General features: G+C 39.5%; 1 protein-coding gene and 1 long non-coding RNA gene across 4 annotated transcripts; one reads left to right on the top strand and one right to left on the bottom strand.

Moving 5' to 3' along the window:
* Window positions 1-53,811: 53,811 nt before the first annotated feature.
* wnt7bb (wingless-type MMTV integration site family, member 7Bb) lies at window positions 53,812-123,947 on the bottom strand. 3 transcript variants are annotated; one of them, XM_006633811.3, is made up of 4 exons: window positions 123,360-123,947; window positions 99,110-99,336; window positions 64,004-64,275; window positions 53,812-55,473 (listed from the first exon to the last, which is right to left on the bottom strand). In XM_006633811.3, exons 1-4 carry the CDS (start codon window positions 123,428-123,430, stop codon window positions 54,994-54,996), a joined length of 1,050 nt encoding a protein of 349 aa, XP_006633874.1. In that variant the 5' UTR covers window positions 123,431-123,947; the 3' UTR covers window positions 53,812-54,993. The 3 variants fall into 3 exon arrangements, with proteins under 3 accessions (XP_006633874.1, XP_069048142.1, XP_006633873.2); XM_069192041.1 differs by having other exon boundaries at window positions 123,852-123,936; XM_006633810.3 differs by lacking the exon at window positions 123,360-123,947 and adding an exon at window positions 119,079-119,431.
* Window positions 107,434-131,458, top strand: LOC107078086 (uncharacterized). The gene is made up of 2 exons (XR_001479084.2): window positions 107,434-107,690; window positions 129,897-131,458. It is a non-coding gene; the product is annotated as an uncharacterized lncRNA (long non-coding RNA).
* Window positions 131,459-133,522: the final 2,064 nt, after the last annotated feature.

Raw genomic sequence — 133,522 nt, 5'->3', positions numbered from 1 at the left:
AAAAATAATGTGTTACCCTGTCCTAGAGGGTCATTGTGATCTGTGTATTATGGACAATGACCAATTCAAGGCACTTGTTGTTCATGGGGCTTAACAATGTGTGCCAATATCGGGAAATAAAGCCCCTTTAATATCCTGCTTAGGAACAGCACAAGAACCTCTCCAGTTAAGCCATTGTGTGGGTTTCTTAACAGGTGTGTATTTAAATAGAAAGCCTTTTACTGCTTCTGCCACCAGAGACCCTGGCCTTGTGAACTCTCCTTGCCTTTCCCCCTCGCAGTGTTTTTTTTATCAATGACAGCTTTTCAGCAGCCTGGGAAAAGGGGGAGTGGATTGACACAGCCCTCCCTCTCCCCCAGAGATTAGCCATCCAACTGCAGTATCTCAGCCTCTGCTCCAGAGGCAGGTAGGCTGCAGGCCAGTAATGAGACCTTCGGGCCTTCTCAGACAATCTTTCCTTGCCCTAGCCCCTTAAGACACACGCACCAGCAACACGTGATATTGAGTATTTTAGGAAGCAAAGTTTGGGTTATGTAGGTAACATCTGACACGAGAGTGAATTCCATCCCCCTTTCTCGTGCTGACTGAAATACACAGCCTGGCAGGATCACATCCCAACTCAAATATGCCTTTGTTGGCATTCTGTTGTCCCTTTTTAGATTATATTAAAGAGTTAGACTACTGGAAACGTCAAATAAATGGCTACACATTCTCTGTGGGTGAGAGGACTTTCTATTGCTGTTCCCCAAAGCCATAGAATTCTACCCCCAAGCATTGTTCCTTCTAAGGACACACAGGTTATGAAATCAGTGCACATTGAATTGCGCACAAAAAATTAAATCCCCCCCCAAAAAAAGATGATAAAACAAATGCGGTCATCAATTGAAAAATGCTAACTTGGTCACACGAGACTGGCTGCAAGAGGCCCAACTTGGCTATGTGCATTATTATTGCTACTCGATAATCGGTATCTGTGCTCTCGCAGTCTCGTACCTCACGGCTCATGCTCGCCCGGCACTCAGTCTCTATGACTGGGCTCGTTGAGTCACTGTCCCCATCTTTTGGATCTCTATGCTTCTGTGAGGAAGACTATATTAACAAAAAATAATTTCAGGTTAACAATTTGACATTCACTCAATTTAGTGCGCACACATTTTTGCCTCTGGGAAAACATTATCACAACTTGAAATTTTTGCGCACACAGGCCTTTAAAAATTAGAAGGAATGTTGTCCCCAAAGATATCAGACCGTCAACCACCCTGAGAGCTCTTAAATCCAGGTTCAAAATCTTCAGAAGGGTTTTTATGTAATTGGTGCCAGTGTCTGTTCCTGGTATCTTCTACATTTTGAATGCTGATTTTTGATATCTCCTATCTTTTTTTCTTTTGTATCAGCCATTTTTCCCCCCGTAAAATGCTTTGAGAAGATACTTTTAAAGACACTTTATCAAATAAAGCTTATTATTTTTATTATGATGATGGTGAAACCCATCTTCCTGTTAGAGAAATATAGACTGATTATCTCGCGTTTTCCCTAAATGCAGGTAAATATGACATTGCATTCAAACAATCTTCCCAAGTTCGGCTCTTGAAGATGTACAGTATGATACCCAATATAGTGCTCAATTCAGAACAATTCCCTTAAGTCTTCAGAGGATACTCCCAGGATATTCATTCTGTGGAACACAGGTTTTCAACTCCTGGAGAGTTTAAGAAAACAAATTTAAGGTATTGATTGGGTCATCTGTAAAACAAGTGAACTATAGTCCCAAATGATCTCTAGTAGTAAAGTAGTGAACGAGTAATTAACACTCTGGACTCAGAACCAGAAGGCCATAAAATGCCCTGCACTCTAAATGGGCACAAATATCAGTTGCTTTGCGAAAAAGAATATCTGCTTCATTAAATAATAATTGATCAAGGTTCAATTGTTCAAAGTCCATGAAAGGATTATTTAATGTTTACAAGCATACCTGGGTAAGTTCTTTCCAGAATTAGAGTTGGATAGCCCTGCTGTTGCCTGATAGGAATAGGGTATTCATTAAGATTTGCTGTGCGTGTGTTAGTGTGATGAGTCACATGGTACCATGCAATGATTCACTCAAACCATCGCAAGAACAATGAGGTGAATGATCAGTGTGGATTATGCCCTTATAATCTTCTTACAGTGGATCAACTGTGTCCAAGTTTGATCAGGATAAAAGCAACAGGTTAATGTCGAACACATTCTGTGTTTGTTAACGTACGCTTCTAAACAATAATACTGTAAAGATCAGCAATTGACTATCGAGGGAGTAAATAGGTCAAAGATTGCCAGTTTTCAAATGGCAATAAGCTTGATAAGATGATTACCTTGGAGAATAAGTAAGGGTGGTTCAGAAGATGCCCAGAATACTGCCTTGGTTTTTCTCAGGTCATCATTTAAAACCACAGTAGCTCGTCAGCTGTGAGCAGTAGTGCTTTCTCTCGTGTTCCCCCGCTGTGTTTAGTCTCCCGGTGTTCAGACTTTCCTTTCTCTGTGTCACTCCTGCTTATGACATGCGGACGGCCAGAAAAAAAGGTCGTCTTACGCATTTCGCCAACACGCATCAGGAAAAAAAAAACGTTTGTGGTGAGGATAGTCAACTGTGTCCAGTGAGTCTTCCTTCTATATTCAGCCATGTGGTCGTGTTTACAATACAGCGTTGCCTGGAAGAGTCGTCCAACGATAACATAGCCACACTGTTGCAGGGAATCCAGTCTAGCTAATAGTTTCCACCCCAGGAGAAGCTGGAGACACTTCCTGTGGCTGACTGAGTTTTTGCCCACACCACGGTGTACCGCTCAGAGGAGGAAGCTCTCGAGGAAGCTGGAACTGTTTGGTTTCAGTTCATTTCAGGCTCGTCTCGCTTGTTTCCCCAAATGTTGACAGCAGCCCAGAGGATGGAGCCCACCTCCCCCTCCTCTCTGTCTTTATCCATTCTCTTTCGCGCGTGGCAGGGTGGCTAAAGCATTATTTGGGGAATCTGAAAGGAGGTGGGGAGGTTCTTTCCCAGAAAGAAAAAAAAAAGCTGCAAGGGTAGTTTTTTTTTTTAAGGGCAGTTGTAAGGGAAAATATCTCTGCGCGAAGGAGGATGATACCGTTGGCTGTGTTCATTGTCTTAACAGCTCCAGTTTTATTCCACGTGTCAACATTTTCATGTCAACTTCGCTGAGGCATTCTAATTTTTGTTCAAATTAGAATGTCTTGAAGCTTGCTGACTACAGCATGTCATCTAAGCACTATTGTGCTGAGTGGGCTCTGAAAGGTTAAAGGTTCATCCTTTATTTATGGCAGTTCATTTTTATTGATATATTTTTGTATATTCTGTTAATTCAATTACAGTTTAATCCTTGTTTGGTTTTTCCCTTTTTGCTCATCAAAAGGGTGTGATGTATTTAACACTGTTTTGCTTGTGTGTATTTGGGATCAAATCCACCCCCAGTATGGGCACAGGGGCATTTTTTTGTGTGTGACAGTACCTCCTGACCATTTTCGAGGGATAGATTCATCCCAATTATAATGTGATATACTGCTGTATCTGGTGCTGGGCAGTTGTTAGTGCTAAATTACAAGTTGATGAGTTTGTTGAGAAATACCGAAGAAGAAAATGATCCAGTGTCGTAAAACTCTGTGGTCTTGCCATTTTTCAAGATGTTACTGACCCCAAGCACAATCCAAAATATGTGAAAGAGTTTCCTGAAAAACTGAAATACCGCCCATCCCAAACCCCTGATCTAAACCCAGAAGAAACAGCTGACATCAAGCCAAATTTCCCAGCTGTAAAACAGGGATAAAATGAAACGCTTGACTACAGAACCATGAAAGAATATTACTTCTCAATTATGCAAGAAAGACATGAAGGCAATACCAGCCAGCAACAGGAAAAAAGAGGTCCAACACAAAATTGAAACGAGCCAATTAAATACTACATAAAGACGTTTCCGTATACTTCCATGATATAATCCTCTTTATGCTCTTGTCCAAGTGCCAGTTGGAATGAACAAAACACAACATTCTTTGTAAAATTGTAATTCTCCAAACTGGGAATTATTCTGATGGCGAATGCGCTGTGATGTTCACCTAAGTTACTCAAGATCGCTCCTGAACACTAAGATAGTAGTGTTGATTGATAGAAAACAAGACACACTCCCATACCAACACACTGTGCTAAAAATGGATTTATAACAGGTTAGATCTTAATCTTGCACACTTCTGCTCTTGTGTATATAAGTCTCGAACCCGAGTCTTATTAACTCAGTGGGACTACAAAGTTGGTCAACAGCTTGTGTTAATGTATACAAATATCAGTACTCTTTGTATTCATATATCCATTAATTGGAGATTTTTGTCCGCACAGCTGAACAACTCTTTGAAATAAGTGTCAGAATGTTGTTTTTTTTTTCAAACTTTGGCTCAAGCTTATTTGAAGATATATTATACAACTAGTAATGAAAGAAAGCTTTTGTTTGGCAAAGTTCTGCAAAAGGTTATTTGGTTCTGTTATATACTGTATGCCTTAATCTATTAGATACAGTATGTATTAAATTCATGCTTGTTTCATATTTGCTTCCATTATGTACATATTTCTAATCTACACAGAATCTCTATGAATTATGGGAATGAGCATAATTTTGTTCTTGCTGCATCATAAGTCTTGCAAGTCTATATTTTGCATATATGCATTTTAGTAATCTTTGTACACGTGCATGTATAGAAAATTTTGTCTTTGTAATTCAGGTTCCCCAAGCTGAAAAATCAGACAATTGAAACCTCCTCCCCAATTGCAAGACTGTCCTAGTATATGTGTATAGCATAGACTATGTTTAGACTTAACTTTCAGTGTCCATAATATGGGTGACACATTGACACCATAGTTGGCATTTGGGGTCTGGAGCTCTGGGTTCAATTCTGGGGTGCTGTCTGTGTGGAGTCTGCATGTTCTCCCTGGGTTTGAGTGGGCTTCCTCCCATGGTCCAAAGAAATGCCGGTACTGTAGGTTAATGGGTTTATGGGAAAGTTGGCCCTGGTGTGAGTGTGTGTATGTTTGTGTCTGGACAAGTTTAGCATCCCCTCCAGGATGTACCCTGCCATGTGCCCATTGATTTCTGGGATAGCCTCTGGCTCCTCCTTTGCAACCCTGCATCACATAGAGAGGTTGGAAAATGGATGGAAGGATGAATGGATGTCTACAATATATATTATAAAAGGAGACAGTTGCCAGCAGCCATATCACCCTGTAACTCCCATCTGGCAGCTCACTGAAGCTCAGCAGGTGTGAGCCTGCTCAGTACCTCGATGAGAGACTCCTGGGAAAGCTGAGGCTGCTGCTAGAAATGGTGTTAGTGTGGCCAGCAGGGGCGCTCATCCTGCGGTCTGTGTGGGTCCTAATACCCCAGTATAGTGACAAGGACACTATACTGCAAAAAGGCACCGTCCTTCAGATGAGACGTAAACCCGAGGTCCTGACTCTCTGTGGTCATTTAAAATCCCAGGGCATTTCTAGGAAAGAGTAGGGGTGTAACCCTGGTGTCCTGGCCAAATTTCCCATTGGGCCTTACCAATCATGGCCTCCTAATAATCCCAATCTAGGAATTGGTTTCATCACTCTGTTCTCCTTCCCACTGAGAGCTGATGTTTGCTGAGTGTACTGGTGCCCTATGGCTGCCGTCACATCATGCAAGGTGGGCACATTGGTGGTGGTGGAGAGGAGTCCCCATTATCTGTAAAGTGCTTTGAGTGGAATGTCCAGAAAAGTGCTATATAAGTGTGAGCAATTATTATTATTATTATTATTATTATTATTATTATTATTCATTTGCTCCTTTCATAATATAATCAGTACTGGGATGAAGAGAAGTTAGTGGATGTTTTTATTGCATTGAATAATATTAATATACAAAACCAATGTCTGCTACTGACTATTAGAAGTTGAGTCTTAGCTCTTATCGGGTTCTCTTAACATCCAAAGGCCTGCAGATGTTTAGTACTTTTGTAGTAGTGTTGACTGACTTAGGAGTAGCTTACAAACACAATACATTTTGTTCTATTGACAGCCGTATGTGAAGAAAAACATGTTTTCTTTAACACTGCTCACTTCCTAGGGGCCATGAGCAAACATAGTACAAAACCACAACACTCCGAACTTGCAGTTTGCGCAGCGGACATGAATTCTCATCGGCGTCCGTGTTTTTTCTTGTAGATTCATTGCCTCGCTTGCCGAGACATGCTGGCGGGGGGACTTGAGACGGCGATGGCAGTCTGCAACTCATCGCGTGAGATTCGGCCATTGTTCTGTGGTGTCTGTGACAGTCGTCGTCAATGCAGCATTAATTAAAACGAAAAACAAAGCATAAACAATAAACACCGAACCACAAAAGCCACAGCTACCTCCCATGCTACCCTGGAACCAGCCAAAGAAAGTAAATACAGTAATAAATTCAAGATTTCTTTCTGTCGAACTTTAAAGCCCCTTGTTACATATGAGCTTAAGTGCATTGCATTATTCAACAGATAGAACCGTAAGGATGTCATTCATTGGAAACGAAGCAAACCGGCATTAGAAGTATCATGTTTCAGATCGGAGGCTGGTAGTGCTTTCTTGCAGATGTGCAGCTTGGCATTTTGAGTAATTTCTGAGCTTAAAAGGAAGGGGCTCCTTGAGCTCCTCATTCAGTGCGACAGGGCAGGGGGAAGTGGGGGGAGGAGAGCTTGTAATGGAATCACTTCATAAGTAAAATACCAGTTAGGGTACAATAGGCAGCCGCAAACCAGGCTGTGGTAGGAATGTTTTTCCAATATGCCATGTATTTATGCGAAGCATATTGGTATTAAAAATGTATTTTCTCTCCCCTCAACAAGAACCAGGCATGGCCCCGCTGCCCGCCCCTCAGGCTGTCAAAGAAGACGTTCCACTTCGAGCCCAAGGTCACATTTGGTGCGGGGCTCGAGGGGAACAAGACAAGTCGTCAGAACCTGAAGTCGAGCTGCTGAATGCGTCTTGGGTTCACGTCGTCGGTTGCCACAATGCTAAGTGCGAAAGCTTGGATAAACACAGGTTTTTGTTTCCGGCACTGATTTGCGGCACCGACTCTTTCCCTGGGCGTCTGTGTCGAGTGTTAAATGGACACTTGTAGATGAGCAATGCTCGATTTTCCTCTAGCTTCCCTTGTTTGTATGGCTGTTTTTTTGCTGGTTCAAGCACACTCAAAAGCGCTGTGTCTTCCTCAAAGATTTCCTTCTGTATCCTAACACTGTAACCCTGTCGCACTACAGTTGAGGCATGTGTATTTGCATATTTAAAAATACTAACCAAATTAACCAAAATGCACTCCTGTTTCAGGTCCTAAATGCAACCCTCGTCAGTGTTCGTGTTTTGAACAATTTTATTGTCGTACATTTCTGCATTGTGGCTCGTCACAGTTTTACTGGGAAAATGGAGCTCTCGAATCTGATGCCGAGGAAGTACAGGATATACAGGGATAGAAAAATTGCTCGCTAATCTGAAGTGGGCTTTAAATGCTGAGAAGCAAAGTGATGGTAGTAAACAAATGATGAGCAAATATAGTCTTTGCCTTTGCAAAGAACATATGTGTTCATGCCTAACCTAAGGAGATCAGTTGTGGAAGGGTGTTCTGTCTCAGGCATCATCTAATCTCTCCGCATTAAGATATAAAGGTTTTATTGGAAAATGTCATGCTGGACATTTTACCTTTTAAAAAAAAACAAAACAACAACATCTTGTTAGCATACAAAGCCAGTGCAGGTTAATTATTATTTTCACTTCCTGTGCTTTGGTTTTTTTTGGGGGGGGCCTGTTTCATTTTGCGGCTCAAACACGAGAAATCGAAAACAAAGGAGCCACCTTCCCGCAGATGTGCATTCCCATGGATTTAGAAGTGCCCTATTGAAGGATGAACAGCATTCCAGGCCTTAAGAGACTTTGCAGGGGAAAAAAACCCCAAGATGGCCAAATGACATGTGGCTTTGTGGGATGCTTCACATGGTGGCCAGTGTGTCAGAGCTGGTTACTTCTAATCGCTGGTGATTGGTGGGAGGTTTGAACCTCCTGATGCAAATCACAACTGTTTAAGAAGACCATGACCACACAGTGACAGATTAACATTCCATGTGATTAACTCATATCACTATAGTTCTGAACTGGGTTTGAATCCGATTGGGAAGGGCTTTGCTTTGATGGCATCTTGTGGAAATGGCCAAGTCTGCATTTTGAGTGTTTACAGGGGTGAAATGGACATAGAAATTTACCATTCACCTGTGGTTCGAGTGTCTTTTTAACTGACCTCACAGCTCCTACCTTAAATATTGGTAATGTCAGGTCATGTCACATGGAAAGGAGAAGAAACACACCTTATATCTTTGCAGACACGACGCAGACTTCTGAACGTTAGTAAAACCCAATATCATCTAGCGTAAAAGATTGCAGAATTGATTGTCATGACTGAAACTCACGGGGGTGAAAAATGTCACACAAAACCAAAAATATTTCTCAGCCGCTTTGAGTTCGCAAACAGGTAATGTTAAAAAAAATCAGTTTGTTCTCCCTTCCTGTCTCATTTCCCTTAAATGACTCAACAAAATGGGAAAATAACTGTCAAATGTAAATCTATCTTATAAGGCTTTCATATGCTTTTCAACAGCTGGTCTGTGCAACTGACCTGTACTTGTCTTGCATTATGCCCCTGGAGTAAAATAATTTTAAGCGTAACCTAATTCTTGCTAAACAGTGTTAACAAGTGGAAACTAGTTCTGAGTAGTGTTTGAAAAAGAAAAATGAAGTTATTCTTGTTGACAGCACTTGTGAGTCAAAGCCTAGACAATCCCTATCATCATTGTCACTCTTTCCCCCTATCATAAAACAGACAAAAAAAGAGGAATATCTGTCCATTTTTCATCCAGGCTATTTGAATTTCTCACAGAAAGCTGTTATGTCATCTGGGAGTGCTTTTCCCTTGACCTTCAGCATTGTCCTTGCTTAAAGTACGAGATCTATGCAATTAGTTACCGATGTGGTGGCAACAGAGTTATGGAAAAGACATTGTTACTTAACACACAGGCAGCAGTAATCATAGATCGTTAAGTCATCAATATATCCATCAATATGGAGATGGAGTGGTGGCTCTGTAGCTAAGGATCTGTGTCTGTGGCTGGGAGGCTGCCGGTTCATATCCCACGGCTGGCAGAGGAATCCTACTCTGTTGGGCCCCTGAGCAAGGCCCTTAACCCCAGCTGCTCCAGGGGTGCCGTATAAATGGCTGACCCTGCAGTCTGACCCCTAGCTTCTCTCCCTGTCTGTGTGTCTCATGGAGAGCAGGCTGGGGTATGTGAAAAGACAAATTCCTAATACAAGAAATTGTATATGGCTAATAAAGTAATTGTATCCTGATAATGCACATCAATAATTGTATTAATTGAACTAAATTAGTACTCTACTAGTATTCAGATCAGGAGGTCATGAAGCACCTTTTCAATGTGGATGTTCGAAATACTTGTTTGTCCTTTGCGGGGCTATTTAAAAATTTCTGTTACGTGCCCTATAAAAAGGACAAAACACATGCTAGCTTAAGGTGAGGAGTAAAGTTGCAGATCTCAAAAAGGATTCATATGAGGAAACAAAGTTGCCGATCTCAAAAAGGATGAACATTTTAACGCCCCCGTTCAAAGGCAATAGCTTGTTTCACTCTTTACATTTTTAATTTCTAAAATCATTGTTTAACTTTTGACCAGTTCTGAAGTTACTAAAACAGAAGATCTCTTGAGCTGTAGCTGAACCGTCTTTGGCAGCCCAATGTTTTTTTTTAAACATGTTTTCAGTCCTTTCTAAGATTTAAGCATCAAGAGAGTGATTCACACCTGACCTTATCTTTAAGGTTTAGAATTAGAGCAGGATTAAATCCAAGTCTCAGTGAGCCACTCGCAAATTCCAATTCCAATGCATGATAGCATATTTCCTCAGTGGGTGTAAGCAGAAAGCTATAATCAAGTGACACAATGAGAATTTGTCACTGGTTGATGGGTTGAATTTTGGCTTAGTGCAGGTGCAAGTGACTCCTTAATGATTCCTGTTGGGATTTCACTCAGGAAAAATCCATGACAGCTTTGTTTTTCTCTGTGGTTTGCCTTGCTCTTTTCCAGATAGGAGTTTTAGGGACCATAGGATTTTGTGAGAAAAAAAAATCTTCTCATTCTGAGTTGAAATTGAGTTCATATTAATGCTTTTCTTCAGCTGCTTAACAGCAGTACAAAGGCTAAATGGATAATGATTACTGTACTGTAAGTGGCTGTTAATATACTGTAGAACAGCATGTTGAGCAGCTACATTCAATCTATGGTAAACAATCTTCTTTAGTACAGTCAGATACACTTGCACTAAAAAAGAAAGATGTTTCTCAGTACCATTCCTCTGCTGTCTACACCAGTTCTGTTTCTTATTTATGTGTAAAATGAAAGAAGTGATAATAGAAGCAGTGAGTATTTTAAAGGAACTTTAGAGAAGCTTTGAATATCTCCTCATGTGATGTAATATTCTATATTCCTTTATTATTTAAACATTTTCAAGGTCTTCAGTTATTTACTGTACAGTCTCTGTCAAGTTAATTGACAGTTAATTGGTTAGTCCCATCTCCTTTAACAATAATACCAACAATATTTTAATTTATATAATATATTCTGAATTTCCACAAAAATGTTATCTGTTCCTCATGGTTCTGTTTAGTGGTACAGTGAAAAACTTTCACACCTGCTACACGCTATAAACATTCATTCATGTCAGAATCAGCTGTTTCTTTGCATATTAACATACAGTATCATCGTGTTTTCTTTGGAAGGATGGTCACATGGTCTATGACTGGGTCCAGTGATCCAACAGACATTACTTAATTGCATAGAGAAGTTGTTCTCAACCAAAACATGTTCTTTTAAATAAATCACATTTGTAAGTGGCAACAAACAAAGGTATCTAACATCAGATTCAAGAAATGGTTTGCACTGTGTTTGTCACTGTTTTGTGAGAACAGTTAGTCTAATTCGAGGGTCTCTTAGCTCTGGTCCTGGAGAGTCCCAGTTGAGTGTGTTTCATGGGTAACCTTTTGAATTATCACTTTATAAAGCCCTGTAACAGCTTAACTGCGATCATTTAATGAGGTGGTAAGGTCAACTAAGTAATTTAGAGATCAGCAGTAACAAAAATTAGAATATCCTTCAACCATCCAGGGATAGTGGTCCCTTCACTGAAACATCCATCAATTTTCAAACTGCTTCTTCTAATTCAGAGCCATGGGAGAGCCGAAACCTATCCCAGCAAGCAATGGGGACAAGGCAGGAGACACCTTGGATGGGACGCCAGTCCATTGCAGGGCACACACAGACACACACACTCACACCAGGGCCTGTTTTACCAGAAGCCAGTTAATTTACCAGCACATCTTTGGACTTTTGGGAAAAAAATCTATGAGAAGATCATACAAACTCCACACAGCTAGTACCCTAGGTCCGTCATTGAGCCCAGCGCCCTGTGAAGTGCTCAGACAAGTGTTCCTGGCCTTTAACAGGTGATTTAGGGTGAACTATAATAATTCCTGGATTTAGAAGCCTGGGTTTTTGTGTCCTTGCAATATTATGGTTGATTTATAGTTGAAGTTAAGTTTGAGTTTTTGTCCTTGAGGATAACTTTGTCTTCAGGTCTTCAATCCATCTCAGCGTTTAATAACCTAATTCAGCTCATGATTTGTTTAAGGACTCCAGTTCAGCAGTTTCTCTGGGCTCTTCAGGAGTTGCAGCTTTGCAGAAATCTAGAAAACCTGTACATTGAAGACCTTCGACGGAGAACTGAATAATTATATTTTTATAAAATATCCTCCCCAGTGAAAATACACATACACGCTAATATGTGCAGTGCATACAACAGCATTTTAGGAAACAGCTATGGGTTTGTACCACATGAATATGAAAAATACAGAGCTAACCAGTGTCAATGGTGTAAGAATTCCTCTGACCACAGAGTATATGATTTCAATAGGATATATGGCACCAGTTCAAGGCAATATGCAGCAGCTGTATGTTTTATCTCACGCAGATTTTAGCACTGAAATACTTTCCGTCCTTCAAACTTTTCAAGGGAAAATGTGGACAAATGCCCAGAGATACGGTGTCCTTTTTTTTTTCCCCTTCCAAAAATAATGCCTAAATCTGTTTGGCCATTATTTATTGCTGGCAGTTCAGTCTGTCGTATTTGGCCCGGGTGAATTCGTGCGAGTACAGGTTTTCACTTCAAAACCTGCTCGGCACCAACGGCAAAACACTGCCCCCTCCCCCATCACCCAGCCCTGTGGCTGAAGGTGTCATAATGCTGGAGGAATGATTCCCTTCTTCAGGAGGCCTTTGCACTCTGGTGAAGTACCGTAAAACTGGCCAAATAAAGAGGAGTTTGCCACGGTGTAACAGCTGGCTGAGGGAACCCTGGGAAAGCAAAATAAAATGACGCTCAGCTCTGCAGTCACGGCCTCTCTGTGTGGCATTCCATTTCCTTTCAGCAGAGCGGACCTGTGAAAGGACGTGACATAGAGCCTCTCACTGCTCATTGTCTTAAAACATCCCTTAGCTTTTCTCGGCAGGTTTCAGATCAGCCGGGTTTCAGAGCCCCTGACCTGTTTTCTTATAGCATGTAGACTATTCTCACCCCGCAAGAATGTTTGTGTTTGTCTGGTCTCCTAAATTCTTATTAGTCACTTGTTACAGCCACATTCTCAGCCATCCCCTGTGCTTTCGTGGTCACAGCCTTCCTTCGCCAGTCCCTCCAGTGGAAGAGTTGGGTGGTTTGAAGGTTTTCTTTGGCCTCCACAACATGGGAGAGGTCCGAAGAGTGTTTCGGGGGCAGGGGTGGGGGTTGAGTCATGTGGACTGTCGCAGTCACTCAGGCCCCTCTGACGGTCACCTGTGCAGGAGGCAAGGCCTACGTGAAAACCAGTTTACAGCAACATCCACGGGACGTTGATTTCATGCTCCGGCAGCGCTGCTTGGCAGTAAATGAAACATGCGGTCTTGTCCCCTTCAGTGCAGGTAACCCGAAATTAGAGTCTAGACTGCGAAGAGTAACAAGGAGTGGAAAAAAAAAGAGCAGTCTGTAAACCCGTTGAGCGCTTTCGGATTTCTCATCTCTCACCCAACATCTTTGAGAGCTGGATTGCGTTTTCTTGAAATGTGAACTCCCAAGTGCATTTACTGTATAGTTGCGAACCCACACAAAGCTGAGATCCGTCGTGGGTGCATGAATATTTCGCTTTCTACAGCTGGCAAGAGCTTTCTGAGCTCTTGATTTGACCTTGCTTTATGAAATTGACATTTATCACATGGTCAGTGCAAAAACAGCTCTGTAAACGATTAGATAGTTATAGGTGCTTTAAAACCCCTTTGTTCCTAGTTAAGGGAGATTGTTATGCTATCAAACAGGCTAGTTGGACTAAATGGCCTTCTCTCTTTTGTACCTTCTCTTATATTCCAATGCCTGGATCAGCACAGCTTGGAGGCAGAAGTGTTTGTTAAGAGAAATGGACTCTTGGACAAACAAATCTTAAAAAATAAATGTATCAAGAATTGAAACTGGAAAAGGGCATGCTTATTTATCTCTAATTAATCAGGCAGATATTTTTTTACCAAAGTGACTTACATTTGTTTCCATTTGTACAGCTTAGTATTTTAGTAGAGCGATTCAGGTGAAGTACTTTGCTCAAGGGTACAACAGCAGTATCTCACCTTGGATTTGAACCCACAATCTTCCAGTTATGAGTACAGAGCCCTAACCACCTATTCAGGACAATTCTTATTTGAAACTAAGTGCCTAACTATGCCATAGAAACCCATTCACTGGATTTCTGCAGATTAAGATTGTAGGATTAAACTGATGGAAGCAACTTTAGTAAATGACCTTGGTGGCCACCACATGTTTGTAAAAGTTCATGTGTACCCGTTTATAAGTGCTTGAGCTCTCTGTTTTTATTCATTCTTTTTTAGTCATGTATCTCATTGTTCAAGGTTTTATCAACCTTTTTGCTGGAAATACCCTGCAGAACATCTGTGTAACAATATCCTCTGTGGGTTTTGTTTATTTGCTTTTGAGGAAGAGATGAAGGCAGTGTGATATAGTGTGAAATGGAAATTCTTGTGTCAAAAAATGTTAAAAGTGCCGTACAGTCATGTACAGAGGTGGAGATCAGTAGGACTGCACTGTCTACTGGTTTTTCATCTGCCTGAGCTTTTCATTTGTCCCATTAACTCCCATTTTCCGATATACAGTACCCTTTTTCTCTGGTCTGAGGCTTTTGAAAGTTTTGGTGATTTCAGAGAGACTAAAAGACCTAGGAAACCTCTATGCATTATGGCTCTCCGGTACAGGAGTTGTGGACTGACACAATATTAATGAAGAAGACAGAAGGTTATATACTCATGGCACTACTAAAAAAACCCAAACAAAATCGTGTCCTGATTGTAAAAAAGACGAGCCCTTAATACCAGAAACCTTTTTTTTACCCATTTTCAGACCTATATTAACAAACTGTAGCTTGAGGAAGCTGTTAGGGTATGTTTCTGTGGGTTTAATACCCTTCTCAAATCCTGCCTGTGCCCCTACCTTCTGCTCTGGCTTGGATTCAGCATACAAAGTTTCTGGATTTCATGTTGGTTAGCAGCATGACAAGGTTTGTTTTGGTTCTGCATCTAGCCTGTAATTTTAAAGATTTATGCCCCTCACTGCCCCTATAATTAACGAGATTTCTAATACTTAAGTGCATACATATATAAAAGTTTAATTGCCCTGCGTATCAGCACAACGGCTGTTATTGGTATGTAAGCTGCTAACTGAAAACACAAGTGGGTTTCCATAGTTACAGTCATCACTGGTACGCTGTTAGACCAACACCAGCTTGCATTTTCGTTTCTGTGCTCGAGCCAAATCTGTTTCTTATGTTTACAAAAAAAGACTGAGTCTGTATTAACCAGGAAGTTTGGTTATTTTGTAGAGTGTTAATGATAAATTTGGGAGAGGGGGAAATGCTGCATTTAATCTCTTAACAGATATCCATAGCTTTATGTAATACAGTATGTGTGCGCATGGGGACTGACTTGAGAGAAGTACCTAGACACTCACACTTGGAAAGAAAGCCATTCTGTTTTGGAAATGGAGATAACCGGCACAATACGAATACTTTTTGGATGGCTATCTGTAAATTAACACGTGAGGTTGAAATCATCGGTCTGGGCATTTGACTTGCATGAGATGGTCTTGGGAAGTGTTTTGCGAGTGACTGTTTTCACCAGAAATAATTAAATGATGCTCAATGGCTGTGCCCTGTAATTGGTCAGACCAAACCACATCACAGATGTCCTGACTCGCCACCTTTTTTGAAGGAAAAACGAGCACTTTCATACTGTACAATGCTATACCACCCCAAGTCTTGTTTTGTAACTGAGTTCTGGATGCATCCAATGACATACCAACATTTTCAATACCCAAAGCTGTCAAATCATGAAATTGTCAATCTGATCACTGCCCATGAAGGGATTTCATGTCAGTTGATGCTTTCATCTCTCTGTAATATATGGTTTATTTTCTTTCTTATAGCCTTTTTTTAATTTGAAAATGATTCTCTTTCCTGGAAAGAGAAGCAATAACAGGGAGAGGCAAAAAAAACCCAACCCTTTAGAAGAATTTTAAGTCGCATTGTGCAGAAGGTGATATCAGGCATTCCTTTGCACACAGACAGCTGTGACAGCTGAATGACCCAAATATCAAACAACACTTTATCAGACAGATTGTTTTTGCTATTGTTCCAGTACCTGGTGGTAGCACACCCACAGACAGGCCCTGCTGGGGAACTGTGATAATCTGAGCTTCACTGGAAAAAATAACAGCACCCCTGAAGGCCAGAGGGAGTGACAGCATCTGTGTTGCCCATCACAGCTGATGACTGACATTGGTGAGGAGGGAGGGAGTGGTTTGATTGTTGCTGATCTTCCACTATGCCCTGTGCAGGGGAAACAGCATCTCTCATTTCTATATCTTTTCACGCTCACCTCTGATTTTTAGGGTTTTGTTTTTACAAACTCTTCTTCACACCAGGACGTGACCATCCTTTTTCGCTTTGGGGTATGTGAATTAAATACTGGGTTTGCCATCTCTGAAACCGGAGAATCACCCCCCTTTGAATCTACTTTGCGCTTTGGAGACATCCCAGGGTCTCCTTGGTTAGCAATGAGATCGCTTTCAAAGTCTGTCCAGGTCTTGTCATTGCTGTCTGGAGATTGACACTTTCTCCAGTCTTTTCATGGATCAATCCACACATATCATCCACATTTCTCTTTGAATTCTATTATATATCTGTTTATGTCAGATTTTGACTGTTTATAGTCATCTTATTTCCCTGAAGAGAAAGGTTTCAGATTATGGTAAGTGCTTATTGATAGTCATTTGAATTGGAAGGCAGTTGACTATTTAGTATTTCAGCTAGGTGAAAAGGCTTGGGCCTTTTGTGTACTCTTCAATGAATGATTTTAAGACTCCTATGCTTTTATGTTCTAAGATTTTGCAGGATTTAGTTTCATATTGTAAGAACTAAAACTGTAAGCTTTTACTACCCCAGATATTCTTTTAAAACGACAGTTAAAGGAGAAATCTTTGATGCTGAGAAGTTCACAGTCTTACTGAGTTGTCAAAAAAGAAGTATCAGCAGAAGGTTAAATTTCTGTTCAGACATATCTTAAAGGTTAAGGTATTAGATTTATGTCTTAAGCTTGGCTCTTTTTTGTTTATACATCACATTCTCAGAAAATACCACAAATACCACCAGCTTTTTAATCTAAAATGCGTTCCAGTGAATTGTTGATATATATCCAGTAACAAATACTGTGCAACTGTGCAATTTCTAGTGTTTTTCACCGGTGCCTGTTTATCTATGGCAATTCACCTGTGGTAAATTAACACTTTATGTAGATGTATTGCTTTCTGTTTTTATTTTATTAAGAGGACGCTAATAAAAATTACAAGTAACATTTGAACATATTTAACAGATGGTTAATTAAAAATTATTGAAAAAAGATATATGTGGAGTCTGTCATGAAATTTGCAGGAGCAAGGCAGAACAAAACTCTGGATGGGAGATTAGACCATAAGAAAGGTTGCACTAACAACAGGAGGCTGTTCAATACATCTAGTCCATTTAGTAGTTATCAGCTGATTGAACCCAGGATCTCATCAAGCCACTTAAACACATGGTTGGGCAGCTTGTTCCACACTCCCACCACCCTTTGTGTGAAGGAATGCCTCCTGTCCTGATTGGAGGATCTCATCTAGTTGTTTCTTGAAAGAAGCCGGAGTCTCAGCTTCAAAAACATGGCTGTGGAACTTGTGCCACACTCCCACCATCCTTTGTGTAAACACGTGCCTCCTATTCTCTGTTTTAAATGCACTTACAGTCCATTGCAGGATTCCACTTTACAGCAGAACACACATACACACACAATTTAGAGAAATCTTTTAACAACCCCAGCATGTCTCTGGGTGGTGGAAAATTGGACAAAACTCTTAAAACTGCCTGCAATTTCTTCAGTGGACTGCACAACCAGTCATGCTTTTAGATGTGTTTTGTGTTACTTTCCAGGAACTGAAGGTAGACACTCAACCTAAAAACTTAGAATCTCCCAATCTGAAAGGAAATTCACCTGAGCTGATCCTGGCAGTGTGGAAGTCAAGCTCTAAAATGTTATGTTTGATTGGAAACTGACTCTTCATAGAGATCTGTTGAAAACAAGGTACAGGTATATCCCAGCAAGCAGTGGATACAAGACAGATCACACCCTGGACAGGATGCCAGTCCATCACAGGGCAGACAAACACACAGATATGGACACACACACACACCAGGGACGATTTTTCCCAGAAGCCAATTAAACTACTGGGATGTGAATACCTGAATTCAGGGAGAACATACAAACTCCACACAGATAGCACCCCAGGTATTGAGCCGATGGCCCCAACACTGCAAGACAGCAATGCTAGCCACTGTGCCACTGTGCTGCCCTAAATTGGTTCATATCACTTTTAAATAATTGTATGGTTTGCACCTTACAATATCCTTATAGTATTTACAAACGGGGACTGTGGTATCAGTTTACACTGTCATGTATATAGTTTGTACTTTAATAATAACACTGGCTCCATCCATTGGACAGCATACCAATATTGTGTCCATGGATATACAGGGTCGTTACCCACATCCTAACCTGGATTTCCTGGATTTCTCTGGATTTTCAATAAATTGCTCAACTGAATTGCCTTTTGTGAATAAGGCACTATTAAGAAGCTGACCTAACACAGTGAGTTTGACTACAGCCGACTACAGCAAAGAAAAGCTAGACTTACCCCAGGGCCTGCTTGAAATTACCCACTCCCAATCGCTACAGGGTTTCCCACTCAGTCCCTGCCATTTTCTATCATTTCCTGTACAAGCTTGGTTTTTCCTGCCGGCAGCCATTTTGTTCCTGCACCTCCCACAGCCTTACACACAAATGCACCTACCCAAAACACTTTGAACCCATAGTGAAAATGAAATCTAAATCACAAGTAAATACAAATATGTTTGTTTTTAAGTATAACATGGGACCTGAATGAATTGCTGTGCCAAACAGGTAAGTGCTATATAATATGTTTGTTTATAGTCTTTATGGTGAGGGTAGGCCTAAATTCTGCAGTTGGAACAACTCTTTCTTTGATATCTGTATTCAGTCACATTCCTTACCTACGCATTAAGATTTTGACTGATTTTCACCAGATCCATAAAGAGAATGTGATTTATTATTTAAAATAATAAAATTAAAGCAAAACTTCCTTATATTGTCAGACTTTGTGGTAGGCTTTCCATCCTAGAGTAGTATCTACAGCGAATGAACTTGGTCATATTTAGTTTTAGCTTGAAAGCTAAGCAACCAAAGCAACAATCTTATACTGCCTTACAGCATGTGATGTAAGTGTAACAAAATATCTTAAATACTATTATTGGACTGTTCAATTAGGATTGTTATTCTTGGACTGTTATTTTGGGAATAGAAAATTGATTTGAATATTGAATATTAATATTGGTGCCCCATTGAGGCATTAATTAAAACCATTAGCTTTCAGGAGATTTTGTTCCCTATAGGCAGGAATGTCTGGGCTCAAAAATGTCCTATTATTACAAACTCCTTGTATGTTTGGAATAAAGTCAAAGTATTCTAGGTTTTTGATCAAGCAAGTTGCCTGCTCATGTATTTTTAATGTCTAATCTAGTTGTGCGCTGTGTACGGTATTCCAATAATCTTTTTATTTTAAATTCTAAAATGTTTGCTTGTTTAGATACTAGGTAATGCACTGTATCCTTTAAAGTGTAAAACTATATACTGTATTTAGTGAGGGAAAATAATGTAAGATTTATTAGGATTTATTATGATGTTAAGCCATTTTTCCGCTGTAAGAAACAGGCTCTGATGGCTTGCTAACCGCAATCTCATTTTCCATAGTATTAATTTTGTTGCTGACACCTTACTGGCATTAGGCCATTATACCATCCTGACAAAGCAGCAAATACAGTTGGATCAAGATCGCTATGGATATGTTCTCAAACTGGCTAAATAGCATTTGATCTGCTTCCTTACATGCAGTCTGCGTCAATTAGTTACTTGATTTCTGAAATTGTGTATCACGAACAGATGTAAACGGAGAATCTACTGGAATTAATCCTTCACTGCACACTGTGTGCTCTTTAAAATTCATTTCACTTCCAATATGGGCGAGATATTTATTAAAAAAAACAACAATGGAAACTGCTCCAGCTTTTTCCACATTCCATCTTTTTTTTTAACTCTTTCGAAAAATGCCATATGTGGGTTTTTTTAAAGCACAGTATCCTCACCCTGGCTTGTATTCAGCTTGGCAGTGTCCCAGGTCCACAGCTGTAATTAAAATCCCGAATGATCTTCCCATCATGAAAAATCTATATTATCTTGCATTTCTCAAAACAAAACAAGAAGACAACAATAAAGCAGTTCAGGCTGGGGTCAATTCTCCAACTTAATTAAATTCTCCTGCAAAAAGAATGATTTCAATGGAAGGTTCTACGACTATCTGCGTATTAGGAAACCATAACAGTGCTTGCGTAAACTATAAACACATACCTGTTGATGCGGTTAGTGGTTGGAGTGCAATATTGAGTGGTGCAGATGGATTCTGAAAGAATCTGGCAGTAGGTACTACAGCTCAACATCCCTTACTCCTACACAGCCTCCTTGTGCATGGAAGCACATATTCCAGCCAAATTATTTTCCTTTTAACATAACTACCTATTTGTTCAAGTCATCCACTTTTTTATATGAGTTGGACAGTTACATTAGAGTGTTTCTCTGTGTTTCTGAACCCCTTGTTTAAGTATTCATGCTTTATATTCTTTTTGCTAGTTTTGACCCCCCATTTTAAAATACAAAATAGTTAAGGTTCATTTTTTTAAATCCTGCACCTCTGATTTAGGCACATTCCTTTAAATATCTTGGCAAAACAAGAAAGAGTAATTCAGCTGGGATCAGATTTAGTTATGGATAAGTGAAATTTACAAAGTTAATTGGAGATGAGTAAATTTAGCAAAGGAAAGAGGCATGAATAATCTGATGGAGGCCTTAGTAACACTTCCAACCAAACTAGTGAGAGTAAAGAGTTTGGGGTGCCATGTTCTGGAGAATATTGTTTTGAGTGAAGGTAATGAAAGAGTTACTGAAAAATAAATTCTGGAATAAAAGGACTTGACTTACAGGAGGTGGTGGAACTTGTCTCCATGCAAAGACCCCCCAAAACCAGGTGATCCAGATTGCAAAATGCTGATGAGTAATCTGAACAGAGAATATTTTTCAAAGCCTGTGGGTTTCAAACTATTTCTTCTGTAGGAAAGCATCTGTGGAATTGGGCAGGTGGCCTGGAGATGGGGGTGGAACAGGTTGGGCGCCAACACTGCACCATGTAGGACGCCAGCACAGAAGGGGGGATGTAGGAGCCATTGTTGCCATTATCTATGTCACAGTCGAGACATCTAAAGGATCATGGACTGCAGTGCAGGAGTAGAGAGAGTGTATGGTCAGATACAGAAGCCATAGTGAGAGGGTGGGGTCGAGGTGGACTCCTCCAGGACAAAAGAAAGAGGTGAATAGAGAGAAAGGAGATGAAAACACAGAAGACGTTGCTAGGGCCAAAGGCCCAGTGAGTAGGAGACCTAACAAAGAAAAGGGGAAGGGAAAGAACGTGCCGGGCAGGGAGCACAGAGCAAAAAAGCTGGACTGAGGAATTTCCCCTGGAGGTCGCAGTTGAGCCGGTGCTCCATGGAGTGGGGGTGGAATCATCAGGATGGGCTGAGAGAGAATGGAAGATGGCATGGCGTGTTTCTCGTGGCACTTGGAAAGGTTGCACTAGTGTGGCTGTACCTGTACGAGAACCTTCGTTTGGAAAAGAGACATGGACCAAAGACCAGACTGAGCTGCTGGAAAAGCTGAAAGCAGACTGGTCTGACTGAGACAGGAATAGACAGAGGCTGGGTTGAGGAGGCCCACTGTGAAGAGACTTGTGATAAGGCCAGTGGGCTTGAAAGGACTGAGCAGGAGGCTGAGCAATGACGGGGGCCACATGGGAGTCAGATGATGGATGCGGGTTTGGCACTTGGAAAAACGACGAGCAGTAGTAAACCTGGAACTGGGGAGCATTTACTTTTTGGAGACATTTGGCTTCCCAATTCGACAGGATGTGACCTCCTCCAGAACTTCCATGTAAAGCATCAGTTAACCTTTTGGAAAAAAAAATATGTTCATGTAACAAATACGACCCTGCGTATAACAGGGATCTCAGCCACCCGGGCTGACGGAGTTCTCCTTTAGCTCAGCCGGCAAGTTCCCTGTTGCATGACGCCGGAGACCTGGGTTCGCGCCCAGAACGGGAGGGACAAAATGGCTGTGCAGGAGAGGTAAGGGCAGAAACCCCAAGAACCGTAACTGTTACAATGACTTAACTTTTTTTAATTCTGTCTTTTCAAATTGTGCATAGAAAGCAGAATGATGTCAGTATACAGTAGGTGATAAGTGTACATTTTGTGTGAATTTTGCAGAATGTCATGTTCTAGGAGGTCACAACTCTTGTGTGCTGTGCACTTCTGAGCCCTGCAAAAACAGTGATTTAATAACTTTAATAAGTTCTACTACAGTATATAGCTGCAAGCTGCAAAAACACTTGATAACAGAGGAGAAACACATTGTTTCGCCCGGGCAAGCCAGATCTCTCGGCCCTTGGTCTCCGCAGTTACCAGCCGTGTTTGCACGACGAATCGGAAGGAGTTGAACACCTCCCCACCTCCTCGATTGTCACCTGCCCCCACTTAATGAGTCGTCGTCTCATTAACTTCTGGATATTTAAACCCTGATCTGCCTGTGGTCTGGTGCTCTGTCATTGAGCTCCCGTCCCTGCCAGAGACATGCTCTGCTTGTCGAGAGAAGGTTGATCTGCCAGATTCAGCCCGTCTGTCCGACCAGGTTCAGAACCGTGCTTCTAGCTGGCTCGCCATCTGTCTTCGTTCACAGCCCTAGCCCAGCTTTGTACCAGACCAGCGGCATTGTGCCACAGACTGGTACTCCAGCCTTGCTTGGCCGCGCAGGTTTCCTGTTCTGATCGGCCCTGATTAGCTCTGCCAAGCGTTCACTGTCTAACCAACCCAACTGTGCACCCCCTGCTCAGCAATCTCCATCACCCCATGAAGAGACTTTCTCCCCGCTCTCGTTTCTCCTCATGCCTGCAGTAGGCTCAAGCACTTGAATCCACTGTCCAGCAGATGCAGCTTTTTCCATCATACTGCCAATCATAACATATACAGTGCACTTTCAGAGTGTGAATAATAGATGATCACAGCAATTTCATGTTATTTTAATGTCTACCTAATAACCATTTATCATCTGGATATCACCATTTAGTTCTCTTTAGGTTATGTTTGTGGTCACCTTCTTCCCAGTACAAAGGAAATGACAATTGATTTTAGAAAGAAATGTTCTATTCCTGCAATCCCTGTAACTGTTTATGGGACCAATAGTGAAACAGTACATTAATATAAATACTTTGGTACTATTAGTGACTGTATATTCAATGTGGAAGAAGAGATTCAAAGGTGCAACAAAGTTCGTTAAGGAAGTTAACGAGTTTTAAGCACAATGTTGACACTTTTTTGTAAGATTTTTGTTCAGAGCATACTAACCTTTTGTCTTCAGAGCTGCCTCCTCTTGCGCATAAAATTTTAGATGAGCCCTTTTGAGCTCATTTAGAATATACAGTACTCTCCTATCCTCTGGGAGGAGCTAATAGATGCCCTGTATAAAGACTAATACCTTTATACCTAAAACCATTCAATTATTGTATAATAAAAAAAAATTGTTTGCATACGGGATATTATATTATTATTGGTTTTAGATTTTTTTATAATTGACTTTTAACCTTATGGTACTGGATGAATTCTGAGTGATGTTGTCGAATGTTGTTTTGTATTGTTTTTGTATTGCATCATTATCGTGTACAACGTTAATGAGCTTTTTCATGAGCACAACAAATTCCCTTAAACCCATAAAGGTTAATTCAATTCGGTACCTTGTGTGTCACCACGGCAACACATTTTAAATACTTTCACAACTACAGTAGTTTCAATGGCCAGACTAAGAGAAAATGTGTCGATGGGGCTTGAATCAGGCCACGTCATAGTACAATGGTTCTAAGGCATTTGTCAGACTATGGTTTGTGATATAATCATTGCAAAATTCTTACTAATCAACATCAATTTACATTGGACAGCAAAAGAGGTAGCACAGGATGGGAAGATGCCATATCCTCTGATGAACTGAGATTTAATCTGACCTTTTCAGATGATTGAATCTGTATCCATCAACTCCAGGGAGAGGGATTTGCACAGAACTACATTATCAAACAGGTTCCATCAGGACTTGTTTTACAGGAAAGTCTAAAATTAAGAGAGAAACATCACGCAACAACTATTCCTCCTTCCAGAAGTCAGAAGTGGAATACACAGATATCACTCTCTGCCATTGTAATAAGCAGTCATCCATATACATGATATTCAAGTGTTGGGACGGCCTTCAATATCACCTAATAAGAATGTTACTGCATACTGTATTTCTAGACAGTATAGATCTTAGTTTTTGATGGCAACATTTTCAATCACAGACCATAGTAGTTATAGTTGGCCATTTAACATCGTTGGTTATTTTTTTTTAACTACAACTAGTTCAGATGTTCACCGATGCTTTGAAAACGTCAGATATGTGGCTCGACACAAGGTGGTTGCTCCTGCTACTATACATCAGTGATCCTTGCATCTATTACATCAGTTAATCTTTCCAGTGTAGACTCTGGTTGATTCCTAAGCTTATTGCATTGATAATCTAAGTAGCAATGAATTTGCCATATGAACCTTCATTGTGTCATAAACTCAGTTCGGTGAGTGAAATCTTTTTTTTTTTCTCTCAGTATATTTAGATTTTTGGTAGTGTTTCACACTGTCTGTCATCATGCACAATTTCCTGTAAATATTACAAAGAATATCTTTGAAGTGGTTAGCTTTGCTGCCTCTTGGCATTGCTGATCTGGATTTAATTCCTGGGGTGCTATCTGCATGGAGTTTATACATTCTCTCTGTGTTCACATGGGTTTCTTCCCACAGTCCAAAGACGTACCTCTTCTGGGACTTCTGGGAAAACTGACCTTGATATGGATGTGTCTGTGTGTGCCTTGTGATAAAGTTTGCTTGCTGAGATAGGCCCAGAAACCCCTGTGACCCTCTATTGGAATAAAACAGTTGGGAAATGGTTAGATAAAAGTAAAAATTGTGAGAGTGCAGGAGGCCAGATCAGTGACCCAGTCCTATCAATTGCAAATGCTGTTCAAACTAATTTCCTTATTCTGAAATGCAGCTTTTCAAAACACCGTCAAACTAACAAGGAAAATTTGAGGGATTTAGAGCAATTGAGGACGTTTAATGTTACTAAATTTTTATCGGTGGTTCATAGTGACATGGGAGACACTAACCTAACTGATTTGAATCAGCTGGGAGCTGGTCTTGCCGTGGTGATATGACTGGCTTGATTCCTTGTTCCCTTGACTTGGTAAATCAGTTAGCTGCCTGAGAGAGACATGCTTTCTCTTGAACTAAGCGCAGTTTGTAGGTCTGATCTGCACAGTAGCAGCATCATTAGGCAAGTCCCTTGGCTGTCAAGCGCTTCTGCTTATCTTCAAATACTTTGTGTTCATTTTACTGTTTTTGTGAAATCACCCTCAAAGGGCCAGTTTACATTTATTCTTCAAGGAAAGTGAAGACTTCCACACCCACCCAAGATCGATATGGCCATTCACACAAAAGCATCTAAATGGTTTCCTATTCCAGATGACATGTCGGATTTGAGGAGGCAACATCTCTTTAAAACACAGACTGCTGTCAGCACTGGATATTCCCAGAGAAGATTACCGCGTCAGTTCAGTAAAGGATGCATATTGATGTTTTTAGTGTGTGCCTGTAAACCAGTGAATGTCAGTGAAACTGAGTATCTTCTGCTAAGTGCAGACAGTCTACAGTGCCAAGGATAATGACCCCTATCATGGTCTAGTTTAAAAAGACTTCTGTTTCAGCCTTAGGAAACCAAAGACACTTGAGAGCCCTAGAACTAGAGTGCGGAAAAAATTAAATATGTAAACATGCCAATAAAAAAACACTATCAACCCTGCAGATATCCTCTGAATATAGAGATTTTTATTAAATGTTTTTTTAATTAATTTAAAACTAGCCCATCCTTATATTTTCCATGTATTCATGGTTTGATTAAAATGACAAATTGAACTATTAATAAAGTCCTAGACATTCAGAACAATATGACTGACATGGTCTTCTGCCCAAAACCTCAAGCTGACGATCAAGTAACTCCATTCAAACTGATTTACTGCATCAGCTGTTGAACGGCCATAATTGTCTGTTATTATTAGAAGATATTTTATACCTAGGCAGTAACTAGTGTGATCAGTTTCAGTGGAGTGACTTGATTGACAATCTGAGGTTTTGGACTGAAACGCATGATACTAAGGTCATTCTTATTCACCCTTGATTTTCACTCAAGGCACTTGAATATTATTTTCAAAGGCAAACTGGAGCACACTTACTCTATAGACATGATCAGCTGAGAAGCAGATGTTGCATGTTGACATTAACATGTCATACAGTATCTCAGATATTCATATGGCTGTTATGTCAACTTCTCTTCGCTTGTTTAGAAGTATGCTCATGGGTTTTGTAAAAAATTACAGTAACCGAGGAACGTCACAGCCAGGTGGTTGCCTTACTCATAATATACTTCAGCTTGAGGGTCGGAGTTCCAGTCTTTCTACTGTTTTTAACATGGGACTGTAAAAGCAGAAGAAAACATAAGTTCATCAAGTTCACACAAGTTCATCCATACCAAAGCCACTGCTGCTGCCCATTAGAGAGGAATTTGCAGAATAGCCTTGTAAATTGTCTGATATGCAGACACTTCCCTCCCCCCGACTTACCAGTGGAGAAATGTTCGGGTGGGGCATCGTAGTGTTTGGCAGGAAAATGTCTGCCAGAGAGCACTCAGAGATGCTTAAATAGAGACATATGTTCCCAAAGGCATCACGGGCTGGTCTTAAACAGCAGGCCCTCCAACGTAACTCTATATTCACAAAAAAAGGCATGGAGGGGAAATGCCCGTTTCAAAAGATAGAAGATGACAAGAACTGATTAAAGGAGAGGAATATGTAGTGACTGACCGCATAATTCAATTCAATCCTTCATTCAACCAGGTTGGTCCAACCCGGAGCACATTTTAACAGTATTTACATTCTGGCAGGGGGAATAAGGGTGCGTACATGTGTAAAAGCTAGGGATAAGTCTTGGATAGAAAACAGCGTCTCTCTGTTGCAACCACAGAACATTATGCCCATTACAGTACACAAAGCACAAAGCAAATTGACCCTCAGTCATAGTAAAGTGACTATTTCTGCCTATTCCGGATATGTTGCCATACAAGGACATACAGTATTCAATGGGGGCTACTTGCTATAATACGCTAAGTAAACTTTCCTATTCCTCAATATGAGAAGTGCTTTCTAACAGGGTTCTCATACCCTCTCTGTTATTTTTCTGAAAAGCTATTCAGTTCTGAAACAAACCCCTCCCAGAAGTTGGTGCTGTCTTGCAGGGCAAACTGTCATTAAGACTAAGACTGGGTCTGTGACCCAAACTTTACAATGAGGTGTGTTTTTCAGTGCATTTGAGTGGACTGTAAGTAAGACATTATTTTTCATTCGTTTTCTTAAAGGCTTTTTTTCAAGTTACCTTAGAAATGATCTGTACAGACACACTAACCAGGCTATTGTCCTATCTCACAGTTAATGGGGAAGCCCACTCCCACCACCAATGTACAACCCCACCTGGATGATGCGACAGCAGCCATAATAGTGCGCCGCTACACTCCCACACACCAGCTATCAGTATGGAGGAGTACAGAGTGATGAAACCATTTCAGAGTGGGGATTATTAGGAGACTATGACTGGCCAATGGGAAACTTGGCCAGGATGCCAGAGTAACACCGCTACTCTTTTCGAGAAACGCCCTGGGATTTTTAATGAGCACAGAGAGTCATGACCTCAGTTTTACGTCTCGCCAAAAGTGTCCCCGTCACTATACTGGGGCATTAGGACCCACACAGACCACAGGGTGAGCACCCTCTACAGGCCCCTCTAATACCTCTTCCAGCAGCAACCTTAGTTTTTCCCAGGCGGCCTCCCATCCAGGTACTGACCAGGCTCACAACTTCTGTGCTTAAGTGGGGCTGCCAGCTGTGAGTTGCAGGGTGCTATAGCTGCTGGCATTCTGACTCTGGTTCCCCAAGGAAGAGGTGCAGAGTTGTCTGAGGAAAGCACAGGCTTTGCGGACTTTCCCCGCATTGCATGTTGAATCAAGGTGATCCCTATGGCATTTACAAGTGGCAATTAGATCATTAGTGTAAACTGAAAAATAATGTGTAATTTCAGAATAAACATTCTTTACTTACTGCAGCTAGCATTTCTTTGCTATTACAAAATAATTTTTTGCGTCTTTATCAGTGACATTCATTTCCATTTCCAATGCTGCCAAATTTGTTGTATTATGAAAGCGAGGCTCAAGTGTCTTTTCATGCTTTAAATGGTTTTCCTGAAATGTTATGTGTAATAGTAAAGAGATGTTAACTGCACAGTTACAGAATCGCTGTAGAGTGGAGGTTTACATCTCAGTAGAGATAAAAAAAAGAAATTGTCAGGCAAACAATATATATATATCTCTTCTGCATAACACATCCTCCCCAAGCATGTTTAAAATTGCCTGTTTTAGGAGGCTGTAACTAAAGGCCAAGCTTGACAGGATTAATATCACAACAAACTTCCCCACTTTCCCTACACTTGCCACTGTGCCATCAATGAAACCCAACATTGTTTGGGAATCTGTAGTATGATTAGGCTCCCTGAAAAGACTTCCCCAAACTGGTTTAGATTACATCACCTCTGGATGTTGTTTTTGTTCCTCCACAACTGTCACAGCTAAAGAAGTCTCGGCGAAACTTTCAAAAAAGGAAATAGTTTCCTTAACCCTAATTTCAACATGTTATTATCCCTCCCGAGATGAAAGCAACCAGTTGGATTTCACTAATTAAATGGTCCTCATTTAACCAAGAGAGGATCTGTTTATTTTTGGACTTTGTTCTGCAAAGATGGAAGTAACTGAAGACTCTATGTAGGGAAACGTATCTGTGAATTCATTGATGTGTACATGAATGGAATCAGAATTTAAAACATAGCCGTCATTTTTGAATCTCTTTCCACGAGGTCTACCAATGTGGCAGATGCAATATTCATACGTTCTCAGATAACAATAATAATACGGACACCCAACGATTTAGGGAGGCAATTTTAGTTAACTAGTGACAGTATTTTCAGTTACAATAGGAGGTTCCTTTTGGAGGAAGTCGCAGTCTTCAGAAAGCCATGACAAGAAGAGGAGACTGATGAAAGCCGATCTATTTTGGTGCAACACAGGTGGTCAATGAATCAGTCTTAATAATTATTCATTACGCTTACATTCAGTGCTTTTCTGGACACTCCACTCAAAGCACTTTACAGGTGATAGGGACTTCCCTCCACCACCAGTGTGTAGCCTCCACCTGGATGATGCGCCAGTACTCTCACCACACACCAGCTCTCAGTGGGGAGGAGAGCAGAGTGATGAAGCCAATTCAGCGAAACTGATTATTAGGAGGCCATGTTTGGTAAAGGCCAGGGGAAAATTTGCCCAGGACATTGGGGTACCACCTGTACTCTATTTGAGAAATGCTGTAGGACTTTTTTAATGACCACAGAGCATCAGAACCTTGTTTTTATATCTCATTCAAAGGATGGCGCCTTTTGTTTATAGTATATAGTGTCCCCATTGCTATACTTGGCCATTAGGACTCATATAGACTGATGCACACACATAACTGGTCCCACTAACACCACTTCCAGCAGCAACCTTAGTTTTTCCCAGGAAGTCTCCCTTCCAGGTACGGGCCAGGCTCACACCTCCTGAGCTTCAGTGGGCTGACAGTTGAGAGCTGCAGGGTGATATTACTGCTATTACTATTCATAAATTATTCTTATTGTAGTTCTTATTCTTCTTGTCCTAAAATGGTGGTCCTGGTCCTGCTGACCCACCCCCTGTTGGTTTATGTTCGAGTCGAGCCCTCAGTTAGACAGTCACTCCCTTCACTGACTTATAAAGAATAAGATTAATTTGAACCATTGTTCCCAGCTCTTAAACATGTTGTGTTTTGTAAGTGAAATAAAATCCCAGACTTGTGAGTAGAAACAAAAAAATGCAAATATTCAGTTGAAGCAACTTCTTAGATTAATTGAGGCTTCAGTTTGTTGGCTCACCAGCATTAGTATTGGGAAGCACGATACAATTCTATTAAGGCAATCATAAATATGGCAAACACTGGCAATAACCAAGACAAGAATAATACTGTAATACTCGCAAATGAGCAGACACTACAAGGGATTACTAATACAAGGTTAAATACGGTATGCTGATTATAATACCCAATTGTATAATAGTCAGACTTTAAACTTGAATATGTTATCAGATATATACTGATTTGGAATAACAGTTCAAATCTCAAGCACTACAATGTGAATGTTCGATACACTTCAGAATTACCACGCTTCGCCACGGAATATTTTCTGAGAGAAAATATCGAGATCCACAGGAAGAGAGCATCCAGATTGATGTCAATTCTTGTCCTACTGGATTTAGTGATCGAGCAACATTATACTTGGGAGCTTTATCCATCGTTGCCAAGAAAGCTTTGGGCAGAATTAGTTGCTTGTACTGTATGGTCTACCTGGACGCAGCAATTTCTTTCAGCTAAGTTCTTTTGCCTTGGTGTTTGAGCATGAACACACATGAAGGATCTTGGTGAGTGGAAATTGAAGACTGAGAAGCATCTATGTGGGGTGTGATATCACTGGTGGAGTCAGGACAGGCGTATTTTATGGTGGCCTAGTTTGGGTCTTGGAAAGCATCACGTTAATCATCTGCCTCAGAGAAGATGACCAAGTTCTGGATGTAATTCTAAGTTGAGAAGAAAGATTTATTATTGTAATCTTTCTGAACAAATCATTGTAGGCCTGGCCGTAACCGTTCTGCTGTCTGAAACTGTACAAAAGAGCACAAACATCTTGTCAAAGATGGCAATACAGTTTGGGAAACAGCATATAATAGCAGACAGTGAGTGCTCATCACAGACTTTCAATCTTGCAATCACGCCTAACCCCCAAGCACTCTTTGGCATCAGCTGGTTTGGTATTGTAGATATAACCACAATTTTCTGCTTTTTGAAACACTAACTTTCCATGAACCAACATATGAATTCAAGTTTTTAGAATTCATGAATGTTTTCATGAATGAATTCCATGTTTTATTGTGCAGAACATGAATTCATGTTTTCAGAGTTTTTATGGGGGTGGAACCATAAAAATGGACATTCACATGGCTGTCAAAGCTGGTGGTCTCGGAAGGAACGGAAAATAAGAGGTTTTCTACTTACTGCCCTCGTTTAACAACTGAAAATTTAGTATTTTCTTTTCAAGATCATGCAACAGACATTCACGCAAAAGTTGGAAAAAGAAGAATCGCATCTTCATCTGACTGTCAAGACTGTTGACTGTCCAGTTAGAAAGCATGAAACATAGAAGCATATGTGTGACATCTTTGAAAAATATGGAAAATATAGGAAAATATATCTCAGCAAAATCCACTTTCCTGAAACCATTTAAAGAGATGCCACATGAGAAATAGCCCAAGTGCAGTCACAGAGCTTGGGATTGTAAATGTTGTCCACAGGAAATACTGTTATAAGTACACAGTCATTTTCCATTCAGTATGTTTATAAATCTACATATTGATATTTTATTATAAAAAATTTCAAAATAAAAAACTGACCTTTTTATATTTTTATGCACTTTCCAAATACAATTCTCTGAACAAAGTATTTGGTATTCAGTCTGTATTCTAAGTGGAATGTTTTCCAAGTAATCAGACAAAAACAGACATTTAGAGTGAGTGTTCGGGATCTTGTTGGGACACATTTTGTTCATGTGAATTCCTAGATGCCTTTTTTCAGATATTTTCCATTTTTCCATTCATCTCATCTCTTATTAGGACAAATGTTCCAATACCAACATTCCACCATCTGCGCCAAAGGAATCATCTGACCCAACGACTGTGCTAAAACTAAGCCCAAAATAAAATAATTTTATTGCAGGAATAGTTATACCTCCTTATTGACAGTGTGGATGGTGGATATCAGTCACTCCAGCATTTAAATTAGTCCACTTAGATTCTGTTCGATTGAGGCCTATAGCTTAAAATGATGCATCCTATACTTTACACATTAAAAAGGTGGCTACCATATGGCCAGAAATGATGAGTGATGTTGTGGAACAGATTCATGGCTTATCAAAAGACAAGGGTAAGATGACTACCTGACAAAACAGTTTAGTGAAGAGGTTCTCATGCACTGCACCCATTATCTTTAAAAATCAAGTTAAATGTCAGTATTGGGCAGTTTTCATAGCTACTGGTTTTCGTAGAGATAATCGTTATGATCCTATATTTTTCGTGAAAATGGCTACTGTCACTGACCACTAATGCACATCTTTGCCCAAAGGGTTGTATGAATAAGGAATAAGCTACCAAGCCATGTTGTTAAAGCTTATACCTTGGTTTATTTTATGAAATAAACCTTTATTAAGTTCTAACCACTGGGCCTATTAAACCAAAAAAAGCATTCAGGTCTGATGGTTCTGATGCTCTCATACTTTTATTCTCATTGATTCTTTTTTATTTCAAATCGGATACGAATTTTACCTCCTCATCTTAGAATGGCCAATTGTTTCCATAAACCAATGCTCATAGCAGTGTCCTCTGAACCCTGCATCCTGCGAACTGCCAGAGAACTCGCCTCTGCTCACTCTTGTTCTACCTGGATTATCCTGCTCTCTCAGTGTACAGAGCAGAAAAGATTGCACCTGTTGAGAAATCACTTCACCTGCTGGGAGTACAGACTGCAGAGGTCCTGTAGCTGATTTAACCTGCAGAGGTGATGATCATCTACAGTCTATAATAGCTAATCCAGACTATTCAGTAAAAAGCACATTTATCTTAACTCTCTTAGCCCCAGAAAAGTGCTCAGAGACCAATCAGTTCTGCTAACCCCTAAACCCCTAGGTATTACAATGTTTTTCTCTCTGCCTTCCTTTTAATTTCTTATTCTCTTCTGGATAATCCTGATGTTCACTCATTGGGTTTATGATTGCGTTTTTCTTTGCAGATCGTTCCATTGATATTTTATTTTAAAGGTGTGTGTGTGTGGCGGGGGGTGGTTGTCTTTGTTGTGGCTGTTTCTACTGTGTTTTCATACTGTACGTCAGGAAACCGTTGATGTGGGATTTAAGCGTATTATGTTGGGCTTGTGGATGTGTGTTCAAGCCCACAGGCGTTAATGTTACTTTGCAATGACCCCCGTTTCCACATCAAAAGCAGAGTTGTGGCCTGCCTTTTTTCAGCTAGCCAGCTTTGTGGAAATGTTTTTTTTTTAACATTGAATTTGTACGTAGTATTTAAGCATTTAATAGATCACAATTATATTCACAATTATTACTAATTACACAATTATAGTGGGGCCATTTGAGTTTTTCATCTGATTGCATACTGTCTGGCGCAGTAAATTAACATGGTGGGTAGTCTCCCTGCCCCGCAGTACTTGGATCTTATGCTCGGTTCTTGACCGGGGTGCTTTCTGGGTGGAATTTGCATCGTTGGTCATGTCGGTTTTCTCTGGATGTTTGAGTTTCCTGGCACGGCCCAGAAACATGGTGTCTAGGTTAGCTGGCATCTCTGAATTGTCCCCCAGGTGTACGTGCACGTGGCAAGAAGGATAGGCATTACGTCAAGTGTGTGTCCTGCCTTGTGTCCATTGTCTGCCGAGTTAGGTCCTGGGTCTGAGTGCCTCTGCATTGGTCTAAGCGGTTGTTAAAAATGGATAGTCTATTGCTGATTTTCATTACATACACCCAGCTTCCAGTGCCTCAGTTTGCCATTTAGTGCTACTTTTAAGTGTTCCTTATAACAACTTGCTGTGTTTTACTGTGGGACTGTGGCTTGAATTCACCTAGAATTGCATAGCTTGCTTCAGAAATGGCTTCGTGGGTTTCATCAATGTGGTCCCCTCCCAAGAAAAGTGCCCAGGTGTGTGCGATAGTGTATGTGAGTTTCGAAAAAAGGTTGTTTTTTTATATGAGGTGGTTTTCCTGATGTCTGTCTGACCTGCCATGGCTGCCTGCCGGCAAATTTGCCATTTATGTTTCTTCAGGTGTTATAAAGCTTCACTGCCATGACCCTTGCACCAGTACACTGATGTCACCTTTTTATCGCCGTCTACCATCTTTTCAGGCTCAAAGGGACTGCAGGGCATTTAGGAAGAGGTGAAGGCTTATTCCATGTTGAAGGGAAAAGAGAAGACGCAACATTTAGGTTCTGGAGCTTTCTTTTGGTATCACACCTGATGCAGCATGGATGTCAGTGTATGGTGCCTCAGTGCTTATTGCTGAATGGTGAGCCAAGCATATCCTGGACAGCCCAAGTCCTGGAGTTGCTTGACTGGTAAGTACGGTATCTAGGCCGAATCCTACATTCTCAAACAATGTACCCTTACACCTTTTCTCCCTTAGGACAGCAAAACACTTCGCTTGAAAATACTTTTTTTTAAAGTTCATCATAGAGTGGCGGTCTGCCATTTGTAGTGTAACATCAGAGTTCGAAGGGCTTTCTGAGACAAGAGGCCTCTCTAAACCACAAATTTTTCGTGCGCTGCAGTAGCCTGAGATGGGTTTGCTGTTCGACTCTGTTATGGAGGGGCTAAAACAGAGTGACACTGTGAAAGATTAGCGAGTGTTATGCTGTTCTGATCTTTTGGCCTTGATTAACCGTCTCATGGTAAATACAAGATCTTAAAATAACACTTCACCCTCTCGCCTGGCCTCATCGCTTGCAGAGGACAAAATTCTCTTTGTTTACCTTTATTGTGGCTCAGAGATTCAGCCAAAGGAAAGGCACAATAAAAGGAATCTGAAACTTCTTTCTAGCTGTTATATAGCAACCACCATATTAGCATAATAACTATTGAAGACTTTAGTTAAGGCCCTTTTGTCTTAAAGTTTGGTGACAGTGCAATATAGCTGCCCAGGACAAAAAAAAACATTTTAAGAAGCAATTAAAGAGTTTTACACAGTTTGCAAAGAAAATAACTCAACTGTTAATGTGTTATTGAGTTGACAGTTAGCAAAGCCCAGCTTAGGCCTGTGTACTTGTGAAGTTTGTCAACTCTGACAATCTTTGCAAAAAGACAGTGGCAGTCAATGCTGATAAAAGTGAAGGGTTTTTTACCTAGTTTCTTAAAACATTCCTACATAAAGACCTAATTTATAGTATATTTTTTATTTAATCTTTCAGCAGCAATGTATAATTTGGTGCACCTAATGGGTTGGTTTAATGACAATGAGAGTATCCCAAAATACAACATCAAATACCATCATTTTAGAAAAAAGACCATTTCACTCGCAGCTGATAATGTGCACATCATTGTGTTCTGTTCAGTTTTAGGGCATTTGTCGAGTCAGAAACAGCTCAATGACATTTCTATTTAAAAGCTACAGATTTTCTGTTGTGGTTTTTTAGCTTGCTGGGCCTTTTCCAATCATTGAGAGTTTCACATAATGTCAGATTCCAGTGTGAGAAAAAAGGACGTGTGGCTAACACATCTTCTCCTTGCTGGGATTCAATTGCTTTCAGGCACCTCGTAGCCTGAGACTGACCTAAACTTTCTACAAAAAGACAGTGCTGAATTTTTCTACATCAAAAGTCTGGCCTCCAGTCTTGGGAGAATTTATGGGTATCAAGGTTCCTAGTGCATTACTGTGAACCACTAAAATGGACGACTGAATGTTACACAGACGCAAATCCAGAATGAATGAATAGAAACTGATAGTATAAGTGTTTTGTTTTGAATGATCAATACTAAAACATATCATCAAGTTCTATTGCTATTATGGAATCATAAGGAAGGTCTTTAAAATTGGAACATGGAACTGAAGTAGGAGAAATTGCTAACAATTCTAATATGCTTGCAAATTAATGATAGGCCTATAGAATAATTTGCTCAGCAATGTGTTAAAAATGAAAGTAAATATCGCTATCGTTTTGAAAAGATGTATTTATATTATCAGTAAATCCACGGAATGATGAATAAAACAGCCATAAGATGACGTACATTGCCTTTGATTTTGCAGATGTCAGTTCACAACTGGATGTCTGGGTCTCAATTTTCCATGAACAAACAATTTTCCGTGAATGTGACTTGACACACTTACTCTGGGTTTGCAGTGCTGTAAGTAAGAGCTATTGTATTTCCCTCCCCTGGTCAGTTCTAACTGGGTACCATGGGGTCTACAGTGCACGAAATGGTACTGTAGGTGACTCATTGCTGTGTATTGTGGACGAAGGCAAGCATAATGCACATCCCTTCTGTGTTGGTATGAACTTGTGGTATTTCTGAGTTGAACTAAGGATTCTGTATTACGGGTGTAAAGATGAACTTCCACACCCAGAAATTAACATAACAATCCCATTATGACACTTGGAAAATGTTCTGCTCAATTTTGTTCTTGCTGAATTACCTTGTGCACTATGGAGTACAAAACATCAGGAATAAAAAATATACAATGTTTTTTTTGTGTATTGGAGGTGTCTTTTGGAATTACCAGTGGTGATTTCACAATTTTCAAGAATGCAAAAAATGTTTAACCTTGGGGAAAAGTCATAAAATACCCAAAGAAATTCTTAATTGTACTCACCTCTAACTAATTAGTGGCTAAAGGAAATATTTTGGCAGTATTTTGTGTTGATACAGGAAGACTCCTTGTACTTGCCACGTCTGCAACAGTCTGGATCCATAAACATTAGGTTAAAGGTCCCGTGAATCAGAGGTAGAAATGATTGCACAATTATTTCTACTGCAAATGACATTAAGCATGCTTATTTGGACTTGCCGTCTGCTTCACCGCCTTTAAAAAAGCAAATTAAGACTGATTTAATGTTTTTCAGACATGGCACGGAAACAAAAACTTTTAAAATGATATCTACAAATAACAAACTGTTGTCCTTATCACTAAGAAACAGTTATACTGTATGTGTTACTTATCTGCACTAGTTGATATACAGAATCCAGTTATGTTTTTATTTTACAAAACTGCACCTTACTTAATGTATGCAGTTTCCTAGGCAGGCTGTTTCTTTACAATGTCAGTATGTATTTTTATTAACCATGAAAGCTTAAATGTAGTATAAATAAATCATATATTAAATAATTTAACTTTCTTGCTTACTTTTTGCATAACTGCAGCCATATGTGGCATGTAGTGCATTCTCTTTAACTACATGGAAAATTCTAACAGGAGCTAAAATTGACTAATGTTATGCTTGAAACCAAAAACATTTTAAAGAAATTTAATCTTTCATGCCGAAACAAATTCTAAATATTGTATTTTTCAAAAGAAAGGAACAATATACATCTTGATCGTGAAAAGAAAAGCAAGAACTCTTAAAGAGCAACAGTTGAAGGTTTTTTCTTGAAACAAAACTGTTACAAAATGTTCACGTTAAATTAACTTTGAGTTGTCTTCGAAGTTTCAACATGATTTGCATAATTTTTGTACTTGTTGACAACATATAGCGTGCTGCGTGAGCTAACCCAAATGTCAAAAATGCAAATATTTTCCAAATGTCCAGAAATTTCTTCTTCAGAGTATTATGTTTTGTGGTCTCAGCTGCAAAGCAGATTGACGTGGTTTTATCAATGGCATTTGTAATATAAGCACAATAACATAGAGTTTTCCTACCCTTAAAGTAATGGCACTCAATTTTCTGTTTCCTTTAGAAAAGATTTGGGTACATATTTCTTGGAGACTATACTGCAACACCTTTTTATTTCAAAGCCTGCTAGTTGACCACCAAACGATGGTTTTACACTTTCTTGCGAGAAAATGCACAATTTCATCAGGTCTTGAAATTCCAGGAAAAGCCCCACTTCAGTCTTCAGTTAGAGAGTTGGGTTTGGAATCAGGGTCTGGATCTGGAATCTGAGTCCTTAAACCATCAAAAAGGACTTAAAAATAACAAAAAAACGAAAACCCAGTATCCTCGCCACGTGACAGGTGTGAGACCGGGTGTCAGCAAAAAGCAAAGAGAAGCAGCACATTATGGTAGACCAGGTTTGTTTTCATTTCCAAAATGATTCGGTTCTCTTACTTTAACATACCGATCAAGCTCCAGTAGAGTTTGCCTCTTCACAAGCTTGCTTAGTCATGTTTATGGGGAAAGAGTTGTTCATTTCCTGGGTGAAACAGTGGTGCACTGGGTAGCATTGCTGCATTGTAGAACTGGGGCATTTAGTTCAATTCCTGGGGTGCTGTCTGTATGGAGTTTGCATGCTCTCTCCGCGGTTGTGTGGGCTTCCTCCGGGTGCTCCAGTTTCCTTAGGTAGATTAATTGGATTCTGGGAATACTGGCTTCAGTTTGAGTGTGTGCCCTGTAATGGACTGGTGTCCCATCCACATGGTGTCCTCCTTTGCACAGATTCTGGCTCCCCCATGCTCCTGCATGAAATAATGGGGTTAGCAAATGTGTGGACGGAGCCTTTAATTCCTTTAAACGAAAAGAAGGATACACCCAGAAAATGGAGTAAACATTCTTTTCTTTGGAGCTTTATAAATTTTCTTCTTGTTGAAAATGTTGGTGTGGGAAAAAAGTAAGATTATGCCGACTAAATTTTCAACGGCTGGTGAACGAGTTCTGTGCGCAGGCTGTTGAAGAGAATGTAGCCTGCTGTTCCATGAAAGAAAACCTGGTTCCTCAAAGAGGTCAGAAACGAGGTGTTCTTGTAGATTGGATGTGAGCCTTGACCATGGTGCCCTAAATTAAAATCCTGTGCCATCAAGAAAAACATGATTAACATGCAGATTTACAACATCTACTCAATTTCAGAAAGTAAGTCATGAGAGGGCCTCTCCTTTGATTCTCAAGTTTTCTTCTTCAGAGGACACTAGATATCCCCCCAGTCGTGTTTCTAAAATTTAAAAACGTAACGAAATGGAGCTCCTTTTCACTCCTATCAACGAAATCTTTTGCTATGTTTTTAAATTTCGAAAGATCAACCCCTAAGTTTGGCATTCATCACTGTAACCTTTTGAGCTGCTCAGCCCTGTGCACATATCTTTTGGGTGCTTAGACCTCAGGATCACAGCGCTGTGGTTAAAAGCCCCTCAAGCATTTCATAGTAGGGATGACTACTTCTCATACCAGTCTCTCTGATAAAATAAACTTGTTCGCCCACTCTATCATTTTTACTCTGCCTAATGGTACAACTCCCCACTACGATGATAAGATCTCAAGCTCAAAACAAAAACAGAATTGCTCACAAAGCTGATAGGCTACTAGGCCTATGTTACATTTTTAAAATACCTCCACCAGATTTCCTGAGAGCTCTGTGGTGAACTCCAAATGTTCGTGTAATTGATATCCAAGAATGAGTTTGATTATAGTGGCTATTTTCAGTTTTGGTGGGTAAAGGACAGCAGTGGCACACTTGTAGAAAACCTTTTCAAAGGAAACCAGATGTGATCAAGTCGGCTTCCTAAAACGCAAGAAAAACTGAAAACATACTTCCAGCTCATAGCCTAGTTGTCTACATTTGGGCCAGTTCCTTAAAATTCAAAATACTCACTGCAGACATTCCTTAGAAAGGTTCAACAGCTTTATTCACTCCTCACAGGAATTAAATGTCATTGCAAAGCAGCGAGTTGGTAGAAGTGAAAAGATTATTGGCATTGTATGACGATTTCTAATGCTTTAAGATGATTTCATATGATTTAAGTTGAATTCATTTCATATCAGAGAAAGTGAAGTCTTTAGACAGGTGTCACGCCTACTTTATAGGGACTCTATTCCTACCATCTTATTTTCCAGTATAGAAACTAACAGAAAATTATGAAGTGGCTCTGTTCCATTTACTGTACTTTTCTCAAAGCCTGAGATCTACTGACAAAGATCTACTGTGAAACAAATCAGAGAACACAAGTTGGAATTAAACCGCACTTGAGACTGCGAAAAGGAGACACCTCTAGAGCCTTGTTAACCGATCTTGCCTTTGCAGAAGACACCCTGATATCCTTCAGGAAATGGCTGGGTGAGAAGAATTAGGGGCTAGCATTCCACCAATGTGATGGAGCTGAATGCCCTTCTTTGCAATCATCCTTAGGTTCGATTTAAGTAATTGGTGATACGGAATAAGAAAGTCATTTCATGCTTTACTGCTTGCTCCTGGAATGCAAGGGTTCCCAAGCTGACCCAAGAGGAACACACACCATCTGGTTTTCATTCCAGTTCAGCTTTAAAATTGAATCTGTTTTTCAAGTGAGAGGCCTGATAAGGAATATTTACAATTAGGATTACTCATGAAATGCAATTATTAAATTGCAGCGTCAAACCAAAAAATGAGTTGAAAACAGTCACACATTTAATATTAATTCTATAATTAACTCAACTGCTATTTCAGTCATGTAATCAAGAGCTCAGCTAGAAGAAAAACCAGCAGGTGTGTGGGTCACCGGAACCAGGATTAAAAACCTTGCTGTAATGGGTGGGTTCTACCAACAGAAATGGAATCTCCTTCTTAGTTCTCCAAAAAATGTACATGGCCAAACATAAGTAAGCATGACCATTCTACCACCAGGATATTACGCCAGTGAGCATGTGTGGGCTAACCTCAACCAATCTCTGTCTCGCTACCCCGCCACAAAGTGTTGTATTAAGCCCAATGAACTTTTGCCAGTAGTACGTGTGTTTCCAAAACCAATAGGTGTTCTTTGCCAAGCTGGGCATCCATTTCCTCCTGTCTAACCTTTTACAAACCAAGCAAAAGTTCATACAGTAGTTGGCAATTCATATCTAACGTCTACACTTTGTTAAAAACGGACACCTCAGCGCATTACATTCCATAGCATTGTTATCCCTCAGTAGCAGATACTGTACAATGTTGAAAAACATTCAATGTTTATTGTTTAATGTTTAAAATGATTAACTCTTAGTTGGTTTGCATAGGTTCCGAAGGCTGCTGGATGTTGAGCTTACGTTTCTATCTAGATTGACTAAAAAGGTTTCGATGATGTTTGGGACAACCTAAAGAGCATCACATCTGAAAAAATCTAGTTTCTAAAGGAATATTCATAGATGAACGATCCAAGCACCTCCACTAGCTGATAGCCTCCTCGATAAGGGCATGTCGTCTGTGATAGCTGTGTCGTGTACAAAGGAAAAATCAACTGGACGCCACAGGGCACTAAATCATTTATGGCTAAAACATTTCTGTGAGAAATGAGCTATCATGAACTTTCAACACTCCTGCTGCTACAGTTTTATGAAATTGCCCACCTTGGTCTTAGGCACGTTGAAGCAGTTGCAAATTAGTGCAAAGGAATGTTTGCGAAATGAGATTGTATGTAGGAGTTGCACTGTGACTCATTATAATAGGAGAAGCTGAGCAGAACAATGTGAAGGCAATGCAGGTATTTTCAACCTCCTGGCTGGGGCTGACCATCCCTCACTCACCCTGTGGTTTATGATGTCACTCAGACCTTTGCCTTTGAATAGGCATGTGCTTCTTACCACTAATATCAAACAGATGACGCAAAACCTCAAAATGATGGTCTTTCAATGAGACAAGCAGTCAAAACAACGTAAAAAAATGATGAGAAACACCATTCTAACCTAACATTAGATAAAAGTTCAAATGTATTTTTAACCAGTGCATGTCGCAGGTTTCCCTGTTATGGTGCGTTGCTACAGTTTTGCACAGCAATTAGAAGACAATTTGAAGACTTGGGGCTTCCCGAGAAAGCCTTGCTCTTTTTTTAGTGAAATAAATCAACTAATCATGCCCATCATTCACAGCTTCACTGCTACTAACTTGTATTTCATTCTTGAAAAATGAATAACATAAAAGAAGAAGAATATACAGCCTTTATATTCATGTGGAGACACATTTAGCCCACAGGCATGCTGCGAAGATTCTGTTGAAAGTAATTTTGTGTGAGAGACTATCGTTTTTCTGCTCTTCTGTTTGTTTTTTGGTGGTTCATTGTTCAATGCCATTTATCTCATTTATCTCACTACCTATAGTACTGTATGTGTTTATATTGTAAGGCCAGTCGTGGAATGAACAGAAGAGCAGTGGAGACCCTATGCGTAGCGGCAAAAACGTGACAAACAGAGGTTTGCTACGGGCTCAGGTTGTCAGGCGATGTAGGGGATGAGGCCTATGCCCTCAGGACACGGATGTGGGGTGACCTGGTGCTATGCGGACCTTGCAACATCCGTGCCCTAATGCTGAGCGAGAAACACAGGAGACACAGGGACTTAATAGAAAACGGAAACAAGACACACTAGAAGGACATGAATAATCACACGGAACTAGGAACAGGAAAGATGTGGAGCGCCTTCTAGGGGTTGGATGTTGACCGAGCAAGTACCACACGTAGAATAAGCTGCACAGCACAGGGGGGAGGAAAAACCTCATTAAACTGCCAGGAAACCTCCGGGAGTCCACGGCTGTGAGCTACCCCCTCCTCCAGGGTAATACAATAAGCTTTATTAACATGTGGTAGAATGAGCCGGACCGAGACATGTATGCTTTACTATTTCCTGAATTCAAGGCAGGATTGTTGCTGAGAGTTCAAGATTCTTGCAAACACTTGTCTCTCAAGGCCTTTCTCATGCCAGAATCTGACGTGGTTTAAACACCTGATTCATTTCTTTGCAGTTTCTCTACTTTTTGTAAAATCTCTAACAGGGGCTTTCTCCTCCACACAGCTGGCTTTTATCTCTGGTGGGAATTCTTAACCCATAAACCCCTGTTTTGTTAAAGCTACAGGCTTCATCAAGGCCATAAGGAGATCAGTAGATTTATTATGCCGTCACATAGTCTCTGACATAATGCTTTTATTCAGATTTTTTTTACTGGAACTTTAATGGATAGAATTGCCCCAACAAACAATTGTGATAAACAGTTTTCACACCTAAAAGGACAAGCAAACTATTTTTTCCCTCACTTGGGATCACTGGAAATATGTAAAACAATATAATTCACATCTTTAATGCACATTAGACTGGAGTGACAATGTGAAATGTTGGAGTTTCTGACCAATGGTCACCAAGGATAAGCTGATCGTGTCTGGAATCCTCACTTCAATTTTAGCATTGTTTTTCAGTACATATGACCTTTACCCAAAGGTGGGTGAAACAGTACAAAGCATAAATGTTACTTGACATGACATGACATTTTTAATGCTTTTCATGTAAATGATTCACATTTAGTGTACTGCAAAAACCATACATGGCACAAACATAAACTCCATGTTCTAAGGGACACTTTGAAACGGGTCGAAATGTAGTACTAACCCCCTTGGAATAAGTGGTTAGAAAATGGGTGAATATTTTTAATCAAATCTCGATTTGAAAACTGTTACGGGTGGATGAACGTAAGTCTGACAAAAAACAAAAAGAAAAATCCCCAAAAACGTTTTGATTGCAGACATTTTCTACCTTTCTTACCAAGGCATAAAGCATCCCTTCCAGTTTCTTGTATTTTTTTTTCTTAGTTTCAGTGATGACTAAGACTTATTCACATACGCAAAGGCCAGGAGTTTTTCAGCCTATCAATCTGAGTTTAAAATTGTGCTAATGTGGGAGTGTTACGCCTGCATTGTGGAGTCTGAGTATCTCATGGAATAAAGGTTGGTTGATTCACAGCAAATAACATTTGTGGAAAAGTCCACAGACTTTATTCAGTAACACAAGATCTATATACTTTTTCTTCACACCCTACTAAAGCCATTGTAATTGTGATTGTGCTCTCTTGAGACGTCGTTCCAATGTTTTGCTTACTCATTTTGCCTTTCCCTGTGGGCTGAGGAACGATTGTATGCGGTGTTCATCTTGTGCATTAAAGGAAATCTGCAGGGTAACTGAAGCAGTAATTATTCTGTCTCTCAGTGGAACAGCTAAGAGTTACAAGGCTTGTGAGAGAGTGTGTCCGGAACTGTTCCTACTCAAGCCTCTCTCTCTGTGGGTCCCCTATTGCTTTGACAGGGATTCACTGAGAACTGGCAGCTTTTTTCCGCCTCTTTTATTTACTTTACACACCATTTCTTAAGTGGTTAACAGACACTCTTTCTTGCCAGAAATGGTAGGCCCCTCCCCTGTCCCACTCCACACTGCCTATCAAGTGTGAAACGATTAGAGATACAAAGTACACCAATTATCAAAACCCCTCATCTCACTGCTCACCACTACTTTGTCAACCCCCCTACCCCCCCACCCCCGCCCCTCCCCAGTCTGGAGTTCATTTGAAAAGCAGACACGTCGCTCCCAGTGTGAATTCGACCAGAAGCATTAGCTTGCAAAATATATGCCAATGAACTAATGATTCTGACACCTCCACAAAGGCTACTTTAGAAGAAGGCACACACACAGCAAAGTCTGTTTTTCTATCTCATATTTTTTAATGACAAAATGTTTGTCAGAAACAAATGGAATTATTTTTCTCAATCCAGGGTATAATATCAGAGCTTATGTGGTTCCGGGGCCCCAGGTTTCAGACGACAAACAAAACACGTCTTACTTCTGCTCTGCTGGTTCCCTGTTATGCTTTTCACATACAGGAAAGGGACTGAAAGCATAAACCAACTGAATAAAGCAGTGTGGCCCTCTATTCACAGCTTATGAAGCACCACATGATACGCTTAATTTAAAATGCACCTGTAGCTGGTTTATGTGATTAGCCGGGGGATTTTATAAATACATTTCTTTTGTAAAAATCATAAACAAGCTCTGCATATGATACAAAATTAATGTCAAGTTTTCCTGAGAGCAACAGTACAACCCTGACAGCCAAAGAACTCCCAATTTTCCAAGCTTTCTGATGAACTATCATGAGTAAAATGATTTCCGTTTACCACCCTAACCTTTCAGATTTTAGATGAAGTACAGTATTCTTCTTAATGCTATTTCAATTAAAGAATCATTCAGTTTTCTTCTGCTTTAGATTTCAGCTATAAAGTGCATGCTGCCCTTGAGATCTGAGATTTCTAAGTTGGTGTACAGTATGTAAAAGCATTACATGTACAGTAACATTGTTTAATGATGTTTTTTCTTTTAATTTAATGAACACCCATCCCTCCTAGTAAACTTTGGTTAAGATGTCCTCATGAATTAATCAGTTCTACATAGAAAGCAACTTACTGTATACATCTGCCGTTGCAGTGCTAGAAATAATAGGGTATAGTCTCTACATAAAAAAAAATAATCTGAAATTCATACAGATCCCCCATTGTTATCTTACAAATGCTTTTTTTCATGGGAGAAGTCTCAGGTCTGGAGAGTGGAAGTCTTCGGATCAAGGCTGAAATGCAAGCTGGTACAGTGCAGTACAAGATACTGAATCCAGAGATTCCTATACAACCTCTTTCTGTGACGGCTTGATAACAGCCACCTGCCAGTTTTCAGAAGGTGTTTGGCAGATTTCACAGTCTTCCGCAGGGAGACGGGGTGCCCTCGCTTTAACTGAAACGAGCATAAATGGAAACATCATGAGCTCGAACGCATCCAGACTTTTCCAATTTAAAGCCCTCAAACAAAGACACAGCCACAGGAAAATCCTGATTCGGCAAGGATTCAAACACTGACTGATCTTGAAAGAAAGCTGGCTAAGGAACTATATACTTCTTATGGAGGAAATAAGAAACATAAATACATATACTGCTGGGCAAATGTCTTGGACATCTTAAACACCATCAGGAGGATATACATACTGTATATGTATGCAATAAGGTTCAACAATTCACTCAAAACCTCCACCAGTGTTTTCTATTATTATGACAACTTTGATTGTTATTAATACAGCTTAGGTTGGGTGGGAAGAAACCAAGCCTGTCATTTAGACATCGTTGCTTCACGTTAACAGAATCATCAAAAGCTTGATCATAACAGCCCAAGATAAACTATACATGAGCTACCAATTTAAAGTGTGGTAGAAGTCAATCCATCACTTTTACCAATCAGATCTACTTGCCTCATTGACAGATGTTTCTCATCTTTCCTGCATCTTCTGTTCTCATCCATAAAGCTGAAAGGCTAGTTTGTACTACAAAACAATCAAGCTGAAGTTTGAGCTGAAAACAAAATATGTTTCAGTCTGATGTGAAATATTCCTTTTTCGGTCAACTGTATATATACTGTACTGTATATATCGGGGCAATTCATTTTCTTTGTGAGATTTTTCTTATTTTTTCATCCACTTTTTCATTTTTAGGCTCTCTCCCTTCCATTTAACATTTAAAAAGTTACCAGAACCCCAAGCTTTTTAAAAATGGCTAATAAATGAAAAAAGACAGTAACTGTAAATGCCAACAATATTTCAGAAACATGCACACAGTAATTACTTTTTCTCCTACTTGTCATTTTAAATTTGTAAATGATGTTTTGATGACCGAAAGGACCTTTTATTAATGGAGTGTGCAATAAATATTTTTTTATTTACTGCGAGAGCATTTTGATCAATAGAATGAACAACAACTGGTTTTATGTATTTGATTAGTATTGGCAATACTTTACAGGAGCCACTTGTAAAAAGCTACGGTGTCAATTAAGGATCAGGTGTTACTTACTGTAAATGTTTTGAGTAGCCAAGAAGTCTCTTTTGGAGTTACAAAAAAATGTGCCTGAACATCCTAATATGATAGTCAATTTAACAAAGCGTCATTTTTTTTCACTTACTTCCTCACTGCAGTGTTCAGCACCGAAGTAAATTTCAATGTGCAAGAAACTATTTCAGTTTGGAAAATGTTTGGGTCTGGTACTGTGGGTTAGTCGTTATTAAGCAACTCTTTATGCATACAGTACCTAATACATGGATCCCAACATGAAAAAATGGCCTTATTCAATACTGTTTGCTCTCTGTATGATTCCCAATTCCACAACTGTTCTCTATACATGCTGATTCATTTCAGTTTCAGTGACCCAGATCACTCCAATTCATGCTTAGCCAGTCCAGACCAAAATAAAAAAGGAAAGACGTAAAACACAAAAGGAGTCCCGAGTCCATTCCCATTTGCCACAGGTCATTTGCACTGGGGGGTGTATTTGGCCTGTTACTTACCATAAATTGATATGAAATTAACAACTGTGCGTGGGAAACACAAGCTATGTAGACTGCAGTATACAGACATACAGTATATACTTCAAGAAGGGAGCTGCATCAGGAAACTCCGAAGGAACAGGTAAAAGTTAATTCCACGCTGAAAAGAGAAGAAAAGAAACACTGTCTTCCAGCTGTTGGGCCTTCTTCATCTGATGATGCTAATCTTCTCATTCTGAGCTAATGTACAGTTATTGGCTGCCGCTACATAGTGTACCATTATTCAAATCATAATGATGAAAAGCATAACTTTGGAGTTTAACTTTAAAAAAACTTTGATTTAATTGTTTTTTAGTGGAATTGTACTAATTGGTCATTCCTGACTGAGCGACCCTGTCTGTTGCATGAGTGCTAAGACAGCTCATTGGTGAGAGAGTTGATCTGGCATTACGAGATCTAACCTATTGGAAGTCAAGCCTTCTGAAAATTAAGGAAGAAAAATGCACAAAGTAGCAAGTACGCCATAAATATTAAACAATATTTCATCAAATAGAAATGTTCAAACAGCCACATAAACTTGATCTCTCGTCAATACAATTATGGTTCCAAACATATTGTCCAGGTTTTAACAATTATTTAATTGAGGTTTAATTGAATTTACTAGTAAATGAACAAAGTTTCATAGTTCTCTTTAGTTTCACCCAATAGTCCATCCGTATATGCTAAATCACACCTGAAGAAGGCTCCACAGTCGAAACGTTGTGTTTCTTCTCTTCTCAGCATGGAATAAACCTTTACTTGTTCCTTTGTATATGCTTCCACTGTAAAGTCCCATCGGAACATCGACACTGTAGAAAAAAGCTGGAAGCTGTAATCAACACTCTCCTCCAAGATACTGTCTTTCTTAAATTCAACATTTTTTTACAGCTCTTTGAGGTGGATTCTTAAGATTCAGTTTTTAAATTCTGGAATAATTAGTCTTGCAAGTACTCTTTCTTAATAAAGCCATGAAAGGCTGTCTCTTGAAAGTAAACAAAGGGCTAAAATGTTGGTTATAACTTGACTGAACCACTTTGACAGCATAATTAATAACTTAATACCATGAATTATCCTTGAAAGCCTGATTTTTGGTAGAGCATGTCTAATTTATCATCAGTTTTAACTGTGAGATGTTTTTTTTTTCATTTTGAGCTAATTTACAGCTATTAGCTACCACCACATACTATGTACTGTACTATTATGCCAATCATAATGATGAAAACTATAAACTTGGAATTGAATTCCCCTTACAATTTCAAAGTTGATCAGCAGATTATTGATGTATATCATATATATTCATCGTATCTATGAAAATTGATTTATTTAATAATCTGTGCTCTTCAGTTGCATAAAAATGCCATATTGGGTGACTGAAATCTTTTAACAGCTTTGCGTTAAATCTATCCCATATACAAGCTGGCTGAAATGGATGCAGGAGATATTTAATTATTCTGAAAAATCCAGTTTAAAGATTAATAGATTACCATGCCATCAACCTGATTTACTGTATATACAGTAGTTATCTGCATCTGAAGCAGAGATAATCATTATCTCTAAAATGGTCCAGGGAGGTTTGACACAGGGAAAGAAGTGTGTACTGTATATGAGCACTTGTAATGCTTCAGGGAAACAAGAGACAGATGTTTCCCTCTGTTTGACATTAGAAAATTGAAGGCAATAAAAAGACTAGCGTGATGAAAACCTACAGGGATTGACAGTTTGACTTTATTCAGGGAACCCAAAGACAGAGCAGTTGTCCTGCAAATCGGAGATGTTGCTGTAGATATAGACCAAAGAAAAACAAATCTACCCTCCTAACTGAGTAGTAAAACAATATCAACAGATCAGAGTACCCTGCCCATCCTGTTTGTTTTTATAAGGCTTTCCTGACCAATGGGATAGCACAGTTGTTTTTGTCATGCTTAAATGCATACATAGGAATGTATTGGTATATAAATATCCCCCCCCAAAGGCTCTGATCTAAAACATAATCTTACGCATTTTGCACATTTTCTTCTTCAACAAACTATAGTATGTTTGAGAGTTACGTTTTTTTTTCTCCTAGCACTATGATATTCAATGCGTATTACAGTCTGACTTCAGCTGGCTTTCCACAAGTTTCGGGGGATTGTGTTCATTGCCTGCCAGGGATCGTGGTGTCAAAGAAAAATGTCCTGCTTAATTCTAAACATTGACATTGGCTGAAATTAGCACAGCACTTACACTGTTTGAATGTTTTGTGGGCTGGTTGTAGATATCTTCGCAATAACTTTATGGCTAATACAATGCTTAATACTTGGTAATCTAACTCTAACATCTTGAAGTTCAAAAATTATATTATATTTATTGTTATATTATATAATATATATATTATATATATATAGTCACAATTGCTAGGCTGGCTCCATAGAACAACCAACAGGCTGGCTCTTGCTGACCCAAGTGAAAATGCATTTCTTTTTCAAAGGAGATGTTTTTCATCAATTGAAATTCCTTTACTGAACAGGTGAGCAACTCCTACATCAGTATGATCTCACGTAAACTTTCAAAGAGGAAAGTGTGCATTAATTGAAAAAAAAAATGACTCTGTTCCAAAATGCAGGGAGTGAATACTTGGTTTCTACTGCAAAAGCTTGCTTTTTCTTCCACCTATTCAGCCTAGTTTCTGTTGAAGAGATCGTGTCTGGTGGTGCTTATTGACGCTAGACCTGTTTTAGAATGTTTTCACTAAGTGGACTCAAAAGCTGTTTGGTTTGCTATACTTTTCATCACACACTGTTGACACCAAAATCCACAAATGACTTTTGGCTTTACTTGAACTAGGTCATTGTTCTGTCAAAAAAAATAATAGCATGATTTCAAATGCTTTACATTTTTTCCGCTGGCTTCTACCAACTGTTGTATACCCATGGGCAATCAGTGAGACCCCGTTCACAGCCTAAAGGGCCTTGAGAATATTTTTCTGGTCTGTGTGGGCTATTTCCCTCTGTCACACCTTTACAATTTTCAACTCATGTCAGGTGCCTTTTATTTTTTGAAGGGACCCTGGACTGCAACGTCAATAACAACCTCTAGTAAGGCTGTTCAAGATCTTTAACCATTTTACTGTGGTATCTTGGTTTTGTGGTATATTTGGTGAGATTGTGTTTCCCTTCTTTACTATATAAGTAGAGAACATACTGGAGTGTATTTTGTGGAATAGAAAACCTATACCTTTGAGCCCTGGAGTTTGGGAGGCTTTCATATTTGACAGTCATTTTGGCTCAAGTTTCCTTCTGAAAACACCAGAGCCAGGATAGTTGTTAATTGCCAAACAAACGATCAACAGGTGAAACATGTTAAACAGGGGACTAGTGCAACAATTAAGAGGGGATTGAAGTGAAAGAGCAAAGAAGGGGGTATCAAAGTTAAAAAAAAGTGTCCACATACAGTATCTTGAATATTTGTTTCAAGGAATTTGTTTTTCTACTATCAACATAGCAAGATTAGCCTGCCTCAAACTAGAATGAAAATGGACATCTTTTTAAAGTAACAGGCAGTCAAGAAAGACAGGTTTCGTTTTGTTTTAGTGAGGTGGGCTTTCAATAAAAAGTGTTTTGTTTAAAGTAGAGTATAAAGATTTAGCAGCTTTGACACCACAGAGATGATCTGTAAATGCACAAACTAGCTTACAATTAAGCAGTAATTGAAGTTTTTTTTTTTTCAGATAGCTTGATGAGATTGTTCCTTAATGTTTGTGAATGCACAACCATTGTAGTAGTCTGTATAGATGAGTAAGATAGTCATCAGGCTCCAAAAATACTGTACTGTACTTGGAACGTTAGGGTTTCCAAACAATGCATAATAGAGTATTCAATATGCTCCAAAACTGAGCAATCTCATCCAATGTACTGAGAGCTACATTTTTGCTTAAATTTCATTTTTAATTATGTATTGTAATTATCAGTTTAACAAAACTCAGTAGTGAAACCACATCTTTAAATTGCTTACTTTCAGTGGCCATAATTGAAAAAAAAAACTGCCTTTTGTAATCTACCATTACAATTTTGTGATCATAAGAATCTTGACTACTTGAAAAAGAACTGCATCACCTTTGCCTAAATTTAAATTTATTATTTATTCTTTACTTTTATTATAGTAGTGTATAGCCCTAATTTCCATGGATCCTCCAGGTTAAATTCTAACTGAACAGCTGAGCTTAGTCTGATCAGTATTCTCATTACTGAAGGTGAAGTTATTAATAAGACATATTTAAAAAAGAAAAACAAATATTGATAGTGATGCTGATTATTCTTCCTTGTTTTAAACTTTTGACTATTTTATTGTCAGGATGTAGCAGGTCAAAACCAGTTTAACCTAGATATAGTAATTATTGCTTTCAGACTCTGAGCAGACTCTGTTTTATGGTGTCCAGGTTGTCTGAACCCAGTCTTTGGATTAAAGGGGAGCTGCAATGCTATTTTTATATTTCAGGGTTAGAAAGAATCAGCATTGCTGAGTGCATTTCAAACTACAATAAAAGTACAATGTACACAGTAACTCATAAATCCTCTAATTTACATCAGAAAATAAATGAAAATTTCCAAGTACGCGCAGCGCCACATTCTGCGATTCAGAATGAGGCAACAAAACGTCCGGTGAGGTGAAGCAGGCTTGTGAATAAATGTCTTTTAATGCAATAGAAATGTGGCTCTTGACTTCGAGACGGTTTTGCCTATTAATGGAACTTACTTATGAACTCTGCATGCTGAACACGTCGGAAACTTTCTGCAGTAAAATATCTGCTGCACAACCTGTACAGTACTTAGCGTAGTTCGTTCGTACGTCATGGGAACTTGAATTTGCGACAACATAGCGACTTTCACGAAGTTCACGATTGTGTGCTCAGTTTGAAATTTGTAAAAAAATTTTTTGTGTTACTTCAGTGAATTTATTTTATTACCAGGATTTAATAACTGATCTGTGAAATTGTGCCTGCAGTTCCCTTTGAATATACTCTGGTGAATTTTCTATTAGTTGCAGCAAGTAGACCTATTGCAATTATTTTGGTTTGTTAGTTGTAATCAGAATAATGAAATATGTTGTACTTCACAACGAGGGGCCATGTACTGAACTTGAAAAGACAATATTCTATTCTATTTACACCATATGTATATTCTGTATAATGTAAGTCTGTTATTCAATTGAGTAAAATCCTTAAAGTTTCCAAGTCAGCAAGCACTATCTATAGACCTACTCTGGGATTTTGATTCTGATTGTACCATGTTCGTTTTTCAGTACGGTGTCCTGGATTTTGTGAGGCAGCTCTAAGGGATATACAGTATCGGAATGACACAGATTTAAAAGCCTCATGACAGAAATATTTGGGTGCAATTCTGCACTCTGGCAATTCAGAAACTCTGTTTCTACCCCTACTATGATACAGTTACTTTATAGTGAACTTCATTTGTCTGATGAGAGCACATCTGTTTTCATTTATAACAAGTATCGTCTATCATTTCTAGCTGCTAGTCTTAGCATTATAATGTTATAAGCAGTGTCGATCTAGAGGAACAAAATTTCAAGCCACCGAATAAATTTGTTTGACCACAGAAAACTGAATTTCCTAAACCTGTGCTTTATGTGGTGGTCCTTTGTCGAATCTATACTCTGGCCAAAACAACGATATTCTTGCTCAGTCTTGAACGAAAACATCTTTGATCAAAATGAACATGAATTGTTTATTGTCACTTGTTTACTGACATTAGTTTGGTTGTAAATATAATATAAATATAAAATTAATATAATATTTAATTAAATGTAAAATGTAGTCACATATATATTTGATTCCTTATACATTAACTTCATTGATGTTAAATTCTCAAATTCCCATTTCTGGAATTCATGGAAACAGCATGATTTAGGGTTTTGTGATCCCTGAAAATTACATTAGTTTGTTACAGTTGAAACTAAATACATGCAAAACCCCTTGTCACACACATGAGTGCCTTTTGGAGAAACAGAACTGTCGAGTTTCCCAATTCCCTGCACATGGTGTAAATATCCAGATATTTGGGCCCTGCACAATACACAAAGCTACACTTCCAGATACTGATATGTTTGTGTCTTCCCTTTTGTGCTTGGTGCCTAGGATCAGTTGTATTACAAGTTACATTAGAACGTCCTGTGTGAACCCTACTCATTTCGACAAATTAAAGTTCTAAATTAGGTGAACGGTTAAGTAATTTTGTAATAGCCACGATCTGTTCATGTTTTACATTTAATTTAGATCAAGAGCCAAAATTCCAGCATGTTATGTGTATGTATACAGTACCATATACAGTATATTCTTTTTAAATTTGACTTCAGACACTGGTTGAAGTACAAGAGATGCATGTTTTTTATGCATTAGCACAGGCGTAATCCAGTTTTAATCTGAGTAATGTATTGTAAGTCTTAGGTAGGGACCACAAACAGTATGGTAACACCTTAAGTTTTCTTTTGATGAGAAATGTCTTTGTCAAGTCACCCAGGTCTACCTGTAGTCTGGAAAACAGGAAAGAAGGCAAAAGCAAGCAGGATTCTAGGAGCAAAAGCAATAACACAACAGCCAGTGACGGAATGCCAGATTTGCAGAAACGGCCAATCGGACTGGAAGCAGTCCAATTCAGAATTGGGCAAATTCTGTGAAAAACAAGAATGGCAAATGTATGGAACCTAATTTCTGACTGGCATGCATTTTCAACCTCAGTGAATTGCAGAAATTTAGATTTATTTCATTTGTGCTGGAGCTGAATAAAAATAAAAATAAATCAATCAGTGCAGCACTCCGCAAGACATCCAACAACATGCTGATTTAACATTTAATGAAAGGCAGGAAAATAGGCGTTTTCTTATTTCTGACAGTGTTTGAAACCATAGAGTGACACCAGGCAAAATTGCTTTTGCCTGTGTGATTCTTAACAACTGCTCCCTCAAAATGGTATTAAAACTCATTAGCTTACATTTAGCTGTTTTGTTTCTGTCATTTACATTTCTTTCTGCTTGTGAATATTTTTTTTTTAAATCAGTAGTAATGAAAATGTTGGGGTTTCCAAAAGATGCACCTTCAGTCAAGAGTTTCTAAAAAGATTTTTTTTTCTTTTTTTTTACACTTAGTACAAAATAAGACATTTCTACCCGTTAGTGCTTTGCTTAAAGATACTATAACATAAATAAACAATTTATTTTCAGTGTTCAAACAAACGGTTCCAGTGTGACTGGACAACTAACATTTTGCCATTCTCCAGTTCAAGGCAGAAGGCTTATAGACTATTTCCCATTCAGACAAATTTCAGCCTTCAGTGCTTCCAGAGGCACTAAACTAACGCAGCGTTCTTCACTTCGACATAGCTCAGAAAAGGTTCCAGTTTGTGCATTTAAGTCAATTTTTTCTCTCCCCAACAAACCTTAAGGACATTTGTTAGACTAGAAGATTGAGCATAACATTAGGGAATCATTACAGTTAGTTGCGCTATAAAATATGGAGTCATCGTCAAGTTGCTTTACTTCCTGGGAGTTGGAGTCACTTCCTGTTTCCTTTCCCACCTGGGTAAAGAACTACAAATACCAAAGCGCACTGTACGCTTCCCATCAAGCACTACCTGTATCCTACATCCTTAATTAAAGTCGGTTTGGACACATCAGTGCATAAAATACGTCATTCTTGAACTGGACTACCGCAGCCTTATTTGACTTTTTTTTCTGTAAATAGATGAATGTGCAAAATGTTGCCACAAACAGATGAAATGTTCTGTTCCACTCAGCGTCGTTTTCTCTTAGTCGCTCCAGAGTCGGTGCTTTTTTTTCTTCTGTTTTCGCTTTGTTGTTCTCTCCCCCCCCCCTCAGCCCCTTGCCCCCCCCCTCCCACCGGCCAATCAACTCCCACAGTCCTCTCCCCGCCCTCATTTGCAAGTAAAGACCTCCGTCCTCGTGCTGCACGTGTTACACTTGACGAAGCAGCACCACTGGAATTTGCAGCTGCACTTGGACACTTTGGTATACTGGTGCGTGTTGTAGCCCCGGCCGCAACACATCAGGTCGCAGCCATCCGTGTGCAGGGAGGTGCGGTTGCACAGCCTCCCCTGGGTGCCCGCGCTGCCGGTGGCGGTGTCCTCCTCGCAGTAGTTGGGCGACCGCTCGATGTACACCAGGTCCGTTTCCATGGGCTTGCGGTAGCTCTGTGTCTTCTTCACCTTCAGGAAGGTGGGCTGGCGGAGGCGGCTGGCCCGCACGACCTCCACGTGCACGGCCTCGTTGTACTTCTCCTTCAGGATGTAGCCGATCTCCCGGAACTTGGGGAGGGTCATCCAGCACGTCTTGGTGGTGCAGGATCCCGAGACGCCGTGGCACTTGCACTCCAGCTTCATCCTCTCCTCCAGGATCTGCAAGAGCAGAGAGGCATCAGACAAGACTGCTGTGTGAGGGCCACAGGGTGGCGTAGTGGTTAGGCGTCCAGAGTGGGGGTTCTTTAAGAAGGCCTGGCTAGCATATGAGCGCTCTGGAAACAAATCGAAAAGGTCTTGGGGATTTTCGTGAAAAAAATCAATTGTTCACGGGTTGGCAAGGTGGTTAGCATTGCTGCCTCATAACACTGGAGCCCTGGGTTCAGTTCTGAACCTAGGGTGCTATCTGTGTGGTGTTTGCACGTTCTCCCTGTGTGTGTGTGTGTGTGTGTGTGTGTGTGTTGGGGGTGGGGGTTCCTCTGGGTGTTCCTCCCATAGTCCAAAGTCATGCTGGTGGGTTAATTGGATTCTGGAAAAAAGTAGGCCTGGTGTGGGGGTGCTTCTGTGTGTATGTGTGCCCTGCGATGGATTGGCATCCCGTCTACGGTGTGTCTCCCCATGTGCTCATTGCTTGCTGAGAGAGGCTCTGTCTCCGCCATGACCCTGTACTGGATGACCCAGTAACAAGATGGATGGATGGGCTATTGTCCAACTTTTCTATGGTCATATTTCTTTCTATTGCTTCATGCTTTTAGGATCATAACTCAGCAGGGATACCATTATAATAAAGAGTGTGTCCTTATTTAGTTAGAAAATGGTTCAGGTGATTGAAATGTTAACTTCCACAGATTTCATAGAAGTAGCCAAATTATCACCTACACTGTGCATTGGTTTTCACAATATCTTTAGAGCTATCTCTAAATCATTCCTAAATATCTTTATTCCTAAAATATATTGGGATATCTCATTATATAGGACTCATTTTAAGGCGAAATTCATCTTAAAATGAAGAAGCAGGATTTTGGATTAATCTCCAAATAAATCTGAAATGTAGATATCCTAAAATAAACAGCCATCTCCAAGTAATTCCTTATTAGATCAAATGCCAGGCATTTGCATGGGAGGTTATTTCAGGATATTTCAAAGGGAATTTGAGACGTCTTAAAATGAATAGGAGATTGTATTATAATATTTTAAAATGGCTTAAAGTTTTCTGAAATTTCTTAAAGTTATCTGAAATTGTAATTGAAAGTGAATTAAAAGAGGTCTAGAAATCTCTAAAACATATCAGGATATCTTCAACAGAATTGCAGATGTCTCTCAATTGATTTGGATATTTGCAGTTGATTTAACAATACGTGTTAATGCATTAACTATGATTTGATTCAAGATGTACTGAAACGAAAATGTGACTTAATTTCAAGCATGGAATTTTACTTTGTATACTAGGCAATGGGACTGGGGATTGCAAACTATTGAATAAATAGCAGTATTAATACTTTAAACCTTATACAAAGAGAATCTTACAGATTAATTGCATGATATAAGCAAAAGTAATGGTGTAAGGTTTAAAATACTTTATTTTGTTTTTGCTTATTATGCATTGATGAGATGCTATTTGCAATGGCTGTTAAATTGATTTAATTTCCTTGAAAATGTTTTTTTCTTGAATGTAGCTTTATGTCTTCTGAATCTCAGGAACACTTGGTTCTTTACTATCCTATTCTGAAAACAGCGTATCATGTACAACACAAAAATAAGTAGCTATTATTTGTTGGAAGTTTTGAGTCCTGCCTGATGTATTTTAATTGAATATCTCAGACCTGGGATTTTAAGTTGAATTATAATGCAGCTCTGCATAACTTTTGCAAAAAGGGTATTTGATTGATTGTCGTGCAAGAACAGATTGAAAATGAGTTCTTGAGCTGAAGTGATTACTTTTAGATAGCACATCTCAGATCCAAAAACTGAAAAAAATGAAATACAATTAAAGCAAAGACTGACTAAAAAAGATTAAAAAAACAGTTGTAAGCACTTTTTTTTAAGGCTATCACTCAGCAATGAATTTCCAATATTAATATATGGTAGCCTAACAGTTTAACTATTTTCTGTGAAGTGGACAAAAAACCATATTCAAAATATTTGAGATTCCCGAAAAGATATTTATGCCAGCTTTATGTCATACACAGTAACAAATACATGCTTATTGGTCAAATTCAGGTCTGTAATTTTCCCTACCTTCCTAGAGGCCAAATCACTCATCCTGAAAAATAAATACATCTTAAATAACCATAAATGTATTTCATTATATCTAAACTATAAATAAATCTGTGACATAGTTTGTAGATATCCATCAAATATTCACATCTGGAATACAGGACATTTCAGACTGATTTTAAGTTTTAACAAAAGGCATGACTTATACAGTAGTGAAGACCAGTGCTGAGGCACATACAGTATAAAATATTTTTTTGCAGGGAATTAGCATAGAACTCGCGAGTTTTCATGAACTTCTTTGCTCTACAAGGTTTTAGGATAACCAATTATTATTTTTCTTTTGGCACATTCCAAAATCTGGAATTGCTAGGGATAATCCGGACCTTCTGACCATAAAAAGAAGGATGAAGTCTGTTTTCTCTTCCACAATAGGCACTGCTGTCAGGCAATGACATATTTCACACTGCAGGTCCCACTCTGCCCAGAACAAGACTACTGCTGAATGGTGGATCTCTGTCACACCTGTTGCACTCACTGTTCAGGTGAAGCGGTCTGTGGCTGAAGACTCAAATCAAGCACAACCAGCCAGGCAAAAAAAAACACAATCCAATGTCAAAGACCAGGAACAGGCCCAGGTGTCACGTATGCCCGAAAGGACGAACCGTGGAATGGCAGGAGAGCGATAACGACCCTATGGGTAGCGCTGAGACAGGGGTTAGCCCGGGCTCAGCTGTTCAGGAGATGCCGTAAAGAAGCCAATGCCCACAGGCCAAGGACAGGAATGACCTGGTGCTAGGCGGGTCTCAGGGCAACTGAACATCAATGCTGAGTGAGTGGCAGAGCAGAAGCAGGAAATAAATAGGCTACACAACAAGACACACCAGAAGGACATGATTAATCACAGAGAACTAGGAGCAGAAAGAAAATGGAGCGCCCTCTAGGTGTAGTGGGCGTGACACCAGGTCAAAACCTCTGGAATACCGTACCAAAGGAAAACTCACAACCGAATCCGACGAAGCCTAGGTCTAAGCGAGAAAAACAAGGTGCTGGTAAGATCTAAAAAAACGCAGTTAAAAAAATACAGTCAAAACATGGAATGTAAGAGCTAAGACGGAGACAGAGAATGCAGAGGTGGGTCTTAAATAGCCAGAGAAGATTAAAGATGAGTAGGTTGCCTTGACTGTCTTCCATAGCTTGTTGTTATGGTAACTGATTGGTTAACCAGATTAGCACTATTGGTGATGGTCCTGGTGTGATTACTATTTCAGACAGCTGGGTCGCCACAGAGTACCATTAAATTACTTAAGTACAACAAAGTTTTTCGTGGCAGAACGTATCGTTAGAGACACTTGTCAAAGCACCACTAAGTGTAATACTGTATGACAGAGGCAGGTGTGGTCCCTCTGTTCCAGATCATGCCCATTTGGAAACTGCAGTGGTTGAACGAGGAGAACCCGGGAGAATTGAGCCATTCCTATAGGGCCTGCAGGTGTACATGGATTACTTTCTATCCCACCTTTGTCATTGGCTAAAATTACTATAATTCCATGGAGTAATCAGTCCACAAAATTCATGGGTAGCTCAGCTCCTTTTTGGATTACTTTTGGATATTTTAGCGCCAAGAGTGGTTTAATCTAAATCTACATCAAAATGTGGGATACTGCAGCATTCGTCCCTCAGGCAAGACCAATCACTAGTGTCACATCAAGGAAATAAGTCAATTTAATTAATAGTTTTCATGCTGTTCCTGTCGCATTTAAACAGAAATACCACCATGTAGTGATTATGCCTGTTAATGTCTATACAGAATATGAGTTCAGTTTCTTGTGTAAGAATTTTAATTGTGTCAGCAAGAAAAGTTTCCAGTACCCTTATAATCTTGGCACCAAACACTGCCAGAAGTGGTCATGATTTTTTAAGAAAAGTTGTCCAATGTAATTGATGAATATAGTCCAACCATTCCATTTTTGTAAAGCCTTTGTTTTAAATACAAACGGAAACTCTCATTTGCCAAATGTCCAAAGAGCTGTAAGAGAAAACTAAAAATGCAGCAGAAAAAGCTGGCACCCTACTTTGGGTGTACTTAGAGGAAAAAAATTTCCCCCCAAAAAAGTTTTGCACAGACCACAGCCATTGACTAAATCTAAACCAATTGATAAATAGTTGGAAAAGTTTACTTATGTGGTGTCCAGTCTTTTGTCTGCTTCCAATTAGTTAAAAAATACAATGTCAATTTTCTAATTGAGTTCACTCACATCAAATGTACTTGTATCCTGTAGATGAAAGTTACAAATTGACTTCATATGTGTTTGAATGTTAATGTTGCACTTGTGGAATGGACTCTAGAATTTGTGCTCATTCTCAAAATATTATCTATACAGAACATCATGCAGCCACAGCCAAAAAAAAAACAAGCTTGGTCTTTAGAAATTTACTGGAACTACGTCTGTCCAATAAAATATGAAAGAAACACATTCTCCTTCTACCCACCTGTTATCAACAGTTTAAGAGTTTAAAATAACTCATCAATGGGCTTTAAGACCTACACTAGCTTTGAATGAAGTGAAGACAACATCCATTCAGTGTATTATGAAGTCCAATCAAATCACACTCTGAAATCTTTGCGACATTCGTAATCCTGACAAGAGATGCATTATAGAAATGCTTTCCAGAAGACATGATCTGTTGCAGAGGGTGAGATTTTAAATCCATTTAAGTCGCAAGTATATAAGGAAAGTGAAATCCGAAGGAAAGAAACAAGAGACCAATTACATGAAAACAAGTTTGCAAGCAACAGCAGGCCATTTGACCCATTTAACCTGTTTGTTACTGATTGTAAGTAACTTATCTAAGAACCTCATCCATCTGTTTCTTGAACGAAAATGGTCGGGTGGCTTGTTCCATACTCCTAAAGCTTATCACTTATCACTTATCACAGAAAAATAAAGTATGCAGATTTTAGACGTTGACGTTAATTGTTTTTAGTGGAATTGTATTAATTGGTCATTCCTGACTGAGCGACCCTGTCTGTTGCATGAGTGCTAAGACAGCTCATTGGTGAGAGAGTTGATCTGGCATTACGAGATCTAACCTATTGGAAGTCAAGCCTTCTGAAAATTAAGTAGTGTAGTGGGCGTGACACCAGGTCAAAACCTCTGGAATGCCGTACCAAAGGAAAACTCACAACTGAATCTGCCGAAGCCGAAGTCTAAGCGAGAAAAACGAGGTGCTGGGAAGATCTAAAAAAACGCAGTCAAACAAATACAGTCAAAACATGGAATGTAAGAGCTAAGACGGAGACAGAGAATGCAGAGGTGGGTCTTAAATAGCCGGAGAAGATTAAAGATGAGTAGGTTGCCTTGACTGTCTTCCATAGCTTGTTGTTATGGTAACTGATTGGTTAACCAGATTAGCACTATTGGTGATGGTCCTGGTGTGATTACTATTTCACAGCTGGGTCGCCACAGTCATTCCTGACTGAGCGACCCTGTCTGTTGCATGAGTGCTAAGACAGCTCATTGGTGAGAGAGTTGATCTGGCATTACGAGATCTAACCTATTGGAAGTCAAGCCTTCTGAAAATTAAGGAAGAAAAATGCACAAAGTAGCAAGTATGCCATAAATATTACACAATATTTCATAAAATAGAAATTTTCAAACAGCCACATAAACTTGATCTCTCATCAATACAATTATGGTTCCAAACATATTGTCCAGGTTTTAACAATTATTTAATCAAGGTTTAATTGAATTAACTAGTAAATGAACAAAGTCATAGTTCTCTTTAGTTTTACCCATAAATCCATATATGCTAAATCACACCTGAAGAAGCCTTCACAGCCGTAACGTTGTGTTTTCGCTCTTCAGCATGGAATAAACCTGTTTCTTTGCAGACTCTGCATGCTGACGCAGCTACCCACCTGAACATATATGCTAAATGCAGTTAAGTGCGTCTTCTCACTTAATCACTTTTATTCACAGAGCACACTTGTCTAACACGCCACGACTTACAGATTTAAATCACCTGGCCTAAAATATTGCACTGTCAAATGTCAATACACCCAAACATACCAGTACTGTGCAACCTGTTTGACAAACTCAGTTGTCTTTACTCAAGAAAATCTTTTGGACCAGCTCATCTTCCTTTCTTAGGAGTTTGATATTCTCACAGGTGATTACTGCTGGAGCAACACCAGGAGGAAGCTCAGCTCGATCAGGGTTGTTGGAGAGCTGCGTGTATCCAGTTTTCTTTCTGCCAGTTGTGTGGTAATTGACATCTGACAAACAATGATGACAATCTTGGGGAACCTACCCTGCTGTTTGTTTTTGAAGACTTCGCTTAGAGGGAAGAAATACAAAGGAGAAAGGACCCCTGACAAAAGCACTGGTACTATATAAAACCTAGATTAATATTAACTCCCAAGCCTGTGCCCTTCTTCAACTGCTGTCAAGTCAATATAATAATAATAATAATAATAATAATAATTACTTACACTTTTATAGCACTTTTCTGACACTCCACTCAAAGCGCATTACAGGTAATTGGGACTCCCCTCCAGCAGCATCCACCTGGATGATGCAATGGCAGCCATAGTGCGCCAGAACGGTCACCACACATCAGCTATCAGTGGGGAGGAGAGCAAGCTAATGAAGCCAATTCATAGAGGGGGATTATTAGGAGGCCAGGATTGGTAAGGGCCAATGGGAAATTTTGCCAGGACGCCGGAGTAAAACCCCTACTCTTTTCAAGAAATGCCCTGGGATTTTTAATGACCACAGACAGTCAGGACCTCAGTTTTACATCTCGTCTGAAGAATGGCACCTGTTTACAGTATAGTGTCCCCGTCACTATACTGGGGCATTAGGACACACATGGACCACAGGGTGAGCAACCCCCGCTGGCCCCACTAACACCTCTTCCAGCAGCAACCTTAGTTTTTCCCAGGAGGTCCTCCATCCAGGTACTGACCAGGCTCACACCTGCTGAGCTTCAGTGGGGCTGCCAGTTGTGAGTTGCAGTGTGATATGGCTGCTGGCTAATATAATGGTTACCTTGTTGATTTCACATAAAAGAAGGAGCCCCACAATCATATTCCATTTCTATAATACACTACATAATTTAATTGAAGGGACAGGCAAATGTCCAACTGGCTGGCGGTCCACTGCTTTGTTTTTGCATCACACATGATAAAACCTCAGTTATTAATTAGATCCATTTGTCACACCACAGCTCCACCGACAAAGATTGTTTCTTCATGGGCTGTGTTATTTTGTTTTCTGTGATGACTAATATTACAAACAAACAAAGCCAACAGGAGCTATGCCAACGAAAAAAAAATTCTAGCGGGCACGATGTCAACTGGCGGTGTGTTTTCGCTGCACATGTGATAAAGAAGTAACTAAAAACGAAGCAAGCTGTTGTAATCGCAACTGTTGCTTCTCTGCTTGAGATTTTACACAGTCACCGTTTGGAGACAGAGAACAGCCCCATGTCAGTGATACAGAGCACATTAATTGGAGGTGTTAAGGGGGAAGGAGGGGGTACTACAGTTGACCAAGGTCAGATGGTGCAAGAAAACTACATTTTTGCATCCAAGAAACCTACTGTAAGTGTAGTCTTTTTTCAGAAGAAAAAACTATTTGAATCTACATCAGCATGACTTACGAATGCAATATGGTAGTGTTCCCCAGCCAATGCAATGAAACAGGGCCCAAATTGCATTAGATAAGCGTCTCCATGCATAAACCTCACAAGCCAACGGACATGCACAGCTAGTAACTGTATTGAGGTTTTTGCAATTTCTTACTCTGAATTTCTGACATGGCCATCAGGTTTTTAGTCTACAAGATTTATTGGAAGAGTTAACATTACACTTGGACGGTTGTAATCAACCTCTGATGGAAAATAACTGTATTCATTTGATGTTACTGGGGTACATTTTAAAGTATATGCTGATTTGTGTTTCTACTATTGCATCCACCAGCAAAAAGGACTCGAATTGATCACATGTTGCACTGGAAGGTAGCAATGTCACGGTCAGTTTTTCTAAAGACAGAGAAGTAGGCAATAAATCCAATTTATTATCAGCCCATTAAAAATACTGTATCTCTACATTGAGCCATTGCTATCAGACACAGAAGTCAGCACATTAATGGGTCTCCCACTTTACCAGAGTTGCAATTTTTTATTCTGCTTGCGAATGTTGATGCGATTTTGTTTCTAAAGATGCTAAAGATGTTCAGTTTTTGTCTGTTTTTGTGAAAGTGGATGGTGAGGAAGGGTGGGAAGTGAACTTCTTTGCATTCAAAAAGTGCCCCGGCCTTTGAGAGAGCATTTGAAATTCCACCTCCCGTCTAAAAACACAGGCAGACAGAAAAACATGTTCATTCATCGGTATTCGGCGCCACAGATGCATAAGAAATCGAGCATTGCTTTGCCTTTGTTATCATTGCTTTTGATCAGTTTTGGTTACCTTTCTTCCTGCCTCATTGTTATGTAGGTTCATCAGCCTCCTTGCGTTTTTTTTGATCTCGCGGGCATCTACGAACCTTCGGGAGAACTCAATGCCATATTTGATGTCTGCTGAGCAACCGCCCCATTTCCAGCCCTCTTCCTGGTTGTAGTAGCCTTGCTTCTCCCGGTCGCAGCCGCAGTTGCTGAGGTTGCCCTGACTGCAGGCCGCGGTCACAGCATGGGCTACTCCTGCTGCTGTGATCGCGTACGTGAATGCGGCCTCCCGGCTACCTGGGGAAGAGAACAGATTCCTTCTTAGAGAGCAAACCTATATCCATCCATCCGCCTGTTTTCTAGCTGAGGATGATAATAATCAGTATCATCCCTTATGAAGCACTTTCCTAGACACTCCACTCAAAGAGCTTTACAGGTAATGGGGAATCCCACTACTGCCACCAATGTGTAGCCCCACCTGGATGATGCGACGGCAGCCAGAGTGCGCCAGCACGCTCACCACACACCAGCTCTCAGTGGGGAGGAGAACTCATGACGTAACTCATCGAGATGGTGATTATTAGGAGGCCATGATTGGTCAAGTCCAAGCAGAAATTTGGCCAGGAAACATAAGTCAACACCCTTTCTAATTTCAAGAAAGGCCCTGGGTTTTTTAATTACCAGGGAGGTCAGGACCTCAGTTTTATATCAATACAGGGACACACGCGGGGGAGCCAGAGCCTATCCCAGCAAGCACTGGGGGTTGGAAGGTGGGATACACTCTGGACGCAGGACATCGCAGGACACAGACACACACACTCACAGCAGGGTGATTTTCTCAGAACCCAATTGACCTACAATTATGTGTTTGGTCTCTGGGGGAATAAACTGGAGCACCCGGAGGAAATCCACGCCAACACAGGTAGAACATACAAACTCCATGCAGATCACACCTCAAGACAAAGAATTGAACCCAGGGCCCCAGCATTACAAGACAGCAATAAGAACCATGGTGGTATTGGTCAGCCCATGAACAATCTATTTTTAAAGAAAAGCTCTGTGTTTTATATTTTGTTTGGCAGCTATGCATTTAGAACACCTCTTAAAGAACCAAATCTTTGCGCGCTATTGCTACCTGCTAATATAATACTTCACTGGAAAACCTATAGAGCATTTGAGTGCCTTACAAGCGACAATACTATGTGATGTATAAAATGTTTCTCAGAAATGTGCCTGATCCTAAAGTAGCCAGTCCCTATGTTATAAATAGCATATATGTATAACAGAGGTCTAGAGGTCTATAAAACAGCACCGAAGTGAGGAGGCTAAACACTAACATTTCACAATTGTAAAAGTGGATGAAAAAGATGGCCAAAATGAGCAGCTATTTGCATGTTTTCCTAAGTGCTCAAAACCATAAATCAACTTATCTCTTCTTATTTTAACATTCACTCTTATGCAAATAGTATATTTCTTTCCAAAGCAAGTACATTTCTTTCTCAAAGCAAAAAAAAAGGACGTTGCCTACTGTGCAAGTTACAAAACATAATGCAACATTGTTGGGTGCCTGGAGCTGCTGTTCCATTAGGAAACCTCTCAATACATGACACAGATCCTTTTAGTCCAAATGGAGAGCCATTTAATTTAGCTGAGTCACATAGTCAGAATACAGAGCTCAAATGAAACACAACACGCCTACAGGCAGCTATTTCTATATGACTTCAAATGGCTAATCTCATCAGTAGTGCACCCATGGCTCTTGAAATGCACCTTATGTACTAAGCAATTCTAAAACATCATATTTTAGCGTGCTAAAACTTTATATACTGTCTATAACTAAACGAGAACTATAAAAACTCGGCTTTTGACTTATGCTGGTGCATTGCATAAATCAGTCAGTGAAACAGATTGAGCTATGTTTGTGTTTATTGTTTTCAGATTTCAAAACTGTAGTCCCTATCTGAAATGGGTTGGTTTTTTCGGTTTCCATTTCACGTGACATCTGCTGATCTGTCTGGAATATCTAAACTGTGGGTATTTCTGTTCATGTATACATGCTGCCTTCACATGGTGACAATGGAGAGTTGCCAGAATCAGATTATCAGTCATATACAGTATAGCAAACATGTATCCACACTATACTGTATATACGCCACATGCATACAACCTACCATACATCCTACTGAAACTGATACTTAAGTAACGTGAGTGTGGAAAACTAAGAACCCAATACCCATGGTGGGCGCTGGCAAGCAATGGGCACAGGGCAGGATACACCCTGGAAAGGATGCCAGCCCATCACAGGGCAATCAAAGACACAAACAAATATACACTCACACCAGGGACAATTGTCCCAGAAGCCAATTAATCTACCAGTATGTCTTTGGACTGTGAGAGGAAACTGGAGCACCTGGAGGAAACACAGAGGAACATGTGGAGAACATACAAACTAATAAGATCACTTTATTAGCCATATAATATTTCTTGCATTAGGAATTTGTCTTTTCACATACCCCAGCTTGCTTTCCATGTGACACACAGATAGAGAAGCTGGGGGTCAGAGCGTAGGGTCAGCCATTGTATAGCACCCCTGGACCAGTTGGCGTTAAGGGCCTTGCTCAGGAGCCCAACAGAGCAGGATTCCTCTGTTGGCCACAGGATTTGGACTGGTAACCTTCCAACCACAGGCGCAGATCCTTAGCCACAGTGCCACTGCTCCACCCAGCTCCTCGCAGGAATTTAACCCAGGGCCACAGTACTGAGAGGCAGCAATACTAATCTCCACAGCACTGGACTGCCCACTGAGAGGCTTAGTAAACCAATAGTCTCCTTAGCTTCTCCGAGAAACGTGGTCTTGCCTTGGGATGTTCTGGTGGCAGTTTCCTTCTAGGTGCTGTCCAAAGTGCTGAATTCTTCCTCAGTGCACCTTACAGATTGGAGAGCATGCTTGATGCTGTAGCTGCCTCCCTATTACTGAGCGCAGATCTGCCCCAAAAGACACTGCTTAGCAATTCTGCAGATGGTCAAAGAAGGGGGAAAAGAAGAAGTTTGCTCCAGCAATTCTGCTTTCATTTAAAATTGCTACCACTTTACTAGTCAGTCCACAAATAAACAAATCAGCTCGTTTGCCTCTTAATTTGAATTACTGTAGCCCTCATCAGTTTTAGGAATGAATAAGGACATTTCACTCTTTTAGGGGGGACCGTTGCAGTCATTTTCCTGGACAAAGAAATCCAGAGAGTGGTGAGCTAAATTGGAACAGTTTTTTTTTTGTTCACTATAACATATAATGTTACTATAGATTTGTTTACATATGGAGAGACTAGAAAAGCGGTAACGAAAGCAGAATTGCTGGAACAAACTTCTCCTTTTCTCCCGGGCAGTTATGGTGGCTCTGTGGCTAAGGATCTGCGCTTGTGGCTGGAAAGTTGCTGGTTCAAATCCTGTGGCTGGCAAAGGAATCCTACTCTATTGGGCCCCTGACAAAGGCCCTTAACCCCAGCTGCTCCAGGGGTGTCGTATAAATGGCTGACCCTGTACTCTGACCCCCAGCTTCTCTCCCTGCTTGTGTATCTCATAGAAAGCAAGCTGGGGTCTGTGAAAACACAAATTCCTAATGCAAGGAATTGTATATGGCAAATAAAGTGATCTTATTCTTATGTTATTTTATTTCTTTTTTATACTCCAACGTTGTGGTGAATTACAGTGAGAGCTGGTAGTCCAAACTGGAGTTTAGCCTAGGTATGCCTGATTCCCAGTCTGCTGGTGACTGAGTCATTGTCATCAGTTACTTTGGCCACAATGCAGTAACGTAGCTAACTAACAGAAGTCTTCAGCAACCTTCGGTGAACAAAACACTGCATTCATGCATGGGAATAAGTCAAACTGGTGCCAGAGTTGGTCTCTTTTCAACAGAAAACCCGTACGTACAGATGTATTCATTTTGGGATAAAAATAAGTCTTGAGAAAGTTTTTGCACTTTTAGCAAATGCATATGCTTATTTTCCTCTCTGGGCAAACTGCAAGAAAACTATCGATTGCATATTAAATTAGCAGTTTCCCCATCTCTTTCCCCACAGGGAATATTTGGGCCTGTTGAGCTTGGACAGAAAAAAAAAGCCCCACACAGGGAAAGAAAATTCAGTTAAATCTGGGTTTATATTTGGGTATAGTCAGATTACAAAATGCCAGTGTTATTCAATCAGAAATGGCAACCTTTTATATTAAGGGCTCTGCCTTACTGGGCGTACTGTATTATGTTACAATACTGTTGAATGCTAATGTCTGCAGCATGATAATGCCACTTGTTGCACTGCCACTTTTGAGAGGCAGTGGTTGGTGGCTTAAAAGGCCGAAAACCTGAGAAGGCCAGCCCAGAGCCTTGATTCAGATCCAAAGGAACCACCCTGGGATATCCTTGAAAACTGCCAGTGGAAAAATTGGACTGACCAAAAACCTCAGTGAACTTGGAAAAGTCCTGAGAGAAGAATAGAATAATGTTAAACCAGATGTTTAATAGAGTTTAGTGGCAAGTGTCTGTGACAGGGTCCAAGAAGGGAAATTTAAGATACCCAGCTATCCACAGAACAGGTACAGCTGGGACAGTATTGGTGAGAGCTTTACTGCACTTATACAGCGTGCTGCTCAGAATTTCTGCCTCTGGAGGCGCCTGGATTTAAGAGTAATTTCAGTTCTCATACCCAGGCTGTCTACACCTTCTTTTCATCGGCATATTTCTGTATAAGTGGTCAAACCGGTAAGGATATTGGCAGAGTGTGGTCCTTACGGGTTTGCCGTACTGCACAGATGACGCAGTACATGAATATGTAAATAGTATATATATAGAGTAGTAGATTGAGGGGCAGCTGGCTAGGCAATGACTGAGTTAGTGTTGTAAGAGTTAAAGAACACTGTGTTAATAAAGTGCACGTTCATCACTACAGAGCTGTGTGGTTAATGACCGCTGATAATAACACCAATAGATAATATAACAAAACCCTCCTGTTTAATTTTGTAGCTCTTACTATAGAGCAGTGCCTTGTTGCAGATATAAGTATGCTATAAAACCAATTTTGCACTGCAGCACTGCCTAATGCAATTTTGTTGCAATCATTGCAAGATAGAACTGGAGCTAGGAAAAATACAATTAATATGTGCATTTCGAAGAACAAATCATTGGACCTGCAGTTCGCTTTTAATGTACAGTATTTGTGCATAGGGGTTAAGCAGGCCCCTGCAAATTGATTTCAAACTTCAGTTTTTTTTATGCAATCCTGTTTCTGGTCGCATTTCTCTCTGCACTCATTGGACTTAGCAGCAAAAAAAGTCTGCGTTTTGATTTTTTTTTTAATAAAAAAAGAAAGCTTCACTGAGTCACTCAGCTGAAAAATGATTTATTCGGAGCTCTGGGGAGGACAGATCCAGACCGGAATCGGGATGGGATCGTTGCCAGACCTCAGAGAGCATACCGAGCCCAGCAGGGCAATTCAGTGTCCTTTCTGTACATGCAAAAAGCTTGTAAAAATAAAAAAAAAGATGACTGCTGGAAAAAAAAGCCATTTAGCCATCTGTGCCTCTGAAATCCTAAAAGAGATGTGGAGGGATGTCGCATAAACAGATGGTAGATGTGTCTTTTTTTTTCCCAAAACCCGTTCATCAGTAGACCAGCAAAACATGCTAAAAATGAAAGGGTATCCTAGTCCTTCACAAGCTGTTAGGAACCACTGATTCCATAGTTTGACTCATGGAAGCCGAAATGCTTGGGTGAGTTGACCATGAACAAGATCTTGCAGAAATATTCCAAGACATAACTGCTTTTGATTGAAGTGTGAGATCCAGCTAGAAAGAACGGCTTGTTTAAAATACAGTGTGCTGGCCCATACTTACTGTGCACTGCCTCTGGGCCAGGGATGTGAAGTATGCTACATCAGACCCAGTTCGTCACAAGTCCATCAATTTCCTAGCACTTTCATCCAATTTTTTGGGTTGTGGGTTGGGGGGGTGACATGTGGACTTCACGCAGATAGCACTCCCAAGAATTGAACCCAAGGCCCTAGCACTGAGAGGCATTCCATGTCAACCATTCTGCCACTGTACTGTCCACTTTGCAAGTCACTATTTAAAAACTGAATATGTGATACGTATGATGAATTATGCGAATTGGGTTTCATCACGGACTAGTAGAATGATTTTAGAAAGATAAAAGTATTTCTGACCTTTTCACCCAATCCAGGATCGCAGGGGAGCCTTAACTAGCAAGCAACGGGCGCAAGGCAGGACACACCCTGGATGAGACGCCAGTCCATCGCAGGGCATAGTGGTTAATACTGGGCTCAATTCCAGCGTGTTGCATTTTGTCAATTTATTCTTTTTCTTTTACTTTAAATGTGATTTTATTTCTCCTCATTATTATAATATTTAATTATAAAGAAAACTTATTCCGCAAGAACCCAAAGCACATCATTGCACAGTTTGAAGGTAACCTACTCTACCCAGGGCACAAAACTTTCCCAGCAGACAATATGTTACTGTAAATCTGAGCAAAAAGATTTTGGTCCTAGAGAAGTAGTGTTTAGTTGCTTAACATTTGTTTTGTTTATGGCTTTTATCCTAAATGGGGATGTCCGTGTTTGTTGTCAGTTGAAATAGCCATATGGAGCAGTGAAGTTTAAATATTTTATATCTGCGCCAAGATTCCTGGTAAAACAGGCATTCTTTCCCAGAGCTGACAAACAGACATAACCAAATGATATGCAGAACTTAAGGGATTCGTAACAGAGGTAAAATACTATAATACAAGAAACAGAATACTACAAGGTGTCTGATGTAAAAATAAGCACAAAAGTAATGTATGCAACCGTTTTTTTTTAATTTTTAATTTTATCCAATTTTACAGATTTCTTTGTGTCTCAACTCAAGCGCTACAGTTACTTACAAGAGGGTGTGATCTGTGCATCCGTTTGAGGCAGCCAATGGTGCAAAATTGGTCTCAAATTCAGTCCAGTCACAGTTTGCTAGTAAGTCCAACACAAAATGTCTTAAATTTGCTAGTTAAGGCCAGATTGCCAGATTTTGTATTTTGTATTCGATATTTAGCTCCGGTTTCAATTCCTGTGGTGCCACGTGTGTGGCAGACAGTATGTGTGGAGTTTGCATGTTTGTGTGGGTTTGCTCCAGATGCTCTGGTTTCCTCCTACAGTCCAAACACCTGCTGAAAGGTTAATTGGCTTCTAGGCAAACTGTCTCCGTGTGAGTGCGTGTATTTGTGTCTGTGTGTGCCTTACGATGGACTGGAGCCCTGACCAGGGTGTACTCTGCTTGCCAGGATAGTCTCCACAATGCACGAATGGATGGAATTACGAGATTTGTTTGGAGCAATGCAAAAAAATCAGTTATAACTTAGAGCACATTCAGAAAATGGACTGACAGAGCGCCTCATAGATGATAAATTATATGTTCACACTCTTATGGCATCCCATGTAAATTGCAGGGCTTCCCAGTAGCTCAGGCCGTGAAGGTACCCATTTGGAATGCAGGTTGAGCCCTGTAATTGCAACTTTACTGGTTTCAGTCTCCACTATGTCATTAGCTGACTTTGACCAGGAATTCGTTGTGTGGATGATCATGATTGGTGCTGACAGGGATGTGTATCAAGGTGCTCACAGCCTGCTACACAGTAGTAGTCCTTCTGACTACCTGACCACCTGTTACACTCATGCCTATACAGTATATAAGGCTCTTCATGGCTTGGCACCTCAGTACCTATCTGATTATTTTTTTCCTACTCCCAACCTCGCAACCTTTGTTCATCTGATTCTGGTTTCCTAAGAGTGGCCACACACTCTGTGGGTCACAGGGCCTTCTCTTGCTGCACCCCAAAGCTCTGGAATTCTGTCCCCAGGAATATCAGAGAGACACCTTCCTTGAGTCCTTTCAAATCCATATTTAAAATCATCTTCAGAAAGGCTTTTTATTTCATTGATGTCTCTGTCTGCTCGTTTGCATCTCTACTGCATTATAAACCCTTTGGTTTCTTAACTTTCAGCTAATTTTGTTACCTCTTATCTTTGTGACTGTTTTCATTGAAATAATTTACATTTCCTGTAAAGTGCTTTGAGATTATTTTATATAGTACTGTTAAACTCAAATTTATTATTATGATTTTTTCACAAAGTGTCACTTCTCCCATCAGTACTGTTGGAACTTTTCTTATCAGCTTATATTCCATCTCTTTTTTGACTCTTACTCCAATTGTGTGAACAAAAACATCCATCAAAAGGCTCACAACAGCTTTTCAGTGACTGTCGGTCAGTGTGCTTGTTTGTTTGTTTGTTTGTTTGTTTGTTTGTTTGTTTGTTTGTTTGTTTGTTTGTTTGTTTTTAAAACTTCATACAGTTGTATGAATTGTACTTTGGAAACATAATTCACTTTGAGAGAGCTCAATCTGAGATTTTGACTTATTACCCAAATGTTTAGAAGTGTGCTACGGCATCTGTTGGCTTTTATCCCATTGTAAAGCTTTCGTTTAACTTAACTGATGAAAAATAAGTGGCCTTATTTAGGCTTGCAAAGTACTTTTCCAGGGCTTTTTAAACTTGATCAGTTCAAAGACAAATGGTACAGTAGCTATACAACTCTTGAAGAGCCTGGAGAAAAGTAAAGAGGCAATCTTCCACTGTTCTTCTAGTGTAAATGCTGTTGAACATCTTCCAAAATATCCTTTTGAGCTGAGGATGCGTTCTGTCACAGCCAGAATGTTTGTTAGCATGAAAAGGAAATGTGCACTGGACGAACAAAAATGATTCAGAAACACAAGTGTAAAATGCATCTGAAGAATTCAAGTCATGTTTCTAGCTGACTTTGGACTGTATTTCTCAAGAGGCAGTGTACTAATTGAACAATGTTGCAGTTATTTAGCCAAGCAAATCATATATTTTTAAACCATTTAGCAGCAATGTCACTGAGAGAGATTCACTGCTCTTCCATTTGGCTATAGCTCTCCTGTCAGTTGCTATAGGGTTTGCAGAGTAAGCATGCACAGAATGAGGAACTATCCACATCTAAATTAAGTAATCAAGAGAAAGAATATGCTGGAAACAAAAAATACTCATAAAGAGAGTGGAGACTGGACTAGGTATAATGCACAGTTCATAATGTTTCTCTCTCTTGTGCTGCACATTTGGATATTCTCAGGCTTTAAAAAGACCGCAGAAAACAAATGCAATCCTTTTCTCTTTATGTCAAAATATGATTTTGCAACATCAGTGGTGAGTGGATTACTTTAAGTGTACCAGTGCTGACCTTTACATCTTGTTTTATTTCTTTTCCTTCATATTTTTGTATTGTTTTATAAGTTGTGTTACAGTACAGATAAAGTACTCTTTGTAATTGAGGAATACACTTGGGTCGGTACCCACATTGCTTAGCTAACATTTTCACTCCTTCTCTTTTATGCTTAATTGAGCTACACAACTAATTTTATACACATAATTCAATTATACAATTAATTCATTTGGTATCTTTGGTAGAATATTTTTACCTTACAGTCAATTACAACCTGATTCTTCAACTATATTCATGCTAGCTTTATCCTAAACTAGGTTCACAAATTCTCCCAGCGTTCAGTGATCAATTAATTTATTTCTTAATTGTTTTATCCATTTCCAAAATACTGCATTTGATACTTTGCCTGGAATGCATTGTCCTGAATACCTCTTTCCCTATTCCTGATTTCTTTTAAAAAAAGCTTTTAAAAAAGAATCTCTTTCAGAGCTGTACTGTATAATTGTAGGGGATATCAGTTTCTAAAGAAAAGCAATACAAAGCACTCCAATAATGTTTTGCTCAATTGAGTGCTCCTATTCCACTATTGTTTGTTATGTGTATGGTCCTGCAGAGGAATTTCATCCTCCTGAAAAGACAGAAATATTTTTGATTTCATACAATGACAGGAAACCTACTTTCAAGGAATGTGACATAATATGACAGATTACTACCAGCTGTTTTTGCAGTCTGTTCAACACAAAGGCGATTTGAAGCTGGGGGGGGTGCTTTTAACGGAAAAGAACAGAGTAGAATATTTACTTGCGTTCATCAGTACGACAAAAAAAAGCCGCTTGGGCTCTTTGTTAATTCACTGACTTCAGAGCCCACTGCGCTGGTTAGGAGAAGCCAGAACTTTTCTCCCTTGCAGAAGATATCCATAATGACAGTTCTGATGCAAGTACTGTAAATGGTAATTACATGTCACCTTTTCACAATCTGAGGAAGCATGACCATTTGTATAGAATTCTAATCCAGTTTTGCCTACATAAAATGAAAGGCAGCAACCGTAAACAGATTATTCATCCTTTAAAAGCTCTATAACCCTGAAAGACATTTCTAAAATATATCCATGTATTACCACGTATGAGGAAGAATTGACTGGTAAATATGTATAAACAGTATATATGTCTTCTTAGCTCAACATAACTTTTTTCTTCAGTATATTTATTTTAAACGTTTTTAAACTGTCCCACAAAGATAATCTTTAAGATGCGAAATGGCACGCAGAGCGACTTTGCTTATGTCTTTAAGGCCGCAGGGCCCAGATTTTCAAAAGGCTGACTAATTTCCAGTCTACTACTGTTTTCACTGTCGTTTCATGCCCCGTTGCTATGAACATATACTTGGGACAAATTACAGACCAGGTTGTGGTACATGAGGTTTGCAGCTAGAGAAATTAGCCCAGCCATGCTCCTGTTCAATAAAGCAATATTGTTTTAGCAGAACTGCAAGTATGGCATTCACATATACTGAACTTTTAATGAGGTGGGCAAACTTCTAACCATGCATTTTATAGGTGAAAACAAAGGCTTCGGGGCTTTGTAAAAATAAAAACTGTTTGAAACTTGACAGGAAATGAAAATGTACTGTATGGCAGAGTAGTACACAAGGTGTTTGGAGGGCAGATGCAGTCTGTTACAGGACTACCCTACTTAGACTTATTGTTAAACTTGTGATTACTTGTAGTTAACTGTGTAATTATTCCTTCTCCATAGTCCTCTTCAAAATAAAGTTGCAGTGCTTGTTTAGCTGTGCCTGAATTAGTCTATTTCATAATGATGTACGTGCAGAATATCCATTCATTTATTTTCCAATATTTATCCAATACGGAGTCACAGGGGTGCCGGAGGCTATCCCAATAAATAATGGGTACAAGGTGATAGACACTCCAATCCATCGCAGGGCACACACACTCACACCAGGGCCAATTTTTCCCAGAAGCTTATTAACCTACCAGCATGACTTTGGACTGTGGGAAGAAACCAGAGCACCTGGAGGAAACCCACAGGGACACGCGGAGAACATACAGTACAAACTCCACACCAATAGCACATAAGTATGAAGAGCATGCAAGTCACATTTTCTCAACATTTTTCCTTAGCATAACTTTTTTCTTCAATATATTTATTTCAGTCATTCTTAAAGAGTTCCAAAAAGGAAATCTTTAAGATGTGAAATGGCATTCACTCCCACAGTGGGTCTCAGCAGTGTGAGGCAGCAGTACTAACCATAATACCGGGCCCCCTCAGGTGCAGACTAGTTGAAGCATTTATACAGTTACAGCAATAGGTGACTAGGTGAGTGCCTCTAAGAGTCTAGATATAGTGTGTAACACCTGGCAGTGTCAACATTTCCAGCTTCAAAGCAAAAGGGGATGTTTGCTGAGATGTAGGGGAGCCTCAGACCTTGTGATCAAATAAATCATAGTCTACCTTAGTTAATTAAGTTCTGTGTAAATGATAAAGTGTCAATCAACAGTCCAGAAAGACACTTTATCATTTATACGATCAAGTCGGTACAGAGAAATCAAAGAAGGAAAAATGGTCAGACCACGAGAGAGAGAGCAGATGGGAGGAGAACAACTTGAAGAGTGGGCCAGGCGAGAGTCCCTTCTTCAAAATCACCCCAAAATTCCCAATTGGAGCAAAGTGTTTTAGCTTTGCTAAAGAGAGCCTGCTATTCTGTGTTTTTAGGGAACTTGGATTTCCCGAGTTAAAAATGGCCATTCCTGCTTGGTTTGTGCATTTTTAGAATAGGGAGATAGGCTCCCATTTATTTTATAGCATCCAGGTTTGCAGCAAGAGAGATTTAACTGCAGGTTGTGCTGCATTTAGTTTGGAAGGCAGTTTATCCCTTATTTTGGCCTCTGTAGGCATTATTTAAGAGTCGAATACTTGCTTGCAGTCTGGGGTTTTCTGGGTGGTCTAGATGTACTGTAGGTCTCTGAAACGCCTTGTCTGTAAACTTGTACATTGAGAAACTTGAGTGTCATATGTTTATGTTGTGTGTAGTGTAGTTGTACGTTGAAGTAGTAAGCTGTGCCAGAGAACACAGAATTCACATTCCTCTAATTATACCAACTGCCAGGGTATATTCTTGGAGAAATCCTTCCAAGTTGGGAATATGATTATTTGCTATAGTTATTGACTTAGCCCATCTATCAGTTCCGGTTATTCACCATTTTCATAACCCTCATTTGTAAGAATACTAATATCAATGCATATATACTGTAGTACTGTATGCACTGCTGTATAAAGATTTAGCAGATGTTTTTTGAAATATCAGAAACTCAGAACTCATTAAACCGTTAGTGATTCGAGATGCGTCGATCATTCTAGAAAAAGAAACGAGCCAACTGTGTTTGAAGGGAACTCATTCTAATTCAGTCCTTACAAACACGTGTCCACATACAGATTATGGGAGAAACAGGGCACATTGCTACTAACTCAGGGCTGCTCCTGTTTGGCATTATATACAGTCAGAAAAGCTTTGCAGTTTGAAATCTGAATTTTGATTTGAGTGGCAATATCACTAGCGTCAGCTTTCGCTGATTAGGTGAAAAACAGGAAGAAATACCTGTTATAGTGTCTTTAAGTATAACTGAACTAAGCATGTTCTGCATAGTATTGCAAAATTTAAACAAACAATTGCTAATTGGGTATTCTGTATTTACAAATTGAGTGAATGACATTGTGGGGGGAAAAGACCTTTTGAATCGGACCACATCTGCAAATGTAGGTGAAGACTTTTTTGAATTGCAGAGGCGTGTCCTGTTGTACACCCAGATATAATGCAGCTATCTAGTTCTCTCACTTTACTGTACTCCAGCAGCATGGTAGTTTTCTGTCTGTCTCTAACAAGCCACAAAGCTACTACATGCTGGGGTTTTCCTCTGCTCTCGTGCACGTTCTGTGCTGTGGGCACATGATCTCCTCACAGCCATCTGTCTATTTTCATCCAGCATGCTATTGGTCTGCATCCTGGTCTAGGGTCACTGAAATGATGACTGTATGACTGAAAGGGTTGTTTTGACTTGAGTTTTTTTTTTCAACTTTGATTTTCTTCCTGCATTTTACTCATCATTTTTGTTTACGATTATAAATTTAGCTTGCATTTTGATTTCCCCCAAAAAGGAAAATGTGACATGAGCTTGGCTCTCATGCACATGCCAGTGTGCTAATAATCTAATGAGTTACAGCTACTGTGCTACTATGGTTCTGAAATTCCCTAATACTGTATGCATACTGTATATAAAAAGAAAACGTTATTGATTTTCCTAGAACCTCCTCATTGGGAGAAACCTTCTTTTACAAACCCTGTTCTATGTCATCAAAGTTCATGCATTCTTCAGACTACAGGACTCTGTCCCTAGTCATTGCAGCTGTACAGTAGAGTTTTCCAGTTGCCCAGATATCAAAATGTTGTTTTGCTACAACATACAGTAGCGCTCTCAAAAAAATCAGAAAACCACGGCCGCTCTTTATCATGTCCAAATTGTTGTTTCTGTCTGCTCACATGCAGAAAAATAAATTCCAGTACAAAAATTGGTAGGGCTTGTGAGGTTGCTTTCTGCAATAGTACAAGACTTGTGCTTTTCTATAGTACAAGAGTTGCAAAACGAATAATATGTAATTGAATAATATATACAGTGTTACCATGAATGTGTAAGAGTAATATGTGTTTTGCTGATTTTGTTGGTTTTAACTGGGCTGCACTGGTGCAAATTACAATCAATTTTGTTGACTTATATTGAATTGAAAATATTTTTTTTACAATACAATTAGAAAATGCAGTACCTTATACGTGTAAAACCTGCAGTAACCTTCCATTATGATTTCTGAAGTGCTTGTGCAGGATTTATGTGGGAATCCATTGGGACATTAGTTCCAAAAGTCTGTAGATATTTTGTTTTGCAGGCTACTGAGTTTTAGCTGTATGGGTAAGAGAATCTTTTGCTTTCTACCAGAAAAGGACTGAAACTTAAAATAACATAAAATAACTGAAAGTGTAATTTTGGATTAGAAAATTATAAGCTTTAACAAGCAAAACAATTTAGATCGCCAATGTTTCTAAATCAATTCTATTGTTTTTTGTTTTTTTTTTCTAAACTTGCCACGTACAATCTGGGCTACGTCTTGTGATCTAAAGCCTGTTTAAAACATTAAATGAATTGGATTTGAATAGGGCTGCCACCATGAACCAGAAGTCACTGTAAGACAGTTATTGTTGGACTTTACTGTAAACATTGTCGACAGTACGACCGACTGATTACAACCAGCATTGTGAGTAACAGACTAAAGTAAGAGTAAGAAAGAAACATTAGAGACAAGCTTAAGAGTCACTCTTGTTGAGTCATAGGGGAAACCCAGAGGTTGTTATAAATAGATAGAAAATAGCTGCCACATTGCAAAAAAAAGTCTTTTGCAGCCACGTAATGTGAATTTTATCTTTCCAATTATAAGTAGTATTCCAGTTGCATGACATCTCTCAGCCAGTGGGTGAATTGAGGTGGAGAAGCCTCTGCACAGTGTTTGAGAATTAAATTATTTGGCCAGCATGGTAAAATGTTTTAATGATCCCCTTTCGCGGCCTGTCACTGTCACTGTCACTGCTGGTTATGGATGCGATAATGTGTTTTTGCCTTTATAATGGAGTTTATAACGAACATTCGGGAGAGATGACTACAACCAAGTTCAGTCAGACTCAGGCGTCAATAATTTGCAATCACTGCTGACATAATTTCCTCTCCTAAAACGCTATAATTACTGTATGTGATTCCTCTTTTCTCCCTCGCATTGCTGTACGTCTATTTGTATCCCACTTCCACCCCATCTCCACGTCTACAGCTGCCCCTTGGTCACCCCTCTGTCCACAGGGGGGTCCCAGCCTCCTTGTCCCCCTGGCCAGGAGGTCGGCCCTCAGCCAAAAGCGTTCAGACAAATTCTGACTAAACACTCCATAATCATTTAAGTACACTTAATTCTTGGGTGTTGCTATTCCTAGTGAATATGGATTGGGAAGCAGTTTCAAACCAATACCAATACCAATACCGTATCTCGGGTATTTTCACACCAGTTCTACAGATTTATGAATCATCCTCATATCCAGAAAATGAATCAAATCAAAGAAGTGTAGTCGATAAGAGGAATAAGGGTCTTGATTTTGTACCATTATCTCAAGGCAATAAAACAGTCAACTGCTAAAACCAATGGGAAACCAAATCTTAAACCAAAATGGTTTAATTAAAACAGCTTTTACAGCATTAATCGAAAAATCTGGGTTTTGTGGGGTGATAAAAAAAATGCTAAAGTGCCAAAAGTGTTATATTTACAAGCTCACATTAGAAACCCTAGCTTTTAACGTCTCTTTTAAAAATATATTCTGTATTTGTAGCTGAAATCAGTCATATCAATTGTTGATGTAAGCACATAATCCTGTTTATTTTAGATCTATCCTCATCAGAGTATTTCATGCTTTGTACTGTACAGTTGGTTGCGCTCGGATACAACATGCCTTCATTGTAAGCTGTACATTGCAACAGTGAAATAAACCCAGTTAATGTCCAAACAATTGTGAACTACTAAAGGCCACAACCGAGACAAGGTCACACAGCCCGTCTTGCTCAATTAATAGTTTAGCAGCTAAGTGAATCGCCAATATCACACAATTGCTTCTTTAAGAGACCTCGAGTGAGGTTTAGATCTCACCCACTAGGCTGGGAAGCCAACCTCAGATACCCAATTATTTGTGTAAAGACCATTTTGTATGACCATTTTTCAATTAATTCTCCTTTGCTCTCTGTCCTGGTTTCCTCTTGTGTCCTCATTTCACCACTGAGTATGAAATAGCCCCCTGGATTCTGTCTATACCCATTAAGATTTGATACACTTGGCTCAAATTTCCTATCACTCTTTAACCTGTCACCACAGAGATCAGGAATCGTTCTTGTAGCTCTTTTTTAAACTCTCCACAAGGTTACATCATTTTTTTTTGTGGTATGGGAACCAAAACTGAATACAACATTATATCTGAGTGACTTGTAACACATTGCAAAGCTTGAGCAATACTTTGATTTCAATTGCACTTTTGCTGTACACTGTACCTAGGATCTTTGTTTTCTTTATGCCTTTCCCACATTGTCTTGATGTGGACATAGATGAATCTACATAAACACCCAGATTCCTTTTACAGTACAGTACTGTATGTGCAGCATTTTGCAACACAGAATCACCCATGTGATATGTATAGTGTATATTCTAACTACTGTACCTGTGTGGATCACATTATACATACAGAATTAATGCGACATTGCAAGTCTTTTTGTAATCCCCTTCAATTCCAAATATTTATTGTTCTATCTGCAACTTTAGTGAAAATGAACTCTTATAAGGTCACAGGTTCTTCAGCAGACAAGTATGCAAGAATCTTTTACCTGACATACAGAGGACAGACAGTGGGTTTTGATGATTTTGACCAGAAAAACTATTCAGGACTGAATGCTCAGGCCAACATCTAACAATTTCAAGCTGCATCTCCTATTTAACTGAGTAGTATGGAACACAAAGAATTGTAATACATTTAAATAAGGGAAGAAGCATTTTTCCTGTGAACAAGTATTTTTCCTCTCAGTGTCACACATGTTTTGTGCACGATCTGTATACTTTCACTTTAAAAAATAACATTTGAGCATATGCTTTAAATTACAGACTGCATGAAATGTGCCGGGGAGAAGGTGAAATTATTGACCATGACAGAAAAAATATGGACATAAAATGCGATTTCACTTTTTTATGGTAAGCACATTAAATGTGCCAAAAAGAAAATCACGGCTTTTGGAGAGGAGGAAAAAAATGTTGCACATATCCATTTTTCGAAATCATATTTGTCTCCAAAGCAAAATTTCCCTTCATGGCAGCTTAGTTCTTACCATTCTGCTTGTCAAATTCCACCCCAGGAATGACTAGAGACAAAGGCAGTGTGGTTTGGAGAAGGCTGTGCTGATTTTTGGGATCCAGGACTTAAAAGTAACTGACACATTTTAGAAATTACACCTCCAGGGATGATGGCAGAGAATATTTTATTTTACCCTCAGGTTTGGAAAGAGAAACTCCGTTTAAGACAGAACTGCCTAGGAGGTAAATTTGCTTAAAGAAATGAAAAACCGGGATGCAGAAATATATGACTCAGTCTGTTTGTTTACACCAAGCATGTATCCTACATATTTTGCCCCCTTTACGTTCAGAAAGTGCTGCGAATGGCCAGCTTGAAGCTAGAGTTTGACTCTTAAAAACTAAGGCCCTGGAAAAGATATTACACAACATAACACCATTATAGATACATGAGCATAGAGGAAATCTAAAGAAAATTCCAGATCTTAAAGTAAATGTCATTTTCTGGAAGTAATCATTCCTGGGAACTACACCTTCACTTGACAAGGGGAACTTACCGAGTAAAAATATCTTGTGTACCAGGGCTGTGCCCATTTTTTGTTGCAGTATTTCTTTATCTGTGTAGTCTGTCGAAGTTTCCATGGAAACTAATAGTTAGATACACACAGCAGGTGTTAATAAAATGAATATTTAGAAAGAAGAAACATAAAGAAAAAAAAGCATAAATGACTCAGATTATACTAAAAAGTAAGGTATATTTACTAAGTAAATAAAATAATTAATTTTAAAGAATTAAATGAGTTATTTTATTTCAGTGGATTTCTTTACATTATTATATATGTCTTGTTTTAAAAAAATGGCAAAAATCGATGAAAATTGAAATACACACGCCTGTTTATATTCCATGTGGTCAAATCTACACATACTGGTGAAGGGGGTTCGTAAATTAAATTACAAATAATGTAAGTAAAGTACATTTTTTCATTAAACTGACCACCAGTCAGTGGTTGATTTAAATCTCTTCTGACAGCAAGGACTCTTGTTGGCGTGTTAGCCGAGGATGGTAACAATGAGAACAGGCAGATGTGCTCTGCCAACTTCACTGGCTTATCAGTTCCATTCGTCTCTTGACATACTGCAGGCTCCACAGAGACTGGCGCATCTCTCCCTAATGTCACTGCAATCCTGCACGTTTTCAGGAAGTAACCCAAGTCCCTGGTATGGCTGTTTGGAGGAACTGGGTATCCCACTAACAGTGAGGCACAAAGCAGGCGGCACAAGTGGAAACTCCGCAGAAGTGCATTTAAAACCGAGAACAGGAGGCACTTTTTTGCACAAAGAGTTGTGGGTGTATGGAACAAGTTGCCCATCTATAATATTAAAAGCTGAAACTCTGGTTTCTTTCAAGAAATGTCCGCCTCTGATACTCGAATCAAATAACTAACTACCAAACAAGCTAGACAGGTAGAATGGCATTCTCTCATAGGTAACTTTTCCTATGTCCTTAGCTTTATCGCAGTTCTGAAGGTGCTCAGCGAATAACAGAAATTGCCGTTTAACCGAGAATGGAAAAGATCTCAGCCGACTAATCCCTGGCAGTGCTCAGTCAATGGCACACAACATCTTGAGGAATCTGTGACAATACTATAACTCACAAGCAGTGGGCAACGAGGGTAGCCCTGTGCTCAAAACAAGCCCCTTAACTAGGTGAGCCTCTTGAGAGACCCAGGAATGCTTTTTTAAATCAAGTCACACCTGTATGGGCAACAGTGTTATGATCAGACAGATGGGGATCGGGGTGATGAGTGTATGGGGATAGTAGAGGGCAGATGCACACCCCACTTCCTTTCCTATGTAAGATATCTGGTCGCCAGCAGTGCTGATACTTTAACTCACCTGATGGCTGAAAACAAAAACCTGTGTGAATTGCATCAACCAAATTCCTATTCTTTCCTGTCCTCTTTGTCTTCTTGAACTTTCCTAAAAGCTGACATCAAAAGAGGAATGGACAAGTAAAGGTTTATTCCATGCTGAAAAGAAAAGACAAGAAACACAAAAGAAACACAATGTTTCAGCTGTGGAGCCTTCTTCAGAAGAAGACTCACACCTGACGAAGGCTCCACGGCCGAAACGTTGTGTTTCTTTTCTTCTCTTTTCAGTATGGAATTAACCTTTACCTGTTCCTTTGCAACCTACGCATGCTGCGGCGCCCTACTTGAACTTCATCAAAGAGAAATGCATATTTAATACATTGTCCTAACCAAATCAAATCAAAGTTTATTTATCAATTTATCAATTTATTTATAAACCAGCAACAATTAGGAAGTCAACACATTCATTTGGCCAGACATGGAGGACTTTCAAAAAAACAAGTGCAACATCATTGCCCACTATTTGTCTGACCTGAAAATAATGCTCTTTGTACGTATACAGTACCTAAAAGTATCCAGTTGGATAGAATTAACATTTCAATTTGCATTTTCCTGAAACTAGTCGGTTTGGAAAAAAAATAAACCCAAAGAAATTCTTAAATTAAACCACATGTGCATAAGTCTGTATAGCAGATTACTGAATGTACTCTGGTTTATTAAAGTATCATTCACTCACTGTGGCTAATAGCTTGTAATTTGATTCAGATTTTACAAAACTGTTTAATTTACATTGTTTCAAATTTTAGTTTGCCACAGAGTAAAAATATATTTGGGAGTAAAACAGTCTGTCCAGTTTTTTGTACAATTTGGTCCCGGGGGTACTGCATTTATATAGTATAGATGCCACTATAGTGACTAAAGTGCTAATTTGGATGTGCCTTCAATTGGAGTGTAGTCTTGTACCTACTGAACAGTAGTGAGAACGATGAATTCATGAAGCAAAGTAAACAAAATACTTACATGTATTCGTATTACACGATTCCTAATGGAGTCTTGGAAGTATATTAATGGGGAAAAGGCATCGTTGGACATAGACCATGCAATTTTAAAGACATTTAAGTCCTTCCAAAAATGCAACTTTGGGATATTTTTAAAATTTAATCACACATAGAGTGTTAGACAAAATACTTTGCAGTTTCTATATGGTATGAGAAGAAAATGCTACTGTGACTTTGCTTTTTTTCGGAAAACATTCTTGTCCAGCTGCCTTCCTTTTTGTATCTTACTTTCTGTGGAGGAGCTGCATACACGCTGAGCGACAGATACTTAATGACGCATGATGCTGTGGGAAGTTTTAATTGCTTTTACAAAGTCTGCAAGGATACTTTAAACAGACAGGAGCTCCAAGCAGACCAAAATATGACTTCAAAATCCCAAAAGATACTTGTAATTCCAAAGTATTAGATTGGAAAAGCTGCCCTCAGCCAAAGAACATTCCCTATACTAACTCCTGATTACAACACAAACCCATTTATTTTAACTTTTATTCAGAAGTGTCTGCTGGAGCATACAAATATGTACACTACATGCAGTATTCTTGTAGATTGAGAAACAAAACTCAGCCCTCTTTTTTTTTGTCCATTTTCCCCTGATCTCTTCCAGGAAGTGCAACATCACCTAGTTCTGTCCAATTTTTTTGGTTTTGTTTTGTATCGCAATGTTTAGCTTTGAGTTTCATTTGTACAAGTCACAGGGGGCTCGTGAAAACAAGGGCAACATGAACTTCTAGGAACGATGCCGCAATGGATGTGTCCATTCAGATGATAATGATGCTAATATGCTAATAACAATGATAATAATAATAATTCCATAGAGTTATATGGTGCTTTTCTGGACATTCCACTCAAAGAGCTTTACAGGATGATGCGACGGCAGCCATAGTGTGCCAGAACGCTCATCACTCACCAGCTATCAGTGGGGAGGAGAACAAAGTGATGAAGGCAGTTCAGAGATGGGGATTATTAGGAGGATATGACTGGTTAAGATCAGGGGGGAATTTGGCCAGGACACTGGGGTAACACCCCTTCTCTTTTCGAGCTGGGATTTTTAATGACCACAGAGAGTCAGGACCTCGGTTTTACACCTCATCTGAAGGATGGCGCCTTTTTACAGTCTAGTGTCCCAGTCACTATACTGGGACATGAGGACCCACACAGACTGCAGGGTGAGCGCCCCGTACTGGCCCCACTAACACCTCTTCTAGCAGCAACTTCAGGTTTCCCAGGAGGTCTCCCATCCGGTTACTGACCAGGCTCACACCTGCTGAGCTTCAGTAGGACTGCCAGTTGTGAGTTGCTGGTAGCCATATCCTTATCATATGGTTGATGGGATCTATATCAGTGGTTGCCAGCCCTGGTGCAGGAGGAGCACTGTATCTGCTGGTTTTCTTTCCAGCCGACCTCTACATCTCCAAAGCGAACTGATGACTTCATTGATCAGTTTGCTTTTTTTTAGACATTATTAAGACTTTTTCCTTCAGTAAGTCTTGAGCATCAAAAACACCTGACTTCAAGGGTACTATTTCTAAGAGCTTCCCCGCACCAAACTTTATACAGCCTGTCCTCAACTTTCTTGATGTTATTTATCACTGAACAGCTCTTCCTAGGCGATCAGCTGAGGATGAACAGATAGAGCTGGGAGTGACACTGGAAACTGGGAACTGTAACACAACCATCGTAATCAAGACCGATTTGGTTAATTTCCTCTGCAGTTTTGTTTCTCCTAGATATGAAGTGACACTAGAAGTGTTTTAATTTCTTATTTAAGGGCTATACCCATCAGCTAATAATTAACTATTAATCACTATTGGTTATTATTAAAAATTGAAAATAAGCAATTAAACAGTGCAATCTGTCTAAAAAAGTCTTCCATTTCGAATAAATTGTTCTGTCTTTATAATACTGGACTTGACTACAGTAGTTCAATGGAAAATACAAATTTGAATGAAAATATTAACAGTTGCAGATAAATAAAGTGAATACGGTAATTCGGGACTTTGTTTAAAGAACTAGAAGATGAGTTGACTGGAGACGATACCAAGATATGAATTTGCAGCAGCATATGAGTTGCATGTCTTTGCTAATGAAAGAAAATCAAACCTGTATGACCAAAAATGAATAAACTAACTGTTGATTAGTGTAAGAGAGTTATAAAGACACACACAGGTGTGTATTATAGGGCTAGAGTTAACACCAGCTCTCAGTATATGTTTCTCATGGCAATTTACTGTATGGTGAGCGATTGTGTTTCAAACTGACCAGCTGAGACCAGTTATCTTTCTGAGTACAGGTGAAATAACTGTGGAGGTAGCACCAGCAGTAACTGGTGTGGGAGATAAAAAAAAAAACTTTTGTGATTTAAAACTGGCCCTGCCTGCTGAATTTTAATTCTCCACTCAGGACTAGTGCAGACATGTTGCATACAAGCTCTGTTCTGCCAGCGTTTTGCGCAATTTAATTGGTGCTTTAGTTTACCCATTAGAATTTCCATTTATTTTAATTGTTTTTGTTATATTTAAAGGTTGGTTTGTTGATGTGCTTTATATAGCTTGTTTTAGCTTGGTAAACATGCTTTAGGACACTGGCAAAGCTAATAATTTTTATATTTTCTTAAGGACATTAGGGTGAGATGGAACACTGATAAGCCATTGGAACTGGCAGAGCACATCTGCCTATTCTCATTGTTATCTTTTCATAAGGGTGCCATTTAATCCATTAGCACTCTATATCGACTTCTTTCCAATAACGTTCGTTTCACTGCTGTTTGTACTTTGGGTTATTCACAAATTGTAGAGCTACCTGTATAAATATATTACATGCCTGTTTCAGTATCAATAGGGGGTTCAGTAACTCTCTTTCCCAATGACAGCTCAAGTATTTCCAGCTGAAATTTGAAACCTAAATTGTGAGGGACGTTAAGCCCCAACCTCTAGCTGAAAGAACAGGTTTCATCAAGGGTTTTGTGTCACTCAGTTCTATTGTTTACGGCATCACCGTGATTATTGTGTTATGGGGTAATTTTTTAAAGGCCATTTGGTCCTATGGGTACATGTGTTGTCCAACTACCACCCCTCAACCTCCCAAACTGTTAAGATTCTCTCTTGCTAGAACTTTTGTCTCAAGGTATCGCTTTGAAGCATGTAGGCAAAGTTTCTGTCTGCCCCGACCAGCACACCTATAAGCCGCGTTTCATAAAATGATTCGTTTTATCTGACGTCTGCTGCTCTTTGACGAAGGCCTTAAACTCCTACACCTTGAGCTTAGGAAGCCATGTTGACAAAGGCATCTCTTTTCTGATGGTTTCCCACTCCTCTTCTGTATCATTATCTCCCAAGACCCAAGTCCCTTTTTAAGATCCTGAAAGTCTGTAGCTGACTACTAACCAGATTAGTCAAAGACAAATCAGATTAGTCCATGACAAAATCATGCCACTATGTCATGTCAACAGCTGGCAGGTATAATGGTCTGTTACCTTGACCTCCCTCTCTAAAGACGCATTCAAATCTGCGATATTGTGCTTTTCTGAGGATTCGTTAGTTTTTTAAAAGGTTTACCAAGTGTTTTAGGGAAAGACTGCTTGTGTGAGAGCTGTGGAAAGCTGGATTCTAACGGCACTAGGACAGAGGATGGAATTTAAAGCACATAGCTGCTCTCGCCCTCGATGGGGATGCCAGTCATTTGGAAAGGCTCATGGAAAGATGAACAGTTTGGCGCAGCCAGTCCAACCTAGCCAGCATATCGTCGGGAGGTGGGAGGAAACTGGAGCAGCTAAGGAAAACCCACACAAACAGGGGAAAAAGAGTAAAATTCCTGCTGTTCTAACAGACAGCCCACCTCCTCCAGGCCGAAACTGAGTGATGTGGCAGCTGTAGTAGCTACTGGTACCACAGCATCCTGGTGCCCACACTCCTAACTATTCCATCTTTTTTCTCTCTAAATGCATACTAAAAACTTTCAAGTCTGGGATTATTTCATATATTTTCCATCAGGAAAGATGAGGTTTTTTTTTGCAATATTCGTCTATGGGTCAAAAAGTGAAGAGACGTCGACTTGAAATGAAACATGCTGTCTACATAATCATAAAATATCTGCTGATGTACTTTTAGGTTGAAAATCTGCCATAGGTCTTGCCTAGAGTATAGGTAAGAGCTTTGTCTAATGCTCAGAAGATTGTATAACCTTATTTTCCCGAGCTTTAACATCCATTACTGGGATTCTGATAGACAACACACTGCTTGCAGTTTTCAAAACTCGTTTTAATGTTTTTGTCTTTTTGCCCCATGTGGGATTTTGCACTATTTTTTTCAGTTTTGAAATCTTCACAGTTTTAAAATTCTGTTCAGGTTTGTAACACTGGCATATGACTTTAATTATTTAGCTTTGCCCCCAGCTTACCAGAGAAAGACTCCACCGTGTCAAATAGTTGATACAGTTATTTCAACTTCTATGTAACTACCATAATTGCTATTAAAATGTAAATCTGAAACATAGGAGGCATACAAAGAATAATAACTATTCAATAAGAAATCACTATTCAAATGAGAACGATATCTCACATGTTTGACATCTATCCCCAGTAAATCATTTTAATAGAAATTCTACTGATCCCAGATTCTCGTAAATAAGCCTTACAGAAGGAATCTTGTCTTTCTCCTGCAGAGTCCCAGAATCCAGGAGGATTTGCAAGCAAGCAATAAATCACCACTTCCTGAAGTAGTGGAATAATTTACTGATGGTGATTTGCACATAATCTGTTAAATGAAGTAATCTGCAGAACATTTAGAATAAAAATGTTCCGCTCTCTAGCACAACCATTCTCTTTATTGAATCAATTGTCTGTCTAACCTTAACCCTAACCCTAACCTTACAAATGTCCCACGTCTTAAGAAATGAAAGACTAAGGGTAATTAAGTGATTATAGAACCCTACCCTAGAGAAAGAAAGATGCTTGTTGGACTGATGCACACTGCAGGTTTTTAAGAGATTGCTTCAATATCCCAATCTGCATTATGCATGTAAAAATGCAGGGGGAAAAGCTCTTAATTTGTATGAAGAGAAAAGTTTGATGACAAACAAATCCTGCAATATTGCCTGTGTCACTCTTGCTGGAAGGCATTTTTCTTTTTTATTTCTGTCAAAACAAGCGGCTTTCTTCAAGTTAACCCCTTGCAATTTATAACAGAATGCAAAAACACAAATGGTGTCACGTGCATACACTTTTCACTAGGTATTTCCATGCCCCCCCAACCATCTATTTTCTAACCACTTTTTCCAGTTCAGGGTCGTGAGGGAACTGGATCCTAGCCCAGGAAGCAACGGATGCAAAGCAGGATACATCATGGAGAGAGACCAGTCTATTGCAGAGCAGAGACGTACACACATACCAGGGCCACTATTCCCAGAAGCCAATTAACCGACCAGTATATTTTTGGACAGTGGGAGGGAACCCAAACAAGCACAGGGAGCACATGCAAACTCCACACAGACAGCACCCCCAGGTCAGGAATTGAACCTGTGGCCCCAGCGCTGTGAGGCAGGATTGCGAACCACTGCAAGACTGTGCCACCATGGTCTGAACTTGCTAGAGTAAAAGGGATAAAAGCCAAAGCTGAATAAATGAATACATACCAGAGGAAAACGAAGAAGGAAATCAAAGGACAGCTAGATTAGAACCGAAAACCCATGCATGTTGTTTTTAATTACACTTTACTAATTATTGAATTTTAGGGCATTGTCGACTCCTGGTCATGCATACATTATCTTTGTACATTTACACTTAGAACATTCCTTGCTTTCCCTTAATTGAAACATTTTGTAGCTGCTGAGTGACAGAAAATCAGCTTTTGGGTTTATTCTCATTTTTCAAACCTTAGAAAACGTTCCTGCTCTACGCCAAAATAATAAAAAAAACCAACAAACTCAGCCCAAGCACATAAGTCTCACACAGCTGAATGCTTCAGCCACTGGGTCTCTATTAATATATTCTTTCACCGCAACCCAAACTGAAGAGAAACATAAAGAAACATGCTGCAAAAGCATATTTTAGACATGTATTGCAATTGAAACAAAATGGTAATAAAACTATATTACATCACAGTTAACAATGTGAGCATTATAGATATTTCACCAATACAAATTCAGAATAGATGAATGCATGTATGAAATAGATTTGAAATCTGTTGGAACACTTCACATTAAGTGGCTTTTTTAGTTTAGTTTAAGGGAAGTGATGTATTAAAATATGTTTTATATTAACGCCTTAGGAAATTATGCATTAGTTTGCATGTAAATAAAACCATGGTCAAATTGTAAAGTGTTACCACATTTTCATGCATTTCAACATGTACCAAGAGCATGTGGTATTGTTTGTCCAATATATATTTTATCATGTTTCTTTTCCATCATGGAATTCAACTTTTTACCTTACTTTATCTTGCAAGTTAAGAGTTAAGTTACTGATTCAATTTCAGGCAGTGTACATTGTAGCATAAAAATGTAATCAAAATTACTACATTACCATGCAACAATATGTGCTCTTTTTGTGGATTTACCTGGTCTTTACACGTATTAATCCTAATTCTCTTGCGTATTTATGTTTCTAGAGCACTTTTTATAGATTCCAGTTGTTACAGATTTAGGCTGGAGCTCTTCGAGTTTGTTGCTTAACCTCAGAGAATACGAAGGAGCAAAATCTGGGAAATAACTCAGCAAAATAAATTACAAAGATAAACCTCACTATGAATAGAACTCTTTAAAATGTTATTTCTTATATTGCAGTTTGCATGGTACAGTAATATACCAATAGCAGCCATACTGTAAGGAGATTGTATAAGAAACACATAAAGGCCTTCTTTGGATCGGATTCATTCACCTCCATTGAAAATTAGCTACAATATTTTCCCATTTCATGTACAAAACTTTTGCTGTAGGGTTCAAAGGAAAAGGCACCAAACATAAAGAACACTTAAAAGGAAAAAAATAACACCTGCATAACAATATGCATTACATGGAATGAAAATCATTTGCTTTATCTAATTCAGATTAAAGTACAAAGCAGTTTGACCATGTATTAGGTACTGTCTGTATTTGTTGACTTTGTGTATCTCTAGATCTTATTCTCAGAAAATGTAACATTATAATTGATTCTTGCACTATTGAAAATAGATGATTGAGACATCATACAGTACATATCTTAAGAGGCCACAGTGCTGTGTTAAAGCTATGCTTTTGTCTATTTAAACAGTGCTTTGCTTCCAGTAGAGTACAGCAGAACTGGACAGCTGAAACCTCCATAGGAAGAGTTAGTATCCATGTACTGATATTGTACAGATTGCATGACAGTACCGGGCTAGAGACGGACCCTCTGTTTTGTGGTCAGCTTGTTTTTATGTCTGAGGTTTTGTGTGTGTGTGTGTGTGTGTTTTTCTTGAGTTTGTAATCCGGCGCCTGGCTCTTTCAGCAATAAAGCTACCAAACGACAGACGCATCTCAGCTGTGTTTTTTTTTACATTCAGCCTGTCACAGTAATACAATAAAAAAATAAAAAGCGGCACATTAGAAAAGGTGACCAAAAATGAGTTTTCAAGTCGTGATTTAAAAACACAAATGGATTTTGAGGCTCTAAGAAAGAGTTCTAGCCAGCAGCCATATCACCCCGCAACTCACAGCTGGCAGCCCCACTGATGCTAAGCAGGTGTGAGCCTGGTCAGTACCTGGATGGGAGGCTCCTGGGAAAAACTAAGGTTGCTGCTGGAAGAGGTGTTAGTGGGGCCAGCAGGGGGTGCTCACCCTGCAGTCTGTGTGGGTCCTAATGCCCCAGTATAGTGACAGGGACATTATACTGTATAAATGCGTCATCCTTCAGATGAGACGTAAAACTGAGGTCCTGACTCTCTGTGGTCATTAAAAATCCCAGGGCGTTTCTCGTAAAGAGTGGGGGTGTAGCCCCGGTGTCCTGGCCAAATTTCCCATTGGCCCTTACCAATCATGGCCTCCTGATAATCCCCATCTATCAATTTGCTTAATTACTCTCTTCTCCTCCCCACTGATACCTGATGTGTGGTGGGCTTTCTGGCGCACTATGGCTGCATTCGCATCATCCAGGTGGGCCTGCACACTGGTGGTGGTGGAGGGGAGTCATTGCCTGTAAAGCACTTTGAGTGGAGTGTCCAGAAAAGCGCTCTATAAATGTAAGGAATTATTATTATTATTATTATTATTATTATTATTATTATTATTATTATTACTATTAGTTCTACAAATGTGTTGTGTCCCAGTAAAATGCCCGGTCGTCTCTGAGCACAGTCATAGTTTCAGGATGCAATGCTGTCTGTTATGGGATACAGTTTATGGCCAATGCCAATGTTTGTTAAGCACAGTTGTAATTTTGGGATACCAAGCAGTCTGCAGTTGTCTGTTGATTGTAACTTTGGAGAAGAAGAGTAGGTTTCAAGGAGATCTGCCAAATTCACTGTAGCAAAGCCGTTTACAGTAAGTCCTTGTATGACAACAATAGGATTTTAGAATCAGTGCAACATTTGACAGCATGCAACAAATATGAAATAGAAACAGCGTAATTTTTTAAGATTGATTTTGTCAGAAGCTGGGCAGCTGTACTAAGTAATCTCGACATGTAATCAGAAGCACCAGCAAATAAAACAATCTAGTAATGAATTCTGCTAAGAACAAAAGCATACTCAGTCTTTTCTGCATCAGATAAAGAGGAAAGGGACCAAACTTGTGTGACTGAAAGAAACAGTCACAAGACACAGTAGGATCAAAGATCATTTCTAGATTTCTAAATCTTAGTTGATGGAATAATCTCATAGCCATCAGTGTTTGTACTACAGCTATCAAGCTTATTTAAATGCATTACATGCTTTACAAATCATAACATATGGTTCTGAAAAAAAAAACCCAACTTTGTCCACAAATGCATGTAGAATGTCTCTGTTGTGTCATTCCAGACTCTTATAACTGAGATGAAGTCACCCAGAGAGACTGAAAATTAAATGGTCTAGCCCTTCATTTTGGTATATTTCTACAGAAGGGGAAAATCAGTACATTTCTTTAAACGAGTGGATGTTTAACTATCTGTAAGTACGATTTTTGAATTCCTAGGAAAAATGGAAAAAAAAATTAAAGCGGATATAATTGAAATGAATAGATTCAAAATGAAAATACAAAACCGGACAGTATTTTAACATATTTTTAATGGATTATGACTGATTAAAGACTAAGTAGGCCGGAATACTATGAGGTAATATTTCTTATGTATGCCCCTTACAATTAGCAGTAAAGGTTATTTTCTGATATTGAACACAACTTATTCCTACAAAGTCATTAGGCCAGAAAATAATGAATAAACATCCACCCTCCACCTCTGATACGCTTAGAATTTGTCGCTCCTCGTGGTCCTAATCAATGACCAATGCTTTCCAGAAATGTTTTGAAATGACTAATTGCTTTGCAGAAGTTGATTGCTGAGGAAATGTGAGCGACTACTCCGAACATAGCGCTTCCCTATTTAGCATTCTGGGAATTTTATGACAAACATTTAGATAAGGATTGTTTAAATTATGGAAGCCTGAGCAAAGTTAGTGAAGGGAATGAGTTTGGAACACGGCCCAAAACCTTTAATTATATTATGCTAAGGTGCTGTTCTCATCTTTAAAATGTCACAGTTATTTAAGGCTCAGAGTGGCTGGGGATCTATAATCTTGAGGCTTTTTTCACATGACGGTTTGGGTTGATCCCTGCAAGCTTGACCTTTCTTTCCTCCTTATTTTGAAGCCTGTATACCCGAGCTGTTTGTGAGTGTGCATCTTCATTTCCAATCAAGTACATGCCTTGTCAATGGCTTCTTCACAGTCAAGTGGCATTCAGTGAACCTGCTGACTAACACTGCTTCTGTCTGGCTCGACATTTACGATCCACAGCTGACAGAGAACCCCTTGGGCACTCTGTAAACATCCTCCATACCCAGAGGTAATATCAGCACAGTTAATTTATCACTGTCGTGTGTGCTGTATAGGGGGAGAAAAGCAAATATGGGCTGAAATACATCACATTCCCTTAAGGAATTTTCTCCACATCTTCGAAAGCTGTTTGCTACGTAATTAAGATGCTGTACATATTCCTCGTGCACTGTGTGTGTTTTGCTTTCCTCTTAGAGAAAAAGAGCATTTTTAAGTTATGAAGCAGTAAAAGATAAACCTGTATCATCCATTAAATATCTGCCAGCCTGTGCCCTGTCATCCTCCACAGCTGGATTTACAGTAAACTGCGCTTTTCATTCAGTCACAGAATTAAGCGTCTTGGCTGGTGTAAAGCAACAGGGAAAGAACAATTGAAACACGAACGTTTTTCATTAGAAACTGCCTTCAGATACCCTCCTACTTTTAAACAAATAACACAGCTTGGAAAAATTCAAAGCTTCTGACTGGTGAAACAGTACCACATTACTGTGTATCTGCCTTCGTTTTCGTTATGCAAGTGAGACTAATGGTCCTACACACAACAATATTCTACATTTCTTTAACAAATGAAATTGTAGATTCCAAAACCACTGCCATCTCTTTTCCTTTATCTGGGGGTGATATTTCTAAAACAAAATGGTACAACACCAATATTTTCTGTGAATACTGCAGTTCAACTTTGTGGTCCCTTATACTCTTTTTAATAACGCTGTTCCTCACTCAGTTGGCTGTTCCACCTGCTATACCATTTGTCTGAAACCTGATGATACTTGGTATTCATTCTCTTTCTTGATTATTGGTTTTGAGTCCATCTATATTTAGTTTAAAGCACTGAGGTCCCATTTTATTTTTCTCACCCTTATCTCCCTCCCTTCCATTTCTGCCATCTAGCACAGAAATGTGCAGACACAGGGCCTCCAGTATAGTAAATGACCCCTCCCACCCCTCCCATAAACTCTTTGCCCTCCTTCCATCTGGGGAAAGATATCACAGTGTACGGGCCAGCTCTACCAGACTCTGGAACAGCTTATTCCTGCAGGCTGTCAGGCTCCTCAACACCCTGTAATCTACTTGCACCAACCCCAATGTATTTGCCTTGTAATTTGCACTATCTGCACTTTGCACTATGTGTACCCTGTTTGTCCTGCCTGTATTTGCGCCATGGGCCAGGAGGAACGATATTTCATTCCACTGTATACTTGTATATTTGGAATGACAAATATACATGAACTTGAACTTATTCAATGCATTTCAGCACAACACCTCATAGAGAGACCTAGAGCCTTTTACATCTTTAGACATTGAAGCCTGTCTGGTTCCACTTAACCCCTTGTATGCCAATCTGTGCTGTATTAGTTGGCATCGGAGCTACCAAGGCCTGGTTTTAAAAAGGCCTTTATATCTGCAGGTTTTATAGGACTTTGTAGGGCAGCACTACTTAGAAAGCTGGGAGAACGTGTTAAAAAAGGTTCTAATTAAGTTAGCAATGAGCTGATTTCGATTAATAAGAGCTGAGTTGTAATAAACGTTTCATTCATGGTAATAAAAACATTAAGGCACATCATATCCCCAAGACTAGAACTGGGCACTCCTGGGATACATTACAAGGCTGATATAGTATTGAATAACAGTAGTATAGATAGTAGCTTTTAGATAGTATAAGCACTCAAGACTAACACAACTTCAAGGCTCAGTTGTGTCCTATCATTTGTGATATAAGGTAACATGAGATGTTATTCATAAGCCATTCATACTGCTCTTCCAAGTTGAAGACAAATTATCCCCAGGAGACAGAATTACGTATGTAGTGGCCATCCATAAAAGGGGCATAAAACTGAACCAAGTAATTATCAATCAATAAATCTGGCAGATCCATAAATAGAAACAATAATTATACTGTAACGTAGAGAATCTAGAAGAAAGGCACAGTGGGTTTATGGTTGTTTAACTAACTTATTCTTTGAACAGTTGGAGTTCTTTGGACATGCAACAACTGTAATGGACACACAAAGCATACAATATGGTGTATTTAGATGTTAGAAATCTTCTGATAATGTTCCCCATAAAATATTCAGATTATAGGTATTCTGGGAAATGTGTCTTTAAACTGAGAACTGGTTAATGTATAAAAACAGAGAGTAAAGATAAGTTCTTATAGCACAAACTGTGGTGATTTATTTATTGGAATACCTGCAATGCTCTTCCTAATTTATATAGATTACCAAGATACTGGTCTAATCAAGAAGATACTAAAATAGGAGCATTAGCAAACATTGTTGGGGCAGCAGATCAAATTCAAAACTCGAAAAACACCTGAACTGACATTTTTAATCAAGGACATAAAATATAGGTACAAAACAGGAAGCGCTGAGGATGAAGATGTTGATATACATTTACACCTTCCAGACAATGTAGTGAAGCAATAAAAATAGAAAACAGTCCAGTGAGTAGCAATGTGATACATTCCCAGGGTTAAAGCAATGTTCTAGCATGACTGGCATAAAGAAATTAACCTTTCTGGTCTGAAGCAAAGACTCTGAGGGTACCAAAGTATTCAAATTCCTCAGAGGCATTGACATGGTCAACAAAATTGGCTCTTTCCTTTTCGCCATGTTCACTTCTCCTCCTTGTTGTACTTGTGTATTTCAACAAAGAAGAACAAACACATGTGAAAACTACAGGGAAGTGCATTTAAAACTGCAGACAGGAGGCACTTTTTACATAAAGGGTTGTGGGGAGTTTTGGAACAAGCAAATAGGACACGTTTTTGACTCAGCTAGCTATTAGCAACCAAATGGGTGCTGGTTTGTCAATACCCTTTCGTCTAGCACAGATGTTTCCTCCCAAGTCAAAAAGTCTCAGGGTTTTTATACTGAACATGCGAAAAAGTGGAACCTGTGGAAGTCATGTCGAAAATGCCAGTGAATGCAAATGTGTTTGCAGTTTGGATTTAAAAACATCATGGCCACTGCTCTTTTGATCATTTGAAAGGCCATTCCAATTTTGCAAAGGATCATGGTTTGATTTTCGGAACACAAAGCCGAACACAAAGTCCAGAGATGGTGGTCCACCTACACACTGCAATCCTGATAAGTCTCCAACCACGAGGTGCTGAATTTACTCAAAAGCACAGTGAGCTATTCAGGGAAACATTTTTTTCTAGTCAGTCAAGCAATACATATATGAAATCATGAAGAAAATCACTGTTTGCACCCTAAGCACTCTAATCTGTTGGACAGCAGAAAGATGCAACTGGAGATCTGGTTGATAACTACTGTTTTACAGGCCACAGCAGTCACTAATGAATGACATTCTCAGAAAACCCCAGTTGTGTGCTCTGCCTCACAGAGTCCCGGTCACTGGTAGCTAATGACATAACCCAATTTTTTACCAGCAAACACTGGATAACAAGACCAAACTTGCAATCCAGCCAGACATTTTTTAAGTAGATGCCACACTGAAATCTGGGCAAAACGGTAAGAGTCTAAGAAAAAAAAAGATTTGCGCTTGTTTTGCAGAGCCGCTGAATAAACCACATAGCCAACACAGAAGTGAGGAGTAACAGCCACGAAAGATTAGAAAATGAAAGATTTGTATATTAAATTATGTTACAGAAAACAAATCAAGAGTATATACTTTAGTTTCAACAATATCAATTGAATAATTCCACTGCTTGCAGTTGACTTAACTACATAAATACACGGTCCAGGCACGGACACAACCATGTTTTGAAGATTAAAAACAGATGTTCTCTTCTATTTTCGGTCAACATAACAACATTTATGACATTAAATGATCTGCAAGTCTTCTGCCGTATTGTTTATTCAGCTATTTTTTTTTAAAAAAACTTCAATTAGAATCAGAATTTCTGAGCAGTTATTTCGTCCTTTTGGTGTGGTCAGCTCTTTCGCACCTCGCAGCAGTAACATCCAAAAGCCCCCTGCAAATCTTTCGGCCAAAGCCCCCCCCAGCCTTCTGCGCATTGCTGGCCCACTAAGGGAAAAAAATCCTCACCCTTATCCCGTGATTACAAGATAGTAATTCTCGTGTACTTTATGTGATCACGCGATAGCACAATTGTCACACTGTATAATGCCTATGTCGCTATGTGCAGACTTACAGTTTTAAGCAGTGGGACTGATTGCATGCCTAACTGTTTGTAACAAATATACCCCTGCGTATAACAGGGATCTCAGCCGCCAGGGCTGGGGGAGTTCTCTTTTAGCTCAGCCGGCAAGTTCCCTGTTGCGTGACGCCGGAGACCTGGGTTCGCACCCAGGCAGAGAGGGACAAGGGCGGAGACCCCAAGAACTGTTACATGTTCATAACGGAACTATCATTGCTTTGATCTCTAAATCCCTCAAAAGTGGTCCTCATGCTTCTAATGATTTTGTTCATATTTTGCTAAAAATTGCAAGATTTCATTATGACTAAACCCCGGTCGAGAGCAAATCCGTACAAATTCTGCAGCGCTGGACATTGACACGACCATTAATCCGAAAGTGGCAGCCAAGTTCAGTAGCTTCTACATGCATTCAGTGCACAACATAACAGGTTGTACATACACTGATGTAGGCATTGCTATCTGGTAATTACGAGATAAGGGGGCGATTTTTCCCCCCTTGGTGACAGCAACGCGCGTCCGTATTCTGTTATATATTTGCTTAAAATTGCGAGATTTCATTATGACTAAATACCAGCCGAGACTAAATCCGTACAAATTATGCAGTGCTGGACATTGGCACAACCGTTAAACCAGCCAAGTGCCAGCCAAGTTCACGCTAGCTTCTAGATGCGTTCAGTGCACAACGTAACAGGATGTACCTACAGCGAAGTAATTACCGCTATCTCATCATTACGAGATATCTCGAGATATTTACCTCGAAAGTACGAGATAAGGGGGCAATTTTTTTCCCTTGGTGGCAACAATGCACTTCCGTAGTTGACAAGCAGGGGATCCCCTCTCATGAAGACACAAGAAAACTTTGAAAAAATCCCCCCGGTATACTCACCTACTCGCAGCTCCTGCCCGAATACAGTTTTCTCGCCCAGCGCAGAGCAGTTCCATCGTCCGTAGCGGAACTGATACTGGCATTCATTGATACCAAGTTGCGCTCCTTCGCCAATGACGATGATGGCATCGGGGCGACTCTGGCATATAGCCCTCTGTCGAGGTGCCAGCCCCGGTATTTTATTACAGATGATGTTTGCGCCCAAAGCCACCACAGAAGACAGGGCTCTGTACCGGAAAAAAGAAACGAAGGACATCAAATTAAAAAAAAATAAGATTTAAGACTAATTCAGCCTTTTCTATTTTTTCCCCCTCTTGCCATTTTATTTTCGGAATGGTGTCCTTTCATCAGAAAATAAATCCAATCTGTGTCTGGCCCCAATCTTTTGTAACGTCACAAAATTTGTGATTTTTAAAGCACAGATATGCTTTGATATTCATTTTTATCAGAAGCAGAAATTGGACCAGAAAGTATTTTTTTGGCCGCACCATTAATACCTTGATTGCGTGATAAAAAGAATCAGAAATAATATGCATTTGTTCTTTCCCTTGCCAACAATAATTGTCTTTAAAAATGCTTAATGTTATATTTTTGATTGACAAGTAGCTTGTATTGCTAAAAAGCTTGTATTGCTAAAGAAAAAATGTATTCTGATTAATCCTGCACCATGAGGAATATTTGCTTGAGATCACTTGCTTGGCGGAGGGCTGGCCTTGTGGCCAAAGAATGAGGAGGCTAAGACCCTCATACAGAGTGAGGAGTGACTAAGGACTAGCTACAGTACAAATGTGGAGGAAGGATGTGTACGACAAAATACAAAGAGAGCGATTTATTTGTGGTATATATACAGTAGGTAATGAGAATTTACATTGGGAATGTGATTCAGAACAGCTGGGTGAAACGGATTTGGTTGTTGTCATCTGTCCCAAACTTCAGTTTAAATCTAAAGCTCATGCCCATCGGTATGTAACATACTGTATATGCTAGCATGGAAAAGCTATTGACGCCACTAACATTCAGTCTAGCAGGTTCATACTGAATCCAATAAGTCTATACGTAAGATAAAACAGTCATTATATTAATTTCATAATTACCTGGAAGAATAAAGAAGTTTTTACCTCAAAAAAGATGTTGACATTTTAGAAAATGGTGAAACAGAACGAAGGCACTGGAAAGCAATTATTTGTGTTAAAAATTGATTTGACGTCCACATACAGTATCTAGGAATGCTGCTTGTGTATTCATTTAAAAATCTGAAAGGTGTTATAATGATAGAAAACCTCTGAAGACGTGAGAGACACAGCAAAGGTTGGAAGAAACATTCCACGAGTTGAAAGTTAAATGATAATCTATAACAATAGCTAAAAGAATCTGACAGAAAATCTGGAACTTTGTGGCAGCAGCGTGTGTAATATATAGAGAAGAATCGTTTGAAAAATGAACAGCTTCACAGATGCAAACCACACCAAAAACCCACTGTAGCAGAATTGGTTTTTGGACAAGCTATTTAAACCTTTCAATTTTTTTTTAAATAAACCACAGGTTTTATTTGACAACATTCTTTGGTCCAGTAAAACCAAGATAGAACTAGCTTTCAACTAAGAATCACAATATGTTTGGTGGAAACTGCACAACCTCTTGAAGACAAAACATTTGCCAAACTCTCAGTCAAGGTGTTGGGTCCGTAATGATCTGTCCTTGCTTTACAAAGCTCAAAAAGAGCTGTTTTCCAAAGGAAAAACAATGATTCCATCTTCTCAACTTCACCTCTTTAACAGCATGGAGCTTTTAGCTACTTGATCTATCAAGGACTGATTATTTGCAATCAAGTATCAAAAGAAAAACATATTCTCATGGACTGATCTGTTGGAATTTTGCAATATGTTTTTCTTACAAAATACAGAAAAAAATGTGTTTTATTTTCATCTTTTAAATGCTCATACAGCCATCAGGAATAATTTCGCTTGAGCAAGACAGGGCCTAAAGAGTTGGTCAATTTTTAAAAAAGAATATTTGGAAAATAGTCATTGTTCTGGCCTTTTTGTTTGGCAGAGCTGAAGAATGCAAGTTGTAATTTTGCAAAATAATGAAAAAATTGTGTCAACAATAATCCTTATTACAATAAAGTTTCATTAATTCATTCTGGACTCACAAGGACTTTGTCATTTTAAATTCTATTGGTCTAATGGTTGTCTTTTGTTACCACAAATCTACGTACCCTTTTCAGCACAAGTACAATGTATTCTCATGAAGGAGTTTAAATACTTCTTTACCACAACCATATATATACAATGCCCTCTAGATTAATTTATGCGCCTAATGAAATGGGAACAAAAAACATTGTATGATTTGAATGAGTTACAGCCTGGAAAATTAAATTCTGATTCACATTTTATGTAACAGGAGTTTTTTGGTATAAATCCAGTTAAAAAAGTTAGATATTGGGTTTGGATATTGGAAGTAAGGTACAGTAGTTATGCAGGGGGGTATCCGAAGAGTGCATTAATTAACTATTTCACTGAATTTTACATCAAGACTTCCATGCCTGGAGGAAGTAAGGACATATAAAAAAACACTCAATTAGACCTTTTTGAGACAAAGCTGTCACTTTCTGCAGTCTTCTGATCTTCTGGTTTGGACTGGGATTAAGATGACGTGTTTGGGATCCATTTTTACGAGTTAAAAAATAAAACCAACGTAAATGTGAAATTTCTCTACTTGTCTGTTTACCAGCTCCAAACCATGCAGATAAATGCTTTTCATACATGTCAGACCCATAAAAGGCGAAATGCGGATGCCCGCTTTGAAGTACAAAGTAAGCTTCTGAGGCCTGCACCACAAGACGAGCAGGCTGATCTCGCCAGTTGTGTCAATGACAGAGAAACTAGCGAGCCGAAAAACATTCAGCAGCATCTGAGAGATTCCCTTTGAACAGATCATCCCCAGCCATAACCATGTCCCCCAAATATAAACACGAAAGGAGTAAAAGCTAATTAAAAATTAGTAACTGACATAACCCAGATTTCTGGTTTTCAATTAACGTATTCCCCAAGCGCAATGATACAAATCCCAAAATGCCGCGTGTTCAACCAAAATAAATCCTCTACTTATAATGGCCGGTCCTTCTTCACAGAGACAGCAGTTCTGGTGAAACATACAGAGGCAGTGTTGCAGTCCAACTGAAACGTTATTACAAGAAGCCCAAAATAACAAACCTCAACATAAGGATTGATTCCGTTTCTGTTGGCCAAGGACATAGTTCAGCATACGATGTCCAAGGACGTTCTCTTATAGCAGCTCCCTGTTTTAACTAGTGACACAACTCTAACTAAAATGACCGTCATTATCTAGTGAGAACACGCAGGTCAATGCGGAGCTATGCAGGAAACATGTAAATTACCACCACACACCCACTCAGCTCTTAACTGGGTCCTTTTCTGTGTGATTCTTCAATAATGTCTAGCCCTACGTTCACTTAAATGCTGAATTTCTTTTCTTCAGCTCAGATGATATACAACTTCTTTCAACTGTTATTTTACTCTGATACTGCACCAGTACCTTCTCACATTAGTCTCAGTCTTACTGCTGTATTATATTATGTTTATTATAGTAACTGCGTGTCTTGGGGAGTTTAATTTCCAGACAGCTATACCACTCTCAGTTTTATATTTAAAGCAGCTTTGGAGACATAAATGGAGGCCCCAGAGGGATTCTAAAGATGTTTTGATGCATTTTACTACTGTTGTTTTCAAAACGGTTTATCCATAAAAAAAATACATAAAGACATCAAGGATTTCCATGGTTTTGCAATCCCTTGTTAGTTCTGTTGATGAGGACAGAGCTGTGGCCTATGAGAATGTTTCAAGGCCACATGGTCTGACAGACGTTTTAGGTTTGTCTGCTACTGGCATAAAGGGTTAAAACTGGCAAGAACTAAACACAACGCATATGAAAACACTCCAAAACACATGCAAACCCTTCCAGATGAATAAGCAACTGCGTAGAACCCAGCTAATACGCACGCCATCATCAAATACTTCCATCATATTAAGATGCATCTTTATTTTGTGGTAGATATTTCTCGGTCCACCATGCCAAGTTAACAAGCCTCCCTGGGTAAAACTCTATAAAACTGCCAGGACACATTTCCAGTTCTCCATCGGATATTCCCTCTCACCCACTCAACTACAGGCCAGTTGTTTTTAAAACTAGTCCACAGGGGAGCACGGAGAGCAGATCCACTCTTCTAATAACGATGCGGGAAATGTTTAAGGTGTTCGATGGAATCGGCACTCACACTGTTACTCACAGGAAGGAGGCGCCTGACGTCAATTCATCTTTTCATTAAGTTTGATAAATGCTTGATCGGCCAACAATTCTTTTTTACACAAATGATTTAACCCACAAAGGCCGCCGAAGGGGCACAGTGCTCAGCATTGATGCCTGGCAGCACTGGGGCCCTGGATTCAGTTCTGGACCTGGGGTACTGCCTGTGTGGAGTTTGCAGGCCGCACACTCACAGCCCACTCAGTAGTGATGGAACGGAAGTGGAAACAGTCACCAGCTTTAGGTTTTTGGGAATTCACATTTCTGATGACCTCACCTGGACTGTGAACATGGACTCTATCTTGAAGAAGGCTCAGCAGCACCTCTATTTCCTGAGGTGCCTCAAGCGATGGGGGAAGCCAGTGCCTGTGTTGGTGAACTTCTAACCCCTGCACCATCGAGAGATCCCTCACCAACGGGATCGCCATGTGGCACAGCAACACCTCTTCTCGAGAAAGAAAGGCACTGCAGAGAACGTTGAATGTGGCCCAGAAGATACAAGAGCTCAGGCCTGGCTCAGACAAGAGATACAAGAGCATACGGAAACTTACCACCAGATTCTTCAATAGCTTCTACCTACAAGCAGTGCGATTGGCGAATACACTTGGCCATGCCCCTGGGACCCCACCTACACCATTTACCTCATTGTAATTTTATTTATTGCATATCTGCAGTCGTGGTTTACATATCTCAATACAATGTACATGAGTACATTGGATGAGATTGCTCAGTTTTGGAGCATATTGAATACTCTATTATGCATTGTTTGGAAACCCTAACGTTCCAAGTACAGTACAGTATTTTTGGAGCCTGATGACTATCTTACTCATCTATACAGACTACAACAATGGTTGTGCATTCACAAACATTAAGGAACAATCTCATCAAGCTATCTGAAAAAAACAAAACTTCAATTACTGCTTAATTGTAAGCTAGTTTGTGCATTTACAGATCATCTCTGTGGTGTCAAAGCTGCTAAATCTTTATACTCTACCTTAAACAAAACACTTTTTATTGAAAGCCCACCTCACTAAAACAAAACGAAACCTGTCTTTCTTGACTGCCTGTTACTTTAAAAAGATGTCCATTTTCATTCTAGTTTGAGGCAGGCTAATCTTGCTATGTTGATAGTAGAAAAACAAATTCCTTGAAACTAATATTCAAGATACTGTATGTGGACACTTTTTTTTAACTTTGATACCCCCTTCTTTGCTCTTTCACTTCAATCCCCTCTTAATTGTTGCACTAGTCCCCTGTTCAACATGTTTCACCTGTTGATCGTTTGTTTGGCAATTAACAACTATCCTGGCTCTGGTGTTTACATTCAAACTGTTTACTTGTTTACTTGTACATTGTCTACTGTTTGTATATTGTCTTGATGCACTGTCTGCACTTTGTGTTTTACTCTTTTTTTAACAATCAAGAGACTTTCTGTAAATAAGAATTCCATTTTACCAGTACATGTACCGGTTACATACAGTATGGCAATAAAGTTCAAGTTCAAGCATGTTCTCCCCATGTTTGTGTGGGTCTTCTCTGGGTGCTAAAGTTTCCTCTAAAGACATGCTGATAGGGTAATTGGCCTCTTGGAAAATTGTGTGTGTGATCTGTAATGGACTGGCGTCCCTTCCAGGGTGTACCCTGCTTTGTGCCTGTCGCAGCCTTCTATTGGATAAAAATGGATGGATTTATGAATGATTATTACATAAATATTAATGAGTATCTTATCAATATTAATTAATTTGCACATGCAATTAGTTGTTGTTGTATTAGTCGTTACAAACAGCTTTAAAAGCTGGAATCTCCCAATATACCAGTGTATCACAATACACTAGTCTCATGAGGCAAAAGCTAACAGTCTTTGGTTTAAGAAGCTTTCTGTATAAACTTTTTGATGTGTTTAGCCAAGCTGCTAGATACCATGATGTTTATGCTTGGTGGTGAGACACACCTCGGATTGTTTTCATAATTCGCAGGCCTTTGTACATTGCAAAAACAAAATTAAATTGTTAATTTGAGACGTTGGCGATTTTTTTAACAATCGAGTACATCAAACTGTTTCCAGAGAAAAGATAAAGCTTTGTTGCAAATCAAATGTTCAGCCACGAAGCTTCCTATATAATCTGTTTTATTTACAGCTGATAGCTTTTTTTCTCTGTTTGTTCTTATCCCCAGTACTATACAACATATGGAGTTTAAAGCACTGTCCATATTGATTTGGTTTTATAACCAAAAACACTTGCAAACTCATAGCGGGCGATTTTTAACATCTTGGTTTATGGATTTGATTTACTCTCGTGCTTAAAGGCCTGTAAACTTCTTTTTGTTTCTCAATTCTTTGACTTTTGTTCCAGATTTCATGGCTCCACGGAGTGTTTTCATGTCATCGTCTCTTCTAGTGTCAAATCTGACCCATTTCTCTTTCCTTTTACTTTCTCTGTTTCCATGACATTATTGCTTTTCACTCATACAGCACGGCAGTCACATTGCGTGCAGTGAATGAAGATTTTGACACTTTCCTTTCTCTTCGTCCTAACCAAGTAATTGAAAAATGTAAAGAACTGCTCATGTTACAGATTCTGAAGCAAAGAGAGAAACAGAAAGATTATTTGTAAGGTCTCTCTCCTTCCTTACACAAACCAAACATCAGTTGGTTTTGATGTTTTTATAACTGAATTCATTTCTACCATTTTTGAAAATCTTGATTATGGCTAAAAATGATAAAAGAACAAAACAATTTCCAAAAGAACTGATCTCAGCAGTCTTTCAAGTATTTAATGATCTATTATCAGAACACAGTTATTATGAAGCTTATTATGTACTTTTTGTGTTCTGAAGATCCAATGACTGGGTATCTGAAGTTATGGACACATACTGTCAAAGGTTAACTTTGTTGCAGTTTGATTTTGTGCTACTGGATATAAATAAGAGCTATATCGTTTTGTTTACTTGAGTGTCGGTTTAAAAAAAGAGAAAAATTAAAAGAGAAAAAAATGTGCAATTTCATATTAATCGCTTTGTTTGTTGTGTCTGTTGGTTGGTTTGATAAAACCCAAACCAACTAAGAGGAGTTATCTACAAAAGTAGAAGTATAGAATGATGTAAATCAAACAAAGCAAAACAAGCACAATTCTAACACAAGCAATTAAACTGTAGATAGTATGTGGATATTTAGTAATTCATTTAATAAACTCTCCTCGGGAAACAGGTAAATAGTGTAGCACTGAACCTTTTTCTCAATAGCACGCTTAGGCTTAGCTAATAAAAATAGCTGAAATGTCTATAGAGCAGCATAACGCAGTAACAGTATTACTGATAGAGTCACAGAGGACAGATACATTTCCAAACAACAGAGTATGAACATGGCTTTTAAACTACAAGCCCCAGAATCCTTGGCATCCTAAACAGAAAATGAGCATCAGTGGAATGAACAAGCCTCTGCAGAAGCAATTAGCAGGGGTCTAATGGGCCACCTAAGAAAAGCTGATATGTGATTGGTTTGCTGGATGGGTGGAGCAGGCACACCTTGTGAAAACTTAACACAGAAATCTCAATTGATAGAGAATTATACTTTGCTAAATGAAAAGTGAATTGGAGTAGCTTTAGACAGTGACCTCGGTTTAGAGGAAAACCTGAATTAGTCACTGACACAGACCTGGAAATAATCCTTTTGTCACGGAAGCATGATGATGAGCACTAAAATTGTTCAGCCTTTGCTCTTTGTAGGTTTTGAGCTCTAAAGGAAGAGATAGGCTTTGTGTTTTTTTATTTTCATGGCCTTTACTGTTCTTGAGGATTTTATTTCCACTTTGGATTAATTTTTCATTTTGACGAATCCTCTAAGCCAGGGATAATCAACCCTGGTCCTGGTGCCCCCTCCCCCACCTGCAAGGTTTCATTGCAGCTGAGTGAAATGAATCCTTAATTGAACCAATTAACCAAGGTTACTGGGTTGGAACCTTTGTGAGTCTTTTTACTCTGCTCAGATGGTGGAGATCTTAGTTTATATATATGAAATACTATAGTTAAATGACAACTTCCAACAGGTTTAAGATCTAGTCAAATTGGAGTTCAAATTAAGCCATATTGTAAGGTCTGTTAAGGGTTCGGTTATCTGAGTGCTGCAATCGAAAGGAAACCAACAATTTTGTGAGTCCCCAGATGGAAGATTTGGAAACTTCTGATTTTAACCTCCTGGAACCTGATCTTTCTGTTTTAGAGAGATCAGCTATCCATGCCACAAGAATTCTTTAAGGTAAGCACATAAACAATTGTTCCAACTTTGATGCTCTGTCTTAAAGTGGAATTTGTTCCTGGAAACTCCAAATTTCAAACTGCATTGAATTCCATTCAACACATGGAACCTTATGAAATTGACTTGGAGCTGGGTAGTGTGGTTGCTAACATTTTTGTTTCTAAAGTCCTGAATTATGATTTAGCCTACTTTAATGTCATTTATGAACCCTTCAGAAATCTTGGAATGAAATAAATAGGATGTCTGCTACTAATGGGTAGAAGTTGTGAAATTAACTTACAGGTGTCATTCATGGGTCACAAGAGGTGTTCAAGCCAGGTCCCTCCGTATTCTAGATAAACACTACCATTAGTGCAAATGCACACAAACTGCATGGGACAGACTGTCAGAGAGTTTGCATAAAAATCACAAGGATGTTCCCCCATTCAATATTCTAAAGCAGAGTACTAGTAAGTAACCAGACAGCAGGGTCTGTCTGACACTAACAGACATTTGGTGTAATTAGTAAACATGGTTGCAGATATTGCTTATATCTGAACTTCAAATTCAAAGATGGACAGCTAGAAGACACTACAAAGTAAATTTATAACCTTGGGTGAATCAAAATGTGTTTATTAACGTAGACAAGTACAGAGCACTATTAATACGTAATGATTTGCCTGAGATAATTACCTGTTGCATTAAAGGTAAGTAATGGATTCAGGTGCTCACTGACATTCCCCAACCCCCCAAGTAGTCAAGCTGAACCGTGAGGTACGAGACTACGAGAGCACAGATACCGATTATCGAGTAGCAAAAATAATGCACACAGCCAAGTTGGGCCTTTCGCAGCCAGTCTTGTGTGGTCAATTACAATTGACGACTGTGTTTATTATCATACTTTTTTGGGAATTAAATTTTTTGTGCGCGGTTCAATTTCCTTTGTGCGCTGATTTCATAACCTGTGTGCGTGCACGCATAGCTTAGATTTTGGTGATGGCACGGTAGCACCCAGTGATTGTAACCAGGTTTTTCTGTGACACATGTAGCAGTTGTGGTACAGAAGTGGTTCCTCAGAATTAAATCCCCTGCCCCCCTTCTGCTGGATAGGGAGGTAGTGCTGATGTTGGGGAGACTGGGGAAGTAAGACCACAAATGGCTCACATTTACACCATCCGTATGCCAGGAATACAGTTTTCTTTTCACTGTGCTGTAGACTTCTTGTTGTACTGGCAGGAGTACTCAGTAGCCTTCACTTTTTCAAAAGGCGTATTCCATCTTCCAAAATCGGGTTAGCATTCCCTGTTATACAAGCTCCCAAATATTACAGCAGGTGACCTGGATTGGAGGGTGCAATAACAATGAGGCTGCCACTAGAGGCCACTGAAGAGTCAGGCTAAAAGACTTGGTAAATGGCTCATCTCTGGAAATAACTGTGATTGCTAATTGAAAGCCAGGATGTGGGTTTGGTGATTTGTCTAAAAGGGTGAGACAGGAGTTAAAATGGTGGGCTTGGGAGAGGATGGAGATGGCAGTAGTTGCAGCCTCCCTTTTTATAGGTCTGCATTTTCAATGGAGTTATCTTCCTGTCTTGGTATCGCCAAGATGAATGGCGATTGATTTTTTTAATCTTGTTTTGTTGCAACAATAATGAAGCCAGGAGCAGCCCAAGGGTCTTCTGTTAGGCTGTGTGTGTATGAGGATTGTTTCATGTGTGAAAATCTCCAACAGGCAATCTTGCATTGAGTATCTTCTCCAATGTATTTGTTTTCCTAAAGTATTTCCCTTCACCTGCATTGGAGCAGATACTTTATATTTATTTTGCATATACGTCATCAGGGACATCGAGGTGGTTATTGGTGCTACTTCTAATTCTGCAGTCCTTAGATTTGGTGTTCTTTTCCCAAGAGGCATTATACACAACCACAAACATTTACAAATGCCATTTCCAGCAGGAAAAAGATGGTACAGTAGAGTAGGCTCAAGTAAAAGGGCAGAGACCAAGCATCTAGGGGATCGATACACCTAGTTGATTTCTTTTGTTTGAAGAGTGCAAGCAACAGTCCTAGATAGGGGCTTTTGGGTATAAGAAACTCATAATCTCCTTTCCTTGCTATTTCCTTTAAATTGGGACAACTTCTGGGCCTTCAAAAACACCCCAGACCTTTGCTCTAACCAGTACGTCCCTTATATTGAACCTGCTGGGTTTCACTGAAATGGCTATAGAACCAGTTGGGGAAAAAGTAGACTCTAAGGAACCATGAATTCCAACTCCAAAATCTACAACGATCAGAAAAGCCTGCTGACAAATTTTCTTTGTGTTGCTTGGGAACATCCATTGGCACATACTGCCTCCTTTGCAAAAGGAGAAGTGCTGTCTGCAGATTGAACTGACCCTTGTACAGTATACAGCATGAGGTATGATTGAATTAAATGTGCATCCTGATTTCTTTGCAAGTGAGGAATAGCATGAGTAAGAAGAAAATGAAAGAAAGCATTTGATTTATTTTTATCCTCTGGTAGTTTATTGCTACCGGAATAATTTAAGTGGTAGTTTTCTTTAGATTAATGCAAACATTCACAGTTTTCTGTAAAACTACCCGTTTTTTGTTCAAAATACTATATAATAACTCTTCACTAGTCTCTTATATTGTCTAGTCCTAGTTCTTTGGTGAATATTAACTTGCTAGCTCTCAACTCATTTTGTGATTTGAATTTTGGAATCAAACCCCCCTACATGTCCTTCTCTTTTCCAGGCTAAAAAATATTTAACCTTTTCTGCATTTGAAATGATTTTTAGAGCAACTGGTATGACTCCAGAGCTTTCTTGATTTGTTTCCACAGGAGCAATGTCTTCCTTGAAGTGCAGTTCCCAAACACTGCGGCTGAATTAGAGTATATGGTTGAAAGTTTGAATTAAAATCGGCACAGGAAATGTTTTACTATATTTCCATGTTTTGGGCTAGTGGCTTTCGGAATTGCCAATTCAGAACTGAGCACTGAAACTATAACGAGAATGTGGTGTTTGGCTCCTTTTTATTTTATCTTGAAATTTTACAAATGCACAGAACCTTCGTACGATTGCTTCTAGGATCATACTTACAAATTATCTGTTTCTGCCGCCCAGATTGTTGCACTGATAATAGAAGGGATTTGCAACATGAGAGTTTAAGGAACGTTTTCTAAGCCAGAGAAGGTAAGTACGGTATTGTACAGTACAGGTAAAACTTCTTCTTCTCTTCATTCAGAGAGGGCAATGCCTGGCCTTCTGCTCTTTGTCTGTTCTGGTTAGCATAATGAATTCGATTCAGTTTATTTTTATACAGCACCTTTCACAACACGGTTACCCCAAGGCACTTAACAAAGCTGTGTGACAATACATGAGGTATTGAATGTGATTTACTGAGGTTTTTTTTTTAAATTTTGGCAAGGTTTATCAAGCAAAGGGCGTCATGAAAAGGAGTGCCGTTAAATACATGTACACACAGTACCTGATGTTTAAGGGGAAGTTATTCAGTAACATTCAGCTGTTGCATGTTGGTCTGCCTGAGGATTAACTGTAGTCTTTTGGCAACTCATATTCTGCATTAAAATATAGTACTAGAATTTAGCCATTTAAGATGATCCATGTGCCTATACATGTATTGAAACGGTGATCATTGCTTCAGGCAGGGAACTGCATTTGCTTCCCACTATTTGGTGTGAAATAACGTATGACTTGCAAATATGCCCCATGTTGGCATATGGAATAACAATGATTTTGGGAGCTGCCTTTCGGTTGGGGTTGCAAGTAAGGATTTGCAAACCAGTTCCGAATGTGGCCGTCCTGATGCGGCAGCTGCTGGAATCATCGCTATTGTTAACACGGACGGGTAAAATGTTAATGCTCGCCCTCCAAGCAGAAGAAAGGTAGACCGCAACAAATGCATGAGAATACTCAACGGCTTGAATGCGCGCTCACTGGGAACGATTGTTTTGAGAGGTTGGTTATTTATCACCTCAGAAAAAGGGACTCATTTCATAACCGAGTAAAGATCAATCCCATGCTCAAAATTAGAAGGAAAGAGGGGGGGAAAAACATTTCAGCTGTGGAGTCATCACCTGAAGAAGGTTCAATAGCCGTCTTGTTTATATTTCTACTTTCCACCACCGAACAAACCCCTACATGTTTCTTCGCAGCCCAAATTCTTGTTTTCTCTTAATGAAAGACAAAAGAGGACTTGGCATTAATCTGAAGAAAAGTGCTGCTAAAAACAAAACTAATAACAATAATTTACTAGTGAATAAAACCAATCAAGGTGGGGCTAATGCCCGATTTGTAATTCCATTCTCCACATAGGAATATAAGAAAGTTTGTAAAATAAGGTCATTTGGATTCAGCGTTAAAAAAATGATCCATCCAGTTTGTAAAAGACAGGCTGCGACAGTGGCTGTTAGCTTGTTGGACTCCCGCAGCCCTTTGTGTGAGGAAAAGTGTCTCCTTTTCTCTTGTTCTCTGGCTTAAATTTGACTCATTCTGAAGAAGACCACTGGGCTGGAGGTCCATCCCCTTGTGATCTCCTCTGGTCAAGACGAAAAAGATTCTTTTGTTTTAGCTTTCCGGAACAAGAACGCTTCCTTAAGCCCAACAATGTATTTGTCAAATACATCCTCTGGTCCAATTCCAGAGCAGCAATATCTTTTAGTAATGGGGCAATCAAAATCCAAATAACTTGGAGGAGAAAGGTGGGCACCAGAGACTAATCCAGATAGCAAGAGCTGCAGGCAGGCTCTTTGACACATGAAACAATCCTGTCATCTGTTATAGTTCAGGTGGGTATCTGCATCAGCAGGCATAGGCTGCAAAGGAACAAGTAATAGGTTTATTCCATGCTGAACAAAAAAAGAAAGAAAACAACGTTTTGGCCGTGGAGCCTTCTTCCTCACACCTGAAGAAGTCCCCACGGACGAAACATTGTTTTCTTTATTCCAAGCTTTTTTTTCAGCTTGGAATAAACCTTTTACTTGTTCCCTGTCATCTGTTAGGTGAGTACTTGAAACTGGACTGTCTGCTCCATTTAAAACTCTAACTTTTAAAAAGCCACCAACATCTAAAGTGCTCTCATCTGTTCTCTCAATGTTTTTCTTAATGTGTTTTACCAATCTATAATAGTGATTATTAGGGGTGTTTCGGTTTTATTATGTTATTATGAACTGGCTCTTATTTGCCACTGCATTTCTTTATACTTGAGTGTCATCGGGGTGGGGAAACAGCTAGAAATTGATGGATTTTAGACATTTTAGTACTGAGGGTACTAATGGGACAAATTAGTACCCAGTAGTTGAACACCCTGTTGGAAGCAGGTAACAGAGAGGGAATGGGATGAGCAAAAATCCAGCACAGCCACACGGTGATCTCCAAGCAGAGACCCTGTTCTAAGATCCTCCTCGCTGCCACCCGCTGGCCAGAGGCTGTGCCTTCACATTTGAAACACAAGGTCACGAAAGAACAAACCTGGAGCCCTCATACTGTACACACTGCACATCCTCTGTACTGTAAAACGGATAATGGTCGCGAAAACATTCTTAAGCAAACCTATCAATGAGCACCTTCCACTGCAAGAATGAGTGCTGAATGGGCCTGCGTGTTGAATTGGTTTCCTTTACCCTGCTTAAAAGGATTTGGGCCATGAGCCAGATGTCCCTTTACCCCACCCCAGCCTCGCGGTCTATGACTATCGAGAGGAAAATCTCTGTGCTTCAGCTTAAGGCCTAAAACCTTTTATTTTTCTGGACGTTGCTGAGCCAATAATTTGTTTTACATTATTTCATAATCCATTTAAAAATAAATATTCTTGAAACAAGTCTACAAGTCATCTCCCCCCTAATCGTGATTTGTCCTTCAGTGCAGAAACATTCAGTATCTTGCACATCCATAGGCTATTGTTCAGTCACAGTGGTCCAAAGCTAACCATGAACTCGCAGAATTGGAGCTGTTTTTAATTTTATTTGGCAATAGCTTCTGTATTTTTGTTTTTGCACTTTTTTTTGTGAAGGAAACAATTTTGTTCCATTTGAGACTTGAAAAATTGGATTCAATACCCTTTGCTTCCCTGATTTTTGCTTGGTTTCTTGACCAGACCACTTAAAGAGCTCAGTCTTGCTTAATAGTAAAGCATTATTGTTATTATTGCTGTTGTCTGTTTCTTGCCTAAAATAAGTTAATGTCCAAAAAAAGTTCATTTTAAAAAGGATGGTAAGGTGGTGATACAAATGGGTTTAACAATTAACGCTCAATGACGCGTGTATGATAATATCACAGTTTTGTTCATTCATTATTCTAAATCGGTCTTCTCGCTTTGGTTAATAAGGAGACATGTTTTCATATATTGAAAGCCTCCATTAAATGTGAATGGTCTATTTCCCTAGGATTCTGACCTTATGTAGTCTTTAGGAGGGCAGAACAATTCATTCGTATTGGATTAATATTGAAATACTTTACAATATACTACGATTAACATGCAGTATCGATTTAGAACTGTTTCTATCACTCAAACTTTACTGCACTTGCACTTTTTCCTCGCTGTATTAAGATATTGGCTTCTGGTTCTATAATGGTCTACTTAATTTGTTTTTTTTTATTATTATAAGCAATACTGAAATCACAAATGGCAAAGCTGATGGCCAAGCAAATTTTCTGCACAAGTCTTTAAAACGTGTTTTGGTTTGGTTTGTACCAAGATGAAATTGTTTTAGATTCAATTTCTGACCAAAGACTAACAAGAATGATGTAATGAAAAATTGAGGAATATTTTGAAATGTAACAAACCATAAGGCAGCTATTCATTCATTTCAATTATTTAAACTACTGCAAGTGTGGATATCAAGCCAGGAAATGTAGATCTTCACCACTTTCGATGTCCGTGACCTTATGAATGCATGATTTTTTGGTAATGTTCTCTCACAACAAGTAAAGTATTACAACAAATAAGGAAACATCACTTGCCTTGATATACATAAAAGTATATTCCCTCTTAAAATATGTGCACAACACATAAAGATAAAAACTACTATTATATTAAAGAGATTTTGCCAAAAAGCAATGCGGAAACAAATAATTTAAGTAAATATTTGAGCAAAAAACTAAGGGAAAAACAAGGAGCTAAGTATCTTCAATCTGGTTCACGGAGTTACAATCCAGCAGGTTTCATAAGTAATGATAATACTGTCAATTTTTAAAGCCTTGGAAGAGTTTAACTGTGATCCCTTACATTTAGTAATTTATTATGTGGGATGAAGTCAATCGCATAGGACTTTAAGCAAACTGTTTAACCAGTGTCCTACCAAAAACTGTGAGACTAAGCAAGCAAAATAGAATCCGTTCAAAAGCCGCCAAAAGTCACAGACTGCTGGAAGGTCACACACAGCTGGAATGAAGTGCGAACAAATTTGTATCTGTTTGAGAAGGAAACAAGACGCAGCAATCTTAGTCAAGATTCATCGATTGTAGTCTGATGAAATCAAATGTTTTAGAACATTATTCTCAAGAATGCTGCCTCAAAGAGCAAATGAATTGTGGAACAGGAATTTTCAACAGCTTTCAAAGTTTTCATAATACTGAAAAGCAGAACCGCCTAAGAGACTTCAAATGTAATAGCAGCATTAGAGGTTTAGCATTTTCTTGTTTTTTCCACATTTGTGCTACAACACTATTTTTTTTTTCCCTTAATATGTTCAACCACTGTATTAATTGTGTGAGAAAATAAAAGGAAGATATTTATTAGATGATGTCTGAGAATGATCGTATCATCAGCTACTAAGCTGATCCCACAGTTGCATGGGCTTTGGTATGTGTGTCCCGGTGCTTATGATGACAAGTTTAAATCCTTTAGTGCTGTAAGTTTGTTCTACTTTAATTAAACGTAAAATAAATGTTCCCAGGCTTTCGAGCTCGGATGCGCCTACTGGAAGCTTAAATGCTCAACTTCATTGCCTTGATGACAGCTCTTTCTATACATAAATCAACAAGTATACAGTATTTACTCTGAGGACGATTTGCTTATTCTCAGTGCTTAGAATCCCCAGGATTTTGATTTGGTCTGTTGACCAAGAAAGAACTCAAATGCCATTTTAATAATTGCATTAAGGATCACTTTGCTCCTAATTCCTACGAAAATGATCACTCTGTTGATGGGGAACGTGTTTATTTGTTTGATAGGTCACACCTACTGTAGGTGAAAACACTCAGCTAAAATCAACACCTTAATTATTCACAGGACATTGGAATCTTAAAAAATGAAACGGTATTGTTCCCAAAATAGCAAGATGCTTGGCCAAATAATCTCTTGAGCTAGATCTTTAGGATTATATACACATAACGATCCTTAATCTTAAAGGCCAAGTTCATTACATGTACACATTTCACACAGAGTACTGAAAAACGTACTGACTTGCACCGAATCTCACAAGTGTCAGTTAAATACAAAAACCATAAATATATTAATCTGATTGTTATGCACAATTATTGTTGTGCAGTACTGATATCTATAGTAGTTCAACATTGTTTTGGTATTTTACAGTAAATGCTACGCTCTTTTTGCACCTCTGTATTTTGAAGTATGCAGTGACATTGGACGGTTTCCTGTATTTTTTTCATAGTTATGCTGTTAAACTCGAGCAACTTAGAAAGATAATGGCAGCAATCGAATAAAACACTATCACAGCTACAATTACCAGAACTGCTCCTTTCAAAACTGCCGTGCCAATGAATATGATATCCACGATTGCGACCGATTTTTGTATTCCTCCAGTAATTTCCTGGTTGTAGTGCATCTTGTTCTTAGTAAAAGATATCAACATGTCAAAAGCTACTATAACGAAGGTCTTAGAGGCAACACTGTCGGCACCTGGGTATTGTGTTAAGGTTGTAATCATTTTAATTTCCCAAAATCAATGGGAGATTAAATCGGGCAGGAAATACTAATCTCCCTACAAGCCACAAGCAAGGTAGCAAAATGAGACGCTCTTTCCAAAATTGTCCATTTGGCTGTCGGTAGGAAACCATAGAATTATACCCGCATATTTTGATTTGTCTAACCAAATGCTCTATATTGAAACAACATCAGATACAGGAACTTTTAAAAAAGTCAGATGGTTACCCAATGGAAAGAAGCATGAATTTAAAGTCATAAGTGGCAGTTTTCACTTCAGTTTTTTTATGCCTGTCGCTTTTTCAAAATGAATGAGTTTAAGGTCAGACTTTTATGGATTTACGCGTTCACTAATGCATCTGTCTGAAGAGTTGAAACCAGGCCTGTTTCTGCTCACAGCTCTTGGGTTTCGCATTGTCAGTGGGTGTTGTTCCAGAAGTTTCTTCGTTCTTAGCAGTAGTTGCGCCCTGACAACTGTCGAAAGGAATATGATGTACATAAAGAAACGGACGCACCGACCAAGGTGTTAAAGCAGTTTCCTCAACCTTGCGTAGTAAAATCGCCTTAAGTCTTAAAGTCTGCAAAGTGTTTGGTTTTGGAAAAGGGATCCAAAAATCTTAATTTATGTGCACTGTCGGTTTTATCTGTTTTGTACAGACTAATAGATGTCGCAAAACCTTTTTTTTTTTAACCGTGCAAATATTTTGCATCTGAAACTGTTTGCTGTATGATTTCTTCCAGACTTTTGCTGTCTAATAAGTGATTTCCTTCTAATATAATATACAAGAGGTAAATAAAGTGAATATTACATGATTTCTAAAATCTCGACGTCATGCAATCTCAATTTGGTATTTTAAAGCTCCTTTCAATGGGTTTCGTTATTGGTTAATCTACGCGTTTATGGGCACTTGGAGGGTGGCGCGATTCGGGACGTAAAATGACAAGAGAGGGTTTCCACGTTAACTCCTCAGTAGTTCGCTACTAAGCCGAACTGCCCCGTTGTTATCGTCTTCGTCATGTGTTGATTGAGAGCAAAAACAGTCGGCAATTTTATGAATGGGATCCCCCCCCTCCCCCCGACTTTTCACCATTCTCGTCAAATAGACTGCTTTCAGAAGAGAAGAGCGTGTACGTTTAGCTGTTGGCAAGCTTTTGTTTTTGGAAGGTGGTGATAACCGAGATAAATGTCACTGGTATAGCATTGCATCCCGCCGCCATCCTCAATACCCACTTTTGACAGCAAGAACTCACTGAAACCTGAAAAACACGATGCCCCCAGAAAGAACCACGTTTTTTTCTGTATTCCACGCACATCTGAAACTGCACCCCCCCTCCCCTTCCCGAAAATATATCAAATTATGCTGTAAGCCGAATAAAGCAGGTTTAAATTATAAAAACAAACAATGGTATGTAGTTTCTAATGTACAAACCAAAGCTAAACATAGTCATGCCCACTTTTTAACTGTAACCAAAAACCACATCTATTTTAGCATCAAGTCTGGGGTCTAAGCACAAAGATAAAAATGTATGGTTCAGTAATTATTTTAAACGCGAAAATAAAACTTTCTCCCTAGAAAGGACTAGAATCTCTTATTGTAATTACAGCGCGGTAATTAAGCTCGGGAGTGTCAATCAAACACCGCATGTTACCGACCGATGTTTCATTACAACTTTTCCAGATGTGGTTTTAAATTATAACCTCCAAGCTGCATGTAAGTACAGTTCATAGTGATGTAATGAATAAACAATAATTCCCATTCACAAGCACTGACAGGTAGCCTTCACAGTATGCGCAACAGAGCGACACGGATATCTGTCCAGATTTGAAACCTTAATTTGGACTTCAGTGTACGTATCGTTCATGATTAACATCTTATCCCCACATTCGCCCAAAAAACTTTCGTTTTTCTATTTGTATAATCGGCAGGAAAAAAAAGTGTATATTAGGCTTTTCCCGGTCGTTTTAAACTATTTTAACCTCTTTAAAAATCATGACTGTCATAATCGGCTCCATCGTGCTAATGATAATTCAGGAGGTGATTCTTCACACGCTTTTAGTAAAAAATAAGTACATCGGGGAAAAAAAGTGTTTAACAAAAAGGTTGAAACACCTGGGTCAATGCAGCGAATGAAGTGTAGCACGTTAGCTTCATCTAAAAAGCCTTGCCGAAGTGAAACAGGTGAACAATCGAGGCATCTCGGTCTTTTTGTCTGTGTCAAAGCCAATACAGTACATGTTACAAGACCTGGGATATCACAGGCGCTTAGATAACCAAACAATAACTTGTTGAAATAATAGCATTAATTAAAATCCTATAATCCTTATGTTTTACACACTTTAAGTCTTTAAAGCATCTCGATCTGACTCTGCCTGCGAAAGGAAAGAGCCTCAATAAAAAAGCAGTACATCGCATCCTCAGCACCTTTACCGCCACATAATTTAATCATTATATGGTATAACGCAGGGGAAAAAAAAAGTTCTTAAGAGGTTTAAACTTACAGGTAGCTACCACTGGTCAGGATGAGGAATATCTGTGGGTAATACACTGACAGCAGTACACTGCGTGAAGAGAAGATGATCATCATGGCATGGAACTGCGGCCGTTTTCGGATGAAGTCAAGTAATTCCTTAGTCCTGTCGCGTTTTAATCCCCTTCCACGGAACAGATCGCAGTTCCCCTGGTTAAATGCGATGTGTCTGCGGTGTTGGCTGACTGCTGGTGCTATGCAGCTCCTATGTCCCAGGGCAGTGTATGTGCTGCGGGCTCGGAGATTGACTCTGTCATGTCTCGGCGGTAGAAGCTGTTACAGAGTGTGGTTCTCGAGCTGGAATGATGATGGTTTAAGAGATTTTGGATGGCAGAAAGAGCATTTCTCTTCTCTCATGAGAGACAAGGCTGCCATTGGGCAGAGAGGCACAACAATCCGCCCACTTCTGTAACACAACGGGACAATAGAGTGACAATGATCGGCTCCGGAGACAATCCTTCATTCATCACATGAAACAAAATAAATCGGCTCGATAAATAAACATACAAGAATACAAGAAGCCCGGTTTTCCGCTGAACGCAATCCGCTGTTTATTCAGAGTTTAGTCAGAGGCTGTGACTTTGTGCTCTGGCGCTTACTTACAGAACACGTTTTATTTCCTACCAGTTTGAAAACAGTTGAAACAGTTCTGAAAAAGCAAACTTCCAGTCTTTGAACACAAAATAACTGTTTTTTTTTATTCTGCAATGACAAAAGAGGTTCTGACTTCATCCTGTATCTCCAGGTTTCAGAAAAAAGGGGGAAAGCAAGAATTATTAATAGATTAATGATGATTAAACGATATAGCCTATACTAAAGTTTATATGAAGGCATAGATATACTCGCCACCGTTGGTGGAAAGCTCCTAGATCATAAAGTTTCTTTTTGCCAATTAATTTCGTAAAATTTGTAATACTATTATCTTTGTAGCTGCAAGAGCTTATTACTGTGGACAAAAAGGCTGCAAAAAAAAAAGCTCGTCTGATCTGTAGGAAACCAATATCTAGATGCAGTGAGTAAAGTGGACAGATTAGATTCCAACCATTTCTATTCTGTTAATATCTTACCCGGTATGAGAGGAACTGTCGTCCTAATTTGTTCTGATTTAAACGTCACAAATACTATGTTGTACTGTAGCAAAAGATCATACTGTGTGCCCAAATAAGATGTAAAGGTCTTTTGTCACGGTTTTGCATCTTTTTTATTTTTAGTAAAAAAAAACAATATCGCATCAATATCTACAGTGTGGATGCCAACTAACAGTCGTGGTCCTCTCATTTTTATTTGCACAAATGTTACATATCGCTTTCCATCTCCTGGTGATGAAGCTTTTTCAGATATTTTTTAGAAAGCGCTTTACGGGCACTCAAGCGCAAACCGAAGAAAACGTGTAGTGCATATACAGTATATTACAACATCCGTGAATTGAAAACAGAATTTGCATGAACTGAAAGGCTCGACTACATGTGGCATTAAAATTATAGGCTCCTCTAGAAAACATTCTGAATTATTTCTGAGATGTTTTGTCCTGTTTCACGGATCACGATGAGCTGACTTTATCACTCGTCCAATCCTTCAGCGTTGCCTTAGTCTTTGGTGTGTTAATCGATTAGGTGACGCCTTTTCTCCTGTAATTAGTTAACACTGGCACAAAGCTCTAAGAGATCTAAAAGAATGTTATCCGTTAAGAGCTTTGGAAAAGTGAAAACTGGGATCTTTGGATTATTGGTAGGCCCCTGGCTGTCAGTACCGCAAAATACAGGAGAGCACTGGTTCTAGAAATTCTAATAAAAGTTATACTTAATAACAGTACTAGGTTTAAACTTAATTATACCGCTTCTTAACTTGCATGGTGAAATCATAGTGCTTTTCATATCAGACTTTGATCTGTGTATATTTATAATTTGATGGCTAGAATATGCTGGTAGAAGACTATGCTACATCGGATAAGAGAAGACATTTTGCACATTGAGCGTGGTAAGAAACGCAAACGCATACAATACGTACTGTAGGTGTATGAAATTGCTTGTGCTTGTCTAATAAAATTAGTGTGAAACATGTTTGCAGTGCTTGCGTTAAACGTCTTAAAAATAAAGAACTGAGTGCACACGTAGTATGATGTTTTCCGTCTAAAATTTACAACGTAAATAAGAGGCAAACTGAAATGCAGCAGTTTATTATTTGGCAATGTGTTCATTACTGTGTGAGGTTGACTGGACCTTTTGGTTGCAAATGAATGCGTATTGGCTACAAAGTGTAATCGGTCCTTAGTCACGTGTCCAGTTACCTCTTTAGCATCACTGAACTATTCTCTGGCTAAAAAACACGTTGTAACAACTCTCCATGAACACAATGTCTAACGTTTGAGGAGCAAACGTCATCGAAATTGATATAAATGCCTAGCTGGTTACCGGTGAGCTAATGCTACAGAACAGAGCGTTAAAGAGCAGGCCATAAGACTTAATAGGTCTAACCCATGAACAACAAGAACTCCATACAGCCTCGCTTGCTGTATAACGTTACAGGTGCACATTCTACATTGTACCTGCGCCAAACAACGCTTGCTGCCGGTTCAGCCCAAAAAGTTTACATATGCGGAGTCAGTAACACAATATGAGCTTGGTAAAACATCTGTGGAGAAAAACTTAAAACATGCACAGTTGCTTGTCGCTTAGAAAGCAGGTTCTTATCTCATTTCTGAACCGCTGCACTAATTTTCACTTCTGGTAATTCTGTAATACGTACTGTATGGTCTATGGCGTTTTGGAAAGTTACTGTACATGAACCACTTAGTCGTAATAGATTAAATCTCGGTATAAGGATGACATTTTGTATAAGCAGTCTAGGAAGCATCTTTTTTTTGTAAACAGAATTCCAAGCAAAGCCTAATGAAACTATAAAATACGTAACAAATAACTCTTTGCTTACCCGTTTTGGTCAACTTGATTATTATCCCACTATCTTTTCAACTCAGCGGGTTAAACTTTCACTCCTAAAACACTGAACTCACCTGTTAATATGCTACCATAAATAAACAGCTGTTTTGCAACGCGCGCATGTGTGAAGTGGTGTTTGAAATACCTACAACCGCATTTTAGCGTACAGTATGGAGTCCATACAGACGGGGGTGAGAAGGAGTAGGTTTTCTATGGGTTGTACAGTATGTGTGACTTACTACTAAAATATATTGTACTTCAGAAGAATGATCTTTGAACATAAGAACTTTTACAACCGAAAAGAGGCTATTGGGCCTATCTAGATCACTTGGTTTTTAGTAGTGTCTTTTTGAACGAACGAAACCAGGGTATCGGTTTAATAGCATGAGAAACGACATCCCCAACCCTTTGTGTAAAGCTGTACATGTTCTCTGTTTGAAATTAATTTCCCCGTGCCTTGATTGGGCTTCTGTTATTGTAATGGAGGTGCTATCACCAACAGCTTTATAGTATCTCCCTTAAGAAATTCAACACAACACATTCCGCAAACTTTATTCATTTAACGGCGAGAGACCGAAAAAAAAATTCCGTCGCCTGCATTGCTTTGTAGGTGGATGATGAGGCTGTCACAAGAGGACAGACTGATGTAATAAAACAAAACCTCTTATGAAACGAATGTGTCAGTTCAATTCCGTAAAGAAAAAGAAAGAAAACGAGAGACTGAAACTCCATACGCATTGGCCCTGCTAGAAACAAGCTCGGGTATTGCAAAACAGGTAAGCACTCCGTCTGGGTTGTGGAATGTGGAAATACAACTCGGCCAACAGCTATGTGATGAGGCTACACAGGTACTGAAAAATCTGGCAGTGAACTTGAAACATTGTATACGACTAAATGCAAGACATCAGATTACAAGTACTATCAGTACAAAACCGAGACTAAAAACGGCACAGACAGCAACAGGAGGAGGGGGGACTATTTTGTTTAAAACATTTCTACATTTTTAATCTGAGCATCAGGTATACTCTTATTGCTAAATGTACAGGAGACCGCGTATCAAGTTCATTTTAACAAGACCGCTTGACGGACAGCACAGAATTAAACAAGCTCTAAGCACTGGGTATGAATTCAGGGTTATGCCCATTCCTATTTAACCCCATTGATATCTATAAATACTAAAGCGTTACACTTGCCTATGCAGTACGCTGCGCAAAACGGCAAGAGACAGAAGGTCGTTTCGTTCACTTTTACACATGATTTCGTTTCACATGACTAAGCGCTTCAACCACATTGCCTCGGTTTATAAAAACACTCACCCCAGTTTCAGATAGATGATTCCAAAACACAAAAACACGCAAAAAATCCACTGGCGAAAGGGTCTGTGCATGATCTATCGGCTTCCAGCAAGTGCCATTCACAAAACAAATGGTTCAAAAATCCCCATGCATACTAGCTGTGTTTTTCAACCATTCCAAGCGCAGAAAACGTTGCCGTGTTGCCCAACAACGCCACGTACAATCTTTGGTTCTTTTTTAGTTCCATGATTTGTTGGATATCCGCTAAATTCTCAGGTGCAACACCAAGGTGGAATCCAGAAAGCTTCTGGAGTACAATATACAGTACAAGGAGCAGCAAAAACAAAAATACGCCCGAGGAATGACCGCTCGCATTATGTTTTAAGTTCGCTTTCAGACTGCAAGGAAATCAGTTTTTACTTGTTCAAACATCCCTGCAGGTATATCGCCCCCCACAACTCCAAACACCTACTCTTCAAAATCAACCTTTTGGACACGGAAAAATCGTCTTACAATGCCATCCTGCACATACTCCACGATCCTGCTGTTTTGACGACATTTTAAGTTCTTTTCATACTGTAGCTCCAGGTATTCTCCAGGTAACAAAAAAAAAAGACTATCCACGCCTCTCTATTGAATCACAGCGGATGGGTCGGGCTCTGTGCAGTTAAACACGTGCGATCTTTCAGAACGCCTTGAACAAAAGAATTGATAGCTTTGATCTATTTAGCTACAGATAAATGCACTCTGAAACTTATGGCTTATATAGGCATTTTTCCCTATATAGACTTTCACATTAAGCAACGAAAAATAATGTGAAAACGTATGCTTACTGTCTACTAACTGGAAAATGGGAGAGCACTCATGTAGGGATTCCTAACATTTTCCAAGAACCAGGCTGTCATGAATTCACCCATACAAATGCTCTAGACACCGTGGGCTACTTGTGAATGAATTATACAAGCCCATGTAAGTGATCCGTAATCTTCAAAGCAGACACTAAGGGATTTCGTTTTCTCGAGATGAAGTTTTTTTTTTCTGTCGCAGACGAGCTCTGAAGGAGAGCGTCAAAGTGCGCCATACCACCTTTTCCATACTGTTTTGGCAGGCTGGAAAATAAGCGGGTTATTGATACTTGAATGAGGCTCTGGATTCATAGCTGAAACGTTGCGGGTGCAAATTTCAAACCCCCATATTGGGCATTTCCGTTGTACCTTTGAGCAAGGCACTTCGCTTCAACTGCTGCAATATTCGTTAAAACGCCCAGGTGTGTAAATTGGCTCCGAATTGATCTACATTTTGTAAGCGCCCGCCGTCCACATTAATTATAAAGATGGATTTGCCGATGCAACACAAGAGGTTACGGACGAGAGAAGGGCATTTGACTCTATTAATTTGTTTGGTAGTCAGTAGCTTCCCTGGGGTTCCAATGCAGTTACTTGAGAGACATTCTCTTCAACAACACGGCTGGGCATCTTGTGGATAAAGAAATGCCACCTGTTCATCCGCTTCTACCGTACTTTCTTACACGTTTCCCGTGTTGCAAGAGCGTTATAAAGTCTGCCCGTTTCTAAGGCAAAGCAAGTTACTCGGATATCATAAATTAAAAAAAAACGCAAGAAGGCCTTTCACAGGAGCATTTAATAACTAGCTGTAAAAACAAGAATAGGGTTCAACGATAGCTGCTGTACGCCTAAAAATGTCAATATTCCTTCGCACCTAAACCATTTTGGAGCTGGGTTGGGGGTTTTGTATAATTTAGGCATAACCAAAAGAGCGAAATCCCAAAATACTGGAATTGACTATAGGTAAGGTCGAAAATAACAGCTAGAATTCATTCGTGTCTTGCACCTACCCAGTGAGTTTATGCTGTACCCCGACAATCCGTTACAAAAGTATCGGAAAATGTCCTGGTAAATCCAGGTAACTCCAGTTTCGGCTAGATCGATATGTCAACAAGAGATTATACAAAATGCCACTCTCTGTGAGATTCAGAGCACGTCCTCGTAATTTGCGGGGTTTTCTTCGTCACACTTGACGTACCTTCTATTGTTAGAAAGTATTTTATTTTACACAAACGTTTCTTTACTTTTCACTGTAGCGTTTAACCCACTGTCAGCTGTGTAAGACCTATGATCCCTATAGGGTACCTATGTATTGCGGTTTACAGGGCTTTTACTTGTGAAATCCTTTAAATACGTTTCGATTTATTTGCTTGAAGTTTAATGAAAAGGGTGCTTTATTCTGAGGGGAGTGACTTTTCTTTCTTCCCGAATCTACCTTAGGTTGAATCAGGTGAAGGTGAATGAATGACTATATACAGTACAGTAAATGAGCAGTCTTATTGGGCTGCTGTAAAGAAGACGATACCTGCGGATCCTGTCTTTGCAGTTTCTTTAGTTCACTCTTCTGCTGATTATACCGCAACATAACACCCCCGTGTGGCGACAGACTGGTGTAGCGACCTACTTTTGACTCCAGAAAAAAGTTGAAGTCTGCAATATCACGGACAAATCGAGAAAAAGTCATAGTTAATAAACAATTCGTATCCGCCCACAGGTAACCGTCCGTCTGCTCAGCTCGGTTACTGCATTGTATTCACCATTAAAATGTACGCGTACATTTTTTTTTTCCAATTTTCTCAGCCTTTTAGTTCAGTGTCTGCTGAGGAAGTCCCAACTATGCTATTTTCCGCCTTTTCAATTGTTTTAATAAGCGACAGTTAAATTTTAAAAGGCCTCAACTGCGAAACCCTCAGTTTTAAGTTTTCCATACGACACGATCTGCTTTTATAATTTTCCATTTCCTTAATGGGCAATGAAGAGCACAAGGTGGCATCTAACTTCATGCAAATTGGTATCGATACCAATAAGATCCCTGAATACATACGTATAAATAGTTCTGGTAATATGTCCACTAAGTCATCAAAACTCATTGGAATACACCTCTCTCTTATAAACAATGACTGGCTTTATGCGAGAGTGAGGAGTTTCTGCTCTGCTATTGTATCCTGTGCTGTGGTGAAGTCCAAATTCCTGGCATTCTTCTGGTTACCTAAACAAGTCCTGCAACATTCAGAATTGATGCTCGAATTCCACACTCCTCCTCCTTGACATACATCTGCAACCCTGATCCCAGGGAGTCACAGTCCTGTGATTATATGCTGTAGGTAGCCCCATCAGTGGTGAGCAAGCACTGCAAGTGAGAGCTCTTGTAAGAACATTAACTCCTTCTAATTAATTCAATTCGGTCACTCAGAGGACTGAGTGAGAACTCACTGGAGGTGCAGCCCTCTGTCCTGGCACATTACAGAAATGTAATGGAGCTGTTTGTAAGGACTGATGCTTCAATGTTAGTTTCTTGAAAATCTTCCCCCCCCCCCCACAAACATCACATTGGTTTCAGTCCTGCTCAGCCTGTATAATGTACCCTAGTATTCGTGACTACCTCCAATATGCACCTGTTCTTGTAGTCAGCAGGTATTACGCCATTTAAACATGGTGCGTTTGAGTCTGAAGAGGTATCTGTGATGTGAAATGACCGCCTATGTTCGAGTGCATGAAGCAGTATTCTGAAACATTTTGCTGACGAGTATGTACTGTATTTACTCTGCAATAGTCATTTTCACAGTGCAGCACTGAACCTATGCATTATCCCTGCATGTGAAAATCAGTTAGTGGCCTTGAGAAAGCATGACATAATGAATATGGAATCAAAATCCCAAACTTCCCTTTTCAATGTAATAGTATACAATTGAACGAGACTACAGCTGTGCATTTAATGCAGGCTTGTACAAGGATGTATTTAGCAAAATATGTGAACAAGCACAGTAATTCAGCCCAGAGAGTCTTATTTAATCTAGTTTCTTCATGCATGTGTGGTGTTACGGTACTGTACATGATTAACAAAAAATGTGATAACGGGTAAATGAATTGCCATTAAAATTAAACTGTGGATTAGTTTCTGACCACTAGGTGGGAAACAATTGGATTAGTCTTCAGACTTTTATTAATACCATTATGGTTTTTCCTGTTATTGCTTACTAATGGTAAGCAACATTGGTCACCATCAGACTTAAACACAGCCCTGATGTGTTAATCTAAAAAATTAAGCTTTTTTTAAGGAAAAAGAGCATTCTTCCCTATGCACAAGAAATCCAAAACCGAAATGCTGGTGTGGTGATCCTGTATTACAGGAGATGCAGTCTTTGGGAGAAGGCATTAAACAAGGTTCTGATGACTGGTCATTAAACATCCCGTGGTAGTATTTTGAGCGTCCAAATGTTTTGAAATATTTATATTTTGTTTGTGTACAGAATGTGTAATTCCACACTTCTAGTATCCTCATGGCCCAATTTGTCCCTCTTTGCTTCTTCAAGGGTTTGGATTTAAGAATAAACTTACCCCTTAAATATTTTTAATCTTTTTACGTGTGTTCAGATTCTCCACACTGCTTTGTGTTGAATGTAGCTGCTACCCTCTGGCCAAGGCCGTTGACTATGGCAGTGTCTACAACTACTGTTCTCATCCTCTGATGAGTAGCTCCTACCAAGTAGGAAAGTTAAACTCCAATTACTTGCAGCACTAGTGATGTAATTGCTACTAGAACAGGTTGATGTTGACTCGCCTCATTTAGGAAGCAGCAGAGATGTATACTGTGGGATAAGAAAGCAGTGGAATGACATTGCAGGATGTGGGCCCTCTCTGTAGAATTAACTTCATATTCTTAATTCCTGTGCATCAATAGAAAAACAGCAATAAAGTAACTTGAAACTAAACCTGTTTCTAGCTAATAAGTGAATATCAGTTTGTTTTGTCAGATTTAGATAAACAGCTTTGTACCATGTAGTGTACAGTGCATACGGAACTCTGTGCAGGCCTTCTCTCACTGTATGCAGTCATTGCAAGTTAATCATTAGGCCCAAATGTCCTTAATGAGTTAGAATGGAATGCTGCTCCCTTGAGACTTCTAATTATCTGATTGCTTAGCATTAAAATATAGCCACAGGTCTATGCCAGGTCTTGCAAGAAACCATATCGCCCTACAACTCACAACTAGCAGCCCCACTGAAGCTCAGCAGGTGTGAGCCTGGCCAGTCCCTGGATGGGAGACCTCCTGGGAAAAACTAAGGTTGGTGCTGGAAGAGGTGTTAGTGGGGCCAGCGGGGAGCGCTCACCCTGCGTTCTGTGTAGATACTAATGCCCCAGTATAGTGAAGGGGGCACTATACTGTAAAAAGGCGCTGTCATTCAGATGAGAAAAAAAAAACGATATCCTGACTCTGTGGTCATTAAAAATCCCAGGGCGTTTCTCGAAAAAGAGTAGGGCTGTTACCCTGGAGTCCTGGTCAAATTTCCCATTAGCCTTTACCAGTCATCGCCTCCTAATAATCCCCATCCATGAACTGGCTTCATCACTCTGCTCTCCTCCCCACTGATAGCTGGTGTGTGGTGAGCGTTCTGGCGCCCTATGGCTGCCGTCACATCATCCAGGTGGAGCTGCACATTGGTGGTGGTGGAGGGGAGTCCCCGTTACCTTTTAAAGCGCTTTAAATGGAGTGTCTAGAAAAGTGCTATATAAGTGTAAGCAATTATTAGGTCTCATTACTGCTGATCACGTATTCAGTCAATTAGTCACTCAGGGTGCAGACTCCAGTTACTAAAAGCCGAACAAGCCAGGTTCACTTTAGTTTTGCTAAATCCAAAGAAGTAGCTGATCAGACTCATCATTGACATCAGCATTGGGTTTACATATATTGTATTCCTTGTTGCTCCAAACAACATTATGAATCCACATGACAAGCTGATCGCCCTCTGTAGGCTGTAGACCTTTTAGGAATAGGCCAAGTAACTTGAAATCGTCATTCCAGTTCTGATCGTACACTATTTTCAAATTTTCCTGAAATCAGATGGCCTAGATTTCTTCCCCAAACTGAAATGTTATTTATAATATTTAAATGTGACACTTTTTAAAGAATTATGTATGGATTATGAGGGTGTCCTCCATTTGACCTCGCAAGTGTTCATGACATTCATACCAAACAGGGGTGGCAGGGGATTTTAAAGACTAACACGTTGAGTTTTGTCGCACACATTAATCAGCCCTGGCTTTAGTGGAGTACCCAGAAATGTTGATGTATTTAGAAAGGGTGTGGCAGGTCATCTTCAAAAGCAAAAAGAAAAAACGTTCTGTGTTATTTCCCATTAAAGCTTTAGTACAGTCAGTTTTGACCACCACAAAGCCCTGTCCTCTGGACTAACCAGAGAGCTTCCGAGAATAACTGATTTTGGTGGCTTTGCATTTTGACTGTAACCCAGATTCTTCAGTACCTTGAGAATATATAGGGTATGACCCACAAATCACAGACTTCAGTACCCAAAGAATGGTGCAGCCAAAAAAAGAGTCCTTTGATGTTAAAGAATCGTCACAAATCGACTAAAACGCTGATCTTATTCCCCAGTCAGGAAAAAGAAAAGCCCTCAGCCCTCTTTGGACTGGAAATTTAGCAGCAAAGGAATTACTGCTCCTTAGAATGTAAACATTTTCTTTCTTCTTTTAGCTTTCTTGAAGAAGAGAGAAAGGGACTGCTGGCAGAGAACAGATATATATATGTTGCTGTTTTTTTTTAATACTATTAAGTAGTCTTGACCGTCATCTGAAAAAGAAAACCACTGGGCATCATTCTGTTTGTGTGGGAGCTCTGTCAGCTGGAACGAATGCTGTACATTGAAATGTATTAATCTCTGAAGCCAAACCAACAAGCCGGCGTCTCTTTGCCACATCTACAGACACTCCAGGCAAGAAGGATATCCATTTATTTGCAGTCTTGATCCTCAAGAACGAGCGCTAGCGCGAACGCGTCGGAGCATGGGTCATTTTGATGGTCAAGGAAGCACTTCAGAGCTCCTAGCAGACAAACGAATGGAATAGGGCTGGATTTTAAAAAAAGTTGACACTTTTCTCCCTCACTTCTGAGGCAGCTGTTTTAAACTGTTACTGTCAAGAGTTTTCCATTTTTGTCTCAAGCCTGTTCTTTGCCTTTTCTCCACTTGATCAGTGCTGGAAAAGTATGGATGTCTTTCCAACACATCAAGACCCTAGCCGTGTCTGTTTTCTGTGTCTTTGACAGCTGTTCAAAAAAAAGGAGTCCAGCCACATTAAAAGGAGGCTACCGCAAAACAGCGAAATTGTCCAATTTCCCACACTCAGTCCACACCCATGGTACAGTACATCTGTCAGCTGTCTATACAGGCCCAGTGTGACTCTAAAGGCCTGTCTCACAAATATAGATGAGTTAATCTGCTTTGTTTTCTGGATGTTGCATTTGAATTATTTCAACAGCAAGGCTGGGTGGTACTGTGATCGGCACTGCTGCCTCACAGATCCTGGGTTCGACTGCAGCTTTCTGGGAGCTGGCCATGTTCTCCCTGTGTGCGTGTGTGGGGTTTTTTTTTTTCCCACCAGGCGCACCAGTTTCATCCCACCTGATTAAAATGCAAAGGCAGTATTTGATGTCTCCAGATCGTGTGCGAGATGCACACATGAATTCAGTAGTTGGGTCAAATTCGAATAAGGGTAAAACAAGCTGTCAGATGTAGAAAAAGGGACGGCGCACTTAAAACTTTGGCGTTAACTCGCCTGGCTGAAGAAATGACTGTGCTGGCCAAAGATCAACACTGTCACATCTCTCCCCCCTCCTTGCTTTTGAGAGATGAGCCAGTGAGAAAATGCTACAATGGTGATGTTGGGGTGGAGGAAGAGCTCTAAAAGAGCTGTACACTGTACGCTCAGAGTTGTGGGCAGCCAAGGAAGAATTTATACACAGGGGAGCTTAAGTATGCCATTAGAATTTGACCTCCTCCCAAATTATATCTGTTAAATAACACCATTAGTATCACGGGTGAACATTTCAGTATGTTGTGGTTGTGTAGAATTCTCCAGCATTCCGAACTTGAGCCATTCGTAAGAGCTTGCCTGACTGGCTTGATTAGGAAAAGTCAAAATGCTCAGCCATGACTTTCAAATGCAAAGCAGGTTCTGAGGTTCCTTTTGACTGCCAAAGCAAGTGGCCGTGTTTAACATTTGGATTAAGATTTAATAAAACGCTAAAATAAGATGTTTTGTCAGACTTCAAGCCCCAATTTATTCCACTGCTATTTTAAATCTCCCACCCTATGTACCAAGGACACCAGCAAACCTGTCAGGGCATTGATATCTATGTATACAATGGACATATAAGAAGTCTATGGTGATTTATTCTGAACTGCAAGATTTTTTTAGGATTCAATAAACCTCTGTAGCCTTTTTATCTTATGTATTTCTTTCCTTGCAGTTATTTAAAAGTTTAATTTTGCTTAATTCCCGTTACATACAATGTATATTTCATCATTCCTTATATGGGAGTGAACTTTTGCTGAAGAATTTCCCACACAGTTAACCTTGTATGTAAATAAAGGGAAGGGCAAAATCAATATAATGACCCCTTAATAATGCTTGGTTTATACTGTGTGATTTTGGCTCCATTTAGTAATATAAAATAAATCCTATCAATTATTAATTCAACCAGACTCAACAAAAACTTTGCCAAAACAGAGATTCAAAATGTAAACACAAACTACATGTATGATTTTCAGCGGAGGTTCCATTTCCAACCACAGAGAAAATAGATTCAGATTCATTTAATACATACTATCTGCTTCAATCCTCTAGGCAGAGTTACAGTTCCTATTCTCATTTAGCCTTTCAAATCCAATGTGAACATTGCACTTAATAAAAATGCTACTTATTTTGATTTTATGTTCAGGCATTGTGTTCTAACAACAAAAAGGTACTTTTCTAATATTTTTAAGTTAAATCTTCATACCCATTGTTCCATCCAAAATGTTAATTTCTGTATGAATTTTCATGTGCACAATATTTCTTAATGAAGAAATACTTTCATTAAGAATCTACCTGATTTGTAAATTCCTCCATTCATATTGCCTTCCAATTTCTCCACGGTTTTCAGCAAACTTCCAATCATTGTCTCTTCCACATGGTAATGTACTGTAGCTGCTCTTCAAAATTCTTCAAAATTCCTTCTCCTTTTCACTGTTATATTTGAGACCATTTAAGCCTAAAATATTGACTGAAAAAAATAGCTTTTAGCCCCTGGTGGATTTTTTTCTTCTCTTCTCCGTCTCACAACATTTCTGAATTGCTTACTTTTCTGTTTCTGCCTGAAAGACTGCTGGGGTATACCTGTCACACAAGAGGAAAAGTGGCTGTTGAAGAAATGTGACTGTTTTCATATGTGCATTGCCTAATCAGTGCATTTCAGATTTCTTTTCTCGCAAAAACTAGTTTTAGATTCATTGAGGATGAATAACTTCTCAACTTCATATACAGGATGTACTGTAAAACAGTTGGGACTGGGTGTAAGTAACAGGAGATATGTGGTCATTTACAATGAACTACAAATATCAGATTACAAGAGGGGTTGTGGTTAACTAATGACTTGCAAAACCAGGAACATGTTTAACAGCTATTGACGGTCTCCTTCCTGGAAGAAAGCAAAACGGTCTGTGACCTTTGAAGAGGACCACTCTTGTTTCTTCAAGAGCTTCCTTCACTTGTCTTGGAGATCTACACACGTGCTGCTCTCATCTGATTCGTACCAGCTGTCCATTACATAACGCTGAATTGACTTGATACTGCGATTAATTTCTATCCATCCACCCATGGGTGCAATCCAGGCACTCCGGACAGAACATCAGTCCGTCTCGGGTCACACAACACTCAAACGTGCACTCGCCAGGGTGAATTTTCTGATAAGCGAATTAACATAGCAGTGTGTTTTTATGACTGTGCAAGGAAACCAGAGCAGCCGACGGAAACCCACTCAAACGCAAGGAGAACATATTGTAGTGCTCTCGGGTTCACGTGGGTATGCGCCCTCGACACTGCCGCCTCGGGTCGGCTCCCCACCACTGGGGACTCGAACCCCGGCCTACGGCGTCACTCAACAGGGACCCAGCCAGCTGAGCTAAAGGGAAATATCCCGTCAGCCCTCTGGCTGCAGTCCCTGCTATTCACAGGAAAGGGTGTTGACGTCGCCGTGCTGGTAAGCCGGCTCAAACAACCTGTAATGGCAGCCGTATGCATTACACTCTCCACCACTTAATTCACTGTCCTCAGTGAAGGGCT

This window comes from Lepisosteus oculatus, chromosome 7 (assembly GCF_040954835.1).
Source record: "Lepisosteus oculatus isolate fLepOcu1 chromosome 7, fLepOcu1.hap2, whole genome shotgun sequence".
Classification (NCBI taxonomy): domain Eukaryota; kingdom Metazoa; phylum Chordata; class Actinopteri; order Semionotiformes; family Lepisosteidae; genus Lepisosteus; species Lepisosteus oculatus.
The sequence above is the reverse complement of the archived record's forward strand: the minus strand, read 5'-3'. Positions and strand labels throughout refer to the sequence as shown.

Bases quoted from the DNA above. Each gene is read 5' to 3' on its own strand.
- wnt7bb (XM_006633810.3), bottom strand. From the start codon at position 119,164: ATGATGATCATCTTCTCTTCACGCAGTGTACTGCTGTCAGTGTATTAC. The intron at 99,337-119,078 runs GTAAGTTTAAAC...TTTCCGGTACAG, and splicing joins CTGACCAGTGGTAGCTACCT to AGCCCTGTCTTCTGTGGTGG. The intron at 55,474-64,003 runs GTAACCAAAACT...CTGCTCTTGCAG, and splicing joins ACAATGAGGCAGGAAGAAAG to ATCCTGGAGGAGAGGATGAA.